The sequence below is a fragment of the Passer montanus genome, unplaced genomic scaffold (genome assembly GCF_014805655.1).
Source record: "Passer montanus isolate IOZ18808 unplaced genomic scaffold, ASM1480565v1 scaffold27, whole genome shotgun sequence".
Taxonomy (NCBI): domain Eukaryota; kingdom Metazoa; phylum Chordata; class Aves; order Passeriformes; family Passeridae; genus Passer; species Passer montanus.
Window position 1 is genome coordinate 8866565 of NW_024367372.1, and position 142167 is coordinate 9008731.

Consider the following 142167-nt stretch of genomic DNA (forward strand, 5'->3'; position numbering starts at 1 on the left):
TATTTGCTATAGAGCAATTAGCTATATATAGCTGATTTGATGCAATCAGCGTCACAGTAAAGAGCCTGGTTTCTTAAAAGTGATAAGACTCATTAGCTTGTTCATTGTTTGGTGGCTTAACTGCCTAAGAAAAAATGCACACAAAAAGATAAAGGACTTCCCTGGCATAGATGGTCAGTGCTGGGTTGTTGTTAACAAAACAAGAATGATGAATCTGGTCTCTGCAAGTTTCCAAGAACATCATAGGATTAGTGTGTATCCTGAATGATGTATGGTTCCTAAACAACTGTAACTCAGCACCTATATGATGTGTACAACACACAATAGTCAGTCTGTAGGCCCTTTTGTGTTGTTCCTCCATTTATGAAAGGCTAAAAAATTGAACCTTACCCTGTTGTTCAGACACCTATGTTCTGACCAACAGAACTCCCTGTTGTTCAAACAGCAGCTTGTTTCTATACCTTACATGTCGTGGTTGCCAGCTGCTGAGTGAAATAAAAGTTCTCTCTGTTCATTTCCACTGTTCCTTCCAACTCTGGATGGAGTTAGTGCTGTCATAAGACCAATCATTTTGTGCATAAGCAGTATTTTCATCCTGTCCAGTGAAACAGAAATGGGTGCTTTCTTGGAATCATAAATGCCTTCATTTTCTTGGTCACCCCATCACCATTAAGAGCAGCCTGGGCTTGGCTAATTATGGCATTGTCATTTACCCTCAAGTAATTAACAAATGTATTTAGAGTCTGGTGGTGGGGGGAGGAAGAACTACAGAAATTTTAACTGTTATTCTGAGGGAAGAGATCCTGAAGAACCATTTAATTTACATTTTTTAAATTATAGTGGTAATTGGTGCTTATCATTTGCGTAGAACTTGCACAAAGCACTTGTCAGAAGAGGTGTAAAATATCTGACCCAGTGAATTTGTAACCTAATTTTAGGCAGGTTCTCAAATGAACTAGAAAAACAAGAAGTGAAAGGAATGAAAACATAAAGCTCATTATAATAATACCGTATATTAAACAGGCTTTGTTTTAAGTAGACAGAAAGTGTAGGAATGTTCTGAGAAAATAGTGCAGTGTAGGACAAGGATGTTATGACATCCCACCTACATGCACATGGAAAAGAGTAGAAAGAAAGAAGTAGTTAGCAAACCACAGAGGAGAAGAAAGTGCACAGAAGTCAGGAGGTCATTGCAGCAATGTAAGAACTCACAGTTGTGTTGTCTTGGACTATCCTTCACTCACTGTCAAGCCTTAGTGAGGATGGAATTCTTACTGATGTTTGGCAGAGAAGGTGATAATCACAATAGTGGCCTGTAATATTCTTTATCAACAAGCATGTAGGAATGAATCACAGACACTTGCTCATCTGGATGTTGTTACTGCTTTCGAATGCTTAAGGATGCCATCTTGCAATATTGGTATCAGCAATTTCCCTTTCTATCTTCAGTGAAATCAGGCATGGTTCTTGTGCCATAAGTATTTAACATAATAGCTTAAAATAGTTGCTCCTTGGGCCTTGCATCTTCTACTGTATATCTCATCACTGTTTGGTTTTGACATCACTAATCACCAATACAAAAAAAAACCAAAACAAACCCCTGTGCCTACAAACTCTTATTTTATTAGAGGAAAGAAGAAAGGTGAATGTAGGCAGGTTGATGAGCAGCAGTGGCAGCAATGAGACTGCTGGCCAGTGTGAGTGGCACTGTTCTCACAGAGAGAACACCACAACATATGAGCAGCATGATCTCTCTTCTCCACCATGGAAGTGTCATAACAAAGGAAAATATAAGGAAGATTTTAAAAAGAGTAATTAAATAATAGAATTATTTAGGTTAAAAAAGATCATTAGGATCAGGTCCAACCACTAAACTAACATTGTCAAGTCTACGACTAAACCATGTCCCCAAGTGCCATATCCACGTCACTGAAATACCTCCAGGGATGGTGACTCATTCACTTTCCAGGGCAGCTTTTTCCAATGCTTGACAACTCTTCTAGTGAAGAATTTTTTCCACTATCTAATATAAACCTCCTCTGGTGCAGCTTGAGGCCAATTCCTTTTGGCCTATCATTATTTGGGAGAAGAAGACCACACCCACCTGGCTGCAGCCTCCTTTTAGGTGATTGTAGAGAGTCATAAAATCCTCTCTGAGCCTCCTTTTCCCCAGGATAAACATCCCCAGATCACTTAGCACTTGTAGGACTTGTGCTCCAGACCCTTCACCTGCTTCAGTGCCCTTCTCTGGAGTTACTCCACCATCTCAATTTCTCTCTAGTCATGAGGGGCCTGAAACTGAACACGGGATTTGATGTGTGGCCACACCAGTGCCAAGTATTTCTATCACTGCTCTTGGAATTGCTTAACAAAGGACCAAGTGTTTGTGACCTCAGATCTCAGTTTGGTGAGTAGCCCAAAACGAGTTGTTCAACTAGATTTAGTTACAGGATGCTGTCTTTGAGGAATGCATTGAAGAAAAAAACAAGGAGGTCAGAAAAGAAACAAATCAAGTCCCAGAAATCCAAAGAGAACAAAACTGTCTTTTCCCCTCAAGCCTTGAGATGCCCTGTCCCTTATATTTTGCTTAATTTGTAATTATTTAGGGCTAAGTTCCTGTAGCTATGCAGAACACATCACTCCTGCCCAAGCTTCCTGTTCATCACTAATGTCACTCTATCCAGCCTCTGAATATGATTTCCTTCCTTGGTTTCCTTTGTTGTGCTCTGCATTTCTTGCAGAAAAATTATTCAGCTGAATTCTTTAGACTTCATCCAAGTAATTGTGCCAGAGGTCTTTGAAAAGGTTAAAGATCATTAAAGCTATAACAGCACATTACTGTTCTTTGTCAGGAAGACATTTGATGCAGCCTATGTAAACATATGCTGAATTCCTCATATAATAAGGTCTTCCATAATTCAAGAGTTTTTTAACAACTGTATAACATCAACCTGAATGTATATCTTGTACATAGACTTCCTCCCTCCTTTCCCATAGATCAATGGTTATGATGTACCTCTTTGCTGCAGAAGAATTATTAGATATTCTGGTAACAACACCTTCATCTGCAAAGACAAGGAGAGAAGGCCCAGGTAGAAACTATAAAAGTTGTGTTCAAAGAGCTGCAGGATGGAGAGAAGGTGGAATGACACTGATGGAACAAGTTGGCTTAAGTGGGATGTTTTTATAATGGGAGTGGTCAAAGCAAGCTCAAGTGAGGGGATAATCCGAGGGAGAGTGAGAAGTTACACATGGTAAAAAGCAAGTGATGAGGAAGTATATGACGGAGATCAGGACAGACTGGGCTATAAAAGCAGATGAAGATTCGGGCACACAAGCAGAGGAAGCACTGCTTTCCAGGCTGTCCAGGTGTACATCGGTCTCCACCCGAATCCAACAGGTCTGGAGTTATCCCTGGAGTTGTCAGGGACAATCGAGCAGTCCTGTGTTCCCTTGTGTTAGGAGGCACATGGCATACTTCTGCTGTTACCATAAGGCCAACAGGCAAGTTAGGGGCATTTGCTACATCAGATGGTATCTTTGGCCTCGTGTTGTTTGTGCCTTACATTGCTTTAACTCCTTTGAAGTCAGCATTGGCACATATTTTAGCCATTTGTTTCTGTTGTGCGGCTTGACCTCTTTTCATGCTCTTTGGGCTGTGCCTTCCCCCATGACAAGGGTGTGGGCAGGCCTGTTAACTTGTGCCATAAACACATTCCTTCAGGGTGGTACTGAGGATGAAGCAAGAGGTTAATAGGAACTTCTTCAAATAGTTACAGAGTTTTGTATGGCGGGATGAACACTGTGCTCCTGTATCCTATCCTGCCGTACTGGCCCTGCATGCCTCACTTAAGTAAATCTCTATCCAGTCATTGATGTGGGTGTGTCTGTCACTCCGGCATTGGGAGGGAGTTAGGGCCAAGCCTTATATGCAGGGATTGTCTAACTGTAGACCTTGAACTGGCTCTGTGCTCGTTGCTTTATGTCCTTGTATTGACACAGAGCATGATTGTAGCTTTGTTGAGGTCATGGAAGGTGTTGTTCTCTTTGCCTTCCATACTACGGATCTCTGTGTAGTTCAAGGTGGTTATTTTGGACTGCATTATCGCATCATGATGTTTCCTGAATAGCCAGATATTTGTTTGCTTTTCAAGCCACAAAATTCCAACACAAAATGAGAGTGTTCTTGGAGCAGAACAAACTAATCTGCATGGAAAAAAATTCAAGTTAACAAGTGAAGGTAGTGATGTAGTTAGTCAGCCAGTTTAAGACTGTGTGGGCTGGAAGATTCAGCCATTCAAATAAGTACTCTTTTAGTTTTCTGCTAATCCCTCTCTCCTCCCTTTTACTTTTTTTTTTCCCTGACTTCCTCCTCCTGTGAGCTACTAATCGGTGTAATACCCTACAGGGTATGTCTTTGATCTGAGATATACATCTTAAGTAAGAAGAGTAGCTAAAATATGGTAACACATCACTCCAAAACCATTTGGAGTACTTTCTTTCTGGGATTCTACTCTATTTTCTACCTAAAAATATCCTTTAAAATTTGATTCTTGCAACACTTACTGAGATGAGGTAATTTCTGTTAAAAAGGTAAAAGCTGTTTAAGGAATCATACTCCCAAAAGGCTGGCCACTGGTTTTGGTCTTTAAAGGTGATCTGTTTTTATAGCTAAATATCAACTAAATATAATTTGAGCTGTGTGTGTCAAAAAAACATGGCTGTGGGTAAGTGCAACTGCAAAGTGAGTTAATCCACAGATGTATGAACATTTATGCTGATAAACATACTAATTTTGTGCATGACAATATTAATTTGGTAATCTTTCACTTACAAATACAACTGTGTTTCAAAAACACAGCCATGAGGTTTAGTACAAAAATATAACCCCTCAAATTCCAAGCAGATAAAAAGTACTCTCTCATTTATATGTACTGACTCATTTATATGATAAATATATGTATACATGATAAGAAAAATAAAATATTGTTTGTCTAGTTAACAGAGTTCCAATATCATAAACTTGGTTTACTACAGAGAGTAGTGCTTGGTCATTCAGAGTATAATTTTGTGTGATTTTGAGGGAGGGAGCATCATTGGCCACATATATATGAGTTCTCTTTCATGCTAGGGACTTCTGAGTCCACAACTGTTTCAAAATCTAATGTTTACTTTTCAAAATCAGAATGTGGAAGACTGGTTTCCAATTTCACAAGATGGAAAAGAATATATTGTTATAAGTTAGTTATAAGTAGCTGTCTGCCTGGAGCTAAATATTCTCTTATGGCTTCTAACTTTTCACTTTTTAGCAAGTGAAGTGCCTTGCACTTTCTATAAACATTTCATTTTGTCATTCATCAGGTACAGTTTCCTTGTTTTCTTTGAAGAGTGAAAGAACATCCATCTCCAGGCAACCCAAAGGATACCTTCATGGACAAATTGCCATGAAGCAAGTGAGGGTGTGGATTTACAGCGTGTTACCTGCTCCACCCAAGAGCTTCTCTTTATGGTATATGTGAGGTCTTTGCTTCCCATCCGCTGAGGTGCAAACTGCATTATCCTCACTGGGGCTGGGATGACATGGGCATCCAAGAGAAGTTGCTGCTGTGTACTGTAATTTCACAATCTGTGTTATCTCTTAGCAACTTGTTTGTGTGGTACACACTTGCCACAGCAAAAGGTTGCACACAAAGAACAAGGGAGCTTAGAAGGATATTACTTGCAACCCAGCACTCAGTATCGCCTTAGTAAGAGGCAAAGCATGCTTGCATTTGCGTGTAGTGTAGCATATTTGTTATTGTGAAACTCCCTTGTGGGGTGAAATGTCCAAGAGGAGAATTTTAGGAAGATATTTTAGCCAAATAATATTTTATATTGACTTTTAACCAAAATGCATTTCTACAAGGATTAAAGACATTGATTAAAGTTATTGCAAAGAAGACAAGGAATGTATTTAATATTATACTTAATGAATTAATGAGGGATTTGAAGAAACTTGTGCATCTTAAACTGAGGTTTCTATCTTGATGTTTCTATCTTCTTCAAAGTTCTTAAGTACATTTTAAGAAAGCAAATAACAGTACTATGAACAGTTTTAAATTATTTTGTATAGACAGAAATTTGTATGATATGGCTAACATATTTAACTTAATCTTCAAAAGACACTTGTTTTCTCCATTTCTCCCTTCTTTTATCTGATTTTTCTGTTATTCACTTTAACTTTTGTCACTCAGCTTTTCATTGGTTTCACTTTGTTTCTCCTTTACATATGTTTACAACACTTTCCTAATACTGTTTTGTTTGTCAAAGAGGACAGCAGAAATTACATAATATAATAAAAGAAATCAAATCAAATCTATACCTATAGTAGCTGGTGCTGAAATATTTGTAACTATGGCTCAATTATTAAACCCTATGATCAGTGGGTATCTAATTACATAACGGTATTTGTAACTCCAGATTTCCTTTCTTTTTTTTTGTCCTTTACTTCTGAAAAATAAAAAGAAAAATCTCAAGATATATTTATATTTGTGAATCTGTTTTTTTAAAAGCATTGGAACCACAGCTTTCAGAGAATATGGTTTGAAAATGTTTATGCATATAGAAATAACTGTCCTTTGCTTCTAATGGGCTCAAATTGGTTACAAGCCTGCATATATGCTGATGAAAACTTAAATTTCTTTTTATACTAAATACCTTTGAAAATCTGTCATTTATAACTTCATTCACATTTGAAAATGGGACATAGGCTCTGAAATTGTTATTACATTCTTGCAGGATCAAAACATTTATCATCAACATTTATCACATTGAGCCAAACTGCAGAGATTGCTGACAGTGGTTGCTCTATCTGGAGAATGTGTACTTTGGCAAGCCCAGGTTTTCTTTTAGAAAAGTTCAATGATTGGAAGAATATTTCTAGAAGGGTATTTTTAGAGGAAGTATGAAAGGAATCCATTTAAGCTTCCAAACCTATTGGATTAAAACTGGCAGAGGACAAGAACAAAATGTGTCTTTTAGTATTTGGAGTTATTTAGTAATATATATTAATCATGACATGATGTGAAGAATAGCACTGCCATACCTTTTTATATGTAATATGCAGCCCATTTTCTCAAGGAGCCCTTAAAAACTGCTCCAGTAATCTGGGAGCTGATCTCACCACAAAAACAGGAGCTGCTGTCTGATTTTTTCCTGTGTTGAAGTGTTTGCACTGGAGTATGAGAACCACTTCATTGCACTCTGCCATGGACTCTGTTGATATTTGCATGAGTGACCATTGTTACCCTGCAATGAATGAAGGGTAACCTGCACCAAAATGAAAGGAGATTTAGTGCATTTTTACTGCTGGACTTGAGCACCTATACAGGAGCTTAGCAGAGAGTGTCAGGTGCCTAGAAACTTCCTGCCTTGCTTATCTTGCAGTAACCTGTTCTAATTTCCATATGCTCAGGAAACTATTGCAATGGGCAAAACTGTAAGTAAAGCTTGTGTTACATGATGGAAATTCCCAGAGATTTCAACTTGATTCTCCTGAAAATCCTCGAAAGGCTGTAACAATTGGTGTTTTCACTGCTGACTTCAACGTGAGTTTGATTTTGCCTTTCAGCAGCAAAAATGGGATGATGCAGCCTTGCAGGTTTTCAGACTGTGAACAGCTGAGGCAAATTGTAAAATCTCAACATCATTTTGGCATCCCACAAGCCACTTGTCATCCTGCAGTTTGCCCTGCAGACAGCTGGGCAGCCAGGAGGAGTGCAGGACCTCAGCAGGACCCAGTCCAGACCCTCCTGAAATCAGGCACAAGGGAGGACACTTATTCTCATTAGGTTGCTTGGATGAGAAGTTCTCCAGGAAGCAGCAGCCATCACTGGATGAGTCCAAAAATGCAATTTTTAAAATTTATGTTCCTGTTCTGCAGTTGCCAAAGCTCCTCCTGCTTTAGTAGTTGTTGAAGTGTCTCTTCACTTAACAGCTCTTGAGCAAGTGTTGCATTTTTCCTTTCCTTTCCTTTCAATGGGCCACAGCCCATTATTAAGCAACTTTTAAAATACATAGATACATAGATCTATAATATATACATTCTTCAGTGACTGGTTTATACACTGATTGAAGGGGAAGAAGGGGCACATGTCTGTGGGAGGTTTCGGTCTTATTATAACATGAGGAAAACAAATTTACTGGATTTTCTTGTTGTTTTCTTTCTCTAGAAGTTATGTCTCTCTGTTTCTGATACTTCAGAATTTTTCCAAGCCATTCACCTTTCTGGCATTCCCACATGTTCTCCTGTGCTCAGGAGCACACTTGGCACACAGGGGAGGTGACAGAGGAAGGTGCCCAGCAAGAAGAGATGGTGCCTAAGATCTGAAATACTGTTTGTTGAGCAGTGGAAATGTCCAGAGTAAGGATACTGAATCCTCCTCCCAGCAGTGCAGTGGGAAGCATGGCAGCTGTGCTGTGCTGCTGATCATATCTCTTCCAAGAATCCCAAGTCACCCAGCTTTCCCATGCCCAGTGTCAATGCAGTTGTAATCTCTGTGCTTCCAAACAGGTTTAAAGGCATATTTAGCTTCTGAAGATTTTCATAGACTACCGTAAAAAAAAAAAAAAAAAAAAAAAAAAAAAAAAAAAAAGCATTTGTGAAATAATTGACCTGAATAATTTGTGACATACATCCATACATCATGTGGTGTGTTACATGGCAATTATTGTGAATGCAATTCCCTTTTTATTTAGTACCACAGTTATAACTCACATTACAACTCACATGTTTGGTGTTACACCTGACACTTTCTGTGTTCACCAAGTTAAATTATTATAAGTACAATTTTCATCACTAGACCTATTCTTCCCCCCTCAGATGTATTAGTCATGCTGCAAAACAGATCTAGTCAGCCAGAAAGAATTTATTAGCTACCTGACTAGCCAAGTGCAGTGCACCTCTGAGGTCCTTTGTCTTCAGGACATGTAGCTCCCTCTTCCAATATCATTACTATTTATTCCCATTGTTTATTTTCCTAGAGTTCATTTTCTTTGCTACTGTCCAAATTGCCTTACAGAAACCTTTTCAGACAGAGCAACAAATCCTATCCCTTTTTCTTTTTCTTTCAGAATTTGGAGATATGTTTTAAACCTCAGCATATCTGTCCTTGGATGATGATCTCCATGTACCACTGAACATGTGCTCATGATCATTAATTTCTTAGTGTGATTTTCATCATGATCAGGAAGAGAGGGATCCACTCAACATCCCAAATAAACAATTAAATGTCTTTATAAATGTGCAGAACTAATGTTTCCTTAGCTATGTCTTAAAGATATTAAAGGTATTCAGATTTGTTTTGTTTGTTTTCTGCTAAATTAAATATTTGCACCTGAAAAATCCCATTTTGCTCATTTGCTTGCTGATTGCTAAATGCAATGTTCAGATCAGAATTAAACTTTTCAGTCTGTCAGAGCTGATATAATGGAGTTCAATCTTCTGACTACAATGGCAAATAGTTTCAACAGCATAGCTGGAAACAGCGTAACTCCTCATGCAGGTGGGGTAATGGACCAGTAGCACAACCACGTGAGTAGCTGTAATATTTCACCCTAAGGCTATTTCACAGGAGTGAAAATAATACTTTGGGGAAAAAACCCACATTATTTTTTTCAACCAATTTGAATAAATCTTCAACTGTGACTTTCCAAAAGGGAAGAAGCTGCTTCTTGTGAAGTAAAAAATGAGCCTTGCTAAGTGTGTTCTTTTAAATCCAAAGCATGTCCTATTGAGAGGTCAACTCTCAGATATAATCTGCATTCCATGGAGTGTTTTGCTCAAGGACACTTGCTCTAGTTTTTGCTCAGTTGTTTTATTTCCCTTTCCAACGAGTTCATTGCCCAGAGACTGGAGATCAAGGATATTACATATTTTTTACAGACCTTGCTTTCGGGAAGGAGTACACTTTTTCCCCCTCAATTAATTTATCCATACATGTAATTCACATATTTCATCCCTGCACATCAGTTTGTTGGATTTCACTTGTACAATTTCCACTCCCCGAAGTTTTTAGCTGTAATTTCAGAGTTTTAATCATCAAATGGGCCTATACACCAGGATCCAATTCACAAAGAGCAATGACCTTTCTGTTTTCTAATTATCATTAATTCGTCTCCTGCTGCAACATTGCCTAGTGCTTCTATGAAAAAATCCTTTGCATTAGCAGTCAGCAAGGACAAGGACCTTACTATACTAATACAACTGCTGTGGCTTGTAAATTCTTCCAAACTTATATAATCAATTACCTTTTTGCTTCTTTCTGCATTGCCTTGGGCTGGTTGTCACAGGAAGCATCATGAGCCAGATTTTCTTACTTCCCAGAGTATGTTTGCTCTGTGCAAAGCAGTTGTTTGCAGGGATTTCTAAGTGAGCAAGCAGCATGCTGTGCAGAGCTCAATTGTCACATTTGAGCAGTAGTGCAGCCACATCAGCACAATTAGCCTGAAGTCTGGAAGCCTGCACGTTTCACTGCCTCACTGCTCCGCTTTCAGTTCTGGAAAACTGCGGAGTGATCTGTTGTATAACATAGCAATCTTAAGGGTAAATTCCGCAGGTGGGAAAATTTACATTTCAGCCCTAATTTCTCTCAGCTGTTTTCTTAGTTTCCTTTTCCCTTTGATCCCACAGTAAAAAGTTTCCTTTTCATGTTTCAGTCCTACATGGAAAGCGCTATTTGCTTTGTGAGACACAGCTTTTAATTGCTCTCATCAGCTGGTAATCTCTGAGGTGTCACTGCAGGTCTAGTAGAAGTAGTTCCAGAAAGTATGATTAAGTATCTAGTCTGGATTAATTTCTGATGTTTCCCTCCTGCCTCTATGTCAAGTGCTAATGGATCAAATAACTTCAAGTACACTGCATGAGAAATAGGTCATAACTAAATTCCTACACCTGTTTCCAAAGTAATTAGAAATTGACACTCAGTGGTATTCAGATGACACTTAACCAAGCTCTTCAGAACTTGATCTTGTCCCTCACAAAAGAAAGGAGCTCTTATGATGACTGTCATCCTCTTCCTTGGTTTCTGCTGTTTGTGCTAACAGAATAATGCTGTAAAGAACATGTCTGCATGTTCTTCAAAAAACACCCATTGATGTTTCTTTGACATGAAATATCTTGAGATATATTGCTAGTATCTGGTGCCTGTGTAAACACTTTTTTTTTTCCAGGTGCATGTTTCTAATGTAATTGATGACTTTGGAATGGCCTCCAGTCTGATTATCTGTGCAGGACACAAGACTCTTTAGCTTTGTTTATTTTGAGAAAGCCATTCAGAAGGGAGGTCAAAGCTGGAGAGAGGAAGTAAGAAAAAGGACTCAAGATATTCTTGGTATGATAGTCTATGTATGGTTTATTAATTTAATATTGGGACTTTTCTCTTAGTTGTTAGCTCACTTTGAATATAGGGGATTTTTTTTCCTCCACATTTACTTAAAATGTCAAGAGGTGGTGATAAGGACTGATACTGGAAAGCCAACAGCCTTAGTGTCTGCTATCAAGGCATTATGGGACAACGATACTATTGAAACTAACAGGAAAAAACATGTACATTTTCTCAGCAGATGAAACCTTAAAAGCTGTAAAATTTCACCAAAGGCAAATCAAAGAGAATTTGCAAGATCAAGCCATTTAAATAGCAAAGGATATGACTTGTGGGTCAGTGTTTCACAGACCTCTTTGGAAGAGAGACATTTTGGAATTCTGGGGTTTTTTTGTTTGTGTTTTTTTGTTTGTTTGGGGTTTTTTGGTTTGGTTTGATTTTTTTTTTTGCAGCAGGACAGTCGCATTTAATTAAGGATTTGCTGAGGACAAAGGCAGCTAATTTCATGGGAGAAATAAATCCTGGGGTTTTGAAGAGAAGCAATAAGTAAACCAATACCAGTTCCTCAATGTATTGGTTCTTTAGTTTTCTTGAGGCAAACTGGAACCTACATCTTGTCCTGACCTTTTGCTCTTCCCTTTATGTAACACTGATTCTAGAGGAGATGCTGAAGCTGAGAGTAAAAGGTGTCAGTGGGTCTGAAGGGAACTTTGTAGTGAGTCTTTTAAGGAGGTACTAACTGGAGTGGGGTTGGTGCTTGGAGAACTTCTGGTAGTGGGTGGGGGATTTAAAAGGGCGTGAGAAGAGAGGACTGGAAAGATTCAATTTCAGGGGATGACTGTGTGTGAGGGAGTGTGAGATTTTCTCTCTTACTCAGTAGAAGAGGTATTATAGAGACAAGGCCTATTGTACCTAGAATTTCTTCCTTATTCTTCCTGCCTCCTTCTGTGTCATCTTTACTTCTGGCTAGGAAAGAAAGGACAGCCAAAAGAGGATAGAGGAGTCAGGGATTCCTGGGAGAATTGGCTGATGTAGTTGTCAAACCACTCTCCATGATATTAGAAAAGTCATGGCAGTCAGGTGAAGTCCCAGGTGACTGGAAAAACAGAAACATTGTACCCATCTTTTAAAAGGATAGAAAGGCAGACCCTGGGTACTACCCAGCAGTTAGCATCACCTCTGTGCCTGGGGAGGATCACAGAACAGACCCTCCTAGACACTCTGCTGAGGCACAGCAGGGACAGGGAGGTGATTTGGGACAGCCAGCAGAGCTTTACCAAGGGCAAGTCCTGCCTCATCAGCCTATGGCTCCACTCTATGATGGAGTGACTGCATCACTGGGTAAGGGAAGGGTCACAGATGTCATTTATCTGGACTTCTGTAGAGCCTTGACATGGTTCCCCACAACATCCTTCTCTCTAAATTGGAGAGGGAGGAATTTGATGAATGGGTTGTTAGATGGATAAGAAATTGGCTGGATGGTCTGATCTGGAAGGTTGTGGTCAATGGCTCAGAGTCCCAATGGACCTCAGTGACAAGTGGTGCCCCTCAGGTGCCCCTCAGGGGACCAGTGTTATTAAATATCTTCATTAATGACATGGATGGAGGGATCGAGGGCACCCTCAGCAAATTTGCAGGTGACACCAAGCAGAGTGGTGTGATTGACACATCTGAATGATGGGATGGCAATCCAGAGGGACCTGGACAAGCTCAAGCAGTGGGCCCATGGGAATCTCATGAGGTTTAACAAGACCAAGTGCAAGGGGCTACACCTGGTCAGGCAACCCCCAGTAGGAACACAGGGTGGGGGATGAACAGATCAGAGCAGCCCTGCTGAGAAGGACTTGGGGTGCTGGTGGATGAGAGGCTGGACATGATCCAGCCATGGGCACTCACAGCCCAGAGCCAAATGTGTCCTGGGCTGCATCCAGAGCAAAGGGCAGCACAGTGAGGGAAGGGATTCTGCTCTTCAATTCTGCCCTCATGAGATCCCACCTGCAGTGCTGCATCCAGCTCTGGGGTCCTCAGCAGAAGAAAGACATGAATCAGATGGAGCAAGTCCAGAGGAGGGGCACCATGATGAGGAAGAGGATGGAGGGATGGAGCTCCTCTCATAAGAGATTTTCTCACTCAGAGAGAATTGTGAGAATTCTTCTCACAGTTGCAGTTGTTCAACCTACAAAAGAGAAGGTTCTGGAGTGACCTAATTGCAGGCTTGCAGTACCTGAAGAGATCCTTTGGGAAACACAGAGAGGGATATTTTGCAAGAGTATGGAGTGACAGAACAAAGACGAATGGATTCAAACTAAGAGAGAGTAGGTTGAGATCAGATATTAGGAAGAAAAAATACTTTACTCTGAGGATGGTGAGGCACTGAAACCTGTTGCTCAGAGAAGTTGTGGATGCCCCATTACTGAAAGTATTTGAGGTCAGGTTGGATGGGGTCTGAACAATCTGGTGTAGTGAAAGGTGTCCCTGTCCATGGCAGGAGAGTTGGAGCTAGATGATCTTTGAGGTTTCTTCCAACCCAAACCATTTTATGACTCCATGATGCTATGATTCTATATTGTATGTCTCTGTTGAATCCTCGGCAGAAGAAATTAAGGAGAAGTTGGGTAGGATCCTTCCCTACGTCCTCTCCAAGGAAAGAAATTTGGGGAGCTGGGCAGGAGAGAGGACAGCTGCCATGCCACTTCTACTGTGTTCCTTAAATATAGTATTTTGTTTTCTGACAGATGACTGCTGGGTTTGCAAATAGTGACCAAATTCAAGAAAAGCTTGTAGTGGAGTTACAAGAGTGTTGCATGTATTTGCATACAGCCATGCACTTCCAGTAATAGGTAAGGTATCACTAAGCATATTCAGGAAATATTGAAGAGTAAAATGTGTTTATTTGTTTGTGTAGAGCACAGGTCCTTGAAGAGAGAGTGTAGGCAAAATGTTACTTTTATTCTGCTGCCTAAGGAGAAGGAAAAGTCTGGATTAAGGTGAGTATTGACCAGGATTCTGGAGACAATATATTCTCTCTTTCATTGAGGGATAAAAGAGAGGATTGAGAGATTGAGAAAGATCTTGGGGAAAAAAAATACTTTGAAGGAAGAGAACACTTCAGCCTTTGCAGGGTTGGGGGTAGTGTTTGTCAATTATTTGGATTTATGTTTCCCTATAATTTTTTTAGGGGAGCTTAAAATAAGAAAATTCGTTCTATTGAACTCAAACAGTGTGGGCCTGTGAGAATCTTGCCCAAACAAATGCTCTCAGGGAGAGGAATGCTTCAGATAGTTGTGGGAGCAGAAATTGTAGACATGCCAGCCAATTCCAAGCTATCCCAAACTTTGATAGTTTGGTGAACTCTTCAACCTGTTTGTTGTGTAGTGTATGTTGGAAATCCTAGGACTAAAAGAATTGTAAAAATTCCCATAACTAAATGGAGATACCTTGCAGTGCTTACTATCTCTGTAGGTCGACTCTAACAGTGCTCTACTTAATAAGCAATAGATTTTGAGAGGTTCCTCAAGACCTGAGCTGCTTATAGAAGATAATATTTACATTATTGTAAGGAAACAGATGCCCTAAATCAGACTGATCACACCTCGCAGTTTACAAAGGCTGCACACTCTTCCCCTTTTCAGGAGAAAGTATTACTAGGTTCAGAAAAGAGCAACTTAATACAAATCTGTTTTCTAGTCCGTGTTGCCTCCCTTTTTTAATTATGGTTATGAGGAAGTGCTTTAGTTTCAATGAGACAACAAATTAAGAAATTCCTCCATCTCTTTGAAGGTATATACACCCCTGGTATCTGTGGTTAAGCACAGGCTAAGGAGAGCCTCTGAGGCTTATGCAGTAGAACACCCTGCTCGTTCTATCAATGGTTACTATACATAGCAGAGAGAGAAAACTTGCATAAAAGAACCTCTTTCAACTTCTTTCCTTAAAGCACATGTATTTACACTAAATTTTGTAGCTGGGCCTTAACTACTTATGAACAGTTCAGTGCTAGCAGTGTAGGAGCTGTGGAACCTTTACAAAAGTCCCCAGTGTAAGTGAAGAAATTCCCTGTTCACTATCTGTGTAATATCTTCAAGATGCGCAACATCACTCTGAAATAATCCAACCTTCAAAACTCAGCAAAATGGCTAAACTATAATCAATATTCTGCTTATAATTATGATAAAAATACTTGGTTTTGGCTGTTGAAGATTTTTCATCAAATACAGATATTATGCAGCTGGGTCTAGACCTGTTACCCTTTCCTTTACCTTCTTTCCTGTCATGACTTGACACTGGAAACATATGAAAGAAAAATTTGGACTTTCTTTAATATTAATGTCATGAGATTCAAATTATTCATAGAAATTGGAACTGTATCAATTTTTTTCTGCTTTCTTTCCAATCATAGGGCAGCTTTCCCATGTTCAGCAGCAGGCTTTCTCCTGCAAGTGTCCTGAGGTGTGGCCTAGGTGTGTTCAAATCTGTCTTAGTCATTTGTCCGTCACCTTGTCATTAGCATGGCGTCTGTATTTAATTGGGCTTCCTTCCTTCATCAGAAATCAGTTTTTATATACCATGAAAACTGCAGCCCATTATTAAAAGCCAGCTCTAAGCAAGATTCTTGGCTCTTATTTATACAAGAAGCAGTGAAAATAGTATCTTAAATACTCCTTCAGGAGAGTGGTGTATGTGAAAAACACACTGTATGTGAGTCTGGTATCGTGCCTCAAAGCCACCTATTTGTCAAGTTTTACCTCATAAGCAACTTGGTTAAGGGGTTTTCTGCAATCTGTTGAGCCTCTTGATAGGTTGTAATCATCAACAACTTTCACTGGTTGTATCTTTTCCTCACAGAAAATATTGCTGAATTATTGTTGTCATTAGTATTTCGATAGTCCTTTACAAACAGCACTGAGATCAGCACTCTATTTGTGTGTAGTAAGGATTGGTTCCTCCCTGGAAATGGTTGCACTTTGGAGGGAAAATGAGAGAAAACATTACCCTAGTTTTAGAAAGTGAATTGCTGTGCATGAGGATCGGAGGATCCTGGCAGGCCAGGAGCCAGTAAATTCTCGCAGGAAATGCAGACAACACCAAGCTGAGTGGTGCAGTTGCCATGCCTGAAGGATGGAGGTCATCCAAAGGGAACAGGACAAGCTTGAGCAGTGGGCCCATGGGAATCTCATGAGGTTTAACAAGACCAAGTGCAAGGGGCTACACCTGGTCAGGCAACCCCCAGTAGGAACACAGGGTGGGGGATGAACAGATCAGAGCAGCTCTGCTGAGAAGGACTTGGGGTGTGGATGGATGAGAGGCTGGACATGATCCAGCCATGGGCACTCACAGCCCAGAGCCAAATGTGTCCTGGGCTGCATCCAGAGCAGTGTGGGCAGCAGGGTGAGGGAGGGGACTCTGCCCCTCTTCTCTGGTGAGATCCCATCTGGAGTGCTGCATCCAGCTCTGGGGCTCCCAACATTTCTTATGTTGATCTTGTCCAGAAGAGAAACTGTCCACAAAGATAATCAGAGGACTTGAACATCTCTCCTGCCAAGACAGGTTGAGCTGGGGTTCAGCCTGGAGAAGGCTCCATGGTGACCTTATTGTGGCCTTCTAATCTCTGAAAGGGTCCCACAGGAGAGCTGCAGAGGGGCTTTTTACAGAGACTTGTAGTGATAGGACAAGGCTTTAAACAGAAAAAACAGTAGATTTAGATTAGATATAAGCAAGAAATTTCACTGTGAGACTGGTCAGACATTGGAACAAGTTACCCACAAAAGCTGTGAGTGCTCCATCCCTGGAAGAGTTCAAGGTGAGGTTGGATGGGGCTTTGACCTGTCTGTGGCTTAGTGGAAGGTCAAAGCCCATGGCAGGGGGCTTGGAACTTGATGATCTTGGAGGTCCCTTCCAGCTCAAACCATTCCAGTATTCTATGAGTCTGTAATTCCATGTACTTGAGATGCATTAAGAAAAACATTGCCAGCAGGTCACCACAAGAAATCCTTTCTTTCTGCACATCTGGAGAGCTGCAAGCATTGCTGGGCTCCACAGTGCAAGGAGGACATGGACATACCAGAATGACTCCATTAAAGTGCCAGAATCACCACTGAAGAATCGCAGTATGAGGAGAGGCTATGAGGAGAGGCTAAAAGAGTAAAAGGTTAGTAACATTTAGCCCAGAGAAAAAAGACCTGTGTAGGTCTCAACAATGTATGATCACCCAATTTTTGATGAGACAAGTAAAGACAGAGATAGTGTCTGCTCAGTGGCATCTAATGACAAGAGGCAATGAGCACAAATTAAAATACAAGAAGTTCCGCTTAAATGTGGAGGAAACCTGTTAATCTGTTTTAGTGTCAGTGCTGTCAAAAACTGCAATAGAGAGATTGCCCAGAGAGCTTCTGCAGTCTCTATTGTTGAGGGAGTCAAAACCCAGCAGGACACCACCCTGAGCAACTCAGTGTACATGACCTTGGTTTGAGAAAGGGTCTGAACTGTGTGGTGCCCAGAGTTCCCTTCCATGATGCTTTGGTCATCCTGCACCCAGGAGTAAATCTGAGCACAGGATACCAGGCTGTCTGATCTGACCCAGCTGAACTTGGCACACGATCAGAGGGGATTGCTCCCCACATCCCAGATTATCAGATAGTAAGCTGATCTAAGGACTTGCTCTATTTAACACCCATGTTCCTTGGCTTCCACCCCCTGTCCCCAGGCCATACTTGTAACTGCAATCACCTGCATTCAATGGCATTCCAGCTGCATTCTTCTTCTCTGGGCACAGGGCCATACAAGTGACCCAGGAGTCAATATCACAGCTATTGCTGCCAGTGGATTCCCCGTCTGGGAGTGGATAGCCAGGTACACATCTGACAGCATTTGCTAGTATGGCACAACAGTGTTTCAAGCTCTGCACCTATTAGAATCATCACTGGCTTCACCTGGAGACAATCAACCCCAGCCATGGATATGCAGAGACAAAGCAAGGTAGATCACAACAATTCAGATTGTCCTGGTGCATCAAGCCTTGCCCTCCTGTCTTAGTGCCAGCAATACTATTGGAAATTCCAGAAATTATGCAAATGATGTTCAAAATATTTCTCTGTAGTTGCAGCTTCTGGTAACATGTTCATAAAATAGTAGATTCAGGCAACTGAGATGTGTATGAATGTTTGATATTAAGAAACAGTAGGCTCAGTTTGAGAAAAATGGTTTTAAATCTAACCAGAGTGATCAGATAGTCATGAATAATAAGAAGTCACGTGTGAAACATATTCAGTAAAGTGTCCAGTAAAACTAGTTTCGACATCATACTAATCTCTAAAATTATAATGTGTGAGTCACAGCCCTTAGATGATCTTAACCTTTACTAGAGGATACCCTGCTTTGTGTTCAGCAGCATAAACAACTGAGCAAGGACCCGTGCAGACCTGGTGAATACAACAGGACCCTTTTGAATGCACTGTAAGTAATTTTTTGGTTTTTTTTTTAATGTGGAAAATTGTCAAAAATTATATTCAGGACAAAAATTTTAAATATTCAACTGAGAAATTATTATGTTAATATTCAAGTTTTGGCTTAAAGCTTCTTAGATTGTTTAATTATGATTTTGGGATTTTTTTTTAATAGAAAAGATAAGTCCTCTGTGAGATTAGCACATTTGTATGGCATGACTCTCCTTAGGAAAACTGCATTTCTAAATGTTTTTAATTAAGTATATTGATGATAATAACAAATGTAGGGCATGAAATTAAATGGAAGTGGGGTCTTAAGGATTGCTCCATAAAGCATCTAGAGAGCATTAAAAAAAAAGAAACCGACTAAAAGAATTAGTGTAAAAATGATGGTGGGAGAAGTCACAAACAAATCAGAGCTTAAATTTAAATGTGTTCTAGATATGAAAGTGAACTGTCTGAAAGTGGTTTGTCATGGGGTTCAGGCCCTTCCTAGCAATATTAGTATTTCCATGACCATAATATTCAGAGTGTGAATTAAGGAGTATTTAGAGCACCTATTACTAAAGCCGAGATCAGTATTCTGAATTCACTGGGTTTTGGAGAAACAAAATGATGGAAAGTGGAGAACACAAATGTGGGAGCATGGTGGGAGCTGATAAGGATTCAAAGCTTTTACAAGGCAGAGGCTGTATTTCTCAGTGCAAGTCAAAAACCACAGATATTTTACCCCTAGAGAGAGCTGTGTTTTATAAAAGTTTTGGTAGGTCAAATGATCGCATACCACAGGAGGATATTTGGGATTTCCAGATACTCCACATCTTTACTTCTCCTTATTGACAGAAGTTATTGAACCAATTGTGATGCAGTAATAATTTCAAGACATGAAAGTATTGCCATAGATGTGGAATGAATGGTTTCCATGCTTCTCTGGAAAAGGCTTTCCTGTTCTATCTGTATTTTTTAAGTGTCTTTTCTCCTCCAGAATTCACTCACTCATCTTCATTTTCAACCACTGTAAGCTTCTCTGCCATATCACTCTTTTCTGTCTTTCTGATCATAAAGACAGCATTCCTCTACAGTTTCTCTACTTTTTACTTTTTTTTTTTAATTTTATTTTGTTTTTAGGCGATTTGATTCAGTCACTGGGCTGGGCACGCCTTTGCATGCAGCAGGCACACTTATTTCCTTTTGGTGCTCTATGTACATACTCATTTTCCCTGTCTTTATAAGCAGCCCTGTATTCTCAGGATTTTGATAACATCCTAATTGCTATTTCTTTCGTTATTTTTGTGGAAGTTGGTTTTTTTTTAGATGCCCTCAACTGTTCAAGCTTTATGAAATCACCATAAATGTTCATCACTTCCTCATTAACAAGTGCATTTGCATTCTCTTAGGTGCCTGCATATGGGTTTATATGCAGCCCATTCAAAGACGTATGTTTTAATTTTTACAAAAGAGGTATATTTTGCCTTTCTTCTGCTTTGATTTTTCATCAGTTAAATTTCCAAATTTAACTGATTAGCCTTGACTGTCTCCCTTGCTTTCTTCTCTGTAAACCTCTTCTTTTGACTCTTTTATCACGTAAAGCCACACTGAAAACAGAATATTGGGAAAAAAAACAGTTTAAAATGAATTATAGCTTAACTTTAATGAGGGCGTATTTGGAATTACCTCATCCTACTTTGACTTTAATTTTTATTATTTCATAACCTCTTCAGTAGGTTGAGCAATTTTCCAGAGTCTGCTTCCTTGAAATAGAAAGCTCATTTCCCCCAATTCAAACATCTCAGAGTCACTGGTGCTAAGATAACTCTGTATAGTGAAGGGATTGATGTATTGCTAAACACAAGATGAAAAGATTTGTAAGACACATGTAACTTTTCTTCTATTACAGAATCACAGAAATATGAAGATGTTGCTTTCCCTGTGTCTTTTACTTGTTGGAATCCTTTCCAACAGTTATTGCTATGAGCCTTATCAACAAGGGGTGAGAAACCAGAACCCAAGAGCTCAAGAAAACCAAAACATGCCATGGCACAGTGTAAGGAACAGTGTTTGTCGATTTGCATGTTGTTTCTACAAAGATATTTCTTCTCGTGAAAACAACGGAAATGTTTTCTTCTCTCCTTTGAGCATCTCTACCGCCTTTGCAATGCTGACTCTGGGTGCCAGATCAGACACCCTGACACAGATTCTTAGGGTCCTTTGCTTTAACCCTCGTCAGATTTCTGAAAATGACATACATGAAGGTTACCGTCAACTCATGCAAACGGTAAACAGAAGGAATGGGGGATTACAGTTGAATATGGGAAATGTTCTGTTTGTGCTTGACCGACTGAAGCCACAAGAAAAATTTTTAAGTAATCTCAGAAACTTCTATGAAGGAGAAGCTTATCCTATGAACTTCAAGAGGGCTGATCAAGCCCAGATAAAGATCAATGAATATGTAGCAAGAAGAACGAATGGAAAAATCAAGGACCTCGTAAATAACCTAGATCCACTTACTGAAATTCTCCTTATTAGCTATATCTATTTCAACGGTAAGATATACATATCATGTTCTTCTACTCCATAAATTATTTCCCCAGGTCAGTCTTGGACTTCATCATTTTTTGCAATATGGTTTTGCAGGTGGACTTGTATCTTGTTTCCCTTTTGGTCCTCACTTATATTTAATTAGAAAAAAGCTTTTGGAAATTATGTTCTACTTGACACTGATAACTCCTAGCAAAATGTATGGAAAATCTTCCCATATCTTTTAATATATAAACTTCTTTCCTTCAGAAAATTAAGTGAAATATATGCTGAGGAAGGCGTCTCTAGGCAGTAAAGCATCTAACCCCATACAGTCTAGTAGGATTCAAGCACTTTCTTAAACCTTTGGCTGAGATCCATTTCTGTGAATTTCAATCCAGCTGGTTTTTTTGTTCAGTAAGTTCAGAGCTAAATGCAAAGAATTCTATTAAAGGAAAACTTAACATCTTATCAGACAGAATATATTTAGACAACAGCTTTGGTGTTACTGTGTATGTTTAAGTATTGAAAACTAAACATGCTACAATAGCTTTAATTTCACACTTATGTTCTCCTTATTTTTTTACTAACCATGCCCTTGCCAATAGCATGTCTGTAGTCCTGGTGTGTCTAGAGGCATAGGTTTCAACCTTTTTTTTTTGATTTACAGATTCTAATATTTTCCAGTGGAGAGATGGACCCACCAGTATCAAATACAAGCCTATTGACAATAAGCTTGTTTTTCTTAATTAACTTGTGCAGTCTGCTTAGATACAGTCTTCAGATCTTCCCAGAGCTTTTCAGACTTCTGATGTAATGAGAAGAAGAGGATCAAGGCTGTAAGGCTCAATCAGTGGTCTAATAACAGATATTGCATCTTATTTCAAACTTTCTCTCTCTTACTGATTATATGCCGAAAGCAAAGTATTTGTAGTCAGAAAAATAGCATTCTGTAATTTATCTGATAAAAATATCATCAAGCTTTTTAATTGAAATAGAGATGACATATTAGATAAATTTTAAAAAAACAAACAAAACTATCCTTTTAGAACTGTTAATCTGGATGCTTGCACTTTCCAATATGAGGCTTCCCCTGAAAATAATTAAGAACTATATTTCTGTTTTGCTTTGCTTTCCATCTGCATCTCTGCTCCTTGTATTAATGTCTGAAGATTTGGCCACAACTAAATGGAGCTAATTGAAATACAGATGACTGATGTTTCTTAGTTCTCTTGAAAACCTACTTGCTTATCTCAAATAAGGTTTTCATTTAGACTTTTATTAAGCATCAGGTACATCTTTCAAAACAGGCAAAAAACTGTTGATTTTTCTTTTTCTGAAAGATGTTTGAAGAATGAGCAATGAATTTAGTAGCACAATGGAGACAAAAGCCCAAGAAGCCTTGTATTAAAGATGACTTTGTATTACAGTTAATTTTTTCATGTTCTAACAGTAAGGATTCTTGGGTTTTTTTAAAGAGATGTTCAGTTTACTATCCCAAAGATTTTCTAGCTCCTCTAAAGGTGGTGGAGTTTCAGTTTTAGCTCACTGATTTTAAAGCATATAGATAGCAAATGAATAGCATTAATCGCAATGATAAAATAACATTTTTTTAGTCTTGAGATCAAGAGTAGGTTAATTATCTAGAGCTGGGATTAATCTGGAGGGGATTTATAAACTTAACTTAGCCGTATAAATAGTCCATACTTTAAGTTGTTGGTCCTCTTTTTGTGCGTTACAAACTCCCTTGCACATTACTGGTGACAATTTTTTTTGTGGTGTAGCATAGTACAGAATTTCTTCTTCAAGGACAAAATTCTGGCAATATTTTCCTGACTCTGACCTACAAGACATGTTATTCCACCATATTAACACCAATCCCTTTTTATGCCTTAGTCAAGTTGGTAACAACAAAGTATACTTTGAATTTCGTTTTGCCACTTGAGCACCGTGAAGCACTTGAGGAAGGTGCCTAGAAGGTATCCCCCTAAGACAGATGTGAGAACAGGAAAAAGAGTGCCTTTGAAATAGGAGAAAAGTATTAGTGAGTATCATCTCTGTCTAATCTGTGTGTTAACTGATAGTCATGGCTTGGGACCTTAATGATCATCTAGTTCCAATCCCCCTGCAATAGGCAGGGACACCTTCCATTACACCAGAGTGCTCAAAGGACTATCCAGCCTGGCCTTGATCACTGCCAGGGATGGGGCATCTACAATTTCTCTATTCCAGCCTCACAATCCTCATAGTAAAGAAAACTTCCTTATATCTAATCTAAATTTAAATTTGCCCTCTTTCCATTAAGTCATTCTCCTATCACTATCAGCCTATATAAAAAGTCTTCCCCCCTCTATAGATACGTCCCCCCTTTAGGTACTGGAAGAGACTCTAAGGTTTCCCTGGATTCTTCTCTTCCCAGGCTGAACAACCCGAACTCTCTCAGCCTGTCTTCACAGGAGAGGTGCTCCAACCCTCTTGATCATTTTCATAGCCCTCATCTGGAGTAACTCCAACAGATCCACATCCTTCTTTTTTGGGAGACCCCAGAGCTGAATGCAGTACTCCAGGTGGGATCTTGCCAGACTGAAGCAGAAGTGGAGCTGGCCACACTTTTTTGATGCAGTTCAATATGTGTTTGGCTTTCTGGACTGCAAGCACACATTGCTGGGGCATGTTGAGATTCTCATCAACCTAAAGGACCAAGTCCTTCTCCTCAGGTCTGCTTTCAACTCAATCCATTATTTCCCAGCTTGTATTTATGTTTGGGATCGCCCCAATCCACATGCAGGACCTTGCACTTGGCAGTTTTGAATTTCATTATATTCTAATGGGGCCACCTCTCAAACCTGTCTCACTCTCCCTGTATGGCACCCTCTCTGTCTGGGTGGCATCCCTTCAGTCTGGAGTGCATCCTTTCCTTACAGCATGTCAACAGAGCAACACCATCTTGGTGTCACTGGCAAACTTGTGGAGGGTGCACTCAATACCACCATGCACTTTACCAGCAAAGATACTGAACAGCCCTGGTCCTAATACCAGCCTCTGAGGAGCACTGGTCATCCCTGATCTCTTGAACCACAAGCCATTGACTGCAAGCTTTCAAATGCAAACATCCAGACAATTCCCGACCCACTCAGTGGGCCACCTCTCACACTCATCTCTCCAGTTTAGAGTCAAGGGTATCATGCAGGACAGTATGGAATTCTTTGCAGAGCTCCCAGTAGATGACATCGGTTGATCTTCCTTTACCACAGTTTACCCTTAGTGAAGTCATCTTGTCTGTCACGAATCACTTCCTAATTTTCCACGTGTCTTAGCATAGTTTCCAGGAGGATCTGCTCCATATCTTGCCACTCCAATAGGTGAGAAAGACTGGTAGTTTCCTTGGTCTTCCTTTTCTTCATTTTTAAAAATGAGAGCTCTCATTTATCTTTTTCAGTCAGTGGAAATTCCACTGGACTGCTGTAACTTCTCAAATATGATGAATAGTGGTATTGCTGTTCTATCTATTTCCCTCATGATCTGCAGATCCCATGAACATGTTCATCTTCAGGTTCTTCACATGTTCTTGGACCTGATCTTCTTCTACAGTTGACTACTTTCATTCTTCCAGTCCCTGCACTTGCCAGTAAAGATTAAGGGGAAAAAACGCCATTGAGTACCTCAGCCTCTTCCATGTTCTGGGTAACCAGTTTCCCATTTCCTTCTGGAGGGAGTTCACATTTTCCCTAGTCTTCCTTTTATTATTGTCATACCTATAGAAGCTTTTCTTGTTGCCCTCAATGTCCCTTGCCAGATTTAATTCTATCACACTTTAACTTTCCTAATATATTCCTTGGAGGCTCAGAAAATATTTTGTATACCTCCCAGATTACTTCTCCTTGCTTCCACCTTCTGTAGGCTACCTGCTGTGTTGAGTTCACTAAAGAGCTCCTTGTTCATCCACACAGGCCTCCTGGCATTTTTACCTGACTTCTTTGTTAGGATGGATCACTCCTGTGCTTGATGGAGGTCATCCTTGAATATTAAGAGAATCATAGAACCATTAAGGTGGGAAAAGACCTCCAATATCTTTGAGTTCAGCCTTTAATTGAACACCACCATATTGAATAAACTGTTTGCACTAAGTGCCAAGTCCAGTCATTCCTTGAACATTTCCAGTGGTCATGAGTCTACCATATTCCTGAGCAGCTTTTTAAAATGTTTGACAATTCCTTCAGTGAAAAAATTCTTCCTGATGTCCAACCTGAATCTCTCCTGAAAGAACTTGAGGCCATTTCCTCTTGTCCTATAACTTGTTGCCTGGGAGAAGAGACTGACCATGACCTGGGTACAGCCTCCTTTCTGGCAGTTGTAGAGAGCAATGAGGTTCCCTCCCCACACACAGCTTCTTTTTCTCCAGCCTAAAACACCTCAGTTCCCTCAGGTGCTCCTCACATGACTGACTCTCTAGACTCTTCCCCAGCTCTGCTGCCCTCAATGCTCCAGCACTTCAATGTCTTTGTCATTATGAGGGTCCCAAAACTGGACCTTGAACAGAACTCAAGGTGTGGCCTCACCAGTGCTGAGTACAGGGGGCAATCCCTGCCCTGGTCCTGCTGGCCACACTATTGCTGACACAGGCCAGGATGGCATTGGCCTTCTTGGCCACCTGGGCACTGCTGGCTCGTGTTCAGCTGCTGTTAATCAGCACCTTTAGGTCCTTTTCCATTGTGCCACTTTCCAGCCACTCTGTCCCCAGCCTATAGAGCTGCATGAGATCATAGTGACAAACCAGCTTTCTTGGGGCTCTCTTACCCCATGGCTTTATCCCAAGCAGATCTCTGAAGAGACCAAAGTTTGCACTCTCAAACCCCAGAGTAGTGATCCTAACATCCTATGCAGTTTTCAAGCAAAATTCGTCTTGAAATCAGTTGGTTTTCCCTGAGCTGAGCGCCAGATAAATGTTGAGTTTTTCAGGACTGGTGCCATTCATGTTTTTGTGATTCATTCTGCTTTTTTTTTTCCTCAAGCATAATAATGTAAAAGTTCTGTTTGTTACATATCTGATGATAGAAGTCACTATTAATGAAGTATATAAAAGTATATGAAATGTATAAAAGTAGCAACTTTTTCCTGTTCACAGTGTTGCAGTTGTCAATCTATGCTTTCAGAGACCAAGACATGCACTGAAGTCTCATTTCACTTTTTCAAAAACTACCTAGTAGTGGAGGCTATGTCAGATGGTGGAAAGAGCAGATGATAATTATTTCATTTGTAACAAGCAGATGATAATTATTTCATTTGCCTAGTATACAGTGTTCGAATAGAAATCAGAAGTCAAAAGGGGTTGCATCTTGTTTCATGATTTTCTTGATGCCACTTATTTTAGTTAGTGTCACAGCTCTACTTTTGCCCACTGCATTTGATAAAATGTTAGTTTTGTTCTAGAAGGCAAAATTTAGTACAGAGCAACAAGATTTCTTAAAAATTAAATTAAAAACAACAACAAAAAACCTTTCCAAAACTCCACAATTACTTAAAAAAAATTTGCTCAGCCTCTGAAACATATGATGTGGATACCTGGAATTTGGCTTTGAAATTCCTCTCCATTGAGGATAAGAACTTTTCAGAGTTTCAATATGGGTGGTTTGTTTCACCATGACAAGGTGAGGAACCTTTGAAAATTTAATATGATGAAGATGACAGCGAAAAAGTTTTCTGCTGTTGCTGTTTTGTTTCCTAATTCAGCAGTCTGGTAAAATTAAGCTCCTTATGACTCTATACGTCACCAGATAATGTGAGGTATCAACACCTCTCTACAAGTAACCCAAATCCCTTAATTTCTCTGGAGAATTCATGCCTCGTGTCACCCTTAACAAGCCTATTTTGTTTTGGGAATAAGAAAATGAGAGAATCTTCTGAGATTAGATAAAGGCTGCAATATATGAGGACTTTACAGGCTCCTTAAAACTGTTATCATGGAAGAAAAGTGAAAATTAAACCTCTTGATAACTCATCTAAATGAAGGATTTTGCAGCCTGCTGTACGATCTGAGGGAGTGTTTTACATCACATTCTACCAACTGTGTGTTGCTATTGAATTATTCTGAGTATTTAATAAGAGCGAGTGATCATTGTAAATTGGTTTGTCTTTGAAGCTGATCCGTGCCAGTTTCTGTCATCTAAGAATGTGTCCTATGATAATATGTCCTGTGGTTTCATGTCCTCAAAAATATCCTGTAACTCTGTCTCTTATATTTCAAGCTGAATGGGAAAAACCTTTCGATCCAAAATACACTAAAATGAGCAAATTTTTCGTGGATGGGACCAAGGCTGTTGAAGTCCCAATGATGTTTGGAATGGGCCTGTTCAAGCATGGCTATGATGAGCAGCTGTCTTCCAATGTGGTGCAAATGGATTACAAAGGAGGTGCTTCAGCATTTTTTATTCTGCCTGATAGAGGAAGAATGAGGAAGCTGGAGAAAAGATTGTCTTGTGAACATTTGTCAAGGTGGACAACATTAGTCACAAAAAGGTAAAATTCTGCAGTTCTTGCTTGAGATGGTAGCCAAGGAAACAAATGTGCTGGGATATGACACAGAATCAGTATGCAATTTTTAGTTCTGCTTTAAGCAGCAGAAGAAATTTCCTGACCTAAGTTGGATCTGGCTGATTTAGTGTCCATGTGTTTTCACATTCTGTACTGCATGCACTGAAAAGCTTCACAGAGTAGGACTTTTGTTATTTCTGTATTTTGTTTCCCATCTTCAGCTCTTAATAGGCCCAAGTTTTTTTACTTAGAACCCTTCTCACTTTTTTGGGGGGAGGTTTTCTGCTTTCTATTTACAGGTAAACTCCTACCACTTCAGCATCTCTTCTTGTCTCTTTCTTAGTTTCTGCCTATTAAAATGAACAGCAATTGTACTGTTAATGTTGAAATAACAACTTCCATTCAGCAATTGTGAGGGCAAAGCTCAATATGTGAAAAAAACCAAGCCAAAACAAAATAAACAAATTTTTTTAAAAACCCACAAAAACAATGTAATTTTCTGTACACCTTTCCAGTTTTGAATCTTCTGGGAGTAGCTATGTGATTTGTGACTATAGCATGAAAAGATAGTGAATCAAGATACTTAAGCATAATTTTTGCCAAAGAAACAATTGTCTTTACAGTTATCAAGCCTCATTTGGGGCAGCAATCAGCACAGACTGAAATCAGGGAGAAGTAAGAGGTCAGCAAGCTGTTACCAATCTACCAGCATTCTTGTTTTTAGATACAGGCAGAGTTGGCATTAGGTGCTGTGCAATGCTGGAGGTATGGGCCTTTTCCTTTCCACCTGCCCACTGGATGACTTTCCCTTTGGCTAGTTTCATTAAGTGCTCCACATCTCCCTGACCTAAAGCCCTGGAGAGCTGTCCTGGTTTCTCACCAGAAAATAGTACCTAATGTCAGAGCTATCACTAACCTCTGTCTCATTATGCTGCTTCCAGCTGTAAATGTTGGGCTTAACCTTTGAAAAGTAATTGTTAGATACTTAGGGGAAAAACAAGGAAGAAATGAGTCAGAAACACAGAGCTTCAGTTAATTTATGGAAAGCAGCAATCTAGTAACTTAAAACTAAGTCAGACACTGGGCTTGACACAGAAAAAAATTATCTATTGGCTAACTATATTCTGTAAATTTGCTTTTGTCTTTTATTTTGCCATCTATCCTTCTATCACTACTTACTCTTGTCCTGCTTCTTCAGTGGATATAGTTCCATTTAATCTGTCCTGTTCTATGCTAAATAGACAAAGCCAGGATTTTTCTCCAAAAGTAACATTCAGTGAACTTGAACATGTTGGACTTTTGTGCTCAGCTTGCTCTGCATCCTCAGTTATGGCTCAGTTATGGCAGATTAAGGTGCTTCCAGCTGATTGCACAAGAGATCACTAACTTCAGAAAATTTACATCTCCTATGTAGACTAGAGGGAGGCTGCAGTCTATGAGTCTATATTGTTCTGAGATAACTGATCACATGTTTCACTGTATTCTTGCACTTCTTTTCTGGCAGGTCAGTAAATTTGTATCTTCCGAAATTCACGCTTTATGGGACATATAACCTAAAAGATATCTTATATAAAATGGGCATCATGGATCTATTCACTGATAAGGCTGACCTTTCTGGGATCACTGGGCAGCCCCAGCACAGAATTTCCCAGGTAAGTCATACTGCATGTTGTTTTATGGGCCCATGGTTGCTGATACTTGTATCACTTTCTGCACAACTATTCATGGTGCAAAACTCATATAAAAGGCTTTGCTTCACATGAAAAGGCAGCTGATTGCATACAGAGCATTTTATCCACATTAGTTGTACTGTAGGAGCAATTGGGTTGGAGCAAGTCACTAGTCTGTAATTTTTTAATCTAGAAGGCTATTTTGACCTGCATGGGCAACTTTATAAAACATACATGACCAAATCACTATCTATCCACACCTTGATATCCTCTTGTAGCATGCTGTTACAGCCACCACTGGCTGCTTCTGTTTGTGTCTGCCTTCTTTAGCCTGCTTGTGGGCAAGTGAGGAGCTGTAGGATGTATCACTGCTTGTATTTTATGGAGGTGAGGGAAGAGGAAAAACACTGCTTGCTTTTAAACTGTTTGGGGGAATGAATATGCAGTTATTACAAACATTTGGCTTCAAGCATATGAACAATGACTGCCAGGCTCAGGCAAAAGCTACAGACATATCATGCTTCAATAAACCTAGAGTTTAAGGCTGACAATCAGGGCAAACTTAATTGTCTAATGAAGAAAACAAATGCCCTCATGACCTCAAGTGGACATTAACAAATCAGGATCTGTCAGCATCTTGATTTTGCAATGTCAAACTGTTGTATTTCTGTGCTTTGACCCTCCATTTCTGGCCCTTCATCTTTGCTCCCATTTTTCCCAAAACATGAAGGAACTAAGTAAACATAATTTAAGATTCCTATTCATTGTGCTAATCTGCATGTTGTTTCTTTAACTATATGAACTTCTAATACACAGTTAAATATGATCTTACTCTCTTAACATTTGGTCTAGTTGTACAGATCTCCATTAGTAGATGCAAAGAAAAAAGACAAAGCAAATGTTTTCACTAGCAGGGACATGCCCCTCCAGTGGAGAGTAACATTTCCTCTCTGGGGCTAGAAAGGTGTGCTGCATGTAGCTTGCTGATTTCTCCCCAGCTGCCCCCCACCCTAACTTTGCTATCTTTAAGCAGTGGACTCACATCTGTCCATCTGATGTTTGTTTCTTACCAGTAACTACTTCAGACACGTTTATTCTTATTTAGGTGACTAGTTTTGTACCCCCTTGACGTGTGAAATATCTGTTTCTTCACAGGCCATTCATAAGGCTGTGGTAAAGGTGGATGAGACTGGCACCGAAGCAGCAGCTGCCACAGGCATGGAAATAGTGCCCATGTCCGTTCCAGCTACCGTTAAATTCGACAGGCCCTTCCTAATGGTCATAACTGTGGAGAACACCATACTCTTCATGGGAAAAATTGTGAACCCTCTGAAAAAAAATTAAGTTAATGTACAAGTTAGGTATGTGGTGATGACCACTCTTAGATCAAGTATTAGACCTGATGAGTATGGCATGGCTACAGAAGGCCTCTCCACCTCTTAATTGATGTTATTCACTGTTTTTTGTAGATGAGACTCTTCATCAATTTAAGTTATCATAGTTGCATGTTTGTTTGGGCCTTGCTTCTTTTTTTTTTTTTTTTTTTAAAGAAGGTTGCATTCATGCAGAACTGTCATTAGCTCTGGGACAAAAATAGGCCTGTGTGATACTGACAGCTTAGATACATCTTCTAGCAGGGAAGATGAGGAGCATGTGGGTGGAGAGGGTTGTGTACGTCTGCTTCTTCCCTCATGGCTGCCTTCTCATCTATTTTTTTATGTTGACTGACAAATAGGTACAAGTTATGTCACTTTACTATTTGTGTCAGCTTTCCTACCAACATGAATTTCATAGCTAGCATAAAACTTAACATGCATAATGCTTATTACCTTGCCTAGTACCATTGTTGTCCAGTGAGTCTATTACACCCTTGCCTGTCAGCTGTTGTTCCAGCTTGGCTGCTGCAAAGGGGTCTCAAAGAAGGGGTGTTTTTCCCCTGCAGATATATATATTGCCCTGCCTACTGTTTCTGTGTAATCTATAGTCCAGACTCATTCCAGGGCAAACTTTTGAGGTTCTAAGAATTTGATCTAAGAAAAAAAGAGATAGACCTGATCTCTGCACTTTGGCACCCTGGAGCCAACCATTGTGAATCAAACATACAGCTCAGAGCAGCCAGAAGACTACTTCTAGCTTATGCCTGCACCTAAAGTAGCTCCTAGAAGTCCCCAGGCAGCAGGAAGCACAAGCCGTGTCCCCCAGGTGCCAGTGTGTGTACCATTACTGTCTGTGCCTGGGAGATTACCCATGGTAGTAAGCACCATTCCAGTATTTTTTGTAGGATCAGGCACCCTACCTATAAGACCTATACCCCATCAGTGGTACTTGCCATGTCTCTTGATATAACCCCTTCTGTTCCCAGACTGTCTGGTAATACAACATTGGTACTCTTCTTCTCATCTGCTTCATGTTTAGTATAGCCACAATATTATAAAGAGCTGTTTTCACTATTAGGAGACACAATAACCAGTCACATTCATAATGAACATGCTTATTTTATTTCCCTCTTTTCTTTACTATCTATTTTTTTTCTTCTGGTTTTTACAACATCTATTATTATTTTATTTCTTTGCTCACATTCCTGGTATATGTCTGATCTCTGGTTGCAGGAGGGGTAAATTACTGACTAAAGTGGGTTAGTCTGTTAATAGGTATTAAGCACTTACACCAGTCTTTGCACAGCCTTGAAATATGCAGACAAATGTACTATGGGAGAACAAAAACAATTAATAAACATGACATTAAAAAGTTTCTAATTTTGCTATTTTCCTTTTATAATTCAGAGTTAAGAATTAAGTATGGTTCAAGCTGGTTTTTTTGATTAGTGTCAACAAATAATTATTAATTTACTGCTCATATACATTAGCTTGACACAGTAATGCCAGCTTCAGAAAGCCCTCTGCCTTTAGCCTGAGCAATAATGAGCAATAAATAGTAGGTTATCTCTGCTAGGCAAGGAACCTTTTGGGAAGGCTGGACATTCATTTCATGCAAAGATGTTTATCTCAAAACCTTTAGAATGTGAGCTGCTTCTACTCTATCGAGTGTGTAGCTTCTGAGTGTCTCTCATGACTCTTCTAAAAAGCTCTGTCGTGACTCCCTCTAATAGCTGTGTTATCAATCTTGGCACATTTTTGAGCTGATGTTCCTGTTATTCCATAAACAAAATACAGGCCATCTGTATCATACCTTTTTGTGTTTTAATAAATTAGGGCAAGGAAACAAAAAACTTGCTTAGAAGTTTTTTATAGAGGAACCCACTTCCAAATTAAAATCACAGTGAAGAAAAACTCATATCTATGGCATTCAAATAAGTCAATAAAAAAAAAATTAGTGTTTCCCAAACTGAAAATTAGATGTACTAAACTTGCCTAGGTCATATAGCAAACCTTGATGGGGTACTCTCTTTAGGTGCTTGCAGATATTTGTAATCTACATCAATCTAAAGGTACTGCAGGTTTTCCTAAATCACAGATAGTTTTCTGAAAAAAACAGATCTTGCACCTTGCATTCTTGTAAAAATGTACAGCAATGCATTTGGAAGTAAATCCCAGAAACCCTAACTTGAAAACAGAAAAAAAAAAAGTATATTCACACTGAAAACAAAACTAGAATTAAGAAGAAAAGATTCAGAAATTGAAGTCATTATCAGCTCGGGAAGGTCTCCTTGCCAAAAAGAACAATTCCAGAACATTAAAACTGTAATAAGAAAGGACAAGGAGAACTTTGAGGGAAATGCCAAAAAATAATTTATTCTTTTTAAAAGAGATAATTTCAAAGAGCCTGAGGCACCAGTAGATGTCCAAAGTGTAAAAGAAGTGTTCAAGGGTGAGCAGTGGCAAAACAGAAAAGCTCAATCCATTGCACATGGGCTTCCTATGCAGTGGCTGAGCTTAAACCACTATTCCAAGCTGAATTAACAATAGAATAGTATTCAGGGAGGAAAAAAAGTAGTCAAAAAGCAAGTAACAACAAATTACCCTGATTATTTAGTAGGCATGCAAGAGCTCTTAGCTGTCTCAAGAAGAAAAAGTTAAGCTTTCCACCTGATACAACAGTTAAACTATCTCTGTACCACACTAATAGGAAGTGACAAATGTGGTCATTTTTTCAAAAAGATGCAGGCAAGCATCTCGAGTGCAGACTAGTTAGATCAACTTCAGGTTTTTTGAAACTGAAGAATTTGAACTTCTAGGAGTAAGTATGACAAAACATTGAATAATAAACATGACTGTCATAGAAACATAGAATCTTCTAGGTTGGGAGATCAAGCCTTAAGATCAACTCTAGCCCTTAATCCAAAGAAGTCAAGTCCAACCCTGTCCACATCCACACATACCACCAGGGGTGGTGACTCAATCCCTTCCCTGGGTGGCCTGTTCCCATGCTTGACAACCCTTTCCATGAAGAATTATTTCCTAATATTCAATTTAACCACCCCCTACCCCACCCCCCAGCACAATTTGAGGCCATATTTCTTCTTCTATCACTTGTAAATTGGAATAAGAAACTGACCCCCACCAACTACACCTGCCTTTCTCCCTTTAGAGAGTTGTAGATAGTGACAAGATCCCCTTTCAGCCTTCTTCAGGCTAAAAAAGCTCAGCTCCCTGAGCCACTCTTCATATGACTGACTATCTGGACCCTTCTCCAGCTCTGTTGCCCTTCTCTGGACATGGTCCAGCCCCTCAATGTCTCTCTGTCATGAGGGCCCCAGAACACAACACAGGATTTGAGGTGAGGCCTCACCAGTGCTGAGCACAGAGGGGCAATCACTGCCCTAGTCCTGCTGGCCCTGGTATTGCTGACACAGGCCAGGATGGCACTGGCCTTCTTGGCCACCTGGGCACTGCTGGCTCATGTTCAGCTGCTGTCAGATGGCACTCCCAGGTCTTTTCCACCAGGCAGCTTTCCAGCCATTCTGCCCCTAGCCTGTAGTATTGCAGGTGGTTGTTTTGGCTGGATGCTTTGGGGGACACTATCAAAGGCTTTACTAAAGTCCAAGTACACAACATTCACAGCTTTTCCTCATTCACTCAGCTGGTCACCCTGTCAGAGAAAGAGGTCAGGTCAGCATGAGTAGCACCTGCCTTTCATAAACCTGTGCTGGCTGGGCCTGACCACCCAGTTGTCCTCTGCATGCTGTGTCATGGCACTCACAAGGATCTGCTCCATAACCTTCCCTGGAAGTGAGGTCAGGCTGAGTGTCCTGTAATGCCCCAGATCCTCCTTCTGGCCCTTCCTGTAGATGGACACCCATTTGCCAACCTCCATTTGTCTGGGACCTCCCTGGTGAGCCAGAACTGCTGATAAATGATTGAAAGTGGATTGGTGAGCTCTTCCACCAGTTCTCTCAGTACGCTTGTGTGTGTCTAAGTGGTGCAACAGGTTGCTGACCATTTTCCTTTGGTTTATGAGGTTTTCATTCTTCCCCCTGTGCCTGTGCCAGCTCAGGCAGCTGGGTACCCTCTGAACAATGGGTCTTATTATTAACAACTGAGGCAAAGAAGGCACTGAGAATCTCAATGTCTTCCTCATCCATTGTGACAATCTTCCTTCTTGCATCCAGTAAAGGATGGAGATTCTCTTTAGCTTCTTATTGCTAATGTTTTTGTAGAAACATTTTATTGTCTTTTACAGCAGTAGCCACAACCCTTTGCTAAAGAATTCTTTGAAGAGCTGATGTGTCCACATGTTGTAGTGGTTTTGTTGGTATATGTCACATACTTCTGAAAACTTATAAAATTCCTCAGGGCAGGACCTAAACCAATCACAAATTAGTAGGGAGGGAATATAAGCAGAGTGTTCAGGGCATTTTTATTTCCTCAATTAACAGCAAGACTTCTATCAGCTCAATGGTTCAGTAGGAAATTACTAAAAATCTAAGCCAAATTATATGACTCAGTACTTTAGAAGCATCCACTAAAAAACAAAAAAAAGAAACCAAAAAAAACCCCCAAACAAACAAAAAAAGTGTGGGTTTTTCTGAGAGTTTAAAAAGGTCTTTTTTTTACTTTGAATGGTTGAAGTAGGTCAATTTATGTTTGCCTTCATATATGCAGTTTTGTTCTTTTTGCAACCATTAATTATATTTCTTACAATCAAATTAATGCCTTGCTATTTTGCTATTTAGCAGTGAACCTTCAAAAAGATTCTAACCAGATCTCATATCTCTTCTTTAATATTTCTGGGGTTTGTTCTTTTATTTCTATATCAAATGTATTTAGATATTTTTTAAAATGGGAACATCTCATTAGTAATTGTTTTTCCCCATCAGATTCAAAGCAAACTTGAATAAAATTTATTTTTTAATGTGAATTAGCTCTCAGTATACCAGTTCTAAACTCTTTTTCCTCAACATCTATTTCCTTAGAGTATGTGATAAATCTGGTTTTAGTTCACAAAAAAAGGCAAATGAGAATAAAACTATGAGTGGCAAAATAATGACAACCTCATTCCTTAGGTCCTCTACAACTGATGCAGAGGATTTTCCATTCTGATTTCAAGAACTGAGTGCAAGATTGAAACTTTCCTGTAAACAATTATTTTCTTTCCAGTCAGAGTTTTCTGTCTTTAAATAATGTTCATATTCCCTTATTTTTATTATCTTCATATAAAATAAATTACCTTTCTCTCCCAAGAGAAATTTCAATACATTGAATTTTTCACAAATTGTGACAAAAAATGTAATCCTCAGCAAATTGTCTAAAATAGTTTTGAGTTTCTTTTCCATTTTATTATTAAGTAGTAGAAAAATCATTCACTTCATATTATCTTGTAAAACAAAAAATAGCATGGAACATTTTCATCATTTTTCTTTCAAAATGTTGACAAAGTCAAATATTCGTGTTAAGGTTTCTCTGACTGCTTTCTTACATGGAAACTCTTTCAGACAACTTTCAGTAAGTTTCTCTGAGAAAGGATTTTTGAGTGGAACATTAAGGGCTACAGGAAGAATCTGGATACTTGTGCAATCTAGGAAAGTTTGTCAGGTGTGGGGAAAATGTCGAGCATTTGTGAAGTAGGTTGTAAGTAATAGAAAACTGAAGTTATAGCTTTGGTATAACCCTACTACCATCAGATATAAGTGGGGGCCTCCAGCTCAAAGGATTTAGGGACTCCTTAGCTTTGGCTGGCCACTGAATGCTATAGAGCAGAAGTAAAAATAATTACTTTTACACTAAACTGTGAACAGAATTCTGTTTAGAACATGCTGGTAAAAAATATCTTCCTTTGTAGACAGTGAATCCTCTTGGACATAGTCTTGACTTCCAGGATTCTGTTTCTGGTGAAGAAACATTATTCACTGCACTTCAGAAATTACTTCAGGAAGGATCCCAATAGTTGAGAGATTTCCGGAGATCAGGGAAGACTAAGTGCCATTTCTGCTGTAATATTTGGGTGTTGGGTTTGGAGCTATAGTAATTAAGTGTGTGGAGGCGAATTAGAAAAACAAAGGTGTTTGTTAAGAGATTAATTCAATCATCATTAGTATGAGAGTCGGAGCATTCACAAAGGCCAAAGACCGGTTCAAACTGGTTTTCATAATCCCCACCCACCTAAGTTCTACCAAAGGCATTAATTTAAAAACATTGCATCATCAAGAAAAATAAAATACTCTCACTGGCTGATCAATGAACCTAAGAGCAGGACATCATCACCTAGAAGTTTTTGTGACCTGATTAACCTTTTTGCTCTCTACGGCTGAGCCCCATTATTGCTGACCCCAGCCCTAGAAGTGCCATAATGCTGTGCTGCTCTATCCAAAAAGACACCTGGGTAATCTGTGAAAATCAGTCTGGGCTCTCCCTCACATCCAGAGGTTAGTTTCAAGGAAGGGTCTTACTGTGACTCCTTTGGGAATGCCTTCCTCTATAATCTTCAACAGGCTCTATTTGCCATTGCTCTCCAAGAAAATGGAGGAAGCAGGGAGAGAGGAATGGTGTGCCAAGATGAGAGTGGTCTGCAAGTGTCTGTGTGGGGTGTGATGTGATGAAAGGCAGGAAAAGAATGTCAGAGGAGATATCAACATGTAGGAGTCAACACTAGACAGGGTATTGTCGAGTTTGGATTAGGGAAGGTTTGTCACAGTTCCAACAGTTTTGCTGTTAAAAGTAAGATTCGAGATGCTTGTGTAATAGTTGTTATATAGAAAAATGGCTTTGTTTAATTTGTCTGCATATTGATCTAGAGAAGATTTTTAAAAGCTGTGTGGTGTTTGTCTAAATGTTCTCCCAGCATGGTTAAAAGCAGTGGCCACAGCAAAATTTAATCTACTCTATATCCATTCAAAATAAAATAGAAACCTGCCTCCCCTCTGCATTTGTTCCCCGGTGTATTCCTGTGTTTGTACCCTCATTTTCAACAAAGCTGTTCTGACAAGGTGTAATAAAAAAGGTAAATTTACTCTGGCTTGCAAGACCACTTTCTGTGTCCTTTCTTTGAGCATTAGCCAAAATCCATATAGTGTGCTTGAACAGCTGAACTTCTGAGTCACAGAATAATGTCATTACTGTTTACTTCAATCCACTTTGACCAACTTTACTTGATCAGCGGTGTGATTAAAGGTAGACTTTTGATCCAGTATTACTCAGGAGAACAAAGGAGGTAAAGAAAGCAGTTCAGATGAGATGGTCCCAGATAGCAGGGTCAGTGGACCAAATGGGAAGGTGAAGAAGAACTTTTTAATGAAGGCTTTCAGAATAATGTTAGTTGCTTAAGTCTTGAATTACTCATTGGGATGGTTCTTGTTAAGTATATTTTCATGTTGTATAGACACACATTTATTAAAATTTTAAGTACTATATTGCTGTTGGAAACCCATAATTAATTGATTAATTCCTTTCTTTCTTTAACGCAAGAACATTATTAGGAAAGAAGGACAGACCAGTAGTTACAAAGCACTGGGCTGGGACTTGGGAGTTTCTGCTTCCCTTCCCAGCTCAGTCACAGGTTCACATCACAGAAACTTAGCTTCTTGGCTGCTTACAGCTACCCAGGAAGACTGACCATCCTTCCTCTCTTAGCTTACATGGTCAGAGCAGGAGTTAGGTGCCTTACCACAGGTAAATAATATGATTTTAAAAGCACAATACTGGATGGGCAATAGATGAAGAGGTTCAGGTGAAACAATCAGTGCTGGCAGGATGCTTGGGTCAAACTGAAAGGCCAAAAAAAAATTCAGTGAGCACAATGGTTTTATCCTTCTCTATTTTCCTGTATAAGATTCTTATGCTGTAGCTGCTTGGCAACAGATGTTTGCATTTTCTAGACATGAAAGAAAAATATCTGGTAAAAGGATTGGCTTGTGCTGTGTCATGTGGTGCATATAGGTGCACTACTTGCAATAATACAGCTTAATCACCCATTCCCATGCTGTAATGTACCTCATAACTAACACCCCTTGAATATAAGTGCTAAGCTTACCAGGAAAGAAGACACTTTCTGTAAAGTCCATAGGAATTTTCATTGAAGCTTGCAATTGAGGAAACTTTCAAGTTCCATTTTGAAACTGTATAAAGCTGCATCCTGCAGACCAGAGATTTTGAAATTGTGTATCACTGTTACCAAGGAAGGTGTCATAGAATAAAACTGATAAAAAATGATCTTGTCTTTATTAAACTCAATAAAGAATAAAGTAATGCTCAAGACCCTTGAAAGTAATTTTTTATTGTCACATCATCTAATCTCAGTGAGGAAGTTAGATGTGTCATTTTTATCCTAAAAATGAGAAAACTGAAGCCTATTAGTTTTGGTGATGTTCCCAAGGCCAAAACTGAGCTGCTCAACAGAGATAGCCATCTATCCTGAATTTTCAGTCCAGCGGTTCTCTCATCAGGTGGTCCATCCCTATCTGAAATCATTTCAGGATCCTGAACAGTACTTGGCCAATGAAAGACATTGTCGGAGATCTTTGTGGTCAATAAGATTATTTTGACATCTATTTTGGGGGTTAGAAAGAACACAAAACAGAATGTATACTGTTTTTTTACAATATCCCAGATGGAAATCACCCAGATATTAAAATCTTGGTAGCTCTTTCATTACTAATATCAGTGTTACAGTAATACTCATATCTGAAAATAAAATCCATGGTAAAGCTGTTACATGTAGAAAGAATGAAAAGTTAGTCTTCTTTTGAAAGATCCTAGGGCCTAAATAAAGGTTTCTAGTGTAAGAGCAATCTGCCCACTCTCCTGCCCCTTTTATAGGAGATTATGGTTCCCGTGTCATACCCACCAACCCGCACACACTAAAGCAGAATAGGGGATTCAGGTGTTCAGTTGTTAGTGGTGCACCGTACATGTAGCACACCTGTTACATTTAGTGTAGAATTTGCAACTGAAATTGGTTTTCCGACTGAAAAATTATGATGACTGTTCACTATTGGTCATTGCCATTGGTAATTTTTTTAAATTCTTGTCCCTTTTCTCCACTTAGTTCATATGAATGATGCTTAGTTCATATGAATGATGCTAATTCAATGATGTTAATTCAAATGAAAAAATTTCTGTTGGCAGAATTTACCCCTCCTTGTGCAAATTTTCTACACTATATATAGACTATATTTCATCCTAATTTCACAGTCCCTTTCTAAACTACTGAATTTTGTCTTTCTGACAGGACAGTAGAGGAGATTTTCCAAGAGGTATTGAAAGCATGGCATGACCACTATGAACAGATTGGTCCTTTATTATTCATTATATACCTCATCCAGAGTAGAAAAAACATAGTTTACCAGACATGCATAAATCTCCAATCTTAGCAATTTTCCTGCACTCTGAGTGCCTGATCCTTCCCAAAGACTATGACATAATTCAAGGCTATCAGCAAGGAAATGGAGGGAAGGCAGTGTCCAGTTCCTTCCTAATTCCATACTCCATTTCCTTCAAATTACTGCTTTGTCAATATGCTTGTGGTCTGTATTCTTTACACTAAAATATCTTTGCTTAAGTTACTACATAATAGATTTATAGGTATAATTTTTTTTTATATTTTAAGTAACTTGTGATTTGTGAGCCATAATCCCAGAAGAGTTTTATTGTTGCTAAATTGACACAAAAACTCTAATTTTCTTACCTATAGAAGCATAAAAAGAGCACTGGACAAGTTGAGTGGTTCTCTTGGGATTGAATATACCAGTTAATGGTTAATTAAGAGCTCTTTAAACTTGCTCTGGAACGTTCTACTCAAAACAAAACAGTCTGAAAGATGTTTCAAGGTATTAGCAAATGCATGAAATTAATATATGGCTCTATTTCTTCTAAAGACATCAAAATGTGAGCTGGTGGTGGTATAGAAACTGACCTACATGAACTATAGAGCAGTAACATGGACTCAGGCAATGTAGACTTTGTCGTGGTTTTAATTATCAGAAGGAATAAAACACATCTATTTTGTTATTTCCACGTTCTATACTTTTAATCCTATAAAAAATAAAAGGTAGAGCAAAAGATCTAGTTCATGAGATAAATTATCAGTATGAAGCTGATTAACATGGTTTCATGACTTAGAGTTGAAACTGTGGTTAGCAGGGAGGCGGGACTGTAATAGCTTGTGGCAGTGCGTGGTGCACCTGGCATGCGTGCGTCTGTCTGCTCATCCTTTTAGTTTCCATCTGCTGTAGCACCTTATTTCTGCTGCTATAATGAAATGGTAAGGAAATGCCTTGTTAAACTTTAGCTTAACATTATTAAAAACAAAACAGTAATTACAAGGCATGACAAATGAAAGAGAAAACAAGAGGCTTATAACCATTTTGTAACACAGTTCGTCCTTGACCACCATGACCTGTTATTCACTTGGGCTTTGATGAGTAAAATAATCTCTGTGTTTCTGATCTTTACAGCCAGAGTTAGAAGGAGCAAGTAAAAAGGGAAGGGGGGAGGGGGAGAGTGGAAGAAATATAGAGGAAAACAAAGAAGGGGAGTGTCCAGACAATGTTAATCTATGTTCTGTCTCCATGTTTATCTATGTTTGTAACAACAAAATTACACACGTGAGTAAACAAGTACAAAGAAAAGAGTCAGCACAAATGGGGAAATGTATTTTATGTCACCGCTCAATCATGGTCTTTATTGTTAACTGGAAAAATTCAGTCATCCTGATCCGTCAGCATTTCAGTCCTATTGGAAAAAGGTAATAGAAACAAACAGCACTTGTTTTCATTTGAACAATTTAAAAGTGTGTGAGAGGGCAAGGAGAATGAGAAGTGGGTGAGCATACGCAGTGCGCCAACATGTGGGAGTAAACAGCCTGCTTCTTGTATTCCCAACACTTGTACTCCTGCCCAAGACAGGAACAGAGATGCACACAGAACTGAGAAAGATGAAGAGACCACATCAGCCAGGGTGGGACATCTATCATGGAAACGTGTTTGTCACATACCCCCTCAGCGGTATTAAGCTACAGAGTGAGAAGGTACAGGCAATTACTTTATCATCCATATCCAGGCTGAGGATCATGCAGAAGATTTGTCTCTGGGTAGATTTTGGAAGAGCACCAACCTGATGTGATACGTGGCTGTCAGCTCCATGTGTACTTCATCACAACACAGAAGTTCTGACTTCTGGCACCGAGAGTTAGTCCCTGTTTCAAGTGATTCCAGGAACAACCTCCTGGTTTCCAGTAGGGTCCTAATCAAACATTTGCCCTTAAGCTCCTCCGCATGGTCAGAGGCAACAGAGGGGATGTCACAGCTGCTATGGAAATGGCTGAAGATTGTCATCTTCTTTGGCTGAATAACAGAGATGGTCCTTGTGAACCCTGTTTCATCAATATTTGCTTTGTTTCCTCCTTTATTTTGGTTGGCTCTAATTTTTATCGGGTCTGTGTAATGTTTAACATCTCTAATTAAGCAGAAGATGATGAAGCAGTATAAGTAGCAGCGTGGAAAACAGCATGGTCATCTGAATGCAACGGGGCTTCTGATTTTGTAAGTACTACTCACACACTTTTGTTTTTAGAGAGCTGAAGAGGATGCTTTCTGCAGTCAGTGGAATTTTAATATTAGGTTAATTTCATTTTTCTGTTTGTGATTTGGTTCTGTGTGGATGTTGCAATGAAATATTAACCAAGCAGATGGGCAAGGGATCAGTGGGACCTGCTCTTCTGGGGGAATTTGCTCAGACTGAAATCAAACTAAAAACCCCTTTGAAGTCATGGTGACTTATTAAGTACTCGTTAAAAGAGAATACTGATGTAATCACCTTTCAGGTTGGAAACAGCCTTCACAGTGACTCAAAATTAGTATAATCCCACTAGTGACTGAACAACCAGCCCAATTTAAAAACTCTTCTGGTGACTTAATTTATAAAGCAACAATTGAATTGCTAAGGCCAGGCTCTCTAATTAGGACTGGGGTGAGTGTAGGGGTAGGTGGAAGGCCACAATTTATATTTAATTGCCCCTTTTCCTCCCATAGGCAAACTAATATGTGGAAGAGAATTATTTACTGAATTTCTAATTCGCATAAAAAGTACTTGCAGATTTAACAAAGCCTTTAGAATTTCTTCAGCTTTGAAATGTTAACAAAAATATTGATGTCAGAAATTTTCTAATCTCAAAATATTGAAATTAACATGGTTTTCATCTCATAAATGAATAGCACGTGAGGAAAACTTGATGACAATATTCAGTGTTTTCCAGCTTTTGATAGAAGCACTTCATTTGGATTTCTGTAGAAAGTTATGATACCAGGAGAAGTTTTTTAACTGATCTGTTACAGCAGAAGTTAAACACATGCCTAATATAAGTTTGCTGCAGGAAAAAAAAAAAACACAAACCATACTCTCTGTGTCAGAAATTCTTTAAAATTTAGGCTAAGCTCTATTAAAAACATGTCTAATATAAGTTTGTTGCAGAAAAAAGAAACACAAACCATACTCTCTGTGTCAGAAATTCTTTAAAATTTAGGCTAAGCTCTGTACAGACATAGGAAGTAAAATTATTTTTTTCTTTCTCACTTAAGTGTCCAATATATCAAATAATTAGAGAAAAACAGACTATGACATGTTTAACATCAAATACTTTTGAAATACCTTTCATACTATATTATTTCTTCTTTTTTTCCACAATGCATACAGGTTTACTGGATTTTGCCTTTTTTTTTCACTATGAAAAAGGTAGAGTTATGATTAAAAGTTATCTGCAAATAGTTTTATAGTATTTCCATCTAGGGCCGTACTCCATCTTTTGTTTTAAGGAAATTCAAGTTTATTGTTACCATTTGTTACTGTGGGTCTCTGCAGTGGGCCCTGGCTGATCTCAGGCAGACTCACTACACCCAGATCCTAGCAAATATGAGAACACACAGCTACCTATATGTTTTCTGTGAAAAAAAAGAAAGACCATCAATACAAAAATAAAACAACTGCTTAATCACCAAGAATCCTTGAACTTGGGCTGCCATCAGAAACTCTAAATCGTTATATAGTAAATATAGTCATCTTTCACAGCTGGGAGTGAATGTAGGACCAAGAGAACTTTACCACAGACATGGGAAAATACATTCCTGAAAGAAAAGGATATAAATTGGCTGTATTGGCTGGAAACCAGAAGAGGACTCAAGACAGTAGAAAAGTTCTAGAAATGTTTTCACGCTGAATACATGAGGACAAAAAGCTTATTTTCATTGATAGCTTGTTACAATTCTGAGGAGGGTTTACATGAGATATCTCCCCAGCAGGGAACAGAATTCAGTACACCAGAGATTTGGTCCAGCTCGTGGAGAGCAGGTGGTTCATGTGAAGTATATCATGTCAGCTTTAGGAGAACAAGCATAATGACGAAACTTGTTATCTCCAAGGGAATTAATCTGTGTCCTTTGATGTCCAAATGGGATGAGTATTTCTCTCCCTCTTTGATCTAGGTCCTTCCCACATCCCATGCAGGTTAACCCATGGTGAGAGGCACACCACCATTTAAGAAATTACAAACACTCGCTGCAGCTCCCCCAAAAGGAGGATTCCTTCATTCCAAACATGCACCTCATTATGTGATGCAAACCTGCTGCTTGCCACATGTCATTGTGCCCACCTCTCTCTGTGCACTGCTGTCATGGCACAGGATGCTCCAGGCTTTTGCTTTGAAGTTCATGTAGCTGGCCTTCTTCCATCACTTATCAGTTTTGGCCAGTAACTAGTCATGTAAGTAAGTAACCATGAAGTAAACAGGAGTGTGAATTTAACAAGCACAGAATAGTCCATGACAGCTCTCTGTCCATGTGCTGCTGCCTGAGGAAAGTGAGGGAATTTACTCAGTCCCAGTGACTAGTGAGCTGCCTCACATTTCCTTACATATATCAAATTGCTTTTGGGCAGGTTCTGTGGAGTATTTTATGTCTCTGGAATCCACACCCTGTCTTACCTTACAATAACTTGTTTGTTTAGATGCACCCTACAGAAGACAGTGTTATGGGAAGATAATGTCATTGTTAAGAAAGATTATTATGGACCGCAGCTTGATGTTTTCATTGCCAATGGAAAAAAGTATTGTTCTTTCAGAGCAGTTACCATGGAGTATTATGACTTTCTTATCCCTGACATTTTAGTCTATAACTTATTAGAATTTGTTAAATAAATTTGACATAGTGCCCATGAGAACTTTAAGCTTGCTACGTACATAGATATTTACAGTTGAACTATGCAACATTTATGCTAACAAACTATTCATTATTTCTTACTACCAAGCACATCATTACCATCTGCTCATTTAATGACTGTTTATTTTGTGACAGAATAATTTGAAAAGAAGATGAAGTGTCTCCTGTGCCTGTGTTTACTCCTTGCTGTTCTTTGTGCTGTAACCCATTGCTGCCCTGAAGACATTTGCCATGAAGTCAACAATACCAATCTGCAGGATGGAAGAGAAAATTTATTAACATATAGCTGTGACAAGAAAGGCTCTAACTATGCAGATTTTGTATTTAGGTTTTACAAGCAGGCTTCATTAAAAGAAGCTGATAAAAACGTGTTCTTTTCTCCTGTGAGCATTTCAACTGCCTTTGCCATGCTGGCTGTTGGTGCTAAATCAACCACTCTGTCTCAGATTTTTGAAGGACTGGGCTTTGATGACCTAACTGAGACTCGCATAAATGATGTACATGAAAGTTTTCACAAAGTTTTGTCAGTACTGAACTGTGCTGATGTTAATATCACATTAAATATAGGGAATGCCCTTTTTACAGCTACTGGGTATGAACCACAGGAGTCATTTTCGCAAAATACTAAAAAATTTTATAATGCAGATTTTTTCTCCAGTGATTTTCATAAACCAGAAGAAGCTACAAGGCAAATCAATAAATATGTAGAGGAGAAAACCAAGGGGAAAATTCCTGAATTAGTTGATCATCTTGATCCAAGTACTGTACTGGTTCTTGTTAACTATATTTACTTTAAAGGTAAGATACTTAACATAATATTTCAATAGATAGTTTTGATACAAAATAAAAATTTTAGGGAACTTCTGATAATTTATTTATCAATGACAATTTAGAAAATAGCTAAACTGTGCAGGACCTTTCAAGTAAAGATTATATCTGGCCAAAAGTAGAGTATCTGATTGTTGAGAAATACTGATTTCTTGGTTTTGACTCAATTTGCTTGAAAGCTGTGACAGAAAAATTCTACCCTAGTGGATGCCTCATAGACAGGGCTCCACATAGTCTCACTGATTGAGGCCATAATGACTGAAGATGTGTCCAAGATCTCTATGCTGACTGTACACACCAGTCAGACTTGGTGAACTGACATCCTTGCACAGGGACCCCAGTTTTATGGTAGATCTACTACGTGCTCTGCATGAAAATCTGGGACATAGCATCTTGGGGGCCTGTGCTACTGGAGCCTTGCTCAAATGTTAGGACTTTTTAATTGCAGAATTCTATACCAGGCCGAGTGCAGTCAGCTTGCATAGGGTACAGCTAACAAAAAAGGTACAAGAAGGTCCTGGGATGAATGCTTAAGGGATTGCTTTTAATGGCATGAAAGGCATTAGGTAGGCTTACAGTCAAAGAAGGACTCTCAACTGGTCATCAGTCTCTGGTTGTTCTTCAGCAAGATATGACGTGTGCACACAAAATATGATGTGCTTACTGCACAGCTAGAATGTTTTATTGTGTGTTATGAAGGAGGTTGAAGTGGTTTAGTGAGCCTCTTCTCCCATCAATACACCTCCAGTGTCCTACATTAAAGCTGGTCTAATTTAGATAAGCCATTCTTCATGATCTTCACATTTGAGTGCAACAACATCTCTTTTTCCCCATTAGCTGCCTGGGAAAAGTCTTTTGATCCTTTGCATACATATGAGGATGATTTTTTTGTGAACCCAAATGCATCTGTTAGAGTCAACATGATGCAGCGTGATGGTATCTCAACCTTTTACTACGACCACGATCTCTCCTGTGTGGTGGTAGAACTGCCTTACCAGGGCACTGCACGAGCACTGCTTATTCTGCCTGATGATGGAAAGATGAAGCAAGTGGAAGATGCTCTTTCCAAGGAAACAGTTTGTAAATGGGATAGCAAACTTGTGACCAGGTAACTCTAAGTATATGGTTGAGCACACATCACTCATGTCAAGGGAAAATGCCAATTTCAGATCACTTCCTACTGGACATAATGTCCTGATTTCATAAAGGGAAGTTTTAAGCTATTCCCCAAATGAGTCAAAGCAGAGTACAATCACTAAGAAACTGCAGGCTCTGTGACCTGACAGATAGGGTCACAGCATTGTAACAGCTGCCTCAAAACTTGCTTGGCTACTTTTTGACTCCTTACCTCTTCTTTCATGGTGTTAACATAATTGATTTCCTTCACCATGCCTTAGATTTTATCCTCCTTTTCCCTTACTTTAGGCTTTCCACTGTCCATCAGACCACTGTCTGCATAGTCTCTAACCCTTTAGCCAAAAATACTCTACTAGCTGCTCATGTGGCACTGGCATGAAAGAGCGACAATGAACAAATTTGGTTATTTTCCCAAAATCAAATAGACAATGCAAATACTAGAAGATGGTGCATCTCTCAGGAAGCCAAAATTGCTCGAGGAATACAAAGACTACCATCAAACAAATTTGCAATCAAAAGAATGCTTTCAAGGGTTGCCGAGTTGCGTACACCCTGTTGGCTGTGAAGAGGCTGCAAGGGCTCACTGCTCTTTTGTTTTCTTTGATCAACAGGAGATTAAAACTGCAGTTACCAAAGTTTTCTATTAGTGGGTCTTACGATGTTAAAACCCTGTTTGAGCAAATGGGTATTACTGAAGTGTTCTCAGATAATGCTGATCTGTCTGGAATTAGTGGCAACCACAATCTCAAGGTTTCACAAGTAAGTAGTCAGAGCTGGTAATGGGATGGTAGTTGGTTGTTTTGATCAGTTGTGTTTGGGATTTTTAAAGACTTTACAATGATGTGTAGGGGCTAGCTCAGTAACTGCGCTTTTTTACAGAAAGAATCTGCCAGCTCATTTTTTTATTACATTAATGTTCTAATTAAAAAGCTGGATATTAAATACATAGAGGAATTGGACAATATTTTAAATAACTTATTTGCTCTGAAATATAATAGTTTAAATGAAGTTGTGTCATTTGTAAATTACAAATGAGGAGTTTATTATGATATTTGCCTTGATTAACACCTCAATTTTTAACATTCCCAAAGTTTTCAGGAAATCTCTAGTTTGCAATTGCAGAATTTGACCATGTCAGTTTGAGCTATGATTTAGTGCTAAAGATGCCAAACACTGCCCCATATTAGCATTTAAAAAACAGTTTTAACTAACCTTGAAATAAGAGAAATTGTTGCTAGTAGAAGTCCAAACCATCTAAGAAAATACACTAGCTTGTACATGGGGTATTTTTATCCCACTCTACTCAGCACTGCTGAGAATGCATTTCAGTGTGTCCACCCTAATTTTTGGCCCTCCTTGCTCAGTCCTGGCATATAAAATACTCCTCTTTCAAACTGTTGGGGATTTATAATACAATAAAATTTCATCTACTGGATTTATTACACCTTTCTTCTCCTAAATGTTCCATAAGAAGATAATTTATTTTACTCCTGCTTCCTGTCCCGTATATAAACCAGTGTTTTCTCCTATTCTGTGCAGGCAGTTCACAAGGCCTTGCTGGAAGTTGATGAGGCTGGAACTGAAGCTGCAGGAGCCACTGCCATAATCTTTACCAGACTTTCCTATACTCCTACCATCAAATTCAACAGGCCTTTCCTTATTTTGATCTCTGACAAACAAACTGGCACCACGCTTTTCATGGGGAAAATCGTTGATCCTACTAAGGAGTAATCGCTGGGTTATTCGGCACACTGATCTTGGCTACGGGTTATAATGGCTACAGTGTTTGCAGTTTTGGCTAGGTAGTGCTGCTAACTAGTCTCTGATTGAGGGATATTCAGAAGTAAATGAGAAATTTTCTTATCAAATTAATTTTAAAAAATTGTAAAAAATCACCATAAACTGACACTTTTAAAATATAACATTTTCCCCAGTTGAATAATTGTATTGGGTTTGCATGGCAAGGTTTTGGTAGTGGGGGCCTGTAGGGTGCCTATAGGGGTGGCTTCAATAAGAAACTGCCAGAAGCTTCCCTCATATCAGACAGTCAATGCCAGCCCGCTCCAAGATGGATCTGCTGCTGCTGAAGGCTGAGCCAGTCAGGAATGATAGTAACACCTCTGTGGTAACATATTTGAGAAGGGAATAAAGGTTATCCTCAATGAACCTGTTCTTTTTCACATGTTCCAGCTCTTTGCCTAGGACATCTTAAGAAATCATTGACAAAAAAGAAAGAGAATAATCCCTAAAACAATAGACTTATTCTGATGTAGTTCTTATTGCAAGTGCCTCTTTGCACTCCACAAGGCTGGCAAAAAACTTTAAGAGACAGTAACATTAGGCATAGCATAAACTGTTAAAGAATTGTCTGTGAAAAAACATCATTCATGAATAATAGATCAGCTGTGGATGATCAGTAAAATATATAATGTAATTTAAATATATCACTTAAGGAATTACTCCAGTCTCTTTTACCATTATATACATCTCTTAAAAACAACAAACATCTTTAGTCATTCTTACTAACATAGCAGATATCAGTAAAATATATCTTAAAGCTGTTAAATGAGTGCAGCTTTTCTCATATGGAAATTGCAATTCTTCATGATTGCAATTCTCTCTTTATGTGCCTAATTGAGTAAAATCTGTTTTCAAGAAATACCTAAACACTTTCTTGCTGTTGTGGGTCAGTAGATCACCCACTCTTATTGCAGTGGAGTACTGGGGCCAAACTCTGCAGAAAACCTTGAGGTGCCATTGCACAGCTGCTGCCTCAAGGTGAGGCTAATTTTGACAGCTTCTATCTCACTGCACTACTCTCATGCTTTGCATATTGATCCTGGATATATTTTTGCAAGTCGAGTCCCCATCCCTAGGAAGATGAGGCTTCTGAATGTACACTGCTCATTTCTACAGTGATCCTGGCAGTCTGGTTTGAGCACTGCAAAGGTAGTGCAAGCCCCAAATTAATGAGTTCCCCATCCCTGACATCCCTCTGGCCTTCTGACCTGTTCTCCCAAACTTGGCCCACCTTACACAGAGGTGTTTTACAGGGGGTCCGTTGGTGTTTGTAGGATTGGGTTGGTGCATGGGGAGCTGTGCTTCTGACTCAGGGGGACTTGGGGATTGCTGCCTTGTGTGAGTCCCCTTGCTCCAAGTGGCAAGAACTCAGTGGAAGCCCTGAGCTCTTGCTCCTCATGAGGCAGGATGACATCACCCAGGGGATGAGAGACACCACGCCTCTGTGCAAAGCAGTGGCTTTTACAGAGTTAAGATCAATGAGAACTTGCCATGGTGTGAGGCAGCCTGCTCTGCAGTGCCTACACAAACTCAACAGGAGCTGGCAGCAGCTCCCGTGAGATCCCATCCCGATAAATCTGTGCACCAGGACTGATTAGAAGGTAGGATGGTGAGATTTTTATCAGAGACACAAGATTTTTATCAGAGTGTGGTGGCAGAAAAACAGGTTGTTGGCTTGTTGCTAAAGGGAAAGAAGTTAGGAAAAATCCCATTGCTGCTAGGATAGAGCAAAAGCTTTGGGAAATCACACAGAGAGCAATGTCCTTCCCCATCTATCTCCCAGGCCTTTGGGTTTGAGATGGCACAACAACAGCTGCATTGGTAGTTTCCCTACTGGTCTGTGAAAAATGGCTGCTACTAGCAGAAGTATAAAATGGAATAGATACCTCTGAATTCTGATTTGGGAGTTACTTACCAAGCTGTGGGTCATCTCTACAGTTTTCCTCCAGATGAGCAACTTCATGCTCCAGACCAGCAGGTTGACCTGAATTGTGGAAGGGACCGGGGGTAGAAAGAGGGATCAGCCTAAATCCCTCTGGAAGAAGGGGATATGTAGGGGACGGGAAACTAAGACATCTTGTGCCAAACATACACCAAAAGCAGAAAAATGCCTACAGTTCACAGTATGAAGGTCTATAGAGCCTGGGCACTGAACATACCTCACCGATGTTATTCTCAGCACAGTTCTGATAATATTCTGTAGGAACTGGACAATTCTGGAAAGCTTGTGTAGGGAGATGGAGTATTTTTTCCTAATTCCAAGAAAATCCGTCTTGGTCTACTTTGCATCACTTGTCCTTGCAGCTTTCTTTTGTCTTAATATGTGATAGGGAACCCTCTTCATTATATTAGTGTTATTAAATGTAGACAAAAAAAGGAAGGATTCTGATAGACATAAATAACTAAAATTTTCATTTAGGAACTGTGTATTTAATCTGTGGTAAACACGTGTTTTATGGTGTCTCTCATTCATCTGGAGATGGTTTTTCTTCCTCTACAATTCCCACCCATGCATTCTCTCAGCTTATGGGGCAGCTGAATCCAAATTAAGCCCTGAAAGAAAGCTAGACATTCTTTATAAGCTAAAGGTTGTAACCTTTATAACCTAATCCACCTGACTTCCTGCAGTGGCAATCAGCAGAAGGGGATAATACAGCTTACAGTGAAGCATGTGAACACCTATCATAAACATCCAACATAAATGGCCTGCTGGGGGTCTGTGAGACATGATCTGACACACTTACAGGAAGTTAGGAGGAGAAGGACTTACCTAGAGAGAGTTTAGCTCAGCTGAGAACCCCTGTGAGGCAAGATAGACCCACAGGGCTGGGCCCCTGGAAGGCAGCCTAGCTGTGCCCCAGCAGAGCAGAGTGACAAACTTCTCCTGGCAGCCTGTGAGCCGTGCAGGAGACTCTGAGTTTGTTCTGTCTGACCTTGTTTATGGTCCAGTGGGACTCTGCTTGATGGCAGGATATCTTCTGTCAGAAACACTGTTTGCTTTGCCACATGGCAGAGTCCATGTAGGATGCTGTTACAAAACATGAAGCAGTGGAATTGCAGGGCCACTGCAGTGTGTGTTCCTTTCAGCAGTGAGGAGAGGTGCTGACAACGCCAAAAGGCACAGAGCACTTGGATGGTTACAGAAGCACCAGTTGCTCACATAAACTCTGCTGTTCAGATGCTACCAGTACTTTGGACTTTCTTGTTGCCAGCTATGCAATTTGAGTCTCAGCCCTGGTATCTGGAATGCCTTGAATGAGGACATCCACCCTCTCCCCACAGTCAAGTCATCTGCACAGCCTGTGATCACTGTTATTATTGCAAGGACATGAGAATTTGGACAGGTTGTAAGCCAACCCTATACTAAATGTTTCCATAGATTCAGTGCAACAAAAGCTGCAGGCATTTTCCTTGTACTCACACTAATTCCAAGCAGAGAATCACTAAGCTCTTAAAACCAGATTGTGATAGTTCCCAGGCAGGGTAGGTTTTGAACTGGGATTCTGAGAACCCAGCTACTCATCTTTGACATGAGTCTTGGTAGTTTGGAACGTAGGAAAAAAAGCCTCAAACAGAGTTAATCCCTAATCCAGCATTCAAATCATGTCTCTAAAGAACAGAGGCAATAGAATTTCCAGTCACGGAAAAAGTGCAAGAGAAACACAAACATTCTTAAATGTGTGTTTTGCTTGGAAACTGCAGTGGGAGTTAGAAAAGTGCAAATTATCAAGAGCAAAAAAGCATGAAAACTACAGCGGGCTATGTATCTCTGAGTCCAGTAACACACCCTTCAAATCTTACCCATCCATACTACAGTCCTGGTTGGGTACTGCACATTTGCCCTTACCCACATGGGACTGCTTTCATTAGAGGTAAACACAGCATATATATGATATCATTCATTCCCTTTAAACTGTTAGCCACCAAAGACCAATCTGGAAAGATCCTTCATTAAGTTCCCAGTCCCAGGTATAACAGTGAATCCATTTAAAATAATTTGGTAATTGTACTTTCCTCAAACTAAAAATTTTGAAGAAAACTATAATTCATCCATTTCATGTAAATGTCCTTGATATGACAACACTCTGGTCACACAAACTCTGCTGATGTTGCTGGAAATTACTTTGGTGGTTTGTTGCAAAAAAAGAATTTCAGTGATGAAAGTACAGTTCAGTTCTAGTGCTGGAGATGAATTTATTACAAGTGAATAAACCTTAATCATACTGTCTTTATTTCTCTAATTTTTTGTTGCATTGAGTTTCTTTTCCATAAGCCATCTGGAAAAAAGTTCTTATGATTTATTACTTTACAAACAAGAATATATTCTTCATCATTGGAAAACTGTTAATAGCAATGTGATTCTTATATGGAAGGTCTGAAGAAGACTGTGTGACTTGAGCAAATATCTTATTAAGGAAAAGTTACTACATTGTTTACTATGTTTCATGTAGGAAAAACAGACGACATGGAAGATGGTCTGATGAAGGAAGAGGTTTGAAATGAAAAATCAGTATAAAACAAGACCACAGAATCATTAAGGCTGGAAAAGACATCCAAGATTATCGAGTCCAACCTACATGTTGTAGTCATCATAAGATGGTTGCAGCCAGGAAAGAACCTCATAGCAGGAGAAAACATTTGTGCACAGAGATGAAGGATGCAATAGGTTCTAAAATGTGTATGAATGATGTTAGGTTTGCTGCTCTTGCAGATGCAGATTCTCCAGCCATCAAAAAACCCATACAATAACTTACACATTCAAGGGATGGTTACTAGAATTTATTTTCTGTTCCTCTATCTTTCAAATGAGAGCTGTGTCTCTTGGTTAATTTTATAGGTAAAATTTGAAGACATTTTGTGCCTCAGTGGCCCACCCAAAGATTACCACCTCATGCCTGTGATTGTGCTGTGTGCCACAGACCTGACATATTCATGGTGGTACCAAAGGTGACCAAGATGAGACATCTAACAGAAGCAGATCTGCTCCAGCACCCCTGTACACTCTTAGATTGGCAGGCTGGGAAAGATGGTGCAGCAGCCATGGCAGAAAGCCCCTGTAGGTACATCCTAGATCCCAAAGCGTCCTGTGGAGCCGTGATAATGTAAGTCATTGGTGGAAATGGAACTGTATTTATCGCTGGCAACCACATAGTCTCATATTTTGCCTCCATTGAAACTGGGAAGAGAGTTGCTGCACCATCTCTGATCTGTCAGAATCCTCAAAATCCTAAAATATTAGGGTGCCAAAGACTTGTTTAAGAAAAGGGAAATCAGTAATAGAATCATACATTAAACTCCATTTCACTGAATATATTTATTCAGCTAGTTGATCTTCCTTCTGTTTCGTCACTAAGGCAAACAATATTAATCTACTGTACAATAACAAATGGTAACACTTTGCAAAGATTAGCCCTAATACTTTCTATCTGCCTTTGGAAGCAATAAATTTTAAGGGTAATTCCAAAATATCTACATAAGGAATTTTCCTAGTGCTTTATTAAGACCAGGTTTGCACCACAAAAATATAGAACCTAAGACATCAATTTAAATTTAATTTAGCACCAAGAGGTTTCTCGGGGTAGACAATTTCATTTCAAAATAGGAACTTTTATATTCTGGTGAACTTGTCATTCTAAAAGTTGTTGACATAAAAAGGGCTCTTTTACACCAGGAGAAAAAGGTCCATAGGGCAAATTCCACTAGTAAAAAGTAATTATTTCAGTATACCAGCTATGAGTGAGATCCTTGCAAGATGCCAACCTTTCAGTGTGATTCTTTTACATTGTTATCTGCAAGTAGAACTGTTACACATGGAACCTCAAGTTCTGGGGATTATAGGAAAAGGAGCCCTGTGCCACCATCTCCTGGTAAAGTAAAGGAATGGACCTGACAAATACTGGCTCATTTTCAAACCAGAAACAATAGCATCTTTCTGGGTTGTTATTGTGTCAATAGGGACTTTAATTTTCTTGCTAAGTTTTAGCTGCAGGTTTGGCAAAATGGTGCACCTGACTGCTGTCACACAGGATTGATGGTTTGGTGTTCTGGTGGTAGTGCATACACAGATCAGCTCAGGAGTGGAAAAGAAGACAAATTAAATATTAGAACTTACTAGGAAAGAAAAAAAACAACAAATCACATAGCAAATTATCTAAATCTCTAGGCCATCCACACATGGTCCTATACTAACAGAGAACTATTAAATCTTCAGAAAAAAATGTAAGGCTAATCTAAGGTCTGGAGCAGCTCCTGTTAGAAGTGAAAGAGTTTCAGCCTTGAAAAGAGACAACTTAGCAGGCATAAAGAAGGAAAAACTTATTTGTAGCAGAGACTGGGCAAAGGGAGACTGTGTTCCATTATCAGATCTGATGCCAGAGCTACAGACCATCACAAGAAGCACGTTGGAGCAAGGTTCTATGCCAATAAAAAGAGATAGTTCTGCACACACAGGCAGTGCATGTGGAGTGGCACATTGCAGGGTGATGCTGCAATTCCAAAGGTGCACAAGCACACTACTTGCTCCTCATGTGTTCCTGACACAACTTCCCTATGATCAGCATGGCTTTTTTTTTTTTTTAACTCTACCTTTATCCACAATGCAGCCTACAAACTGTAAACTTCCTGGGTAGATATTGCATACACTGCTTTTCCATTTTATGTTGTGTCTGTTATATATTTCACAGGAGTAAATCCTGCTAAGCAACCTTTTTCAGGAAGCCCAGACTGCTGGTGGACCGAGGAAAAGCAGGACCAAGGTGCAAATGCAGGGCTCTTGGTTGGAGGCAGATGGGGAATGGGGAAGATTTGGGAATGGGAACTTACAGGAGAGAGTATGGGGGTTCCTCCACTATAAGTTCATCTTCCATTGTAAATGCTTTTTTTGACACAAGGAAAAAGGGATTAAGTTTTGCATTTAAAATGCTGTGAGGATGATAAAGGGTGAAGCAACTTGTCTTTGTTCTTCATGCATCTCCTCCTGGTGTTCCCCTGAATGACAAACCTGGGCTGAGAGCACTTTTTGTGGAGAATATTTAGGACCAAACCAAAGAGACAGATTAAAAAAAGCCCTTGACCTATCAACCATCTCTTGCACTGTGACCCTTAGGCTTTTCCTAGTGAAGGACAATTGAGCTAATATAATAGGAAAGGTTGGAAGGTACCTGTCTTTACCCAGGTTAGATGGACAGACTCCCTATTAAGGGCTCCAGAAAACAATGTGCTGTGTCCTTCTACTACATTAGCACTCTCCCCAGAAAGTGTTCTCCATGTGTGAGGGACAAGTGCAATTTGAATTTTTTCCCATTCTAATATTAAGTGATATAAAAATATTTTAAACCTGAGAATCACTTTCAGATGTAAATGAAATTATAAAATGAATAAAAGTAAGAAAATTTAATAAGTTGATTAGGCTGTAAACAATCAGGCTGAGAGATATTAACTCTCTCAGACAATCTGTTCATCAGAAAAGAAAATGCCCCTTTACCTTACTTCATAGCTTGATGGAAAAGAGCACCCTAATTTTTACCAGCTTTTAGAAAAAAAAGTTTAAAACAGTTGTGTATAAAATCTACCAAATGTTTAATTCTTCAAAGTTCTTAAAATTTTTTTGAGGTTGTTTTTTATATGTTATATTATTTATATATTATCATATATCAAATAATGTTATTTATATGTTATCAAAATATCACAAGCAATTTGAGATGGGGGTTTTTTTCAGTTCAAATCATAACATATTTATTATGCTACATATTATTAGCCACAGATTCTGTTCAGATTTAACAGAGGTAATGGTTCTCTTTAACAGAACTACTCACACACTCCAAGACTAGAATTAGAAACAATTCTACATCTTCATCAATCAGTTATCAACTTCAGAAACAATTCCTAGGGCCTTTGTTTTTTCTTCTATTTGAATTGTTCTCAGAGGGCAACCCAAGATTCCTGTCTGCCAGACCTGTGCATGTATTATTACATTAACACATCACACTTACTGGATTATCTTTTTCCACTCCTATGAATACTCAGAGTATTCGCGTACATGTCTTTCACAGACAGGTGAAAACACATACAGTTATTAATGCAAAATTATCTACACATATATCTACACATAAGTAGTTTTCTATTTTATTTGATCTTTAAGCAGAAGACCCTCAGAAGGAAAGCTGTGAATGGCCTTTCCCCTCCCTTCCTCATCAACCTCTTGCAGCCCACATATGACCCAAGTGGATGACGTGGGTCTGATGGTCTCAAGTAGAATGGTTTGAGGGTCTTGAAACCAGATCAAGTGGTCAGGTGTTCCAGCACCTAGGTTAGTATGCAGAAAGATTAACACTGCTGAATTCAAAAAGAAAAGGGTATGCCCTGTCCTGTTTGCTGCTTGACTCTGCAGCCATACAAAACAACCACAGGACAAGAGCCTTGATTTGAGATTAAGAAAATCCAGTTCCCTTTCCAGCATTGCCTCAGCTTCCCAAGCTCAGCTCCCCACCAGTGTGCTTTCATTCAGAGATGCTGAATACCTCACATGGGGCATTTCAATATCTGATATAGTCTGGAGCTCCCGCTCAGAAACCAAATGCTTGGGAACTTGCAGAGAGGGACATGTTGGCAACTAGGTCTGTTTAAAAAAGTTTATTTTCTGCCTTAGTTTCTCCTTCAGTGATTTGCTCATATATTATATTAAACCCTGAATATCATCCAGTGATGCCAGCATGTCTTCTTTAGCACTGGATGAAAGGTGAATTGGCAGCCTATTCTGTGTCCTCCTGGTGTCCATTTCAGCTGCATATGATCCAGAAGATTAACCCAAGGAAACAAGATATCTGTTTCTGACCACATGTTTCTTTTTGCAGTCAGTGCTGCTTCTCAGCAGAAGTGGTTTTGTTGTATATTTTCTACAAAGCCAGGTGAAAACTCTTCCCCAGTTCCCCAAATACACAGTCACAGGTGATGGCCAATAGCAGCAAGTAAACAACTTTATTGGTTGTAAATACCTGCTAGAGTGATAATGTCACATGTTATTCTCCTAAGAAACTTGGAGTCTGTTCACCAATCGCACAGAGTCTGCTCTGCATAAGAAAATCCCCAAAACCATCAAACATGGTGTTGAAGGTTGTGACTGAGGTATATAGTAAGGAAGAAGGACTTTCTAAATCCAACCCTGTTTTGAAATCCTGCCAGAGAGGCAGTGCCCCCAGGATGAATCCAAGAGGACGTTCTGGCAGGGACACTGTGATGCGTTGTGAGTGGTGCTGGCTCAGACCCAAGCAAGGGGTGGCCCTCACACCAAGGCACAGCTTTCAGCTCCAGCCATGAAAGGTATGGCTGAGGCTCTCTTGCCAAACACCCACAGCAGCAGGTCCCTCCTGTCAGTCTGCGAGCATGGAAGCAACAGAGACACAGTCTCTGCTCCAGTCCTTCTTGTCTACAGCCCCATAACCCATGCACTGTTAGCATTTGTCTGGGTTGGAAAAATTGTCCAAAATATCCAATGTCATTACTGCTTGTTGTGCATTCTCACTGGCAGCTTTTATTTGAACTAATTAATGATTAATGGAGTGCTCTGATTAACTCTGTTTAATGGTACTGAAGGTAAGAATGAGCAGACAAGACCAGACTGTAGCAATGTAAGTACCCTTTTAGTTTTTCTTTGCATCTCTTACATTTGATGTTGGGGGCAGTCATTGCCTGGGAGTGTGCTTTTGTACATGTAAATATGGAATATATATCTTATGAAAAAAATCAATAAATTTCAAAAGCCAGAAAGAACCAATGCAAAAGAAGATACTTCATATAATAAAGTAAAAATTTGGTTTGGAAACAATAGAAATGGCCATAGATTTTTATACCAGAAAGACCAGTCATCTAGCCTTTTACCTTTGAAGAAACTGTAAGAGTATTTTGTAATTTTGGTTCTGGATAGTATGAGCTATGCTTATATCACATTTTTGTTTAACACAGATTAAATTCTGTAATTATTTGATGAATTGAGGAAGGCTAACAGAGCTGCAGTACCCTTCGTGCAGTACAGCGTACAAAACCAACTCATGCCAATTACTGTTAGAAAAATGTCATAAGCTTCCAGTTATTTACAAATTTTAAAAGAATATGCTAATATTAAAGTTAATAAACTTTTAAAAGTTTTAAATTACCTCTTTTGAAAGATAACTAGACTATATTTATTAATAGCAGAGGTGTATTGAACACTGACACACATCAGAAATGTGAATTATAAGTGTGGGGGACTTTGGAGAAGAGGTCTATTCTGAGAGCATCATTTTACTTTACTGGAGCACACAGTATGAACAAATTTGTTTCCATGACATGTTTTGCATGTCTATTTCTTTTGCAGAAACAGCTGAAAGCAAAATGAAGACCACTTTCTCCTTGTGTCTATTGCTAGTTGGTTTGCATACTGTTGCCCTGCGTCATCAGCATCCTCGCTACCGTAATAAGCAGGATGATGTTAAAGGGACATATTATCCAGGACATGGTTCTCAGTGGGAAGAAGCTTCTCCACTTAAGAACAAAACCTTTGTCAAGCTAGTTTTCAGCAACGCTGACTTTGCATTTTCCTTTTATAAGCTGGTTGCATCTGAAGCAACAGACAAAAATATTTTCTTTTCACCCATAAGCATCTCTACTTCCTTTGCAATGCTGGCACTTGGTGCCAAGGCTGTGACACTGACACAGATTTTGGAAGGGCTTGCCTTTAACCTGAAAAAGACTCAGGAGCAGGAAATACATGAAGGTTTTTGCCAACTCCTCCACATGCTGAACCGTTCAGATAGTGAGTTCCAGCTGAGCCTGGGCAATGCCCTTTTCATAGAAGAGACACTAAAACCACTACAGAAGTTCTTGGATGATGTCAAAAGCTTTTACGAATCTGAAGTCTTTTCTACTGACTTTAACAACTCTGTTGGTGCTGAGAGTCAGATCAACAGTTATATTGAGGAAAAGACAAATGGGAAAATTGTTAAACTAGTGGAAAATCTTGATCCTCTGACTGCAATAGTTCTCATTAACTATGTCTTCTTTAAAGGTAAGATACATCAAAGGGTGCAAAGATAATGCTTATTACAGAGAATGAAAAGGAAAAAAAATTTAAATAGAGGAAATCATGTTCAATACCTGCAAGGTATCAGTATAAACTCATGCATATTTGTTGCAAGTAAAAATATGTCCTTGCCTGCTTTAATGAAATTTTACATCAATAACTTTATTGAATTTGGTTAATTTTGTCATGTGTTCATAGACTCATGCTGTAGTGAAAGATGGTGTTTTCAGTATCATCTGTCTGTGATTGTCTTTAAGCACCAAAAAATATATATATACAATGCTGTAACACCTGAGGATGCAGTAACATGGAAAGGATATTTACTCTAATGAAAGGAAGGCTGTGGAACTAGGTCCTCTTTTATTCACTGTCACCATTCCTCTTTGTACTCCACTGAATATATTTTCTTTTTTTCATAAGCCCATTGGGAGAAACCCTTCAGTACAGCACTGACAAAACAGGAGGACTTTTTTGTGGATCAGAATACATCTATAAAAGTTGACATGATGTATCGAAAGGGTTACTACAGAAATTACTTTGATGAAGAGCTGTCCTGTTGGCTGGTTCAAATACCTTACAATGGAGGTGCTGCAGCATTGTTTGTTTTGCCTGATGAAGGGAAGATGAAGCAGGTAGAAGATGCCCTCTTGAAAAGAACTGTAACTAAATGGGAAAAGTCCCTCCAAGACAGGTAAGATTTTTTGCTAAGAGGTGACCATGTTACAGATTAGTTGTGTTTGTCTCACTAAGACTAAACACTAAAGGACAGGTTATTTGCCTGAACTCTATGCACCTAATATATAGACTTACTTGACTCTATGATGTACTTCCCTTTTCTTAGCTGGAAAATGAAAATAGAAAAGAGCTATGGCTAGTGAACAAATAGGTCATTGAGCTTGGGATTCATCTTGGTTTAAATTCCTGATTCAACCAAAAATTACTTAGCACCATGATGAGGTCAACAGACCTTTGCTTCACACAAGCACTGGGAAACTACAATGGAGTAGCTGTTGGGTGTTATGCTGAGGGCATTCTGTGCAAAAGTGGATTAATTCACCATTACTGCAGCTATTTCTGTGATGGCCAATGCTGTGTTGTGTATTTGAACAGCCTTAGTTCAGCTGGCTAGAATCTTTTGAAAAAGCCCTCTTACCTGGCAGTAGTAGCTCTGTTTGCCACTGAGTTGGCATAGCTGTGTCTTCCACTCCACTCCCCGAACCCCACTGCAGAGGCAAGAGCTAGCACAGACTTACTCTGCTCCAACCCTCCCCATTAAATAGCTAACCTGATCAGAAGTGCTATCTGAACCCTGAAAGAATGTTGTAAATATTTAGAAAAAGTGAAGTGTCAATATAGTGAAGTCATTGAGGAGAGTTGCCTAGATGATGATTTGCCCCTATTTGTGTTGTTTGTTACAGAAAAATACACCTGCACATTCCAAAATTTTCTATTTCTGGTGATGATGATTTGCCCCATTTGTGTTTTTTTGTTACAGAAAAATACACCTGCACATTCCAAAATTTTCTATTTCTGGTACCTATGATGTGAAAAATATAGTCAAACAAAGGGGTATGGTCAATCTGTTTACTGAACAAGCTAATCTCTCAGGGATTACTGAGGAGCCTGGACTGAAGGTTTCAAAAGTAAGTCAGCATGTGAAAGCAACCACAGGATTTGCCTGTTCCCAGGAACCTGACAATAATATTCCATGAAAAGCTTATCCCAATCTCTCTGAAGCATCACTCATTCATCAACAGCTGCCAGACTGGAAGCAAAGAAAGCCCTGTCTTTCACAAATCTGAAGCCAAACACGCTTACAAGGGGTTAGAAAGGCATGGTTGGAGAATGAGGATGAAAACATACATATCATTAAATGTTCTTTTGGCTACTAAAGAAAATTATCCAAATTTAGAGCATTAGCTTTGGTAAAATTTCCTCTAATTCTTCCTACAGAGAGCAAAGGGCTGTTATTCTTGCCCTTCTAGTGTTCTCAAAAAGTTATTTTTTCAGCTAGATGACAGGGCAAATTCACAATAATACATGAAGCTGCCAAAGACAAAATTGAGTCTCGGCTAAATTACCAGGTTTCTTTGCTTCCAGAGTTTCTTGTCATCAGTCATCTCGAGTGCTCTTTGGCTGCCTGCAGTTTGAGGGTTACCCTCTGCACAAGCAGTGAGGGAGGATGGCTTGAGTGGTGTGATGGCTGTTGGTGCTGCGGTGGGAAGGGGAGCAACTGGTGATGACCTTCCCAGAAGCTGCTGCTGCTCAGTCTTGCTCCAGGCAGGGCTCCCTTTGGCTGGCCAAAGTGAAGAGGGTGGCAGGCTGCTCTCTTCTTGCTGGATTGTCATCTGGAGGCTGTTTGCTTTGTTCCTTGCAGGTGATCCACAGAGCCATGCTGAATGTTCATGAGAATGGCACTGAGGCGGCCGGAGCCACAGTGAAGGAGATTACCTGGAGATCTGGGGATTTTCCTCGCCCACCTCGAGTCAGATTCAACAGACCATTTCTCCTGCTGATTCTGGATAAGTTCACCCACACTGTCCTCTTCATTGGGAAAATTGTAAACCCTCAGAAAAATGACTGATTGACAAAACTTATGCACAACACTGGCTAAATTCCTGTGATCCAGTGAAACACTTATGTATGCATACCACCCTGTGCTAGTGCTCATCTTTCAACCATTATCCTTAGAAACCTTATTAATCCCTTACAACACAAAAACTGTTTTTCCTTGTCCAAAAGTCACTAGGATTTCCCACAGCCTACACCTGAATATAGCATGTAGTGTTAATGAAATACAAGTCACTTTTCACCAGTTTTGTAAGAAGCCCTTTCTGACATGCTCCTGTGGGCTATTCAGTTGGTCCAAGGTCTCCAATTGATGTAGGTACTACTGTACAGTCACAGGGTGTGCATGTGAAAGGAGAAACAGAAAAAATTAGGTAAAAATTTAGTCTGTTTAATCCACTAACCCTTGATGAATACTCTTAGATGCAGATTTCTTTAATACTGGAGTGAATTTTCATTAATTTCTTTAAGTTTTGTAACCAAGCGTGGCATGAAACTGCAGGAACAGTGACTGAAACATTGGAGGACACCACCAATGTAAAGGACTGATGAATGCAGCTGTTTTAGCTTGCCTTCCTCTGTCTCCTCCTCAGCAGAAGCCCTCAGCCTGGAGACAAGAAGGCTGCTTTGCTCTACAGATAATTTCAATTCTACTAAGGAAGGAATGCATAGCAGAAAATAGACTTTTGTTTTATCCTACTAATATAATGATTGTTGCTAATGCCTTGAGATAAAAGACTGATGGAGTAGTCCATGACATAGCACCAGTTTCCTTTTCACAGATTTGTTGTCACTGTCATTTCTTGTTTCTACTGATGCCGCCTTCGGTATTCACGTTCCAGCTAGACTTGACAGATTGTGGTAGAAAAAAAGGAGGAATGCAAATTATAACTCCAGAAAATTTGCATTTCCTCAGTAGGAACTGCAGAGCTTTTCTAGAGACTGTTAACTTTTAAGCTATCATAAGCACACATAAAAAATACAGAAAATATTTCAGAAGTCACTTTTCTAAATGTTAGCAGTGGAGTAAAAGCAGACTGGGAATTGACATTTGTACATTTTCTTACCTTAAGGTTCCTTGAATCCAGCTGCACTACATAATTGCATGGTTATGAAAGAAACATAACTTCACTTACAAAGCAGTAAATATTTAAATTATTTTATTATCTTTTGCTTTAGTTTTTAAATTAACACGTTTAGCACATCTTATTAAAATATAGAAAGCCAAAGAAAGCATGTAAATTATAGATTGATTAAATCTTTTGTTACAGAATATCTCAAAGTAGTAGAAAAAAATATAAATTACAACCTTTTGGATCTTAGTTTCTTAAGATGTCTGTGAAAAATATAACATAAAAACTGTGGTGAATATTTCTAAAACACAATTCTTTTTTTGGTTTGGAGATCTTTATTTTCTTTTACATTAAATCAGTGTCATCAATATGAGTAAATTGTAGCCATAATTGTAGTAAATATGTACACCAATAAGGAATAGAAAAAACATTCCATGTCTATCTGCAGACAGGTAACACTTGATATTTACTTTTAAAGCCCTCCTCAAAATCACATAAATTAATGACAAAAGTTTCTTACTCATAACTTATTTAGTATGTTCCATATTTAGTAACAAGAAGTTGGCTTCATTCCTCTAAACATATAATGACTTGGTCTAGGTGAAATAGAGGAAAATTTATTCTACAGAAGATCATTTAAAACTTCTTGCCAAATCTCAGGGCTAACTCAGGATGAATTGTCAAAGTCCAGCTTTGCAATGACAAATAACTCTGTAGGCAAATATCAAGACTATGTTTGTTGTTCATCATGGACCTCAGATCAATAGTCTCTGTTTGTTAGTAGGAAAAGATATCTGAGTGCTATTTTGCCAACCACATCTCACTTTGAGAAGCAACCTTGCCTCTTAACTCATTTGAAAGTGGACAGACAAAAATGAAGCTGATTTAAGAACTGAATGAGCAGAAAGCATCTTGGTGAGGAACCATCTTCAGACAGGTGTAGGAACCATACATGTCTTGCCTTGGTTTTCTTTCCATTTTGGCAAAAAATAGGGCATGCCTCTCACTGCAAATGTGCAGCAAATTTGTGTAGCGCCCAGAAGGATTGCACAGCCTCCCACAAAAATGTCCCCATTAAGATTGTCACAAACCCACTGGAGTCATGGTTTGCTCAGGACAATCTTCTTTCAGTCTGCTTCTTTTTTGCTTCTTCCTCCATGGGTTTCTTGGTTGGCTCTCTGGCTGTGAGTATTGTGACCAAGAAACCTCAGAGTAACCAGGGAAGGACTTCCATCCCAGCTGGTCAAGAGTGGCTGCTGCTGTTGCACACAAGTACTGTGATGGGCCACTTTGCTGCAGGGGCATTGCTGGAGGCTGGAGCTGGTGTGATGAGCCACATGAGGGACAAAGTTCAAAGGACATCTTCTAACACAGCCTGCACTGCTGTCTACAAACAGCTGTGATGTGGGAGTGCATGCAACCGTGCCACGCACAGGCTGCAGCCTCAGCACTGCAGGTGCTGAGGGAAATCAGGGATGGGATGGATCAAAGCAGTCTCTGTAAAGGCTGAAAGCAGTCTTCCTTGTAGGTTAACAGCCACAGAAAAAGAATTGCCAACACAGCAGAAACTTTGGAACAGCACACACTGAAATAAGGAGAAAAGGAAAACAAGCAACATGGAAAGAGCAGAAAACTGTATTTGTTATCATTTTTAGGAATCAGAAGTGAAACAAAGGTTAAAAATGTAAATGAGGAACTCAGAAATCCAGGATAACCCATAGTGGAGATAGATTTAACTGTTATCTAGAAATTATGTGAAGTTTAACAGACACTGGAAGAAAACCAGAGGCAATTTTGAATAGTGTTAAAGATCATAAAAGAAGGAACAAGCAAAAGCTGTATATTGTTGTGGGGTCAGAGAGAGAAATAGTATGCTTGATGTATAAAAGAAAATTACATTATTCCAACAGCCAGTGGTTAGTGCCAGTGCACAGGTCTGTAATTGTTCCCAGTGTTGTACAGTACCCACTAGGGAGAATATAAAAGCACATAACAGAAGCAACAGCCTTAAATGTCATGGGCTGAAAACAAATTACATATTCTGCTGGAAAGACCAACTAATACACTGCTAAATGCACAAAGTAAGGATGGAACACCTCTCCTATGAAGAAACACTGAGAGAATTGGAATTGTTCAGCCTGGAGAAAAGAAGGCTTTGGGGTTACCTGATTGCAGCCTTGCAGTACCTGAAGAGACCCTACAGGAAAGATGGAGAGAGACTTTTTACAACAAGGGGGAATGACTTCAAACGGAAAGAGAGTAGGTTAGATTAGATATTAAGATGGAATTTTTTACTGTGAGGGTGGTAAGGCACTGAATTGGTTTGCCCAGAGAAGTTGTGGATGCCCCATCCCTGGCAGTGTCAATGGCCTGGCTGGATAGACCCTGAGAAAACCTGGTGTAGTGGAAAGTGTCCTTGCCTGTGGCGTGGTTGGGAACTAGATGATCTTCAAGGTCCCTTCTAACCCAAACACAAATGATTCTGCAGAGCACTGCAGCAGTTTCTTTCCTGAGAGGTTTACATCTGTTCTAACTGCCAGCAATTTCCACACCACTATCTGCTCAAAGACCACTCCCTGCCAGGCTTAGTGAGGTGATGGCTCCCTTTCTCTTTTTTATTTTGTACATCTGATACAGTAAGGTTAAACCCAGTCTTAGGGACTTTGTACAAGGGCCTGGAGTGGCACAACAAGGGGGAATGACTTCAAGTGGAAAGAGAGTAGGTTAGATTAGATATTAAGATGGAATTTTTTACTGTGAGGGTGGTAAGGCACTGAATTGGTTTGCCTAGAGAAGCTGTGAATGCCCCATCCCTGGCAGTGTCAATGGCCTGGCTGGATAGACCCTGAGAAAACCTGGTGTAGTGGAAAGTGTCCTTGCCTGTGGCGTGGTTGGGAACTAGATGATCTTCAAGGTCCCTTCTAACCCAAACACAAATGATTCTGCAGAGCACTGCAGCAGTTTCTTTCCTGAGAGGTTTACATCTGTTCTAACTGCCAGCAATTTCCACACCACTATCTGCTCAAAGACCACTCCCTGCCAGGCTTAGTGAGGTGATGGCTCCCTTTCTCTTTTTTATTTTGTACATCTGATACAGTAAGGTTAAACCCAGTCTTTAGTTCAGGCTCCAACTCATTCGGTACACTGCTATGAATCATAAGTGAAACTCAGACCTATTCCCACCTGAAATTACTCACTTTTTGGCCAGTTTTTGGACAGTATAACATGGGGGTTCCTTAAAGAAATGCTTCAGTCTCTTTACTAGAAAGAAATTAAGAATTTTCATTATGCTTTCTCACTCAGATGTTAATTCCCTTCCTCATTATCTTGTGAATGACATCCAGCAAATAAAACGTCCACTGTGTGATTGGGTTTCAATATCATAAATTAGCCAATTGCTTCACTGAATATTACCTCTCATAGAGCTGTAAATTACCTAAGTCCCTGGAAAGTAACAGCGTAGTCAAAACCTGACTCTACTGAAGGTAAGCACCAGCAATTTTGGCTTTACAAGCAGATCTAGCAATAGCAGGTGACAAGAACATTTACTTTTCTCCTTTGCGTCTTTTCGTGACTCAAAAAAAAGTCAGCTGGTGGGGGAGGGGGCTGGACAAAGCATCCACGTGGATTATGCTTCACAAAGACCCCCCTGAGATAAACGGAAGGGCAGAAGATCCATGGAAGCTCTCCCTCAATTAATGCTAAGCAAGGTTCAGCTCAGAAAATGCAATGGTTTCTCTGTAAATGACAGATCAGAAGTCCCTGGATCATGACAAAGATGTATGATGCTGGAGCTGGAAGACACTGAAGATCAAAGAACAGAGCTGTTTGAATGTAAAAAATTCTAATTAGGAACACATTTTTACCATGCAGTGGTTCAGTCTGGAAGACGTGGTCCAGAGAGGATGCAAAATACACGTGCTTGGAGACATGTACCTGAGAAACCTGATGTTTTGTGCAAAGGGCTGGACTAGACGGCCTTTGGAGGTCTCTCCATCCTAGATTTTGATTCTAAGATTCTGCTGCACAGGCACAAAACCTATGGGGAAAACACACTGGGACACTTGTTGATGATGTTTTCCCAAAAAGGAAAATACTTTATATAGACAGTTTTAGAAATATGTTTAATGTCCGATTATAATCACTGAGTTTTAATGTTTCTCTGCTATATTGATTATATATCTGCTGCAAGAAACCATTGGACAACATAGCTGGACAAAAGTTGAACAAGATTTTATTACTAAGTGCATACGTGTGTTATGTTAGAGAAGCACAGAACATCTCCCTTACTTTTTCACTTCAACCTCTTTCTGGCATTTCCAGTTCCCTCCTGTCCACAAGATAGGTCTGTCTCGAGTCCCTGGGCTGGGATTCCTCAGATGAAATCATTCCAGGAAGCCACTGCATCAGCAACCTCCCTTTACACTTTTGCTGTCCACCTCTGTTCCTATGAAATTTGCCCACTTTCTTTGCAGGATGTTCACAAAGACCTCCTGAATTTTGCTGGGAAGCACACTGAGGCTGCACTAGCCAGGGCTGCTGAATCTTGTCTTCTCACTACTCAGCAGTTATCACTGATTACAGCTGTAGGTTAAACTGTCTGTAGCAAAAACCACTGACGAAACCTTGGCTTGGAGTTTTGTAAATCCATATAAGGCATGATGGTCATCAACATCATTGGAAAAAAGAAAGTGTAAGGGAAGATGTTGTAAACTATAATCCATTATCTTCTCTGTGCAGACTTGATGCTGCCTTAAGCAGCCTGTGTGCAGTACTCACAGCTTTTGCACTCTGAAACAATTTTATGTGTTGGAGATATTAAGGATTAGGGGCTTGACTGCACAGATTTTGGGTTCTTGTGTGATCCAAACTTTTGCTGTGATTAAACAACAAGAATATGAAATTTGTAGCTTGAAAATAGCCTCTATCAAATACAAACTGAGGAAAATGTCAATTTGCTTAACTGAGACCTGTTTTTATATTGTACAGAGGGAAGCAGAGAATGTAGGCAAAGACAACTTGAAATTTGATTACATAATACAAAAAGCAAATAATTTCAAGGAGTGATCTTTATTTCATATGCATGCATGCATGCATCACTAAGCAGCTGTAGAAACTGATAGTGTGCCAGGAGCACACTGTCAGATTAAGTTGGGCTAATTAAACCTCATTACTTTGTTAGGCACAGCTCAGTGAACAGCCACTGTGTAGCTGCTTACAGAAATTCAGCAGTGCCAACAGTCCAAGCCAAGTGAAAACATGAGGGGAGAGTTTTCTTTAGTATCAATGACAAAAATCAACATTTCATCTCTTGAAAGGATAAACACAATACATCAGATCAGAATGACTTTGCACATGACCTGTGTTTGTATTAGAACTAAGAGCAGAATTATGTTTCTTTCACAAGTGGGCTAACAAGAAAAATGAAGCAGATGACTGAGAGGCATTTCAGTGCATCCAGAGCCTGTATTTGCATGTCTTAAAGTTTCTTGTAAGCCAATCATTACTACTACTAAATAAAACAATAATACATAACTACTTAGGATTAGTAACACTTTCATGGACAAACTTCCCACTAGCACAACTAACGTTTTCAAAGTCAGAGTTTTAAAATTAAACTCTTTTAGTAACAACAGGGCTCTTGGATAAAAACATGACTTGGCCAGGAAATATCAAACACGTTAACATTTATTCCAAACATCTGCCAAATGTCTCCATGAAGTACAGACTGACTATTAGGACATTTTTTGTTTGGTCCATAAACATGGATTTAAGAAATCTGTTTCCATATTTAAGAAGTTCACTTTCCACACAACACAGACAAGTGTGTATTTGACACATGAATTCCGGTTCTTCTCAAGTTCAATAAATGCAATACATAGAAGGGAAGCTTTTGAGAGTTTAATGAATGAAACAAAATGGGATCATCTCCTTTCTTTCCTGAGACTTTAATTCTGAAATATTATTTTCAAGGCTTTGAAATATGAAAATGGCAACACAACAATTTTGCACATCTTTTTATAACCAATTTGTACTTTTTACGGTGCTTCTCTATTTGAGATAGCTTTTTACATAGATAACTATTAAAAGAAAACTAGAGAAAATCTTGAATACCCCTCAGAATGACACCTCAGAGTCATAGAGGAATCCAGAATTAGCCCCAATGCTTGCAATACAATTTTTTACAGTACTGTCTCTCTCCTGCTACCTTCTGCTTCAGCTGGCCCTACAGCTGCTCAGGAGAATCCATGGCCCAGGTTTCCTTTTCTGTTGTGACCAAACCAAGGCTCAAGAAAAGCTTCTGAATGTAGGGCATTCTGAACTTTTTCTGAAGTTTCTGAACTGCTGCCAAGCTCATTTGTGGGGAAAAAACCCCAAGTTATGTGTCCATGGCCCAGGTTTCCTCTTCTGTTGTGACAAAACCAAGGCTCAAAGAAAGCTTCTGAATGTAGGACAGTTTCTGAACTGCTGCCAAGCTCATTTGTGGGGAAAAAACCCCAAGTTATGTGTTAATTGCCTCTTCTGATCTGCTTTTCTTAGTGCCATGCTGAAGGAGGTGCCCAAGATGTATGATCAAAAATCTAAAGCCCCAGTGCAGGCTCTAACACACTTCAGGAGATGCCTTAGCAGTTGTGCCACTAGTTGGCAATAAGCTAGAGAGGTGTATCTGGTAGTACAGCTGCTCATGGCCATGGACCTTTCCTCTTCAGAGATGGCAGATGGCTGCAATGCATGTTTGGGGACAACAAACATCAAAGCCAGCTAGCCCAGCAAGCCCTGACTTCTACCTTCTCTGCATGGCTACATCAGCATTTATCTGTGTCCTCAGACAGCTGGAGTTTTTTTAATCCATGTAATGTTTAACAGAAGTGTAAATATTTAACAATGTTCACCTCTATGATTAAAAAAGTGCCCAGAACCACCAACAGCCTGTCTTGGAGCACCACGAGCACCTCTCTCGTTTTCCCTGAAACACTGCACTTGTGGCATAAGGCATTGTGGCTTATACATTCATTCAATTTAAATGCAGAGTGTTTGTGACTGACAAAAAAAGAAAACAGGCTATTTTATCTAGCCTCACCTGACCTTCACAAGTGCTCCAAGAGACAGCAGCAATTGGTACTCTAATAAGAAAAAATTCAAATTCAAAAATCAAAATACTTAACAGCAAACATTGATTCTATCTAAGGCAAACTGCAGAGCTAAGCTATATCCTGAAATTTAAAAAAAAAAAAAAAAAAAAAAAAAAAAAAATACTTAACAGCAAACTTTGGTTCTATCTAAGGCAAACATGCAGAGCTAAGCTATATTCTGAAATTTAAAAAAAAAAAAAGGAAATTAAAAAAAAGGGTTGAGTCTGTAAATACCATGCAGGGAACCCATCTGCATGACCAAGGCCATGATCCCAGCAGGTAAAGAACAATCTCTGAAAGCAGCATAGCTGGGAGCTGCTGTGCTTACACAGTTTTACATACACAGCTCCTTGGTTCTACAGCATCAAGGGGATTGTGCTGTCTCTTACTGAACAAATCCTGCGAAGTGTAGCAGAGGCATAGAGAGACTAAACAGGCATTGTCCTGGCTGGCTGATCAAACTATGCTCATCCATTGGTGAATGGGGGTAAACCTGCTTCACAGCACTTATCTTCATCTTCTTTGGAAGATTCCTGGGAAATACATCTTTAGAAGAAGGTCGAGACTCACAGTTTGACACTGCCTTATTACTGGTTAATATTTCTGGGTTACTCTCTTCCATCATTTGTTGTTGTTTGATGTATTTGAGACTAGGCTGCTGCTCGTATACATTACAGCAGTTGCATTTGTTCAGTATTGTCTTTGGGCATTTGCAGTGATGGTACATATTTTATACAGCTTTTTCAAGAGCTGCAATCTAAATTAAGTACTTTCCAGATCTTGATAGGCTAGGTGGTCCTTAACAGAGATACAGAAAGAATAATTTGATTGTGAGGAGATCATTACAAGACCGAACAAGGTACCCTCTTTATTTATGAGGCCAAGAGGACTCATTGGTCCCTGAGTAGCGACCAGTGGGGTTTCTAATGTGTAGAAATAAAAGATGAGACATTGACACATAAATGGAGCTCAGTAAGCTGAGTAGCATGACTGAAGAACAAGTGGTGCTCCTTGTGACTGCCTCACCCTGGCCTTCAGAGCTTAGTACTGGGCAAAATTGTGTCTCCAGATGAGCAGTTATATTCATCTCAGGTAGCACACAGGCCAGAGTGCTGTGCTCTTGACACCAAAATATCATTTCCAATAAATATTTGCTTAACAGTTGCATACCCTTTGGAATGCAACACTGTACTCTACTGAGCAGCCTGGGCCTGGTGGTCTTTGCTCTGTTTGGAGTGAAGAGATGTGGACACATGCATACAAGGTCCAAGAACACTGGCTTCACCAGCATTCAGCTTTGTGTTTCCAGGTAATATGTATCTGAAGCCATGTAATGTTTAACAGAGGAAAACAGCAGTACGAGTAAAGCAGCAAGAAACAGCACAGCCCATTGAGAGCACGAGCCCTCTGAATGTAAAGTAAGTACCCAGTTATCTTTATCTTAATGACTTTGACCCAGCTGTATGGTATTTAGCTAAGTGAGTCATAAAGTACATCTGCTTTCAAGAGTGAAATCTAGTTTCTAAGTACTCAAGACAGCTGAACTTAATTTCAAGAAATACTGAATAGTAAATTCTGGGGATTCATTATAGCAGTTCCACAGAGTATAATTCTGCTATGAATATTTATCCCAAATAGCTCAAAAAATCTAGAAAAAATATGCTTCAATGACAGAAGTATTCCGACTTCTCAACTGTCAATTTTATTTATCATTACTAATTTTCCCTAAAGCTGACAATCAGATAACCAAAACTGAAGGGAATGAGTAAGTAACTTGCTTAGACTAAGATAACCCAGACAGAATTCACAACCTGATCTTTCTATGCCAATGTCCTCTGCAAATTCCAATTTACTCAGATCACACAGAGCAAAGCTGCAAAAAGACAAGCTGGCTCCTTTTCACCCAAACCTTGGTGGTCAGAGTGCTGTCCCAGGGTGGAGAGAATCCCAGTAAACATCTCATCTGCTCTGCTGAACCCGTGTCTTTTACCATTGACTGGTAAGCAGGTAGCTTATGATCTTCTGCCTGAAGCTGATCTGTTTCAAGCAGGACATTAGGTGAAGGCTATTTGGAGCTTTTCTAGTCACTGGTACCATATTGTTAATGGGAATAGCTCTTACTTGTTTTCTGACATGTTAAGCATCTTAGACACCACAAACCAACCCAGCATGTTCTTGGTTTAACTGGTAAACGAGAAAGCAGTAAGCAAACAAAGACAAAAAGTGATCACACTTTTTGTGTGATCACTTTTTGGACACACAGGGCACCTTAGACATTTGTAGTGAAACTACAAATGTCCAAGGTGCCCTGATCCAGTCTTGCTGCTGAGCACTACTCTGGCCTTAGGCATATTTACCTTATGAAAGGATACTTTCCTGCTGATATGAAGCTTGCAAAGACAGGAGAGGCCAAGCCCACACTAATGGTCTCACCTTCCCATAACAAGATGTGGGATACACACAAGAAGGAACCCATCTGGAAGACAGGTGACACATGAGTGGTCATTTAAAACAGACAAACATACTCTAATTTAATCAGGTATTGAAGCAGAAAAATTTTACCAGCTCTTATGATTAGTCACTTTGTATGGTAAAATGAGTCAGGAATGAGAGAAAATAGCACTTTTGAATTCTGCAATCTCATATTGTTTTCCTTTGATATAGCAGTGTAGTACTATTTTTTAGCATAAACCTCATTCAAACCCTAATAGCATAATAATCCTGGAGGTCTGAAGAGATAAGCACAAAAGAATTAATCAGAAGGCTTCTAATGTGTTGCTTTGCCAGTTCAAAAACAAAGCACCTTTTCACTTCTTCTCTCCCTTGGACTCTTATTTTTCTTTAATACTCACATGTTTCTTTCCCCATTAACAAGGAAGTAGCTAGAGTAAAGTAGAACTGAAGCAGGCAGCAATGCATAGGAATTACAGATAAACTCAGAAGCACAAGGATTTAAAAGCAAAGGAGGAGGTCAGGACATAACAGTGATTTCCACTTGAAGGCAGTAGCAGACAGAAATAAAAGATGAGGTGTTGATACAGCCAACCTCCAGCATCCAAGACCTTTTGTTCTTTGTCCACGCAGTATCTGTGAAGAATGATGAAGGCCATGCTCCCACTGTGCTTGCTGGTGGCCATGCTTCACCTCAGTGTCCACAGTCTGACCCAGACTGATCACCACACTGACCAGCCTGAGGCAACCGACACCCAGGAGCAGCATTCTCTCGAGGTAGATCCTCTTGAGTCCTGCCAAAGGATAATCCCGAGCAATACAGACTTTGCCTTTCATTTTTACAGGCAAGCAACCACTCAAGAACCTGACAAGAACGTTTTCTTTTCCCCAGTCAGCATCTCTGCTGCCCTTGCCCTTCTGGCCCTGGGCTCCCGAGGCAGCAGCCAGGCTCAGCTGCTGGAAGGACTGGCCTTTAACCTCAGCAGCATCCAGAAGGAGGAGATACACCACGGCTTTCGTCAGCTCCTCCGCTTGCTGAACCGCCCTGGCAGCCAGGTGCAGCTGAGCATGGGCAGCACCCTGTTCATGGACAAACACCTGAAGCCAATGAAAACCTTTCTGAAGGACATCAAAAAACTCTACAGAGGAAAAGTTGTCTCTAGTAGCTTCCAGAATTCCACTGAAGCTAAAAGAGACATCAATGATTATGTAAAGAATAAAACCCATGGGAATATAAACCAAGTACTTGAGGACCTTGATCCAAACACTCTGATGGTAATTGTTAACTACATTTATTTCAAAGGTAAGTTACATAGATTCTATTTACTGCATCTGTTTTGTGCTGTTTCACCTGAAGTAAAACAAGGACACCAAGTTATTTCTGAATAATTTTTAAATGAACATGTTACGTGAGCCTATTATGGAAAAATACTCTGAAACCTCCACCACTCTGAAACCTCTTCCACATCTAAATTTTTCTAGCATATATTTAGACTTCTAAACATAAAAGTTCATTTACTTGTAATATTCATGTTCAGGGAATTGCCAGGGAACAACAGATTTATTAATTGTTAAATTATCCTGTCAGACTTCATCTACTTATTATTTTAAAAATCAAAATGTTTTCACATTTTATGTGTGAAGTAGAAGACTAAAATCTGAAGGTGATGCTTAACAAAAAATGCCAAAAACTTTAATTTACTTACAGTCCATGACTATTACATGGGTAGGTACCTCTGGAGTTGGAGTCCAGATGTTCTACACCTTGTCATCATATTACACACATCCCAAGAGGTATTTGAATGTATTGCTTTGGAAATTATTAACTTCTTCTTGGGTGTTCATTTGTAGCAGCATGCAGGACATAAATGGAATTTCCCACCCAGAAAGGAATATTTGGAAATTATGGACTTTTAGCAAAATAAAAAAATATTTTATTTCAAATACTTTATAAATTTTCGTGACCTAATTTCAGGTTTCCTAGTCTGAGCACCATATCAGAGCAAATTTCTTTGATGGAGGGCAAGGGAGAAGGCTTAAACTTATAAAGTGGCTGGAATATTATGGAGTTTATATTCCTTTATTTATTTTTTAAATTACACTATTTCTATTCAACATTTTAAAAAAAAAGGCCAAAAAACATACTTACAGAATGGCAAGCTGTAATCCCAGTCTATTTGTTTAGTGAATGAACTTTTTTTAATTACAAAATAAAATATCATAGAAAATTCAGTTGAATAAACATATAGAGCAAAGCATGTTGAAGGCTAAAGACCTTGAGGCTTTATTCCATAATGCAGTCATGTTCAGGTCCAAAAGTTTGTGTTTCTCTAGCATGTAAGCTTTTCCTTAGTATTACAAGATGAAAAGCATACAAGAAACCATGTGAAGAGCATAACATGCTACCTTTTAAAAGTTAAACATCTGCTGTGAAACTTGCTTTACAAACAATATTCTGAAAACAGCAAATCCCTGGATTCTGGTCAGTTTTCATTTTCTTCAAATAAAACATAAGGTAATACAATGAAGTTACTTCTTTTAATTTATCTGACATAGAAAGATTGTCCACACAAAATTTAACCTGTGGTATTTAGTTGTTACAGAGAATAAGATATTTAATAAACTTTGAACACCTTTTATCTCCAAGTGTAAATACTCAGATATGATTTTATTTACTGTAAATTAGTCTGGACAAATTAACATATCCTCACTGAAATAAGTATTCAATTCCATTCTTTCTCTTTTGGTTTTAAGCTTACTGGGAAAATCCTTTCAATATTAAGGGGACTCACAAGGACTTTTTCCATGTGAATGCAAAGACCTCAGTTGAAGTGGAGATGATGACTCGAGATGGATTTTATAAAGCATACTCTGACAGGAAGCTGTCTTGCAAGGTGGTGCAGATTCCTTACAAGGGAGATGTTACAGCATTGTTTATCCTGCCCAAGAAAGGAAAAATGAAACAGTTGGAAAGTGCCCTGACAAAAAACACCATTTCTAAATGGGAAAGATCTCTTCAAAGATGGTAAATATAGAATTTTGATTTGATGATTCAAAGTAGTCAGAACCTGAAGTCTGAATGCTATGGTCAGGTTTTAGAGTTACTACCTTGCATTTTTGATGGGAGGTTTAAACAACAGAAGAAGTATAAAGGATCAGACCAAATGATTTGATACTTTCAGCAAAAATTAGAATCATCATTGTTTTGTGATGGGAGAAGAGGTCTCTGAGGTGGGAAATTTAATTCTTTTTTCCCCATACATTTTTCAGTTGATGCTAAGTATCACCATTTCCCTCATCTCAGGCAAAATATTTTGAGTGGTAATACTGTGACATAGCAATCAGTCCCTTAGAGGGAATGGGGTAGGAATTCCAAAAGCAGAAACTTCAAGGTTAGAATAAGAAATCAAACTTTGTCCCAAAAATGCTGGCAGCACTACTGTTTACTCTCCCATAAAGTGACTCTGTTGCAGGATCATAAAAGAAATATGAACTGATGTCTTTCTCCTTCCATATTTTTCTATCCTCCTCAGATCAGCATCTTCCTATCTTCTTTTTCTTGCCATGTTTCTCAGATGAAAAGATTAGCATTCTAGCACAGAAGAACCACCATCAAGCTAGGAATCTTCAGTCCAAGGCATGTTCTGATTGCAATAACTACCATAATTTACTTTTGTATTGACAGGAGGATGGAATTGCATATTCCAAAATTATCAATTTCAGGCACCTATGACTTAAAGAGGATCTTAATGAATCTGGGCGTAACCGATGTGTTTTCTAACCGGGCTGATCTGTCTGGAATCACAGGAAACCGAAATGTGAAGGTTTCAAAAGTAAGTTTATCAGCAGAAACAACCATCTATGGATTCCTTAACAACCAATTGCCTTACCCTAAGTTCACCTGTGAAATTTGACTTATTGCTAGGGCTGGCTGATACTCTGAAATAGAACATTTAGCTGATAAAGTCCCTTTAAATTCCCTCAGACTTCTCCAAGATCTGGAGATAAGTATATTTTCTTTTATCTGACAAGCAAAGATGGAGGATAGATGTAGAGGCGGATTTTAGCATTTAACCAGGAAACTAAACACAGCATATTTTGTACATGTAAAAGAAGTACCTATGGATGACCGTGTTGTGCATGTCTTGCATCAGAAAAAGTGGCCTTTTTCTAACATGCATTCTGTAATTTTAAAGGATTTAGAAACTGCTGTTGCTATTAAGACTCTGTTGAGTGCTAAAAACATAAAATGGACCAGACTTGAGGAAAACAACCAATTTACTTAAAATAATGTGTAGATAAAAATTAGCATTTTTACAACCATTCTGAAAACATCTCTTAAAATTTTCTAGCATTTTGGGGCTAGTAAAAGAAAAATATTAAAAATGCCCAACAATAATTTAACAAAAAATTTGGTAGCAAGGTTGAATTCCTGGCTAAACTGTGTGCATGTGCTGTTAGGAATACCTACAGAGTAGTTCTGGAACCCTATTCCCTTTCCCTGTGAAACTGACATTCCCTGTCAGTTTGCTTGGTTATTTTACTTTCAATTACTTCCACAAGGTGTGCAGTTGCTAAGGTCTGCATTGATGCACCTGTGGTGAGGAACACTGAATGTGTAAATATTTGCTTATTGAGACAACATTGCTAAGAATCACACAATGGTCTGTAGTGCCCTTCTTCCTGGTTCCTGGCTTACCAGCAATTTTTGTGAAAGACAGTAGTTGAATTAACTTTGTGTTAATTTGAATAATTTCACACCACATCTTCCTCATACATTAATTCTTGCTGTATTTTATTGTAGGCTACTCACAAGGCCCTGCTGAAGATCCATGAGAATGGCACAGAGGCTGCAGCAGCCAGCAGCATAGATTTTCTTCCTCATTCTGCCCCTCCCATTGTTAAATTCAATCATCCATTCTTGCTGCTGATTGTTGATCAGTATACTCAGAGCATCCTCTTCATGGGAAAAATTGTAAACCCAACTGAAAAATGACTGGTCAGTGGCTGGTCTTATTGGTTTGAATTGCATTTTATGGAATTGTTGTCCATTGAGATTAAAATTATATCCCAACAGTTATTAACAATTTTCTTTTTCCAAAGAATCAGGAAAGAGTGCAGTCATTCTTAGAAACATTCATTTTGCTTCGTCCTTCCACAGAAAATAACGATTGAGATATACCTATTAGTAAATAGTGAAGAATTTGATACATCAGCCTTTTAGTGATCAGTGCCATCTTTGAAAATCGAGGTAATGTCCAGCTGAGAGACTCAGTTGAAAGTTTTATTTACTGTAAATAAATAAAATTTGACTGGATAAATCCAAATGAATTCTCTGCAAACTACAGGTTAGCTTCTGATATTGGGAGAGTTTCCAGTAGAAGGGAGGCACATCTACAAATTACACACTGGGAGAGTCAGTCACTTTAGACCAGGCCTAGACACTTCCTCTGAAGGTCAAGTCTTATTCCATGGCCATTAATGTAACAAACTCTACACAAACATCCTATGTGGAAGCACTGCTGGGAAATGTTTTAGTTGGCTAGACATCCAAAAGTTTCTACTGGCATTGCATTATAGATTTAATCTTGTATTTCTTGTAAATAGAAGTCCCTTGTGGATGTTCAAAAGGGACAGGATATGAATACCTGGAAGGGGGAAGAACAAACAGTGAGATTAATCCTATCTCGAGAGTGTACATCTATGCTGGTAAATAAAGAGCTCTAAGATCTGTTCTCTAACCATGAGGTCAGCTGGCTTATCACGGTACATTGCTTAATTCTGAAATTCTGACCCTGCAAGGCATCCCATCTACTTATTGGAAATGGGCCTTGGCCTGTGCTAACTCCAAACACATGCTTAGCACGTGTTTGGAAGAATCCTATGGTGGCATGTGTCTGAAACTGTTCTAAAGGTATAAGAATGTGTCTGCAGACTGATGGCCAGGTCTGTTCCCCAGAACTGCTCTGTGTACTGCAACAAATGGAGCCAGAGTGAACAACAGAGGAGAGGGAAAGTGTCCCTTCACCACTCAGCCCTACAAGCTCCTCTCTGCTGGCAATTTGCATATTTTTGAATAACACTAAGTCCCAGGTGATGCTGATAGGCCTTCACAACTGCTTCTCAGAAATGAGGGAACTGGAGACCCTGATGTGAAGTGAGATTTGGCAGTTCAATAAAAGCCCTTCAAAACTATGTCAAGTCAGACTGCGAGGCTCCCATGTAGTTAGCACAAATGTGTTTTGGTGCTCTCTCCTGATTTGTCCTGTGCATTTGCTGTAATTGTGTATGCTTATTTTCACAGTAAATATGAGTGCTTATTTTCAAAAGGCTGTTCCTCATTAATGATTTGTGGTGTTCCTCAGCTGATACCACAATGCTTTGATGATGCAGTTACCAGAAACACTTCAAACCTGAGCACAGAGAAATGACCATGAAGCATAAAATATGAAAGTTTAATTCTATCATGTTGTAACATAAATGACCCAAATGCAATTTAAAATGTTATACAACCTACTGTGGAAGCATAGGCATTGTCCATCATCTATATCCCCTTTCCTCCTTAAAAATATTGAAACCAAGATTTTTGTTATGATCCAGAAAGTCTGTCACTAGTTCAAGGATGCAGTTTCCTGGTAAGTGTGGCCTGATGCTGCAAACTGGAACGAGCTGGCAGAAAAAGGCCATTGGAGAGTCTCCCTTGGCAGGTGGACCCCTTGTTGAGAAAGGCTCAGCACCCAAGGCCAACATCATGCAGATATCCTTCCAACAACTGTGCAGGGGCAGGCAGAGAGAGCAGGCAGAGGTGGAGGTGGAAAAGAGCATAGCTCCCCACTCCTCGGACCTGACAGTGATGTCAAAGCAGAGCACGGCTGCAGCAATACTACTGCCAAATTAGTGCTGAGCTAGAGAGTTATAATCAAATTCTAGGTGATCAATTCATTCTCAAAGACAGTGAGAGACCAAAGGGAAACTCATTTTTTGACTGCTAAAAATGTTTAGAAGTTATTTTACTGACAAATCAGAATGACAAATGTGGCTATAACCTGATAAAGTAATAACTACTGAAGTTCTCAAAGAGCCAGATGGATGAATTTAGGAGTTGTTTTGGCATGTATCCAGATATGAAATCTATTTACAATTTTACTTTTTCTTTATCCGTGACTGCATGAAATGCTCCTTTGCTGCATGTGAGCTTGTTGTCCTCAACTGTCAACAGCTCAGTGGCCAGAAGCAGAGTACGAAAACTGAGCTCCACAGGAACAGCAGGCCCACAATGGAGATTCTTTGGGGTGCTGCCAATGAGCATCCCTCAGAAACACACACTCTTCCTTACAGTTTTACAGGCAACTGACTGCCCAAGGACCTGGCAAGAGTATTTTCTTCTCCCTGGTCAGCTTCTCTACTGTTTTTGCTCTGCTCTTCCTGTCTCTGGAGCCACCAGTCAGGCTCAGGGGCTGGAAGAGATGGCCTTCGACTTCACTGGCACTCAGGAGGGCACCACAATTTTAATTTTCTGCCATTTATTTTAATTCTGGAAGTTATACATGCCATCTCTAAGCTCTTGTACCATTGCCATTAATTCAGAATTTTGGTCTGTAGTCCTAATTACGTGAGTTTGATGTATCTTTTGAAAAGAGAAATTCATAGATGAGATACATTTTCAGAGCAAAATTTTGGTCTTGAATTCTACTTACTATTACTCATTTTAATCCCTGTTTTATTTGAGGGTTTTTTATAAAACTTCTAACAACTAGTTTTGAAAAGCTTTGGTAGTGTCAGGTATGTCTACAACTCTGCTATCTGGCAACTTAATGGAAAATACATCAGGAAAATCTGAGATGAGCAGTCAGTGACAGATCACCCATACTGAGCATTACAGTGCTGGCTGATTGACTTCAATGGAATTCACATCAGGCCCTAAATGCTTGTATGCTCTTGGAAACATTTTTCATTCAATGCTAGGAGATTAAGTACAAAAAAGTAGTAAATATAAAATATTATTTTCTGAACACTGATGAAATAATGATCTGCGGTAAAATGTCGGTTATGAGAAAAGAAATCACACCTGATAAAAAAAGGACTTTATTTTCTTCTGGGATATAACACAGAAGGAAAAAAATAGAGTATTTGGCTCTGCTCATACGGCTTTCTTCTAGCAGACTATGAGTTTATATGAAAATTCAGTTCAAAGATTCCTACTACATTAGTGAAAGAAGCTGAAATCCAAGTAGGAAAGGTCTAGTTTCTATTCCCAGTTTTGTCACAGAATTTTGCTTAGCCTTCTGCTTTTTTTTTCTTTCTGTTAGTCATGCTGGTTTTTGAAAAGGGAGCCTAAAGCAGTTGCATTATTTGAGGAGAAAAGGATCAAACATTTCTAAGACATGGAGAGTTTATTTGGGATGCCCTCTACAGGAAAAGATAAAATTACTGAAAGGAGTTGATTTTTATTCTACTTATACCAGTTTTGCAATGATACCAATCTCCCAATTTTAATGGAGTTACATATGTCAAGAAGTCAGTTTAGATGAACTTTTAGATGAACTTTTTAGATTAACATACCTTGAATGATACGTCTTTATAGGGAAACAAGAAATGGCTGCTTGAGGATTTATCATGCAATGTACACATTTATCTTGCTTATCTTTTGTTTTTACAGTCAGAAATCCTTTGCCCTGGAAAGCCCTCAAATATAACATGAAAAGCCAGCATATAATAATAAGATGACCAAGCAGAAACTGAAATATGATAATCTGATGACCAAACAGCAACAGAAATAAGTTAATGATATGGGATGAAACTGCTCCTATAAGGAGGAACCAAGACACATTGCATAACTGACCAGAGTCAGAGAGAGTAGAGGGAGAGATAATGAAATTATTCCTTCATTCCTTCCATATAGATCATTATCAGGCCAATGGGAAAAGCATGTTTGTCAGTCTTTTATATGAGTCCCCTGGTTCCTGGAGCAAGAGTCCCCCTGTCCCAGCCGCCACTTATCTCAAAGCATCCAAGAATTCCACACTCTCTTCTGTGCAATTCCCCTGGATGGCTCACATTTTGCAGAGCTACACAAAATTTCTAGTTTGGCCTTACATTTGCCCATGTTCTGGGGACACAGCCATTTTCAAAAACAGGAATGTGCAGTGAAGTAAGAAGCTGCTTTCCTCTACCTGTGTTTTTCCTGGCTGACATGCAGGTGATACCCATGTGTGGTAATTCACCCTCATTTTCCATTGCCTTCAACAGCAGCAACATATATTATCCAAGAGTCTATTTCTGGCACCTACAACCTAAGGCAGATTTTAAAAAGACTGGGCGTGACTGATGGATTCTTTAACCATGCTGATCTGGAATTGCTGGGAAGCTGATTCTTTGAAAATGTCATTTGTGGGTCTGCTGTAACTGCTGGTCTTAACCTTGTCCAGGAAGACTTTTGGGCCAGGGTCAGAGGATCTGGTTCCTGGGAGGTGTGAGCAGGGACAGAAGCAACTTTCCACTCTCGCCCTGACATGCTGAGTGCTGCTGCATCTCCTGGAGAAAGGAGAGGAATCACTGCAGCAGCTTTGCTGCTCCCAGAAATTCTTCTCAAGAAACAGTGGCATCCTTCAGATGGTTAGCCAAGCATTAGGACTGGGCTGAAAGATTAATGCTATCTATGTAGGCAGGCCTAGGCTTGAGAGAAATATCTTGTCTTTGCTAGAGTTAAGCAACAGCATACTTGCTACTCCTGAGACTTGGTCATTTTGCATAATACTGCAATAAACTTTCTGGGTACTTGCACATATCATGAAAAAAAACCCCTCTCTGTAGGAATATATTCTGACCAACCCTGCCTCTGACTTGTAAGAGAGTAGTTACATAGCAATAAAAATGATGGTTGATTCCTATGTGGAGATAAATTGTAAGTTTACCTGGGGCGAAATCATGTACATTCAATGGAAATAATTAGTCATTGCTAATTAGGATAAGTGCCATGCACCTCATCCTTAAATAACCTTCTAAATAGCTAAATTGTGCCTGTTTCAGCTTCCTCTGTGAGGGATCCCAGTGTAAGATATGTATGTAATGCATGGTTAGCCTATGCATATGGGGTTAAGATCTTCTCTCTTCTCCCCAGTTAACATTTTGCTGTGGAAAAGTTTGCTTATTTCATTCTTTCATTTGTTTTCTTATTTCAGTTATTTTTCAAGCTATGCTAAGCTTTGCTTTTCACTTTAGTAGTTTCTGAAATACTCATCAATGGTCCCTCAAAAAGCTAACCTGTGTTCTGAGCCCATCAAAGGATGCCATTTCGGGCAGGGTGGAGCTGTACCTGAGCAAACTTGCTGCTGCCTTGGGTACTCAATTACATGGCATTGTTGCATCAGGGTATCCTGTGCAGAAAGTTCAGTGGGACAGGGCATCCATGTTCTTGGCATTTTCTTAGCTTTCCAGTTGTTCTCATGTTCTGTTTCCAGGAACTGATTTACCATGGTTACTGGTAAAGCTTTTGTAATTACAGTTTAGATTGAGCCAACAGTAGCAAAGTCTCTGATCTTTTTCTCCCTTTAGAGCCCTGGGTGCTGGCATCATTCTGGCTGTGTGATGGGAAAAAGACTTTAAATATTTGATATCCAGAAAAAAGTCGTTTACTTAATCTTTGCTTTGCAAATAACTCTTATTTGCCCTGTTTAATCTTTACCAGTGGACATTTACTTAATACTAGAAAGTGAATGAATGAGGGAAGAAGCACTGTGAAAGGAAAGTCCAGCACAGTAAGTACCACACTATACTTTCTTAGAAGTCTTTGAATATATGCTGTGTGTGATCCCTGCTATTTACTGCTAAGATTAATTTGTTTTGTACAGTAATTGGAAATTATTTTAGCTTCTGAAAGCGTTTTCTGAATGTTTGAAACAAAATTCATTCATTGATCCGGCTCCTAGCTATAGTGACAGGATGACAGGGATTTGAAGTCCAAAATGAATATCCAACAATCAGTACCAAGATGAAGAACAAAACCTTGTCTCTGCTCCCAGAGGAATAAATTTAGTCAAAATTTCAATGTCCCAACTATTCCAGGCTGATGCAGGGCTAATGAGAGTAGCTTCATTTCTGTCTAGTGTGCTCAAAGACCAGGCTACTTGCAGTCAAGTGGCCTGCAAGAGAAATAAGTCTCTCTCAAAGGCAGATTTGGGGAATTACAAAATTAATTGTTACCAGAACAAAATTAATTATCAAGAGCTAGAATGTCTTTTTTTTCCCGAGTCAGTGTTTATACCTACCATTTTAGACATATCTCCCATACTCAGCACTTCAACAGCTTATATCTCCACGTTTTCATAATGGGCATCCAGAAAAGGGATAATAAAATAAAAACTCCCCATAATGAGTCTGGTGCAAGACCTGAACCTGGCATTAGACACACAGCCTGAGGCAGATTTGGAGCAGAATCTCATTCTCCAGGATAAGTATACAGCTGCTATGAACAGTATTTAGACCATCTCTATTTCCCTGAGGGCTGCTGTTTGCTTCATGGGTTTGAGTTTCTGTCATTTGAGATAATTTAGATGAGGCACTATATGGAGAGCATTCTTCTCCAATATGTCACAGGATTCTTCCCCCAAAAAGACAGAAGAGAGACTGTGGGGTTATGTAGAATTTGCTTATGCCAATTGACGGAAAAGGAAAAGTTGTCATATTACATATACACAGCAAGGCAGATTCCACTGAAGCTTTTCCTAAGCTCTTGAGTCTTGAGCTTTGCAACTTTATGGATAGCTGATGTGCAATATAGAGTGTCAAAAAACTTTCTCGATTTAGCCTCAATTTGCTGAAACACTTATGGTAAAATCTGGAAATAATATAGGTCTTGAGTCAGAGTTGTTATGTAAGAGGCAGAAATATATAAACAGTTTAAGGGCTGAGAATTTAGGTGGATTTTATACACTGCCTTAACTATCTGCAATGCTTGAAAACCAAAGTCATAACAAGATCATGGGTACCACAAAAACTTATTAGCAAAAGTTGGTCCCCCGCCAAAGTACTCACCAGATAGATGCATGCAAATACATTAAGTCAGCCATGTACCCCAAGGCACTTAGGAATGCACTGAGGCCATGCTAGTCAGAAGCAAGAACTATTTCACACATAATACCTCTGGAAAGCTGATTCTTCCCTGGTAATACCTCGTTATTGTCTTATTTCCTTTGCTCCTTGGTCACAAACTAAGAGAACTGACTAGAAATAAACTGTAGGCCAGAGGCTGAGTAGAAGAGTATTTCCAAAAAGAATAGTAATTCTAATGACTGACATCTGAAAATCAGTGTCTAGAATACAAAATCTTTTTATCCACTAAAGAAAAATTTCTCTAGATCTAAAAGCTGCCCTGTTCTTTCTTAACAGAACTGTTCAGGACAATGAAGACTGCATTGTATTTGTGTTTGCTGCTTCTTGGACTTCAAGTCCAGGGTGAAGAGCAGGAAAAACAAATACACCATTCCCCAGAAGACCAGTCCCAGGCTGATTATGAAAACTTGCCTCATGTCAAGCTGGCTCCCAGCAATGCTGACTTTGCATTTAAGCTTTACAAGCAGATCAGTGATGAGGTGGGCAACGGGAACATTTTCTTCTCTCCTTTGAGTATCTCCACTGCCTTTGCAATACTCACCCTGGGGGCCAGATCAAACACGCTCAGAGAGCTGCAGAAAGGCCTTGCCTTCAACCTGACACGGATGGAGGAGCAGGAGATCCATGAGGGATTTCAGCGCATCCTCCAGCTGCTGAACGACCCTCACAGAGAAGACCAACTGAACATGGGCAATGCCCTCTTCATAGATAACAAAGTGGAATTGCTTCAAAACTTTTTGGATCGTGTCACAAATTTTTATTATGCTGAACCTGTTTCTAGTAACTTCCAGAATCTTCCACAGGCTATAAAGGAAATCAATATGTATGTGGAAACAAAAACACATGGCAAAATTGTTGATTTACTCAAAGATCTTGATTCAGAAACCATGATGGTTCTCATTAACTACGTTTTCTTTAGAGGTGAGTGACAGACATGGGTAGCAGCTATACAAATAAGCTCTGGAAGTTCTAAGAAACAAAACTTTTTCACATTGTGAGCACATAATCTAATTTAAAACACATCTTCATGTTCTTAAATTACACAGGAAAATATCTGAAAGACAGGTGTGAAGAATCATTTTCTATATGAGAAATTTTTAAAAAATGAAAAATTAACAGAACCAGCAGAAGTACTGTCCAATGCCATATAAATTTTAAACCAGGTTCAGAGCTGAAGATACTCAGAACTTATTTGTTGAAAGGCACAGGTATTTGGCTGTGCAGGACATGGTCAAACACAGATGACACTTGCATGAAAGGCTTATTAGCTTGAAGCTTGTATAATTGGAGTCTGTGAAAGGTTTATCATTATCTGAACAGGCAAAGATTCATCTCTTTTCCACTGCAAGCTTCAACTTGTGGGATTTTTATTAAAACCATTGAAAACAGGTTAAGCTTCTTTCCATGACCAGGCAACAAGGATCCTTAAATTGAGATAGGCTTGTTGCTGTCTCTACAGTTCAAGTATATTATTTTAAGCATCAGTTAATGTGACATGCCTTTATTAGTCCCTTTTTTATTCAATTCTATACTCATTCTTTTTTTTCAAAGGTGCCTGGGAAAGACCTTTCAACAGTTTAAACACTAGAGATGATGACTTCTTTTTGGATGCCAAGAATTCTGTTAAGGTCAAAATGATGCATCAAAACAAGGTCTTTAATGTCCACAGGGATGAGAAATTGTCTTGCTGGGTAGTAGAAATTCCATACAAAGGAAATGTTACTTCATTGTTTGTTCTGCCTGATAAAGAGACAATGAAACAGGTGGAAGATGCTCTGCTAAAAGAAACGGTGTCTAACTGGTTGAGAGGACTTAAAAAAAGGTAATATTGTAATTGTGGCTTTGTTTAAATACTGAATGGGCTAAAACTACTCATCCAGGAAAGGTAAAGCTGAGGATACCATAATGAGTTGCTAAGTACAGTTCAGAAGCACTACCCAGCTTTTTTAACTCAGACAAGCTATCAAATTATTTCATATCAAAAAGGAACCCTCTCAGCTCCCCCAGCCACAGCTCCCAGTTGGAGGATCCTGCACATGGGTGGATTGCCCTCAGGAACCTGCCTTCAGTAGGAGGAATCCAGTTAAAAAGAAAATACTACTCCTTTTTCTCCAGTCTGGATGATACATTCCAGTCAGTCACTTTCATAAACCATCACTCTACCCCTGCACCACGGATCAGCCTGTGGCTGGTGGGACAGGTACCTCAGTTTCTGCTTCTCTAACATGAGATTTATCACTGCCTTAGAAAGCCAAGCCTTAGCTTCATGGGTATTTGTGATGGATATATATCTGCAACAGATACAGCTTCAAGGGATCTTGCAATAACAAACTCACATTTTTATTTATTTTTCAAAAAGAAAAATCTACTTGGATCTTCCAAAATTCTCTATCTCCGGTTACTATAATGTTAAGAGCCTGTTTGAGAAAATGGGAGTGACTGAGGTGTTCAGTGATCAGGCTGATCTCTCTGGAGTGGCAAAAAATCTTCGTCTGAAGGTTTCCAAAGTAAGTATGCAAGCAGGGATGGCCATCAAGAGATTTTTCTGCCTTGTTTGTATGCAGGTTTAATCCTACAAATAGGCTGATCCAACCCCTGGATGTAGTCATTGTTTAATAGTGGTAATAAAGGAAAGAAAAGGTTAGGCATCAAATGGCTGTTGTTCCTACAGTTTAATATTAAATTGTTTACTGCACAGTGATCCTACAAACTTAGCTGAAAGTCTCTGAAGAAGAAAACAACTAGAAAGCATAGCAGGAATAATTTCACAAAAAGCTGGTGTTAAAGCAGTAATGCATGACAAGAATCATAGTTACTACATAAGTCTGGGAATAGTTATTCTTATACCATGTATAAACCTTTCATTATTACATTGTCTGAGCACTTCAGAATGTATATGGACAACAGACTTGTGGGACAGGGATAGCCCCATTTCACAAGCAAGAAATAAGGAAACAGACAAACAAAATGATTTCTCTAGAGTCCCAAGGAGTATATGCCTTGTGTCATGAGGGAGATGAGCCTTCCCTCTGTCTCTCACTTGTGAGACTGCCTCTGGAGTTCAACACATCCAGTCTGGGGCTCCCAAGGGACATGTGGACAACCTGGAGCAGAGTGAGTCCAGAGGAGGGTGAGCAGCATGGCTGTGTGGCTGGAGCACTGGATATATGAGGAGAGGCTGGGAGAGCTGGAGCTGCCAGTCAGGAGAAGGGAGGGTGAACAGGGGGTTCTTAGCATTGGCTACAGATATTTATAGAAAGGTAGACACAAGATGGACACAGACTCTTCTTGCAGGTGAACTGTGATACATCAAGGGACTACAGACAAAAGATAGAAAATGGGATATTCGGATTGGGTTTTATGTTAAAAAATTCACCATGAGCATCATCAAAAACTAGTATGGGTTCTCTCCTTTGAAATATTCAAATCCTGACTGGATTAAATCCTGAGTAACCTCATCTGGCGTCAGATGTCATCAAAAACTAGTATGGGTTACTTATGAAATTTCTGTCCTTTGAAATATTCAAATCCTGACTGGATTAAATCCTGAGTAACCTCATCTGGCGTCAGAGGTGACACAGTGCAGGAGGGTTGGTGGCATTCAATGGCCTCTAGAGGTCCTTCCATCATACGTTATTTGTGACTTCTCACATTCCTCCCTATGTCATGTGGAAACAACTGGATTGTAGATATGGGATTCATGCTTGGAAAGCCAAGTAAATTGGTGAAGGGTAAGCAGAGACTCATGAGAGGAAATTTTAGATGTGCTGCAGACAATGAAGGAAGCAAACAGAGGGCTGTCCAAAACCAATGAAATAGCTCATGTGAATTCCTAAACATGAATTTCCTACACCTACCACAGAAAGTCCTGAAAAATCTTATCCGTGGGCTGTGTTAGATAAAGACACTCTATAAAGCTTGTCACTATTGTTTTTGCAGAGAGAACTATTTTGCTAACACAGAAATTGATGCAAAATGAAAAATTTCTTCTTTTGTTTTCAGTATTAGGGACAAAATTTACCCTGAGAAACAACAGGATAATAAATATCCTCTATTTTGCTCAGTGTCTGCAAGCAGGCATGTTTGACTCTTGACTGTTGAAGAAAACTTTTCCTGAACTCAGAGCAAACTTTGCTTGTCTTGGAAAGGCTGGACACTAGTATTTTTTTCACACAAGTTCTACATTCATTCTATGTTTTCCTTTAAGAATTACCTTCCCCCCGTGTTAAAGCAAGCAAATTTTCCCCCAGCTGTTTCTCTCTCTTCTGCACCTAGATTATAATCTCTGTTTCGTTGCAGGCAATTCACAAGGCCACGGTGGATGTCAGAGAGAATGGCACAGAGGCTGCTGCAGTGACTGCATTAGAAATTGTTCCACTGAGTCTACCATTTCCTCCTCCTCCTCACATCACCTACAACAGGCCCTTCTTGATGATGATTATTGACAAAACCACTGATGGCCTGCTCTTCCTGGGGAAAATTTTCAACCCAACTGCTCAGGAAAACTAGGCCAGAGCACTTAAACTCTCCAGTGCAGAGAGGAGAGCTTGTGCACATCCCAGGAATTTCTTTGCAAAGTAGAACTAGAACTGATCCGATGCATAATTAACAAATAAATAAATAAATCTTCTGTCAAGTTCTTGTTTACTTTAAAGCAGACATTTGAGTGCAAACATTATAGGCCATTTTTACAAAATTACTCAGCCCAAGTAGGCAGCCATGAGATCTTAAACAGATACACATTTTCTGTGTAGTTATCATGGTGTCAGGGGTTTTTGTATGCAGATACAATTTCCTGCTGTTGGTTGAGAAACTTCTTGTATCTCCCATTTCCTGTCCTCGCCTCACAAACCTCAAGTCTATCCCTTTCAGCCAGGGAACCCTTCTCTCCCTCCCTCTTGTTCCACCATGAATCCCAGGAGAAGTCTCCCTCCTCTTTGAAGTCCTTCTGTGGGAATGGAAACAGAGACACAGAGTTGTTATACCTTTCCTCTCCCAGATGGTGGATACTCCTTGGTACAGAATAATCCTTTTCCTTCTAGCTTGACAGCTGCCTTCTACCAGCTTTAAAACTTGCTCCCTTCTGTGCTTCTCATTATTTGCCCCAGAATAAGGGGCCCAACACTTCTGGCAAGGCAAGAATTTAGCTTTTGTGTCTGTGAAAGCTGCACATCATTGCACAAACTATCATCTTTAATAGTCTTGTGCATGCACAGTAAAGCACGGGATCCCTAGGAGAACCAGATGTGGCAAAACCCATCCTCTGGTTCCAGAAACTGGTGACTGCATCTGAAGGTCATGTCTCTGTTGTCCACATGCCAGCTGATCATATTGATCTCTATGTGCTCCAGCAAGCTCAGGCTGCTGAGTGCCTCCAAGAGGATTCTCTCCATGAAGCTGATGTTCAGAATGCAGAAAGGTGACTTGGGCACCTTCCTGAGTACTGTGTAGGCAGAAGCCAACATTACCAACAGCACCATGTGAAAGTCATGCTGCAGCAGGTTAATTTCATTAACTGGCAATTAAAAATAGAGTAGGATAGTAGTAAAGGCATAGCTGAAAACACCTTCCCCCCAACCCCTTCCTTCTGCCAGGCTCAATTTCACTCCTAACTCCTCAACTCCTCTCTCTGAGTGGTGCAGGAAAGCAGACACAGGGCCAGAGGAGTCAAGGTCAGTTTTTAATGCTTCATCTCTGCCACTCCTTCCTATTCCTGCTCTTCTGCTCCAGCATGACATTGCTTCAGGAACTGCTCTGCCATGGGTCTTTCTGGCAGGATCCAATCCACCCGGAACAGACTGTTCCAGTGTGGTCTTTTCTCCATGGGGTTGCATGTCCTGCCAGGACTCTGCTCCAGGGCAAGCTGCCCACAAGCTGCAGCTTCCTTCTCAGCCGTATCCACTTGCTCTGGCATGGAGTCCTCAGGCAGCGTGGGCCTCTGCTCCACCCCAGTGCTCCACGGGCTGCCCCTAGGGACACAGCTGCCTCACCAGGGGCTTCTCCAGAGCCTGCAGGGAATCTCTGCTCCAGAGGCTGGAGCACCTCCTGCCTCTTCTCCTGCATTGATCTGAATGTCTGTGGGGCTGCTTCTCGCATTTGTTATTTTAGTCCTCCCTCTCACCCCTGCTACACAATGTGTTTTCCTTTTTCTCAAATGCATTCCCCAGAGATGCCACCATCTTGGCTGAAGGGCTCAGATGGTGTGGTAGATCTGCTGGAACCCTCTGGAATGGGCTGGAACTGGTCATGTCCAGCACAGGACAGCCCTGACTTCTCCTCACAGAGGCTGCCCTGCAGCCCCCTCTGCCAGCACCTCTGCACAACCACCAGATACACAGAACCCAGTCCTCAGCTGGGGTTCACAAGGGTAATGCCATTTAATGGATGGGTAGAACACTTTGATGGTGCTAATGAACTGCCAGCAGCTCCTTCAGAGTGTCCTCTCAGCTCGAACAGCTGGAGGGCACTTCTCCAGCACAGCCTGAGCTGAGCCTCAGGACAGCTCAGGACACTGCTTCCTGCCTGGGTATCCCACCTCAGCTCTGCCCTTCTCCTCAGGAGGAGCTGGAATCAAAGAGTCCACTGAAGGGGCCTGGGGCTCCCTGACACTGCTGGAGGGCTTTAGCCTCTGGCTAGGCTGGGTCAGAGCTGCTGAATGCTTCTGCAATGAGGTTTGGTTTGGGAGAGCCCTGGCAGGTCATGTGGTGGAGAGAAAACCACACCAGAGTGTGCAATTTTGCAGTGAGAGATAATAAAGCCTTTCATGTGAGCAAGCACAGACCTTTCCACAGTCGTATGGGGAAAAAAACCACCCAACCTCTAGCCAACCTATTCACACAGACCTAGACTTGCTTAATGCAAAATATTTTCTCTATAATCATCCCCTTATATCCCCCATCTCCAGAGTTTAAAGACAGAAAACTAGCAATGCTCCATGGAAAATCTGAGTCAGCCATACCTGTCTAACACATTTTCTCTCTCGGGAAAATAAAATCATTTCAGCATTGCTTGAAGGGGCAAACATCTGCTGTTGGAGACAAGCCAAGGATTTTAGCTTTGCACAGGGCTGCCAAGCTACAAGTCTCTTCATCCACAGCTACTAATACAACTTGCTCAGTCATTGCTCCCCTGCTTTGGGAGTGGTGAGGTTTAGGAGAGCAGTTAACTGTGCACTACTTAAGACATTAAAGGCAAGGCAAGAAAAAAAGTAAACAGGAAACTGTTCATATTGCCTCATTTCTTCCCTTCCCCTCTGCCCAATTCTGCAAAATGAAACCCAGAAGCAATGCCAGTTTTATTGTTTACTAGTAAATACTAGATAAAAGAAATAAAAATATTTGTAAAAATTCTTAATTATCCTCTTAGATAATTAAGAGGGGAAGAGCAGCCCAGAGGAGATAATTAAGAACTGTGAGATTTTCTTATGGAAAATAGTGCAAGTTCACTTGGTGTCTAACGGGTTAAATTCATTTTTTTGAGGGTGGAAAAATTATTTCAGCTGAGAGGATACTTCCCAGCTATGCTTTTGTAACTTCCCTGCAATTGCAAATAAGAACAATTTAAAAAAAAAGTTTTAAAACGCAGACCAGTGATTTCTCAAATCAGCAGTTAAGTTCAAAGACTTTGTTGGAAACTTAGATGGGTTTTGGAAAGGAGCTTAAAGAGTTGGAAGAGAACAGGAGTGTTGAGCTGATTTGTTCAGTTATTTTAACTCCATGGTGGAGCTAGGGGGAATGTAGCAAGAACACCATGATTTATCAGAAAAAGTGAAAGCTTTACAGATGTTCAGAAAATCTGCCTTGAAACCAAAGGCAACACATTGGCCCAGCTGTAGATTTCCTGAATCAGCTCTGGCTGAAACTGAAATGCTACTGAGAGGAAAACACATCACCCTGAGCCTAGGTAACTCCAGCAGACTGAGAAACTTCACGTTTTCAGGAGCAACATGGAAAGAAGTGGGAGTGTAAAATCTCTCTAGAGTATAAGGAACCCTTGGCCACACTTCAATGTACCAACACTTCAGACACACTGACCCAAGGGACAGAAAATGTGGTGCCAGCACATGGAGTGGGCTGCCCATGTGTCGTGGCCTGGTGTTAACAGGGATAACTACCCTCACCTCAACCTCCACCAGCACAGCACCTACAGGTCACTAGCTAAACTCTCAAGGCTCTGCATTTTGATCCTTGATGACTTCCCTTGTTAACTAAAAAAGTAGCATCTACCCCTACCATACTGGAATATTGGGCATACAGGATGCATAATAAGGGGTAAAACTAGACTGCATTTACTTTGCAATATTTGACCTCCATTTTGCACAGACAGGTCTCTCTGTGCCTTCATTAGTCATCTGTCTCTGATGTTTTTTGGTGTCAAGGCCCGACTTGAGAAAAAATGCATTTCTGAAGCATTTGAGACAGCAGTACTGTAGCTGAAGTCACAGGAGTCCTGACCTAAAACTCCCCACAGACATCCCTAAGTGGAGATGGAGATTATCTGAGCAGTGTTTTTGTTTTGTATTTCCAAGCAGTCTGACCTGACATTCAGCAAAATTGAGGCTTTTGAGAAGCATTAGGGAATGTTGTAGGCAGCAAGCTGTCATATTTGAAAAGTAACATATTGCACTTCAAAGTTATCGTGAACTGTCTTCATTTGTCTGAAATGCACGTATTGATGTAAGAACCATAAATATTCACCGAATCAGAAAAAGTCTGAAGCAAAACCACCACAATTTGCCCTTGGCTAACATAAAATAATATATTAAAAATGTACTATAACAGCTTGTTATGTTGAATTATTTTTCTGCTCTAGGTCTATTCAAGCCCCTCTTTTTCTTTTTTTTTTTTTTTAGGGTTAATGTGCCTTCCAGTTTAGTGAAGTATCACTTTTGCAACTACCTTGAAAGGAAGGAAATGCATCTGGGAGTCTCAGTCCTATGCATTAAAGGAATTCCACAAGACTGTGGAGAAGGACAATGCCCTTCAGACTTCTCTTGGTCAGAACCAGGTACTGCTACCCCACTTGGCATGCATTCTTTTAGTAAATCTGGAGCTCCTTGATGACTGAAAATTCAAGCAAAGAATTTCTCATGAGCCTTTGAGCGAACTGCTAGCTTAACCAATATCTATTACATGCACAATCATGTGGATATTCTTGCCAGCTATATTTCTTTGAAGATGTGCCAGTACAGACAGTATTAAAGGGGCACATCAGGTTTTAGTCTTTTAAGACTGTTAACTCCTGCTAGCTCTGTTAATGTTTTCCATGGAAATTGTTAGTCCACATTTCTAAATCTGTGAGTCGTTAGGAAAGTACATCACATTTACAGCAAAATTTTGCATGCCCACATGCTGTGTGGATGTCAATGGGAGCTGTAGCCAGCTGTATTGATTGTGTGTACTGCAGGTAGGATTGACTTTAACATTTAAATATGGCCCTGAAACAGAAACAGAAAACCACAGCTTCTGTCTAATTTAGAAATACAGCCGCTCCTTCCAAATCTGTGCAGGGTCCGTGGCACTCATTCATGTACAGTGCATTTACACTTTGTTCAACTCTTATTCAAGAATGAAGTGCCCAAAACTGAGCACTGTCTATTCTGTTCTGTGAGGGACTCTCGGCCATCCTGAACATTCACCTTCAGACCTGGAAAATCAATACCTGAAGTGCTGTGGAAGTGTTGTGGAAGTCCAGAAAGTGGTCAAGCTGACCCTAATAGAGCAGTTGATATGGAAGAACAAGCCCCCAAAAAAGCAGATGGCTTTAGCTCAAGACCGAGATGCAGATTTCATTGCTGAGGCCCACATGTGCATATGGATGTGAAAGTGAGAAAGCAGTATCAGGACTCCTTCTCCCTCAGTGCATCAATTTTGAGCAATTTAATTTCCCAACTTGCAGGCTGTTAGGTGTGAGAATTTTTGGTAGCCTGTAAGGGTTGTAGGTGGGGAGTAGGTTGTGTAAATGTCCTCTCATAACTTTTAAATTAGTTGGATGATATCAACAATTCCAAACTAAAAAAAAACCCAACCACTTATTTTAAATAAAATTCTGAGTGCTGTCACTTTCCCATCTACGTTCCTATCTCTTGCACTCCCTGTGGTATTACAGAAGAAAAGTAAATTAGATAAAAGCTAAACATGAGCCAACTCTCTGACTCAGCCACTGAACCACATGTTGTAAGGATTCAGGGGAAGAATTCTCTGTTGTACCAAGAAAAGAGAGAGTTTATTAGTTTCTACAGGTTTCCAAAAATGAGACAGCTTGATCTGGAACTGATCTGAAACTCATACAAGGGCCTCATCAAAATTACAGAACAACTAGAAAAATAATTTAGAAAACTTGCTTTCCTAAAACTGCAGACTTAAAGAAAATAATTTTCCATGTCTTTCACCAGAAATATTATTAGCTAGTAAAACTTTCAGAGCACCAGTAATTATGAGTACTGCTTGGTGAATCCAACAATCTGGTCACAGGATAAATATTCCATTGCAGAAATAAGATTTCTGTGGTCAAGAAACCCTGAAACAAACCTGGATAAACAGAGGTTCGTTGAATATTTCCTAATGATTCCTTTTTTTCTTTGTTTAGCTTCATTTTCCACTGTTTCTCAAAGGTCTCATGAACAAAGAATTTCATTATAAAATTACCCAGGATCATGGCAAAATATCAGTTAAAGCTCAAATGAAGACCAAACTAAGTAAATATTATAGTTAGCCTCATGAGCACTGAGTGGCTGCCTGCCTGGGTGGTGAAATCCCATAGACATAGTAAATCTCTTGTTTATCTTACAGAAATGAAAATGTAAGAGGAATAGAAGGCCCTTTGGAATTACATGCTATAAAAACTCAGAAAAAATTCATTGGAATACAAATTTTTATTGGTTGCTATGTTTACATACACTGGAGGCCAGAAGAGGACAAATGCCTTAACAATACAAGTGTAGTCTGGTCTCTTGTTTTTCACACAATACTACAAGGACAACACATCACTCACTCTTCTTGAAAAAAGCCCTTTTGCCTCTAAAGGTCTACTCTGAAAGGAAGAAGTTCTTCTTCCCTAGTTTTACTTCAAGTAAATGGCATATAATTTCTGAATTGCCTATACAGAATGGAAGCTTTTTCTTCTGGAGTATTTCTCCCCTTGTGCTGTGACATCAAGGTTTACAATTCCCTCAAATGTGGTACTTCAGCATGTTGCAGAATTGGTGGGAAGGGGCAGGGTGAATCATCCTTTCAGCATTTTCCCCAGAGTGGTCATGTTCAAGGAGCCATTATACCCCAACTGAAATAAGACAATTTCCCTCTCTTCTTACCAGAACAGAGCCTGATAATTCCTACTCCACTATGGAAAAATATTAATCCCCCTACTTAACTCCTTCAACACTCTAAGGAGTCGTTTAATTGTGAAATAGTAGTGTGTGGGGGGAGTTGTGTTCAAGAGAGATTTTGAAAGAATAATAGAGAGATTATCTTAAAATAAGTTTGTGAATCAATGAATAAGGGGTGAAAAATAAAGTAATTGTCTGGCAGTACAAACTGAAATTATCATAATAGGTGAATAAAAAGTGTGAGTTGATCTCTTCATATGAAGTAGGAGACAATAGAAAAGTCAGAGTTTGGAAACAAAAATAAGCAATCACCAGTGCAGTAATCACAAAGAAAAGCCAGTGAAATCTTCAAAGGGTGAAAAAACCCTTGGGTCTGAAGGGGTAAAAATGTATTTTTGACGCCCAGGCAACGTGCCCCTCACATTCTGTTGACTTACTCATTTTCTCAACAGCCTGGCTGCTCCTCCCAGAGGCAGTGCTGGTCTGGGCCCCAGAGGGGCTGACACAGGCACAGAGGTCACCAGAGCAGCGAGCATCTACCGTGGTGGTCAGGGCTGGAAACACACGGCTCTGTGTGCTAGATCACACTGTTCAGACAGCTGAACTCACAATTCCTCCTGCACGTGGACACCCAGGTTTCCCAGTCACATACTGGATCACTCTAAATAACCACTCTGTGCTCTCCTAACACAGTGTCTGATTTAAAGCTCTTTGCATTGCACTTTGTTCTTAACCAGTAAGTACCATCCTGGCTAGCACTTACTGTGCCTGCTCCTCTGGGCTGCTCTTCCCCAGCTGGTCTCCAAGAGTTTTTACCAGACCATGCACATAGTTTTGCTCTCTGGGAGCTCTGGGCTGTTTCCTTGTAGTCTTCATCATGCTAAGCCCTACAGGATATAGGAAGCAAAATTCTTCGGGATGCTTTTGAGTGGGCATAGTCAGATTAAGTAACTCTAGCAATATTCAGGGTACAAACATCTCCATCAATATATCACTTAGAGGCTTCCTATTTAGCCTTAACTGCAGAGCATCTCATCATGACACCTTTGGCCTAAAGGCTTAATTAGTCTTAAAACCACAAACTAGGAAGTTGTTCAACACTCAGATAGAAAATAAAATAGGCGTGATTTGTTATTTATGATCAACTTAGTGTCTGTCATTATGTTAATTCAAAGTACCACATAAATGATGGCTTCAACTTTGTCATTATTATTTTAATTAATCCTAATATTTCTCTATATTTGGAAATGTAACTGACTGATATTATCTTTATAGTACTCAGACATGGGCAAGAGAATAAAAGTGACACAGCTTCAAAGGAGAGGTTGATTTTTCAAGCTGAAATGCAATTTAGAAAAGATGTCTCAAGAAGAAATGTTGCATTTGTAACATGCAACTTGCACTATAGCTTGTCAGGATTTATGAAGAAAACAACTTTATTTGATATGTCTGAACTTGGAGCCATGCTGCTGTTGGCTTTCCTCTGAAGGCTTTGAATCAGAAAAGCAGGGGAAGGAAAGAATTTGCTATATGCTATCAGCCTTTTTCTGGAGAAGCTCTGTGAAAATCCCTTCACCCTTCATTTCTGGCATGAACCTTAGGAGACAGCAAGAAACAGCAGAGCCATTGGGACCCAGGAGCACTCAGTGTTATTTTTGCTCTCTTGTGCTGGCATGCAGCTGTGCCCAGAAGAGCAATGCCACTGCTTGCTCTACAGCTACTGTATAAACTTTATTTGCTGTTTAATGTATAACAGTGTGTTCACTGTGTAAGCCTGTTCAAACAATATAAAGACAGCACAAAAAGCAATAAAGGTCAGATGAATGTGATGGAGTCCTTCTGAAAGTGCCATGGATAGCATTAGGTTTTAGTAGCTAAGGACATTAAACTCACGTTAGCGATCTGTGTCACAGATTAATTCACTCAATTAATTAATTCATGCCCAGCTGAAGTTCATTAGGGCAATGACAGTCTACTCTGTACAAAGAAGCTCTTCTTTATCCAGCTAACAAGGCAGATTACTTTTCACTACCATAAAGATGATTTTTAAATTAAACTTTTAAAGCAATAAGGCAAATATGGATCACTGAACACAAATTATAGAAAGATATAGTATTTTTGGGATGGTCTAATTCCCATCATTAGTAGATAACTAGGGTATCTAATTCTTTGGTACCCAGATGGCTTCCACAGACTTCAGCTGGTCAGAACAGAGGCATTCATGCAGCATGAAAAAGATCCAGGAAATCTCATATCAGAAATCCTGAATGGAGAATCAGAAAACTCAAAAGCAAATCTGCAGCTTCCAATGAATGGACATCCTACCTCTTGCTGATTTGGGGTCAGAGAGCAGGGGTCTGAGGGGCATGAAAGTGTTTGTGCCAATGTGGAAAATTATCATCAGGGCCTTTTCTGTGAAGGTGGGGAGGAAAAGGAGGGGTGGAGGGAAGATGGAAATGTTTAAGGGATAAAGATGCTTTGCCACCTCTGAGCCCATTTAACCCTTCCCAGGAAGATCATCTAACCTTCAGGGACAGCTCAGGTAAGGGAGGAGAGAGTTTCTTCCCCTGGGACACCTTCCTAAGGTTTCTGCTGCAGCTAAAGACTCCTGCCACAGTGCAACTTTCACCTGCTGTCTATCTGTCCAAAGTCACACACACAGATGCTCACACTGCTCTTCTTAAAACTTCCTTGTTGGGTTCAGACCCACCAGCTAAATCAATCTTCCTTCTGATCACATCTCCTAGCTCCCTTCTTATGCCCAGCTCAGAAGTGTCCATCCTAAGACTCATCCTCTTCAGGATGAAAAAGAAAAAGTTGCTTAGCAATAACTGCATTTTTCTGGAAGAATGATGTATATAAATATCCACTTTCCACTCTTTTTTTTTCATCATGTATCATCTGAATTTCGGATCACAAGCTGAGATGGGATTCCTGACTGTATATAAACTCATGATACATAGAGGGCACTGCCAAGACAAAGGTCTTGACAGATTCTATGATTGTTGCACTACTGGTAGCTGCTTCCTTTGCTGTTTCTTTCTGGTCACCTGTAGGTAACTTCCCATTTTGTGCAACTCCACATAACCCTTCTACTGCAGGAATTATTATCTACATTTGGACCCAGAGTCCTTCACAATCACCTTTGCCTAAAGAAGCTCCTATCCCCAACACCTGTGCAGTAGTGTGCTGACTGGTCAAAACATGGAATATCTAGATAGCTGATCTGCAAATATTAAAGAATAGAGAGAAAATAGAAAAGAACAGAGGGAGCCCTCACTGGCGTCACAACATGCCAGAACAAACACATGGAGTTCAAGGTGAAAAGTTTGACTTAGTGGTATCCTCAATACTTGTAAACAATACTAGAATGTTGCACTTTGCAATTAATCCTTACATCCTAATCTTGTGATTCTGGTGGGGAATAGAGTCCAGGTGAGCAAACACCACCTGCAGAAGAAAGAGGGGTTTGTAGCTGACCGGTCTGAAAGTTGCCAGGTAAGAAGGCTCAAGAGGTCCAACATGCTTCTACTACAAGGGCAAGGCAGCACTGCATGAATTACAGTTCCACTGGTCCTTCCCTTTCTCTTTGCTCACAACCAACTGCAGGAGCACTACCAGCTGGTTATCGCCAGGGATAAGATGGGAACTGTAAAAAAAGTGTCATGTTTCACATCTAAGGACAAAAAAGGATATAAATTACATGCTTTAGACACCTACAGGTTCCACACTGCAGTCCATCATCTTACAGGCTATCCCTGGTTTCTTGTTGGTTTTCTTCCATTTCAGTTTTACTGCAAATTTCCCTTCTTGATCCTAACCAGAAACACAGCATTCTTCCTGCACTGTTTTTTTCCAAATGTGAATTTAATTTATTGAGCAAACAACTGCACATTTCACATTACTAGATCACCTGCCTCTGCTTATATTGCCTGAATCCAAAAGACATGGGGCCTCCTCTGACTGAGGTGATTTATTTCCATCTTGTAGCTGGGACCAGCTTCTCTCTCACACCCATCAATATTGTTCTCCTTAAACACACCTGAAGATAATAGAAAAAATATCCCAAAATGCAAATGGGTTTCATAAGAACACTATTAAAAATATTTCATAGCAATTGATTACTGCAATATTACATGCATCAATTGTGTCAACTATTCCTTGTACTTCCATGGCATTCAGGAGTTTCAGTCACCAGAAGCAGGACTCAGCTCAGCTGAAGTGAGTGTGCGTGGGATGGGAGCCTTTCCCTTGGAGGCAGGCTGGTGCCTGTACATAGTCCTCCACACCCTTCCTTAATTCCCACTGGTCTCATCCCCAGATCTGCTTCCGAGAGAATGAAACACCACACCAGAGCAGTTCTAACAACTAGTTTCAGATTTGCCCTTTGGATGAAAAACATTGTCAGAAAACCACTTTTCATTTTCTGAGTAAATGAGCTGAAAGATTCTCCAAGAGATCAGCAGGTTTTGTCTGATCCCAGCTGAAAAGCAGCAAATTACTGAGCTGAGGTATTGTAAAAGTCAGACAACATTTTAAAGAAGTTTCTAAAATACTGTTCCAGTTCAGAAACTATCAAAATTAAATGCTGTATTTTTTCACCTAAAAAGTATTTGGGAAGAAACTATTCAGCAGATTCAGCAAAAGCTTCAGAAGTTGCTCTGGGCAACCTGACATGTCTGGATGAAGATGAGTTTTGACATGAGTATTTCACCATGTTAGAGGCTCTTCCCTCTTCACCATGCACCTGACCTTCCCCTAACTAGAAATTCTCTTTTGTAAAAAAAGAAAGGCAGGCAATATCTACATTATTTGCTATTCTTCAGGAATGATTATTTGTCCCTGATCTGGTTAACGTTTATCATAGAGTCTGGGTTTATAACACTGTTCAACAGCTGAAATAATATGAACAGGATAGACTCTGTGCTTTGGAGAAAATTGACTAGAGCAGGAATAAATGTCTCCAAAATACAGCAATATTTAGAAACAGCTACTGAGCATCAGATCTTTCACAAACTGAAACCTTCAAAGCCCCAAAACCCTGGCTTTTCCTTTGAGCTTGACATCTCCAGTCACCTCCATGGCCACCATCTCCCAAAAGCCAAGTGAGCTTCTGAGGAGTGATACAGAAGGTAGAAGTAAAAATAAAACCATACAAGTCTTCTCATTACAAGCAAAACAAGACTAGCAATGAAACTCGTCATGAAAATGCATTTTTACTGTGTAAGAGATGTTTCAAGTAATTTTTCTCCACCAAAAGTCATAGGGTAACTCCTGTCTGCTACTATCAGTGAACTATTTGGCCAGATTGTGTCGGATGTATCTGTACATGCCCAGGTTACTTGTGATGGTCAAGACTCACTGGATGTGTTTGCTACATGTCCATGATCACCATCATGTAAATAGTTACAAAGTATACTCAATGTCAGCTAAAAACTGAGCTAAATCAGTGCTGAATTTGCACAGCTGTCTGTTTAAGTATTAGGAAATACAGAAATTCATATGGTACTGAAAAATACATCTCAAGTCCCTCTGTGCAGATATCTTTATATTTTCCTTCAGGAAAAGCACCTTGTTGAAGAAAATGCTGGACATTGCTTCTTTCAAGTAAATGAATATCTGTGATTGGAAGTAACACTGAGGCCTCAGAGTTTTACCTCTGGAGAAATGTCATGTCAAATCACTGTCAGTGGAGCAGGACTCCACCAATCCCATCCCTCACCACACACAGCACAGCACAGCCACCTGCATCCTGGCATTTCCTAATTGCAGGAGTTTGCAGTTAATGTGTGCTCCTGAGGGCCCTGCCATGTGACAGCCCTTCCAAGAGTTCCAGGTTTTATCACCCACAGTGTCCCATTTCTGAGGTGTCTAAGTGCCTAATAATCACTACATATGGAAGATGAGACCAAAAAATTATATTCTGGGGGTAAGAGAAGACAGTGCAAATGCTGGATCAATCAGCCGAACACACAAGAGATGGTAGACTTATGGGGTTCAAAATCAATGTTTTCCATCTGCTGGGTATTTGTGTGTCCCCAATTTCTGTAAATCTCCAATTTCCATAAATCTCCAATTTCCTAGCCATTTCAGAGAAATCTAAAGGTATCTGAGCAGAGTGATGTGCTTTTTAAGGAGGATTTGAAAGCAGAAAGCATTTCCACATGACATGTACAGATGTTGATAACCCCTGAGCAGCTTCCAGAGTCTAAGTCTCTTATGGATCACATCTCACAGCTCAGGGCAAGAGGTCTGCAGACATTTTAAACCTGCAGAAACCTAGGACCTTCCTTCAGTGAAAGAAGGAACCATTACTAAATTAAAGATCTAACACTGGGTATGTTCAGACCACATATTTTAGAGCACAGAAGCAACAGGTTCACTGAATCTTCCTCTTTCCTATGATTCTCCATAGGGATCCAATTGCAAAGAGACACAGAGAGGAAGGAGATTTGTCCACGTGAAAGGTAAAGAACTGTCACCATTTGTTCTCAGACCCACTCACATATATTTTGTATTCATGGCTCAAGAAAGAAGAACATAAATCTACTCAATAATAAATGTATGTGTTCAAGACAAATGAGTGTGTACTTGAACATTTTCCAAACTGTGTTTCCCTGTGCTGAAGGATTTTATCAGAGATAGCTCTCCCCACTGCAATCACACAACTTCATCTTGGGAGATGCTTTAGCTTGTCCTAAGAGAAGACAGCAACCAATCAGATTTGTTGAGACACTTGCAGTTAAGCTTTTTGCACACTTAGAAAGTAAATGGAATTAAATCCCAACTTCTTGAGCCCCCCACTAAGGACACATCCAAAAACTTACCATCGTAACAGACATATGTGAAAGAAAATGGCCATATCAAATACTTCTTTCATAACAACTTTTTAAAGTAGCCCATTCAAGCTCACCTGTTCCAAGGTTCACCAGTTTCCACCTCTCCACCACGTAGGCTACAGAAAGTGTATCATTAGCAGACCTGAATTACAGGCAGGTCTAGAGAAATCAAGGCAGTTACATGGATTCCTACTGGGATTCACTCAGTACTGGGAACTGTCAAAGTCTCTGAGGAGGAGAGCCCAGTCCTGTGCAGTGCTGCAAGTCTGAGCCCAGGCAGCACCATGGAGGGGTGTGTGCCATGGCTGGGGCGTGCTGGGAGCACGGCGGATGGCCCACCAGATTTGTTTGTTCTCAGTGTGCATTTTGTGTGCTGTGCTCTGGCAGAGCCTGTGTCTGGGCAGCCAGGAGGGAGCCCTCCTGCTTCCCTGGTGCTGGCTGTGCTGGGGCATGCCTGAGGACCAGGGACAGGACACCTTCCCAGGAGATGAGTGTTTCAGGGAAAAGCCTCTGGACTCATGTGGTGAGAAGCAGAGGGGAGTTTCCCTGCAGGATGAAATGCAAACCTGCAGTGCAACTGGAGACAGGGACTCCTGAGAATATGGTTTCACAGTGATTTCTTGCTAAAAAAGTTGAATAATTTATGTTGGAAGGCACCTCCAATGTTGGAAGGTCATCCAATCCCACCACCTGCTCACAGCAGCACCAGCTTGGAATCTAGCTCAGGTTGCTCCGGGCCATGTCCAGCAGGTTTTGGATGTCTTCAAGGACAGCAGTTTCACGGCCTCACACAGAGATGTGCCCTTGTATTTCACCTCCCTGTGAACACTCCTTTCCATAGACCTCATTGGTGTTTCCCTTGCTACAGCTTGCATCCCACACCCTGCTCCCTAGCACTGAGCACCTCTGGCTCCATCTGCTCTCTAGCACAGCCTCTAGTGCAGTCTCTCCCTTGGCCTTCTCTTCTGTTATGTGGGAGAGAACAGAAAGTGCAGTCTCTCCCTTGGCCTTCTCTTCTCCAGGCTGGAAAACATCTGTTCCTCCAGCCTCTCCCCACTTGTCCTGAGCTCCAGCCCCCAGAGACCATCAGCCATCCTGGAGAGATGGCACGGATGCAGGGAGATGTCTCATCTCTGAGACATCTCTGGCAGCAGCATCCTGTACTTTGGTCAGGTTAAAGCAACTGTGCAGCCCCAGCCTAGGAGAAGGAAGCAGACTCCAAGCCAGATTTTGGAAGTGATAGAAGATAACTCTGGAAACACAGAGCTCCACAAATTAAATACAGCCTGGCAGGGGAGGGTGGGATGCATCTTTCACCAGCTCCACGTTGACATTTACTCAGCAGTCTCATAGGAAGGACTCTGTGCTCTCTGTACTCCAGAGGGCATCAGCAGAACAGCAACAACACATTGTGTTTTAAAATGGCTGTTAGGGAAATTAGTCAAATATTTAAAAATATGAAAGTGTTTCTCTACTACAGAAGCAAGCATACAGTTCTTCTAATTTAAATAATTAATTCTTTTTGACTACAGCCAGCCTGATTTCAAGGGAATTCATGCTGGATGATTTTTGTTAATGTTGTCAATTCACTAAAAAAATGAAACAGTATTATTAAGATATTTCAATAATAATAATAATAATAATAATAATAATTTTAAAATTTTAGAGGAACTTGGTGTTCTAAGTAATAAGACACCTAATATTGCAGACCAAGAGGATCAAATGGAAGGATTGCTGTCTTTCAGAATACCAGAGCAGTGCCTATATGACCTTACTGCCTGCATATAAAGAGAGCTACAGGTTCCTATGCAACATATTCTGACATCAAATATTGAAACAGAGTCCCAGCAAATTTCAGGATGGCTTACATAATTGGATGAAACTGCTATATAGATGAGAAAAAAGAAAATATGTATCACATTGGATATAATATTGGAGACTGATATAGATTACTTCATTTTCCCTCTTGCACTCCCATATGAATTTCAGCAGTTGAATGGCCTTCTGGTTGTAAGAATAAATTGCTCTTAAATAAAGTCATATTAAGTTGATTGGGTTTTCCTTCACTTTATTTTTTTTTTTTTTGGTAACTTTATTCATAGCTGAACTTTTGTGCTCTCATTTTTCTCTCAGTATGTTACTCATCTTCAGTCTGAATATGTTTAAGGTAGCTTCTGTAAGCTGAGAGGCTATTGTTCATTTGTTTGCAGAAAAACAGGCTTCATGTGCCCAGCTGCTTTTTTCAGTCACATTTGCTAGCAGTCTGGATCAAAACTTCTAATGAACTATTGTGCTTACCTTTGCACAGGTAAGAGGTAGAAGCCAGGAAGGAAAGGATTGGCAGAAGATCCAGCAGCTCTAAAAGCATAGAACCTTCCATGCTGTACCTACTGTAAGTTCACATGTGCAGGCATGCAGGCTGGAGAAGAGAGGGGAAGAAATGCTTCCAGCCACTGCTAACCCCCGAGGAATGGCCCAGAGAAAAATCCTTGCAAAACTTTTATCCTGTTATATGTAAAGCTTTTCTTTTTGAAATAAAACTTTAACACTTTCTTAAGTGCACCACAATAAAAGGCATTCTTTTACAAGAAGTACTATTGTAAAGCTTTTCTTTTTGAAAGATTCCTTCTTTAACACTTCCTTAAGTGCACCACAATAAAAGGCATTCTTTTACAAGAAGGACATTGAGGTGGTTCAGCATGTCCAGAGAAAATCTGTTGATTTCTGGAGCTGGTGAAGGGTCTGGAGCACAAGTTTTATGAGGACCAGCTGGAGGAGCTAGGGTACTTCATGTTGGGGAAAAGGAGGCTCAGGGAAGATCTAATCACTCTCCAGAACTACCTGAAAGGAAGTTGCATCATGCTGGTCTTTTCTCTCAAGTAACAAGTGACAGACAAACAGGCAATGGCCTCAAGTTGTTCCAGGACACGTTCAGATTGGATATTGGGAAAAATTTCTTCACCAAAAGGATTATGAGCACTGGAACAGGCTGCCCAGGGAAGTGGTGGCATTACCATCCTTGGAGGTATTTAACAACTGTGTCGATCTGGTCCTTAACCTCAAGGTTTAGTATGGAGTTCTCAGTGCTGGGTTAATGGTTGGAATTTATAGTCTTGGATTTATTTACCAACCTAAATGATTCTATGAGGTACAGCACCTTTCCTCCTTGAATCCCCTACCTCCCAAGGGTGTGATCCTCCTGGATGGAAGGTGTTCACTGACCTGTGAGTTTTCCAAACCTTCAGTCATACCCACATCAGCACAGTCCCTGTGGCTGCCCCTCCCTGGGTGCTGCAGGAGCACACCCTCACAGGGGTCATGTAAAACACAGGTAGCCTGACCACATAAACCCAGCTCTGTGTGGAAGCAATCTCTGGTGTCCTCGCCTGCCCTTCCCTGTCTGCCTTTGGCAGTGCTTGCACTTTGTGCCAGCCCACACTGTGAGTACAAGGCAGCAGTTTGTCCTTCAATCCATTGCTGGACAAGGCATCAGATGACACCACTCTGCCTGAGGTGTGCTGAGTGCCACAGGGTCCTGGATGCACATCCCTGCCATCATCCTGCCATCCCTACAGCAGCCCCCAGCCACTACAAATGTCAGTACTGCAGCCTTAACTTTAAAAGGGATGTCCCCAGAAACTGGTCCTTATTAATGGCAATGTGGGTAATTAAGAAATAGTGTATCATTTAAAACAAATATGCAAAAAAAAATAAATTTAAAAGTCTGGTATAGAGGAAGCAAAATACCTCATTGAAAAATATTGAATTGAGTTCTGGCTGCAGCATGCATCCACAGCTGTCTTTTCCTTTGACTCATGTCTACTATTATGTATATGTTTAATTTCACTCACTTCAGTTACTTCTACTGTATGAACTCATGCAGTTTACAGAAGTTAATGATGCATGTGAAGCATTTCCCAGAGTGAGTAGCTATTAGTGAGATTCCCATTAGGAGGATGTGTAGAAATGTGGGTGACTCTTACGAGTGTTCTAAGAAAAGGTCAGGTCTGGCCATGCATATACAGCAAAAATCAGGTGCCTGCCCAGAAAAATTGTCTTCACTGTTTACTCTTCACCATTCCTAAAGTAATAACGCTTGTCTGTCCTGGTTAATGTTTTCTAGAGGACGTTTTGCTTTCATAATGTTATTCAACTGTATAAATAAGAGAGGGAGCTGCAGAGTAGTCCTGGTGAAGACAGCAGGATCCTAGGGAGCTGCTGTAAGTAGTGACTTTTTTGCTTCCTAAAGAGACTTTAAAAGTGTCTCCTCTTGTTGAAGGCAATCAATTTTAAATCTTTTCTAGGGTTGTATCTTATACTGAAATTTGTCCTATATAATGAGGTTTTTATTGTGTCACCAGGATATAAAGGACATAGGCATCACAATTGAGGGAATGAGTTGCCTACACATTGTCAGGTTATTGGAGGAAGGATCGAGAATCTAAAAGCAGAGCAGAGTGTCTTGCCAAAAAGCAAGGTGGTCTCTGGAGCCAAGAAATCCTAAAAGAAGGACTTTCCCTCATGTACCTCCTGATTCATTAAGAGTCTGAGGATGGGTGCTTAGAACTCTTTTTTTAATGTATTGGTGCTTCTTTTTAAGTAATTCTGGTTATTTTTATACTGAAGTTCTACAAAAAATACCATTGCTTAGGGAATGGTGTATCTAAATTCTGCTTCTGTTTTAGACGAGACATTATTGAGGTAATCATCAGGCCCATTGAGAAGGAAGTGGAGAAATTGGTGATTTTCGCATGTTCAGATCACAGTGAGGTCGAGGTTTTTAATGAGCCAGAAACCAGCCTGTGATCAGACGTACAGTGGAATGTAGAAACTGAGAACCTGGTTTGGTCTGTTCTTGCAGAGAGAAGAAAATCTCCTCTATCCTAACCACTGCACTCATTCTTTTTTGTCTACTTTTTATTCTTTTGGCATCAGTTATGCTTCATCCCTGGGTGTGTGCAGTAACTCTGGTTCAACAGCAAATACTCATGGTTGGCCTGGTAGAAGAGTGAGAGCTCATGTTCACCTGTTTCCAGGTAAAAGGAGCCTTAGAGGTGGGTGATGCCACTTTTTGGGTGAGTTCTCCAATGCTAAGCTGGCTCAGAGAAGATAGAAAAAACACAAATCAGCCCTGTGAATGAACAGTCACATTTCTAAAGGATAATGTAAACTAGGCTTCCACATTTCTGCTGCAAAAGGAATTACTTTTAATGAAATATTCACAGTGGATGGATTCTCTGAACAGTCCAATTGCCTTGGCTTGTGTTTGCAATCTCCTCAGGGGCTCAGGCATAGAGGTATTGAAACTCTGAATGACAAGAGAAGAGAATGTCTAGATGATCACCTGGAACAGGCCTTGAACCTGTTCAGGTGCGTATGATTAAATAAGTACAGCTTTCTGGCCAGGCAGGAAAGCACAGGTGAGTTTGTGGCGCTCCTTTGAGTAGGTGGTCCTGGACCTATGAAGCTTCATGACCTCAGAGGCCTGACCTGGCTTCTGAGGTCATGTTCTCACACACAGATATGGCTAGTCAAGTCTTTCTTTTGTGATTTTTTTTTTGTGTGCTTGGGTGATTCTTTTTACAAGTTTCTAAATAGCTGATATTTAGTTCAGCATACACCACTGGTGGTTGTGGTGCTGTGACTTGACGTGCCTAGTGCCCCTACAGTGTTGCTTTCAGGAAACAAATTTCTCAGATTTCATTCTTCAGAAACAATCAGGAGGGAAGTAGCACCATCTGGTGAGCAAACAGCTTTTCTATTTATGCCTTCATATGTTTTTGAGTAGTAGAAATTTTCATGTTGCCTGAAATGAGATTATCAGTGAGGACCCCTTATGGGAGTAGTATGGGATGAATATTCATCTCCTGGAATATTGCATGGGACTCTAAAGGCAGAAAGTTATCTCCAGAATCTTTTCAAATCATAGAGACAGAAATCAGCCCTAAAATGGACAAAATACCTATACCCATAAAGAAGCAAGTTCTGTCAGACAGAAAACTCAGTCCAGCCCATTCCCTGGTTTTCTGGTGGAATTATTCTAAGGTAACTTCAGCTAATCCCAGTCTTCTCCATTTTCTTTCTGAATTACATGGTAGGGAATATTGTGTGCTAGGGAAGAGGTAATATATTGAGCAAATGTTATCACCAAATCTATTACAGATAAATTGCTGCAAACACTGTCTTCCAAGTGCTGGCATGCTCTTGTATCATTGTCTGACTTGACTGAGAGCCCTTCTTTAAAGACACCTATTCTTGAACACCACAAATAAACTGTCACTGTGTAACACACATAAAGAAAAGAGGCAGAGGTTAACATGTTTCCTGCCAGGCTATTCAACAAGCCAGACTAGATTTGGAACTAGAATTGAAGTGCTTTCCATTCCAACTGCCATGTTGATGGATAAACTGTTTTTTTTCTGGAAATTATAAAGGTCTTAAAGAGCTTTCTGCAAACTTAACTCCTCCAGTCTGGGAATTTCCTAAAGGTTTTACAGTACAGGTTCTCAGCCCTTTGCTTTTTAATAAATCATTAGCAACTATGCTCCATAGGAAAATCCACCAGTCTTTAGGACCATATGAGAATCTGCATCTTCTATTTCCTGCTGAAATGGTGTCGGTTGTTAATTTGTCAGTAGTTGATCACTTGCTAACCCAGAAGCCACAATAACGTGAAATGAAATAGTAAGTATCAAATATGAAATAAAAATGCATAATCATATTCTGAAGGTTGAGAAGGTGCAAATTTTATTATGAAAGTACCTTTAGGTTTCAAAACAGGGACTAATGAAGAGGACCACTTCTATCTTGAAAGCTTAAACAACAAAAAAAGACCTCTACAAATCACAGCTGCTAAGTCTTTTATAATCTTATGCCTTTAAAACTAACCATTATCAAGATTTTTGTGAGGTCTGACTCATGAGTCTTGACTGTTTGTCATTGGCCAGTACTGAGTAACAGATGGATGATTCAGATTGTATTTAATTATCTGTGAATTCAGAGCTGTAATAAAATGAAATTAATTCCATGAAAGTACATAAATTAACCACAAAATGTGAACATGTTGTAACTACATAGAGAAAAAAATATCAGGATAGGGAAAATTACCTTCAAAAAACTGTAATTAATATTTTACAGAATCCTTACAGCAAAACTATTCTATATCCTTTTTACCATAATTTTGAGATCAAGCCAGTTAAAATCTCTCTCTGCTTTGCATTCCAAATAAATATAATTGGCAGTTTGAGGCGTACATAGAAAAGCCAATCTATCACATGTCATATTTTGTAATAAATATTAAATGTGATGAGATAGAGAACAGGTGGTAACTTATGTTTAAAATGAAATGTTTCTCTTTTTTGGTATTCATGTTATTCCTAATAAATTATGACTGCAGCTGAGTAAATAGTTCATAGTAAATAATTTATCCACAGGCAACTTCTGAATCAGCCTGCTGGATATGTGGAAAAAGATTAGACTTAGCTCTGATGCTTTTGTTTGGGAGTTGATGTCTCTTCAAAGTCTGACTAATACACTGGCTCACTGATAGCAGTTCTAAAAACTCAGAACAGGAGCTCTTGTGTTGAGTTAAAAGTATCTAGATACATCAAGAATTATTTCAATGTCAAAATCAGAAGAGACCAAACTATAATTTAAAACTACTGTGTACAGTAATTGAAAATGTAACTGCCAAGAACCCAACCCTTATAGTTCTTACACTTGTCAGTAATGCTGTTATTGCAAATAGGCCTGCTTTTTAAAATTACTTATAACAAACATATAAATGTTGGAATATTTGATTATAGCTTGAAAATGTTTTGTTGTTCTCATGAGTCTATCTGTAAGTGATATTGAACTACTAATACAAATTGCTCCCTCTGATGATACAGAGAAAGCAGGACCATAAGCACAGCACTTGCTGATGAGTCTCTCAAGTTGAGTCATGCCAGAGATAAAGGTGCAATTGGTGTAACATGTCTCTCTGCACAATTTTAGCAAATCTGGCTCATTATCTCCTCAAACCCTGTGCAACTCTTGCACCATTTCTTTGCCCTAGATTCCTCCTCAGAAATGAGGCCTATTGGGACATTCATATCCCCATTTCCAAGGTCTCTTTTCAAGAGCTTATCCAGTGCAGAGTGTCAGCCCTGCAATGAAACGTGGCTACCACAGCCAAGTGTAACACATTGATAAACACTTTGCCCTTTGACCAGTGGAGCAGCTGATAAAAATAAGGCCTTGTTCTTTGTTAATGGCATTGACTGCTTCTGCTGTGCCGAAAATGAACCCACTCCAACAGTTTTGTGTAAGAGACAGCACATTGTTTCAGGTTCTTATTTTAAATATTACATTATTTCTATTTAGAAAAAAACCCATCTATTCCTTAGAGAGGCAGGTGTTTCTATCTGGTTTGCTATTGAAGAACAGCCCCCATTATTTGCCCTTTCTTTAAACCGGACACCTTATCAACCTGATCAAAAATTTACTTAAAGACCTCCTGCCTGCCTGTTTGCTCAGAGTCTGTTTCCATGTATCTACTGATTGCTGCTCACTTGCACAAATGTCCTCTTTCTCCCCTAAACAAGACACCAGACTTCTTCTATGATGAAATTTTAAGGAATTATTCAGACCATTAGTGTCAAAAGCAGAGTTGCACAACAGCCCTTCAGCTATTAGCTAAGAGGTGTTTTGTGATGGGATATGCTCCATTCTCCAGCCTGCTGAGGGTGCTGTGTATTCAAATAATCCATGCTGAATTTTGTCTTTGCAGGTATTTAGGGTGGGGGTGGCAGAAAGAGTTGGCGGAGACTTGCCAGGAGGCCTGGGAAAATTAAAAAAAAAATTCTGGCAAGAATTGGAGAACATGGAAACTGAGGACAAAAGAAAGAGATAAGACTTTTCAATTCAGTGGTAATGACAGAATAACTCTTTCTACTCAATTAATTTACTTATCTCAGTAACATCATCTCCTATTTTTTTTTTCTTTAGGATTTTAATACAAGAACATGAAGACCACATTCTACCTAAGTTTGCTACTGGCTGGGTTTCACACTGTTGCCCACAGCCAGCTCCCACCCAGTGACCACAATGGACACGACCCAAATGACCCTAAACACCACATACATCACGGAGGTGAAGCGATGGCTTGCCTCAAACTTGTGCCAAACAATGCTGACTTTGCATTCCAGTTTTTTAGGGAGGTTACCCAGGAGGCACCGAATAAGAACATTTTCTTCTCCCCTGTGAGCATCTCCACTGCCTTTGCAATGCTGGCCCTTGGGGCTAGATCAGCCACACAGGCTCAGATCCTGGAAGGACTCGCCTTCAACACTACAGAGATTCAGGAGAAAGAGATACATGAAGGCTTCCACAACCTAATCCACATGCTGAACCATCCTGAGGGTGGAGTCCAGCTCAACATGGGCAATGCCATCTTTGTAACAGAGAAGCTGAAACTCCTAAAAGAGTTTTTAGATGATGCCAAAGCTCTGTACCAGCTGGAGGCTTTTGCAACTGACTTTAACAAACCCACAGAAGCTGAACAGCAGATCAATGATTATATAGAGAAGAAAACACATGGGAAAATTACTAATTTGGTCAAGGACATGGACCCACAAACTGTAATGCTTCTGGCTAGCTTTGTTTTCTTTAAAGGTAAGTCTCTCCTCTAGGGTTCACATTCTCACTATTCATGCTTATCAACAAATCTAATGTCACCTACCTCAACTAAAATCTGGTCTGGGGGAAGTTTCCAATGCTCCTTGCTGGGCCAGAAGATCCCCTAAAGGCGTAGGGGAGGTGGTGGAGAGGTAACAGGAGGCAGGTAACGGGGAGGCAGCTGGAGGCCACACAGTCTTGTTTCTCTTTGTGACAGCTCTAGCAGCTCTGTTCAAAGCCACAGCCTTCCATGCAGCCTGAGCTGGTGTTCCTGGGTTTGACCATAACTCCAATTGTCCCATATTCTTCTAATTTTCAGTGAAGACACTGAGACTTACATATGATCTAATGCCTCTTTTTAAATTATGCATAATTCAATAGCCTAAATTACTACATACTCCTTTTTTTTCCCCTGTCAGAGTCCTTTATACATGCACACTAACATTTATATATGGGAGAAGCTAGTGATGAATAGGGGAGAAAATTTTAAGGAACAAAGCAGAAACAATGGACATTTCTGAAGTGGGTTAGATGTGCCCTTAAGCCTGACATAACACCACTCAGGTATGAGATCCTACATTATTTCATCTACAAATTGAGGCTTATGATTAAAGTCAATAGAACTTAATTGTATGAAGTATGTGAGTACACAGATGATGTTTACATAAGGCCACTTAGATCTCCTAAACAGAAAAGCAGTGATAGGTACCAAAAAAACCCACCTAATTATTTAATTACTGGCATCTGAAACATAAATTGAAAGTGGAATACAATGCACTCTTTTGAACAGGTAAAAGGTCCTTGTATTACTGTGATATACATTCTAAACTGAATTTGAAAATTCAGTATTTAACACATGGAGAAACAGGTGAATATTACTACTAGCTATAAAAAGTTTAGTCTATGATGAGATAGAAGATTGGGTGTTCAGTTATATTCTCCTTCTCTCTATCAGGCAGCTGGGAAAAGCCTTTTAAAGCAGAGCATACTGAAGAAAGGGAGTTCTTTGTGGATGCTGAAACGACTGTGAAAGTCCCTATGATGTACCAGATGGGCACATTTGACTTCTACTTTGATGAGGAGCTGTCATGCACAGTGGTACGGCTGCACTATAATGGCAGTGCTACTGCATTTCTGGTTCTGCCAGCAAAAGGGAAAATGAAGCGGTTAGAGCAAACTCTGGACAAGGAAACCATCCAGAAATGGTCAGACCATCTCTTCCAGAGGTAATCTTCTGGCAGTCAGCTGTAGTGGCACCTAATTTATAGTATTTTTTCTTTTTGGGGAATGCAAACACTGTGAGTGTGGTGATTCTGGGAACTGAGTGGGTTATTTTTGGCTCATGTGCCCTAGTTGTAAAAATCTTGCAGCTGGTTGGTATTTAACTATTCTTTTGTTGGTGGCTGAGTGACTTGCTGCTCTCCTAACCAGAGCAGAGACCATCCTATTCCTCTCTAAGGAACAGCAAGCCTAGATTGGTGTTTCTAAAATACTCCATGAACTGAGAGGAATGGTTGCAATTTTAAGCCAAATCTTCTATACCGAGATTTTAGTAGTGTGTTTTTCCTCTCTTATGTCACTGATACACTGTGACTCAGGCATAAGTCTGAACCTTAAATAAAGCATAACTTACACAGTTTGTAGTAGTGTTTACAGGCATGATATGTCCTACACAATTATCCTGCAGCATTCAGTTGTTAGAACAGGCAACTGATTAACTATGGATGTCCTGATTTTCTGGCATTTTGTTTTGAAACTATAAATATCTAATGAGTTTCTGTTAGCTTCAACCATTGACACCAACATCAGCTAATGCATTTTACAACCTTGTTTGTCTGGGAGAGATTTCAGCAACAGTAGATGAGTAATATCAAGTTCATACATGCCTAATTTACCAAGCACTACACTGCCCTAATTCACAACTAATAAGGCTGTGCAGTTCACACCCATATATCTCAGTGCATCATCACAGAAATACCAACACAGTTAGTAAAAACATAATGGGTAGCAAACTGAATATGAGCTAATAATGTGATACCTCAGATATCAAAATTAAAATGTATCATTCTCAGCTGCAATATCAGGAAAACCCTTATCTAAATGAATTTGTGGTGCAAGGTCATTTAGGATCAATATAGGAATAAGCTCTTCATGACAGAAACTGTGAGAACCAAATGGCAATTTTTGTTCTACTGTTTTGTTGCAAGACAGCAAAAAACTTAAGCTACCTAAAGGGTAATTGCTGCTGTGGGTGACTGAGGACCCCTGCACACAGTGTGAAAAGAAACCCAACAGAAATCACACTTAGCAGGGGCTGCCTACAGACAGCTCACAGTCAAAGGCAAACTTGATCATGGCCAGCCCAGAGGAGGAAGACAATTAGAGGATATGGAATCCAAATGTGCAGGCAGCAGGAAGCAGACCTTTCCTGGGGCCATGCCAAATGACCCAGTTATGCCAAAAATACTTATTTGATTCAAAACGCTGGGATTTGCCACACTTCTCCCCAGGCAGACTTTGTCAGGACTTCTCTTCAGCTCTTCACCTTCCTGAGCAACATATCCTTTGTCTCTGCCTGTAAAGAGGGGCTCTTGCTACTGTCAAGTGCTCTCAGATTTCCTGGAACAAAACACCAGATAAATACTACTATGATTGCTATTTTTATTACTAAGTATTTTAGTGTTTGTATCACCATGAAAAGCACCAGCAATTGAATTGGTGCTCACTGTACATTCAGGGTCCAAACCCCTGGAATTTGATGCTCATGGGAATTAAACAGATTTCTCACCATTGTTTATATTGCTGAAAAATCCTTCTCACCACCTTCCATGTTTCTCTTCCACCTAACAGCTTTATGAACCTCTACTTCCCCAAATTTTCTATTTCTGGGAGCTATGAAATAAGTAACACCCTAAGGAAGATGGGAATTGTGGATGTGTTCACCAACCAGGCAGATCTCTCTGGCATCACTGGCACCCCAGATCTGAAGGTTTCCAAAGTAAGTATTTTCCTTCTTTCACAAACATGCAGGAAAATCCGTCAGTGGTAGCATCCAGAAACACCAGGTATATACAGCTCCCAGCTTCCCAACATGCCTGCAGCTGGGTCACCAGCTTACAAAAGGAGATTGGCTCTTGGTGGCACTGGAGATCAGATTAGATTTCTGCATGTCTGTTTTTTACCAAGAATGGTATTGGCCAAGATTTTTTGGGGCAGTACCTGAAACATGAGAGGAGCATCAACCCCCGATTCCTCAAGGAAAACCACTAATGCTCCCAGGCACAGCACAACCTGAACTTCTCACCCTGGAGGCTCAGTTTTGGAGGCACAGATACACAATTACAGGCGGAGCCTCTATTCTTCATCCAGTATTTTGGACTTTTTTTAGGAGATTTCCTTAGCTCCACCCTAACCCTCATTTAAGCAGCCATGACTACAACAATAGAGCTCTTCTGCCTCTACTCACTTTTCAGTGGATCCCCCAAAGCAGGGCTGCTTTAAAACTACTCTGATTAATTTCTCAAGAGGCTGTTGACTGCCCAGAGTGACTCTATTTTCTTTTTTCCTAGGTTGTCCACAAGGCTTCTCTGGATGTTGATGAGAAAGGTACTGAGGCAGCAGCAGCAACTGCTGTTGAAATAATGCCAGTGGCTTTTCCTCCAACCATTGAATTCAGCCATCCCTTCCTCATGCTGATTTTTGACAGAGATACAAACAGTACACTCTTCATAGGAAAAATAGTTAACCCAACTATCACTAGCTGAAGTGACATGAATTTTGTTTACTACTACTAATTAAAGATGTGAAAATGCATGACATGATTTATTTCCATTTGTACCAGCTCATATATGGTTCTTTGTTGGTAACAGTTTTTATTTTATGTCATCATCAAAAACTATTGGTATTGACCATGACATTTGTTGAAGAGGAGGGAAGAAATTCTTTTAAGTTAAGTTCAGCTAGAAAATAATCCCTTTTTTACCTGGCTGAAAGACAAGGAAAGACCTAATCTTTGCCAGCATTTGGAAAGAAATGTTTATATTACCATGGAAGACCCCTCCTTAATACGAGGTAGTCAGCAGGTAAAATTATGAACATTATTGCAAACAAAGCAGAAGTGGTTGCAATTTACCAGAAGTAAATCTGAGATGAGAACAGTGGGATCCACATTGCAGGATCACAGAAACCTGAAGCTTCTAATGGAGACAGCACTGGGAATGTGAAAAGCTGTCTTCAACAGCCTTCTGGACCAGAAACCTTTTATCATTCTTAGTATCAATCTAGAAGCAAATCTTCCTCACTATCTGGCAGCTTAAAAGGGAGCAGGAGGATCAAATTTGCCTTGAATCTGATGTTCTCCACGTGTTACCAATTTCACAGATTTAGATGGAGTTACTGACTCCTCACATATGTATCCATAAGTGGTGAGAAGGAGGATGTAGCTGAATGGGAAGGTGAAGTATTTGGATCTCAATTACTCAAGCATACTGTCAGCCCAGATTTGTGAAAAACAGAAAAGGAGACTCTGGAAAATCAGACATCTTTCAAATGCTTTTGTCCTTTTACAGCCAAAAATGTAAGCAAGGAGCATGCAATAAGCAAATCATCTGACCCAGGTGGGGATGACAAGCACATAGGTAGAACATAGGGCAGCCTGAAGAGTGGCTGGGAACCACCTTCAATGTACTTGCCTTGGCAACTGGTATCAGAATGAGTACAATTGGGTCTGTTTTCCCTAAAGCTGTGGGGTTTGGGAAGAGATGAAATGGTGTCATGTCATTGCCAATGATGCTGGGAGCAGTCAAAGGCTTGGGAAGCAAACACAACCTCAGCAAGTTCTTGTGCACTCTGCGAAATTAAGAGAAAGCGTGATTTTATTAATGTGGTGCAAAGCTTGACTCCCCTATTGCAGTCTAAAGAAAAGCCCCCTTTCTGCTCTGTGTTCCTAGTAAATACCCTCTGTTAACAGGATGCTTGAAGGTGTTTTTTGACTAAATAGTCTCAGTATAGAAGAATATATCAACAATCCATAGCATTGAAGGCAGAACTCACTTCAACAAAGATGCATGTACTTTTCTGGCACATTCCTCCATATTCCTCTATCTGTTTGGGTGCCTTTGTAGCCCAATGCCCACACAGCAGTAATTAATGAGGCCCCCCACCTGACTGCAGGCTTTTCATCTCCCTCAAATACAGTTGGAGGGCCCAGCCTCTGTGGGGTCAGTTTGAGTTGTTATCACTCCTACAACAGGCATCCAGTAAAACAACAGTAAAACCTTTAAGGGGTAGAGAGCTCAAAGAGGCGAGATCCTTAGTTATGAACTGAATTGCCTAGAGTTGCAGTTAAAAATGGAAATAATTGATTTTAGTAGGGCGATCCTCAGTTTACATCAAGAAGGGTGGAAAAAACAGAGGCCACAGATGAATTAAGTATTCCTTGCTCCCTTGTAAAGCACTTTGAAGTGGATGGAGACATAAACATAGAAATACAGCATAGTAGGAGGAAAGTTGTCCCCATGTGGTTCTGGGAGAGAATTGAAGAGAATTTCCCACCTATGCTCAATCAGCTTTTGCAGGCAGAGATTCCTTCCTTTCCTACCATCAGTGCCTTGGTGCCCTCACAGACGCCCCCTTCACAGGCAGGATGCTGGAATTGTGTTTCCTCACCTATTCCAGGGAGAAGAGCCCAGGGGGCAGTAGGAGGGACGCTTCTCAGTTTGTGCTTCTCCTCTCACTGCATCTCTTACCCGATCTCTCCGTGCCTGTGAAATGTTTCGGGGAGGTTTCGGGGCACAGAGCGGTGCCAGCCGCGGGAGGGGCGCTGGGGAGGGGCTCCCACGCAGGATTTCCTGCCCACCCGTCGGTGCCCACGAGCCGTTTGCGAGACTCGCTTCATCAGGCAGTAGCTCCTGCTGCACTGGCAGCATGCTGTGATTTTCCACTGCAGGATTTGCCAGAGACAGTGCTAAGAAGAGGCAGGCACCACATGGAGCACAAAAGAGCAGCAGACAGCTTGCTCCCTGCCCACACCCGCGCTGCGCTGGAGGTGATGCGGCCCCTTCTCATCTCTCCCCCATCCACCAAGCCCTGCTCTCTTAATCCTGCTCTCGTCTGCAAGCAACAAAACAGGTTTTCCTCATTACACTCGCTCTTCTCATTTCCCCTCTGGACCAGCTCTTTTTCGCAGCCTCCCACTCTCCCTCCTGCAGGCCAGCATTGCTCTCTCCCACTCGCCACGCCGTTTGTTCACGCAGGACAGGAATGCTGCCGGCCCGGCCGCGGCCTGCTCCGCCAGCAGGTCCTCCTCTCTTTCCCAAAAAATGGAGGGAAGGAAGAAGCAGGGTTCCCTGCCTTCCACAAAACATCTCCAGGGCACTTTCAGCACAGTGAGGAAGGCTGGGCAGAAAGGCAAGGCTTCAGGTCACTAGGCTATTGGCATTTGCTGTGATGGGCAATGCAGGAACATAAATTAGCCAGAGACATCTCAGGGACAATTAATGACCAGGTTTGTTAGCCATTGAAACAGCTGATACAGTTGTAGAGTGTGAGAATGGAAGTGACAGCTGTGCTTGTGGTCATCCCAGGTTTGGGTGACCTGCCTGTCTCTTGGCCAGGTGTCAGTCCTGTTTCAGTGACTGCACCCCTCGGCAGCAGCCTCCAGGTGCTCCGGATAGCCCATCCCGAAACTGCATCAGCCTCTTGGGCTCTCACACTGTTTGTTGAAGCAGACATTCAGGGTTCTGCTCTTCTCTCACCATCACTGAGGCTGTACCTGGAGGAAGGTAACAAAATGTGCCCTCACTTCCCACCCCACAGCCTTCAGCCTCCCTCTGAAGTGGAGCCAAGGGAAAGATGCCCTATTTATGGATCAGGCAGGTGCGATGTGAGAGCTCTTGCTCAGCAGGAGGAAAGACACGGGTCAGTAAAACCTCTGACTTTGCAAATACAGCATTGTTGCTTCTTGTAACACAGTGGCCTGCTTTTTGTTAAACTAACAGCACAAGCCTTGATTCTTTGCACTTGCCAGGCTTTACTTGGACCTGCCCAGGCCTGCCTGGGGTTTTGTTTTAGCTACTTTTTCTGTAACAGTAACTATCCAGCAATTAGGCACTATTACCCACTTTGTTCAAATTTTTCTTTAGCTTTGGATGATTGTATACAGATATTTATGTTACCAGGAGATATTAAGAACAAGGAGTTCTGCACAGAATGAAGTGTCTGTGGCCCTAGAATGAAAAATGAAGGCACACAGACATGGTGGGATGATAGCAGGGGACTGGAGAGTACAAGCAGAGGATGATGCTGGACACCACAGAGCTGAAATCATCTCGCCAGTGCTCAGTCACTGATCATCAAACCTTTACAGACCTGGGAGCTGGGTGAAAACAGTGTGGGGCATAACTAGTAACTACAAGAACAGAGATTGAGTACACAATGTATGTGAAACACAGCACAGGTACAGTGTCCAAGTGTACTGTGGACCTGTGAAACACTGAAGAAAATCAAGGGGAAGAACAGGTAAGAAAATGTGCAACAGTGATCCCAAGCAGAGCACAGAGGTTACATCTGCTCCTTGTACTCCTCCTGGCAAGGATGTGGCCATCCCTTTCCTTAGGTTGGTGGTAGATAAAAAACTGATGTTTTGGAAAGAAAACACCCCCCCAAAACACTCTTTTGTAGTCAGTCGGTGAGCCCTGCCAAGTGCTTCAAACCTTGTGGATCAATGTCGGACAAAAAGCAAAAGTTGGTGCAAGAGGAATCAGAGCCAGCCCTGGGTGGCAGCCCTGTTGTCCCCCAAAGACCCTGCCCTGGCCTGCCCTCCCACCAAGCCTGCGGCTGCCTGTTGGGCCAAAGGACACTGGGCAGCAAGGCCATGAGCAGGGCTGGCAGAGGCCACATCACAGAGGGACAAGGGGACACCCCCAGGCAGGAGGCTGTGCCCAAGGACCTTCTGGGTGACCACTCTGTGGCCAACAGGCACAGAGCTCTGTCCAGGAGATCTGTCGACAGAATTTCACACTGCTGTCTTTCTTAGTCCAGAAACCGATGAGAGCAATACAACAGGCATCAGTAGGACTCCTTTTTCTGTGCCTCCTTATCTTATCTATTATGCTGATACTCTGTTATTCAGTCACTAGATGTTTAGCAACTTGACCAAAAGCACCTTTTTTTTTTTTTTTTTTTCCCCCTGGATAGCTACAAGAAATAAGATGTCATCATCATTTATTCTGTTTTATCTTCAAGAGCTGAGCCAGTCAGCTACAGATTACTGGAAGGCATGAGCATGACTCTGCCCATTGACAAAAGAAAGGAGCTGACTGAGAAGAGGTGAAATCACAGCTTAAAACTCTAGTAGGTTGCTTTCTTCATGGTTACACAGAAAAACTATTTTAAAACAATTCTTCAAGCTGTAAATGACTGGCAGTCCTGTGACAGCAACACAAAGCTGCTGTGGCAAAACCCCTGTGTGCCCATTCACGTGTCAAGAGTTGCCAGCCTCTGACCAGAACTGATGCTGAGACATCCAGTGTTGTTGGTGCTGGGGCACTGAAAACAGCCAGCATTTCTAAGGACACATGGGAATGTGGTTGTGCATTTACTGGTTGTGGGAGACAAGCATGAGAATCTGGTTTTGTTTGTCATTGCTCCCTAGGCTATTTGGGTAACTTTACAGCTTGATCTAGTTCTAGCCATTATTTTATGTCCCTGGGTTGGCTATTTAATTTACACAGAGAAACTATTTGCCTGGTAAATGGTACAGCTGAGAGATTATCAGACTACCTACTGTGTTGAAATAGCTGGCTTCAAAGCAGGGGAAATAACTGTTTAATCAATTTCACATGTTTGGCCACAGGTAAAAGTCTAGCATGACTTAATAATTGTATAACATTTAAAACTTTAACAAAAGCTTGGGGGATTTATTTTGTTTTATTTTATTTAATTTCTTTTTATTTTGTGGTGGATTTAATTTTCAATATTCTCAAAATATATCCTCAATCCCTTATACAGTCATGGGGAAAAGACACATGACTGGGGTGGCTCTGCAGTGGAAATGAGCTCAGCCTGTCATGCTGGGCAGTGAGGGTGATGCCATCCCATGGAGCTCAGCAGCATCAGCCAAGAAAACCTGTATGAATCAGCAGTCTTCCCAAACAGGCAGATTTTGTGTGCATGTTTCTTTGTGAAACTTGCATCCTTTGAAGAAAACAGAAGAAAACTTCCTAATGATTCCAGACTTTAGTAAAATATAAATGCAAAGTTCAAGGATGTGTTTAAGCTGGTGGCTTCAGAAAAGCTCAGGCTCTTTGGATAGCACAGGAGGTCATCTCACTCTGCTTCTGCCCATGGCCACCAGAATTGGCAGTGCTGGGGCTCAGCCTGGCCATGTGTGAGGACACTTGGGCAGAAAAAATGGGCATATCCCTACAGGGGGGCTGATGATAAGCAGGAGTTGAGGTGAAAGGAGCCTTGGGGATGTAGCTCTCAGCCTCACTGCCAGGCAGAGAGCCACTGACCATGATACAGAATGCCAGTGTCATCCATGGGGTGTCCATGAGTGTGCTGTCCTTCCTTGGGTAAGACAAGGGCATGAGGGGAAAGGAAAGATTTCCATGAAGCTGGAAGTTTGAAGTCAGGAATGTGTTTTTGCTGTCATAACTGTAGGGATGAACTTCCCTGCAGAAAAAACACCAATTTCCAAAGGTGCCCTTTAACATGACACAAGGAAACCCCACAATTTTTAGGATATGACAGCTGAGATCACCTTATCACTGCAGGATCAAGAATAGACACTTGAAGACAGCCAGTGCATTTTGTTTCAGCTCAGCTCTGCCTACCATGTATATCATGTTGTAACCCATGCAGGCCACATTTACCAACACAGGGCATATCTCCACAGCTCCCAAAGTGCATCAAGAAGAGATGAGCCTCAGACCTCATGCAGCTGGGGAAGTGAACAAAACCACACATCAAGATGGCACAAAATCTGGACATTTTTGAAATTACTAGGAGACTGTGATGACAGCACTTTATAATACAGATTTATCCCCAGCGCAAATGCATCACTGTTGAGATGACAAAAGCACACCACTGAGCAGTGCTGGGGCTGCTTGACATGCCAGCAGGGCTCCTGATGTGGGCTGTGCTCCAGCAAGGCATGCTGTCTTCTCAGATTCCTTCCCAAATCTGCTCTCAGGGTGACTGCCATTTGCCATTACTCCTAAGCAAACCCTGGCTAATGGACAGAGAGACACAGCCCAGGTCCTCCCAGCTCTGCATCTGTTTGCTTCAGTTCTGGAACTCTGGCTCAGGGTCCTATTTCTGTCCTGCAGATGTACCCACACACAGACACACTTGCACACACTGATCTTTACTGTATGGTTTGGGGACATCAAAGTGTTAACCACTGTTAGTACAATTAAACCACATTACTCTAAAGGAGATGGTGGCTAAGGCACTCAGAGCACAGAGTAGGTTCCATGAGAAAATGCTTTGCTAGCTTACACCTCTGTTCTCTGCTCTCTCAGGGCAAATTTAAGATAACGCTCATGTTTGCTTTGCAGTGAGCATGCTGACATTGCATTGTTCTTCCACCCCGACTCCCTGTTGCTTGATTTTAAACTAGGAGATAAAACTCTGGGCAAAGACTCCATTGCACAGCTCATTTTTCTTTTCAGCAGAGCTGAAAAGAGATGAGGCATTTGCATTTCATATGTGCTTAGGACAAAATTTCTAGCCTGGCTTCAACTCTTGCTTTTGCAACCTCATCTGTCAGAGCTTGTTTGCTTGCAGGCTCTCAGTGTCATGCTGTGGACTGGCCTCATCAGCTGAATCTATCACAACTTCTTGAACTAGACACGCTGTTACCAACATAAACTGCAGCATGTGCATAATTAATTACTGAAATGGTCCTTGCCTGAGCAAGGGCAGTTAAACCCAGAGCCTGCTCAGTGGAGTAATGGAGTTATGTCATGATAGCACTGTCTCATGGGGAGACTGTTTATGTCACCCCCCAGAGTGCATGAGCTGTACTGCTACAGGCACAGCTGTATTGGTGTGATTGCTCCTACAGGGAGCCTCCCACTGGCTCAGCTCTCAGTGAGAACTCAAAACACCACGGCAGGTCTGGACATGCCAAGAGTAAGAGCTGCTGGGCAAGTCAGCTGAGTATGGGAGTCACAGAGGGACAACAGCTAATCCTCTGATGCTAGGTAGCAGTGGAAGAGTGAGTTTTACAAGGCTTCACATGTTGAATTTTGGTCAAAAAGGCAGAAAGAGTTAAATCAGTTTCCCAAAATTATATTCAGTGATGTGCTGAATCATTCCATCTTCCATTACACTAGATGCACACAAAACCAAGGTTCTGCTATCATCTAAAGGATTGGTTTAAAATAATATGGTTTTAGATTGAAAATTTTCTGTACAGAAACTTTTGTTCTGACATAAGAAATCTTTATTTGTCATCTGCTGAAGAGTTTGAGAGTTTAAGCTCACCCAAGAAGTCACTCAAGCTAGAACAGAAGTTCACACAAGGCTTTAGTAACACTTTCTCATCACAGTTCCACTGCATTATTTCCTCAGGTAAACAGCTCAATAATGTCAGTTAAAATTTACTGATGCAACAATAAAACATCCACACAAAAAGCACTGGTATTTTTTCTCCCCTTACTATTGGAACTTATATGTTCCTTTTGTATCTTATATGTTCCATATGTATCTCATATATTTCTTTTTCATATGAAGAATATCAGTTCTCTGGTTTTGATCCTCTGCTTCGTGCTCCTGATCTGCTGCAGCCCATGGTGTTACACTTACCTGGGAGGAGCAATTTGATCTGGTACACAGCAGCAGGAGGCTGAGCATCTGAGCACATTGTCACACTCGATCCATGTTGCTCATACACAAGTCTAAGAAGAAGTTGAGACAGGATGTCTGCAGCAGGTAAAAGCAAAGATGTTTGCCAGATCAACCTATATGGAGTGCAGGCAGGGTGGGTTATCATTGGGTCTGACCTCCCACAAGCATCACAGTAAAATGCAATGACTATATTCTGCATTTAGAATGGAGCATCTTTGTTTCCAAGCTTAGATCTTCCAACACCTACCATGGCTACCTTGTGCCTAAGCTGTAAAATAACTACAGTTAAGTGAAAGATACAGGTTTGGGTGGCAAGTGTATGAACCATGATTTTAAAAAGTCTGTTATCTTTCAGTCTCTTGTTAGAGTCCTCAATTCTTTGCTATTACTGCACTGTGTGTTCACAAGAGCACTTGTTTGCTTTTTGGTCAGAGAGAGCAAAGTCTTGTTAAATATAGCCACTTGCTCAATAATATGTAGCTGAAATATCATATTCACCCCACGCTTATCTTCTACTGAACAGAAATGTTGGCTGACAAGAAGTCTGACCACAGGACTGGCTGTCCTTTGGAAGGACAGTGACTGGAACTTGAAGACACCACTGCTCACTGAAGAAGAATGGGTGGTGGCTTGTAATTTAAGCCTCCTGTCAATGCAAATGCTTCCCTGCTCATTACAATGCCAAAAAGAAAAATGAATACCTCCATCAAAAGCAAATTATATGATGCAAAAATCTTGCATTCATTCTATAATCACATGCTGACCAAGGTTACTATCATTTACTATAGAGTGACTTCAGTGGGATCCAAAAATTGTTTCATTATATAGGGAGCAAAATAGGTGCTTTCAATCAAAAATGCCTAAGAAGGAACAAGTAAAGATGCTAGATGAGGCCTTCTGGGAGGTAAGAATGATGTCTTGGATGTGTTCAGTCACTTATTCTGATCTGGCCACAGCCCCAGGAAGTGTCTGAAGTAAAACTGCTCCCACACTAGAGATACCACTCTCTTTAAAGGAATATATAATACAGTGTATTATAGGCTTTTAAATGCTTCAGTTTGGCACAAAATCCTGACTGTAGGAGGCTAGGAATCTTTCCAAAAAAAGGCATAAAGAACAGTGCTGATACTGTAGTTGTGCCTGTAGCACAGAAAAGCAAGACTGACCCACAGCTGAATTGCCACCGGGGTCCTGACAGTGAAGTGCTTTGAGCTGACCCATGATTCACATCCTATGGGATCACAACTTTCTACTCCAAGTGACCCAGAGAGGTCCCTGAGAGACTGCATTGTCCATGCCAACCTCCTGGGAACACACTGGTACTAGCCAAGGAACAGACCTCGAACAGCCAGTTGTGTTTCATGGATTGGTGGAATCTTGGGGCAGGTTTTGAGTGCCTATAAGGTTACTTTTTCTGAGCTCTCTTTGATAAAGTCTCAGCTTTCTGCAGCCTTGATTGTCATCCTTTTTTTCTCCTCCTTCCAGCTGTCCTATCACCCTATAGGAATGGATACTTATACAACAACTGTTAATTGTGATCATATCTCACTACTCTTTTTTAATCCCGGAAGTGAATATTAAGATTTTATCTACCTCTGACACATTGATGGCATTGATTTACCAGCATAAAAATAAGTACCTGAAAGCAAATGTATTTTCACTTTTTTGGTACATACAAAGAGTTATCTGGCCTGCAGATTCAGTGAAACCTGGAAGTTATCCCGTAACTTCTCTGTGTGGATTATCTGATGTCTGGCAAAGATGAGCTCACCACTTCCTCCCACAGTACAGTCTGTAAAAATGTCTACCCTGGATCAGGTCATTCAACTTCATGAATTTGGTATGTTTCAGACCTTTATAATTTTGTCATGGTGGATGCAAAAAAGAATATTTTCAAAATACCTAAAATGCAATTGAGAGAAAGCAAGAGAGAGAGAGAGAGAATGAGATAAAGAAAATATAACCTAAATCTCAAAAAACCCAAGCAGAAAATTTATTGACTCAAAGTTCAGAATTGGATGGCATTTTAACCAGAAAATATCAGGAACTGGGAAGAGCAGTTCTGGGAAGAATAGTGGACTAAAAGAAGCCTCTCAAAAGAGCTTTAAACTTAGCACCCGATTTCCATCAGGACTGTAAGCAGTTAATACATTTGCTCCATTTGCCAATTTTTTTTTTCCAATACAAATGATCTTCTACTAGCAATGTATGTGCATCCTTAAGAAGTTCCATTTCAAAGACGAGTAAGGTTGCTAAGAGACATTAGCGCCTAAATCAAGGAAGTGAAAAATTAACACCTCACATCTGGCACTGCCCACATATTAAATGCAACATTCTTATGAAACATAAAGGCATATTTGAGTACTTTTACAGCTCATAGACAGAGGATGTTGTCCACTTAATTATTTATCTGTCTAAATAATTTTCCTTTTGAGAAAGAAAATGGAAATGTAGATACTGTTCATACTGTCTTCAAAATAGGTCATAGATCTATTACATAGATCACATAGATACTGTCTTTGAAAACATCAGGAAGGGCCTGGTCACAGACCAGCAAGTAGAAATGAGTAGAACCAGAGAGGCATGGACATGTCTTATTGAAGAACAGGTGGTGTAAAGTGCTGGAGCAGCTTAAATAAAGTGACCAAGTCCTGTATGAAAACTAATTCCTGCTGAAATACTCCATGAGAAGCACAGCCAGGTAGATATAAACTTTCTTGAGGAAGTAGTGTTGCTTTTTAATCCATGCATCCTCCAACAGGAAGAGCACACTCAGTGCCAGGCCTGCACTGGTTACTGCATTGATATTTCTGGTCAAATGGAAAAACCCCTGAGAAGCACAAGTACCCAAGCCCACAATGCAGAGCTCTTTGCCATCACTGGAAAATGCAGGTAGCACTAACTTGCACTCACTTGGTACTTAGTAATCCTCAGCACATTTCACAGGTGCCAGAGGGCACCTTTTGCATGTCTGCTACAGAGGCCACAATGCAGAGATTTCTTCATTACATCAGGTAATTGCTTCAGGCCAGACAGTCAAACACTGCAAGTCCCAGGGACTTAGATTGATTAACACAGCAGTAAGGAGATGCATGTGCAGTGCATGTAAATATAGAATGTGGATAAGAAATAGTGGACAAATATAAAATTTTTCAAGTTCAGGTCATCAGAGGTTATTGATTGTAAAATTTTCTGCCATTCTGAAGGTGCAAGAAAAGGTTTTTTCCCCTTAGACATGCCAATCTCTTACACACTTTGTAATTCCTGCCTTTCGAGTTGAATTTTTTCCAGGAATTTAAAATATATATGCACTTGCATTTCACATCTACTGGAGAAACTTTGAAATGCCCTCACTGGAGAACAGAAATATCTACCAGTGCCATTTTCTTAAGTTTGTGTCTCCTGCCTGCTCAAGTCCTGTCTCAATGACAAAAACTTAGTAAGGCACAGGGAAGGGCAGCTGTCCAAACACACAGAATTATCCTTCTTCCCATCTGAGAACTAAAGGTTGTGATGACACCTGCTGGCTCCATGGGGACTCAGCAAACACCAGCCAGCCCCTTCTAGAGCTCTTCAATACTTGCAGGTAAAAATGGAGGATAAATAAATAATTGTGAATTAATACTTTTCATTGCTTCAAGTCAGAAAATTACAGGAAACAAGGCTAGGCTAACTTTAAAAGGTCATTTACTCCATTTCCTGGAAAAAAACAGGGTTTGTGCTACTTCCATCACACATCATAGATGATTGTTTTACTCTTTACTGAAAATTGATAGTACTTCTCTGGACACAGTGTTACAGTGTTTCATCATTTTTGCATTTCCTATAAAAGATTCCACAGTAAGATGTGCTATTAACAGACAATTATACTTTCATTTGTGTGTTCAAAGACAGTTAGACAGCACTTGACTGTGAGGTTTAAAGCATAATGGAGATACTTCTGCCCTATTTATGAGCTACTACAGCTTTACTGCTCTGTCCACCTTGTACAGTAGTACACGCATCCCACCCAGGGTGACATGCAGGAATAGGTGCCCTCCAAAGAGGCTTTCACTACAGGAATCCTGTCACATGAACAGTGGCATAATTGTACAGAAGAGGTCAAGCTTATGAACAGCCTGTGGGCCTGGAGCCACAGCTGCATCCTGATGACTTCAATTATTATTGTGTTTCTTGGAGTGGGAGAAGCAGCAGCCACCTTGATGAATCAGCTCGTTAACAAACTATGTTCAGAAGACTGTATAAGGAGCTGTTTTATAGCTATTGGAGCATGTTAGTTTATGTGTTATGAGTAATTTCACAGTGAGACTTCAGAAGAACAGATCCCTGCAAATCATCCATTCCCTGCACTATTCCTGGGATTTTGTTTAGTCTAAGAAATGTGGAAGAGGTTAGGTCACATTCAGCCTACATATTTTCCTGAACTGACACTTTTTACTTTCTCATCAGTCTCTAGAATGGTTAGTATTTCTGACTGATTTCACCTAGATCCCTCAAGACATTGCAAATACCCTGTGTCTGCCCTTGAGAACCACATGGGTAGCCACTAGCTGGGACAGAAATTTGCAGGGCCTGGAGTGATATGTAGCTGTTTAGTTACTACCTTGTTTGAGCAAGGCAAGAAATTCAGTTCCAAAAAGTCTCTCACTGGGAAGCTGGTACAGATACAAGTAATTAAACCACCTGTCTCCTTCCTGGAACCTGCTCTCAGTAGTGCAATCATGCCCACCATATCTCATAGCCCACTTTGAATCTCAGCTGTGGTCGAGTTACAAGCTGCTAAAATGGGTCATGGAATGTGGAACAGAGGCATTACACAGTCAAGAACTATTGCTGCTCCAAGGAGATCATAACTGGGAGGAATCACACTCAGCACAGGGAATCTAAGCCCCCAGACCCCCAATATTAGGATGACTGGTTTCTTCATGGTCACAGAAGGTTTCCTAAAACTGACTGAGGAAATTAAGTAAGAGGAAGAGCAGCCACTGAAATAGCAGTGTTGCCAGCCCCACAAGAACTGCAAAAGGAAGAATTCTGTCTTATAACACAAACTCTCTGACTATTTGGAACAAGCAGCTGAATCTGCCTCTGCAATATCTACCCCCAGGTACTCAGGAGTCACAGGGCTTTGTCAAACAGATTGGTGAGAACCTGGACTACATCATCACTGCCAAGTTTTTCAGAGCTGAAAATGCATCCAAAAACAGTTGTCTATTAGAGAACAGTCTTTAACTCAGCTGCTGCCCAGCCTCAGCACTGGCACAAGCTCCCAGCAGAGACACGACTGGGCAGCAGTGCACTTGTATTGGCCTTGCTTGTTCTGGTTTCAGAGGTGTTTCTGTCCTGAACTGTGGAAAAGTGCAATTCTGCCAGACTCACACACTGGCAATCCTCTCCCAGTAAATCACTCTGAGCATGTATAGTTTAGCAGAGTGTTGCCCATATGTTGTGTGGAGTTTAACTGCTCAGAAAGCTCTGTTGAATCCAAAGGGCAACTGACAATATAAATAGGAGTTGGTGGGAGGAATACGTTACTCCTGATAGTGCATGGTGGATACACTCAGCAAGGTGTTACCTGGCATAAAAACCTAGCTAGGGCTTTGTGAGTAACTAGAGAGGAAGACAATTTTCTCAGATCTCTGTACACAGCCAATACATCTCATAACAGCCTGCTTTTTCCTCTGGGTAAAACAGGATTGATACGGGCTTTGTGGTCCAGCAAAGATTTAGCCTAGAGATTCAAAGACTTTAAGATTTCTTCAAACTCTCTTTTCAGTACCATCTATAAACTATCTTAACCTTTTGAATATTTAACATCAATATTGAGTCTCTTAGCCTCCAGCAGTGACCAGCATGTGTCAGCATCCTGGTGTGAGGAGGAAGAGGCTTGTTTGCTACTCTCATTGCAAATAACTGCTGATTTTGCTGAGCACAAAAGCTGGGATCTGCGTCCATCAGGTTTTCCTTGTGTTTTCTTTTGGGCCACAACCACAGCATCACGGCCTCCAGTAGACACAGAGATTCAGAGGCACACCACATTAATGCAGCTTTCTTCAACCATGTCAGATGCAAATGTCCTCCATGTGATAAGAAGACATTTGAATTTGAAATCCAACTGAATTAACCACAAATACATAAAGAATAGGAAATAGAGAAAAAAAAGTCAAATCACATAGACAGAGAACAGAAGTTCTGAAGTCACTGGGGCATCCACAGTAGAGTTTTTTCATGTTTAGGGACTAGAGTGCCTGACATTACAGGGCCTTCAGTTCATAACCCCATCTTATTTTCCCATGTTCTGTAATACACTGCCTCCACTGGGGGCTTATTATGACTGGCATTACTTCTAAAAGGAAGAATATTTAAAACTAATTTAAACAAACTAGATTTTAAGAAGCTAGAGCCTGTGACCCCTCTGTTGAACTCCTTAAGAGCATAAACTCCACAACTGCCCTCCAGTATGGTATGCTTGCAACAAGGATACAGATCTGGTTAGACAACAGAGGGGCTACGTTCAGTTCTTAAGCCCTTCCTAATGAAATCTTGCAACTTGTAAGCAAACACACTTATAGAAGCAATACGCATCAGCAACAAACAAAAGCCTTGTTTAAATTGAGTCCTGGATGCCCTAATTCTTTATGGGATTTCTAAAATATCTAATACATCCACTTAGACTGCATATAGCATTTATTTTTTTCATTTCAGTGGAAAATTAGAGACTAGCACCCTTATCTCACAATTGAAAGCCAAACTATTTTTCTTTTAGAATCCAAATCAAAATTAAGTGTTCTATTTCATTTGGGAGTATTTTTGAAAACAGTTTAGGAGCATGAGGGGAAGATAGGGAATTCCAAGTGTATGTTTTATCTGGAATTAGGCCAACAATCAAAACAGTGAAGAGTTTAGACCATCCCACACTAGAGGAATTGTTGAATGAACTATCTGTCTTAAAGAATGTGTCTTGCCCAACTAATAAGGCTCAAGACCCAAATCAGTTGAAGCAAGACCAAATAAAAATTCAAAAAATTTATTAATGCCTCCCATAGCTCTGTATAACTTTTGCAGGGGTATCAGCTTGGCCCACTTTGTATTTTATGGGAGAACATCTCTCTGTGGTTATCAGGCAGCTGATGTCAGCAGACTGATATGTCACTGAATACCTGGCATGCTCTTCAAAGAGGGAGTGGAGCCCTGGCCTCTCCTCTCAAAGCGTGGCCAAATTGCAGGGCAAGGGAGCTGGTAACACCCCTACTAATGTTCTGTACCTTCTCCCTCTCTCCCTGCCTCGTGCTCCCCCTGCCTTGGTGAATATTGACATTTTCTTTTATGTAAGGGGGTAATTTAAGCAGGATTCAATACTCTATTGAGTAGCTCAGAGCCTGCCCGAAAAATAATTCTCATGAGCTATTGGATGTGGGGGCCATATCCTGATAGGGTGCTGAGGGGCTAAATGCAAAGAATTTACTGTTCTCTTGTTTCTCATGAAAGACAGGACATATTTACTGGAATATAACCCTCCCTTATTATGCCATTTATAGGAAACACGTATTCAGTGTTTATAAAGCAGTTAATTTATAACAGACAAAACCACATTATCTGTCATTGGAAGAGCAAATATTTGTTCAAAAACTTCTAAATGGGACAGACATCTTCATCTCATTTTTAAACATAACTGACTGAGAAACGTAACAGAAGAGCTACCTAATAGGTAAGATAAGATTTATATAAAGAATTTAGATTGTAAAGGAAAGATTATTACATCTTTTATTTATATATATATATATAATGCAATTTTACATATTTATCAGTGATTCTCTTGATGTGATGTTTTAAATGGTTGTAGACCTTAATCAGCTTCTAATGGATTTTTGTGTTGCTATAAAGCTTTCAGAAAAAAAAAGGCATTTGCACAAGCAGCTTTTTTCTTTGCTATTGATATTACTAGAAATAAATATTTCTTAAAATGAAAATAATTTTCACTTTGCTCTAACACGCATTTATTAATGAACTGTCTGCTCTACAAATAAAGTGAGTTGTCTAAAATTAACAATAAGCTTCACTCAGGTCTAAAAATACAAGTCTATAATGTACATAAATTCTACTTTATTGTTCCCAGAACTGCTTTTCCTATAGTTCTAGAGGACATGCTCTATTTCTAACTAGTAAAGGTGAATGATACAGCTGCTTTAATGTTAACTTTAAATGTTTACAATCTCAGATTTGCAGTGATTACTTAGTGCAACTGCAAGGTTTTTATTCCCACATTCTTTGCACCCATATCAGTAGCAGATGTGTATGTGTTTGCCTGAGGATTCAGGAATCTTTTCTTGAGTGTTGAATAGTTTGGGATAAACCTGTAAAGAAGAGCTCCTGCGTTTGTCCTGCCCTTTCTGTCCAAAACCCTCTGTGCTGGGAAGGCAGGGCCCTCTGGAAGGCAGCAGAGTCTTTGCCCAGTCTGTCCCTTCCCATCTCCTGGGGGAAGCTGGTGGCCACTGGAGCCAAGTCTGTCCCCAGCCCCCTGAGAGAGACGCAGCAGTGACGTCTGCCAAACGCAGCGCTGTGTGCAGGAATTGCACCCTGCCCAGAAAAGATGAGGAAGGGCTTGTGCTCTGCAATACCTGGTGAGCAGTTAGGCCTGATGCTGCATTTAGAGGAGGAACTGCTGCTGCAGAAAATCCTTTCCCTGTGATTGAATATGATCAAAAGCAAAATTTTCCAATCCCTGCCTCTTTGCTAGAGCTGACACTGCAGTGTCCAAGGATGCTTCTTCAAAGTAGGGATGACTCCCAGAGGAAAGAATCTCCTTCTTTGCTGCCAGGGCAGGTGCAGCACTGCGGCAGGAACAGGATCTCTGTGCCTGTGCTTCCTCCACAGAAGTGGGTCGCTACATAAGCAGAAGGAATGCTCAGCAGTTCCTGCACTAGCTCTGAACTGCACTGCTTCAGCCTGCCAGGGGACAGTGAGTATCCCAGCACTCCAGGTGTCACAGGCACTGCCTGACCAGCAAGGCAGGAGCTGAAGTCAAGTCATCCCCTTCCCTACTCCAATCCTGAAAATCCAGACACTGGGAATCTCATTTAAAAAAATCAAGGGTTAATGGGAAAGAAAAATAAATTTAAAAATATTCACAACATGTTTGCTGCATATTTTGCTCTGTTCTCTGTCTGCCATGCACTCGAGAGCAGGCATAACATTCATCGAATTCACTGCCTCCCCATTAAGTCATGACAGCCCATCTGTGTTGCAGCAAGTACAGAACGTGACCTATTATCTCAAAAGAAAATAGCACACCACCTGACTGCCAAAAGCACCTCGTGACTTGGCACCCAAATGCCTCAGTACTCACATCAACATACCTTTTCAGGACTAACTCCCACAGCCTGAATCAGCCAACTGTGAAATTCAGCTGAACTCTGAATAAACCGGATAAAACCAGCTTTTCCATATGCCAAATCACAAATTATACAATGACCGTAATTTGCTGTTACAGATCCTTAGCTTAAAAGGAGTAGTTAACAATTGCCACGTGATTCTAGACTTTTGAATCCCTTACTACTTTACTGAGGGACCATATAATCCAGTTTTTAATCTCATTTATCCCTTTGCCCACTACTATACAAAGGGAATCTGTGCAGGTTTGGTGGTCTTGAACATTCCATTTAATTTATAATGGGAAAATGCATGTCCAAAGATAGTAGCCATTACAAATTTTTTCATAAGGTGCAATTCAATACTGCTGTATGGGAGAAAATTCATATATTGATTTATGGAAAGATGGATGATAATAATATTTGCACTTTATGCTTGCAAAGGGTATTTCATTTGCAAATTTACACAATGTCTGATGCTAAGTTTTGCCTAAGGTGTCCTGTAAGATCTGCCTGGTCTTCTCTGAATATTTTGGAGCATATACCCTGAAGATGCAGAAAGACCACTTCATTACATCTATGACCTTCTGCATTGTAAATGGAAGAATAAACTAAAAAGCCATTTTGTTGTCTTTCTTTTTTGCTAGGAAAAAAAACATCTCTAAAGAGCTCATTATTGGATGCCAATATGAAAACAGGAATCTACATACTTCTCTTAAGTGGAATATGTTTTGAATTCATTCAGGCTGGTATCAAACCTAAATTTCCAAAGGAGGAAAAAGACAGTAATTTCTTGGAAAGATATAACATCAGTATTTCCAAAGAGTGGTATCATCACAAAAATATCTCTAAGCCTTTTGAACACCAAGGTTTTGAAGACCAAGGTCTTGAAGAATTCACTCTTCACAACTTCACTGAAAAGACTGCAAATTTCGGATTTAACCTCTACAGAAAAATTGCAATGACACATGATAACAATGTAATCATCTCTCCATTTTCTGTGTCAGCTCTCATGAGTGTCTATATGATGGCAGCCAAAGGAGAAACACACAGACAAATTGTAAAAGGTCTAAACCTCCATGCTGTGAAGGACAGAGTGGATCACCAACGTTTACCAGCTCTGTTTAAACAACTGATAGGTAACATCACAATGAATGAAGAATTTCTCCTCATGCAAGGTGTTCTTTCTTTTATTCAAAAGGACTTCAGACTCAAAGAGTCCTTCCTGAATTTATCTAAGCAGTACTTTGATATGGAATTCCTGAAAGTGGACTTTGAAAACTTAACACAGGCAAAACTTTTCATCAATCAAAACATTAACAAAATGACCAAAGGAAAAATCCCAGGGCTTTTTGAAGAGCTGGACCGCCATAATAAACTGGTGCTTGTGGACTACATTTTCTTTAAAGGTAATTGCTGGTTTTATTTTGCAGAATAATTATTTATTAGGAGAATCAAGACTCTAACTTAAGCTACATTAGGGGGAGTTTCAGTGAATTTAGATGTCCTGTTTTCTCTATATCTTTGTCTAAGATGACTTTTTTCTATTAAGCTCATTTATTAGGAAATTATTTTTCATTATAGGAAACCACAATTCTTCTATGCTTTTTCCACACGATGAGTCTCAAAGAGAACCAAAAGCCCTGTATCAAACTATCTCAGTCCATCTCCAAATTATCCCTCTTTATGACATGAAACAATGTTTTATTTTCATTCACCCATTAAAATGAAAAGGTCTTAATCACAATAGTCTTAAATGCTGAATACTGGGCATAAAATCATGGACTGATTTAACATAGTAAACAAAATCATTGAAACAAAAATAATTTCTCTATTTCCATCAAGAATCATCTGCCCCAGAGGAACCCAAGTGCCCTATTATTTTACCTTACAGAGGGAGGGAAAAAAAAACTAGTGATGGGCAGAAACCATTCCATGGAGAAGTCAGGGAATCCCCATTTGAAATATTGGATAATTAAATTAAATACAGGATACTGAACAGCTGGTAGAGAATTTCAGAGAAGATTACATGTTAGGAAAGGTCAGATGCTCACCAGGCACTGATAAAACAAAGATAACATAAATTCTGAACTTGAGTGGCAACTAACCAGGCTTAGAAAAATATTTCCCTTCTTTCTGTGCAAATGAAGTAGTTTATTTTGTGGATTACTTTGGGTTTTTTTCTGTAAAAAAATTTATATACAATAAACATAAAATATAATGAAATTGTCATCCACTTATCCCAAACACAACTGACAGCCACTTCGACTAGATTCAGATATTATCCTATAGCTTTTTTAACTTTTTAGATCACTTTCTGAACAAATCTAAACATATATAATTATTTAATTTTTTTCTTTCCTTAGGCAAGTGGGTCTATCCATTTAATTCCAAATTCACGGAAATTGAGACTTTCCACATAAACAAATACAGAAGCGTACAGGTACCCATGATGTTCAAGTCAGACAAAATTAATTCCACTTTTGATGAGAACTTAAGATGCACTGTGATAAAGATACCTTACAAAGGGAATGCCCACATGCTGATTGTTATCCCAGAAAAAGAGGGAGACTACATTTCAATTGAAGACCATTTGACTACAGAGCTTGTGGAATCCTGGCTTGGAAACATGAAAACCAGGTATTTCTTTGACACCCATGGGGCCCTAATATTTTTGATGTCTACTGCAGCAGAGCAACAAAACCCAGCAAAGTTCAGCTGGTCTTCCTAAGCCTTTTCCCATGGTAGCATCTCTGTGGCAAGAGGTATCTACAGAGTAGAGGTCCTTTAATGGCCTATGCACAGCCCAAGTGGCATGTGAAAGTTTTGACTCAAGAGGCAACAAAACTTTGGCTTATCTCAGTTAAAAATGTCTCTCTGTGAGAGAAGGCATGAGTTTTTCCATATTCTTCCTTAGGTCTTCTATCTCCTTAAATTTAGTACTGCCAAGCAAAAACCACTATAAATCTAGACATTTATTAAACATTTCTTACCAGGGGAAACCCAGAGGAAATTTATAAATTTGAATATAAACATGTAAACCCCGATGCTTCCTGTGAAATGTAGTTCCTGAAGTGAAAATTCTTTTCACCAGTCAATAAATGAGTGTGTCATCCTGGTATCAGGACACTGTAACTGCTGGTGGAAGTATTCATCTAGAGAAGGAAATTATTTCTAGCATCACTGGCAGCCAAGAGGTTAGAAATTATTTTCTGCCAAACCAAATGCCAGGAGAGACTCTCCAGTTTTTGGCCCTTCTTTTTCTGTGTAAAGCTTAATTCCTGAGTAGTGTGCATTTCAGCAGTCAAGTGACTGTTTGCATTGATTTTTTTTTTTTTAACAGAAAAGTGGATATTTCATTTCCAAAGTTTAAACTAGAACAAAAATACAAAATGAAGAAACTGCTTCAAGGTCTTGGAATTAAAAAGCTCTTTACACGTTCAGCAGATCTTACTCATCTGACAGATGATGAGTATGTAGCAGTTTCACAGGTAAGCACTAAAATTATTTGCTGTTTGGATTATGATAGTATATAAGCAGCCCAGCCAAGATGGTCATATAAATGTATAGGGACATTAATAACAAAGCACCTCATCTGCCAGGTATGTGCAATCTACACATCTTAATCAGGATGGATCCCACTTCAAGTATGAGGTGTGTAGGGGAAAGGGGTAGTGACATCTCATAGGCACTCAACACCTCCCAAAGCTAACCCATTACAAGAGAAAAGCTCTGCCTCCAGAGGAATATGGTTGGCAGGGAATGAGCACAATTTCACAAAAACTGTGAACAAGAAAGACAATGTAAATGACAGTGAAATGGCAAAAGCCAGGGCAAGGAAGGACATTCAAGGAAAGAACTCCTCATACACAGTCCAGAGACTTCTCAAAAAATAAAGAACCAAAAAGGTAACAGTGAGGAAGAGAAGTCAAAGCTCTCCTGTTTTTCCCTCTATACACTATTGAAGAGAAAAAACAGAATCTCACAGGAAAGGACTGGCACAATATAGTTGCACTCCAACCCATACAGATGTTCCACTTTGTATGCTGAAACTTTCAAAGAACCTTTAAGCAGGTAAAGGCAAGGGCAGTGAATGGCCAAGAAGACAGGAACACAGCCCCACATAAAAAGAGGAGCAGGAAGAGAGACTTTGCACCACTGTTTAAGGGAGGGCACAGATGAAATTCAGAAGACTGATGGAAAACAGAGGAAGAATGAGAAGCAGAAGAGTATGGAAGACAAGGGATTTGTCAATCACATCAATATCATGAGGTCTATGTGACCAGGGATGTCTTATGAAAAAGAAAGGTAGTCTACAAGAAGAAAAATTTGCTGAAAATAGAAAATTAAAATGCATGGTCAAAGAAAGGAGATGAAAAGACAAAACACACAGAGATACTTGTGCCCACAAGACTGGAGTGTGTGGAACAAGATGAAAAGCAATGAATTCTAAATACAAATTCATACATTATAACAAAAGTTAAAAAAAATCTGAAACAAGATTAATTTATAAACAAGATCTAAATAAAATTACTCTGGCACAGGATTTAAAAATGTAGCTTTATAAACTTATGTAAGGAAGTTGCAGCATGCAACTGCTCGTGGTTGTGGAGGGTTGTATGGCACACACAATCCAGGACCACAACTCCAGGAGAGGCTTCCCAGGATCACAGAATGGTTAAGGTTGGAAGGGACCTCTGGAGGTCACCTGGTCCAACTCCTCTGCTCAAGCAAGGTCACCTTGAGCAAGTTTCTGAGGTCCATGTCCAGACAGCTCTTATATTTTTTTTAATATCTCCAAAGAGGAAGAATCCACAGTGTGCCAGTGCTCAGTCAGCCTCACATGAAAAAGCATTTCCCAGTGTTCAGAGGGAACCTCCTCTGTTGAAACCTCCTGTGTTTCAGTTGGTGCCCACTGCCTCTGGTGCTGTCACTGGGCACCACTGACGAGCCTGGCTCACCTTCTTTGCAGGATCCCTTTGGGTACTTGTACCCTACGAGAAAGAATCCTTCTGGTGCTGCTCTCACAAGTCTCCCTACACCAAATCCTTATGGAAGCCTTTGTGATTAGCCAATTAACAGGGGGGGATAATAAACACTTTTCTACAAGTTTCAAAAACTCTCATGCTTGAGCTACAGGTTTTCAAAATTGCAGTGGCTTAACAAAACAACCTTTCTGGGAAGATGTAACATCCCAAGAATAAATATTTAATGGATAAAATTGCAGTGATTTTTGGTTTGGTATGAACTATTTCACTGTTGGGAAATGGCAATCTGCAGCACTTTTCTCCCTTCCTCTTGATCACGTAACTTTCATGCTGATTCTCAGCAGTTAACTCTATTGTGTTATGAAAAAAATCACACTTTAACAGGAACTGCTAACTGATATTAGAAGCAATATGTGCATCAGCTACAAAATGCCAGAGGAGCATTCTGTCGCTGGGAATTGTGAAAGACAAAAATATTATTTAATAATATGTAGCAGAAACCTCAACACTGGTGAAGTCCTTCAACTGTTTTCACATAAGCAATTCCTAGAATTAGGAGTTCAGAAGCTGTAAATCCACTAGATGACCAGGTAGTTCACCAGTACAGACACTAACACAGCAGAAGCACTCATAGGTATAAGCAGGCAGAAAGAACAAAATGGAAAAAGATGAAAAAATGAAAAATATTCTGCCAGGCTGCAATTTCATTAGGAGTGGAAAATATTCAAACCAATCCAGGACTGTACCTCATTGCTCTACATATTTAGTCTGTGCTACCAAAAGTACAAAGAAGAAATATACAGGGGAAAAAACAATGATTGGTGCATTTCCCTAAGCTCTCACAACATCAGCTGCCAATGACATATGCGGGCAGTCGGTGTTTGTGACTGGTGAAAACACATTTCCTACAACTGAGAAACGCCTTTGCACAGTTAGGTGTCAAAGAGGGGCACTCTACACAAATGCAATTGCTGTTTCATGCAAAAACCCCAATCTCCAAGTGAGATCTATGCTCAGAAATGTGGAAAAGTGCAATGGCCCCTGTACTGGCATCCACACTGTGAGCCTTGTGGGCATAGTGGTTGTGCTGTCTCCTCTACCAGTCTGACAGAGGTAACTGCACTGAGCTGTTCATTTTAATCCTTAACAGAAGCCTACTTCAACTAAATGCCTCCAGCTGGAAAAATACTCTTCACGTTAGTATTTACTTCTGTCACATACTTATTTCTGCCTTGCATTTCAGGTTGTCCAAAATGCAGTTATTGAAGTGGATGAAGAAGGAACTGAGGCTGCAGCAGCAAGTGGCTCAGAAATAACTGCATTCACAATGCCTCCTGTCATCAAAGTGGACCGGCCATTCCTCTTCATGATTTTTGAAGAAACTTTTAAAACATTACTGTTCATTGGCAGGGTGGTTGATCCAACAGAAATGTGAATAAAGGTAACAGTTTCTATTCTTTGGTATGTAAGAAGCTTTATTTTTAATAATTTATTTTATAATAAAAAGACACTGAAATATGAAATGTGAAAACATGTTCTGTCTCTCCTAGCTAGCACTAGGTCACATCCTAGCAATATTTTATTAATGCCACACAACAAGCTAACTTCATTAAGACTCAAAACAACAAAACTGTGACTTGTAAAATCTACCTCTGGTAAAAGAAAACCTAACAACAACAGAAGTAAAATTACAAAAATCAGTATTTTAGTGATAAACCTGAAAACCCCAGACATTCAAATGCCAAAATATTCAGGAAGCTCACTGCCAAACACTGCATATACCTCAATGCTATCTTCTGTTACAAAGAGACTGAAGAGCCCAGTTGACCTCAACGTTAGCAGAATTTTGCCAGTTATAAGAACAGAAGCAGTATCAAGGCCTAAAAGAGAATTTATAAGCTTTGTGTAGAGATCTTTATTTTATTACTGTAGAAAATAAGTCTGTCATGAAGTCTACCTTGTGAGTGTGACCTCTTTCAAAGCATTTATGCAGACTGTCAAATCACCTTATTTTCTCAGAGTACATGCTGTGCCTTAAAATTTAATTTTTTGAATTAAAAACAAAATAGTTCTGAAAAACAGGTATTCTGATTTTGGAAAATCCTGCCTGTACTATTTCATAGTACAAAGCTAGCCCTCTCCTAACCCCAGAATTTCTACCTGTAGTATCACCTAGACACCAGGGTGAACTATGTAACAGGACTCTATAACTGAAATAAAGCAGACTTGGGTAGGAAAAAACATACCTGCATTAAAGTGGAATAAATCTTTTCACAGAGTTGATCCTAAAATCCAAAAGGTGTTGCAAAGATGTTTCAGAAAAATATTTCAGAAATATTTTCAGGAAACTATTTCCATGATCTAACCACAATTTCCTTTATTCAAGTAGAGCAGAATGCATCCAACAGAATGACAGGATCTTAAGATTTAATAGATTTTAATTAGCAGAGTCCTATGTATAAAGTACAAAACAATGCAAAAAGCTACTTTTTGGTTTATGTAACTAACAGATGTCAGCATTATTCTGCTTGCTCATACAACCTTCACAAAATAATTGCTCAAAAAGGAGCAGAAGACTTTTCAAAATCATTTGGCAAGGAACTTCACAGGTGTCTATCAGTACACATTCACAGATACCTCTGCTAAAGGAGATACAGAAGATACATTATGGGATAAAGCTGGTAAATCTCAAAAAATCCCCTCAGTTACCCTTTGGTGTCTGCCCACAGCAGCCCAGACATTGATGTACCCCACTCACACAAGGACTTAAGAGGCAGGCTCTGCTATCTGACTAGACTATGAAGGTGCATCTAAGCTAACTCCAGACTGCACTACAAATGTACCCAGAAAGAGAA

General features: G+C 40.1%; 7 protein-coding genes and 1 long non-coding RNA gene across 15 annotated transcripts; 7 read left to right on the top strand and 1 right to left on the bottom strand.

Moving 5' to 3' along the window:
- The first annotated feature begins 18683 nt into the window (after positions 1-18683).
- LOC120503827 (alpha-1-antiproteinase-like) lies at positions 18684-30864 on the top strand. Its single transcript, XM_039712834.1, has 6 exons — positions 18684-18812; positions 20700-21345; positions 27565-27835; positions 29049-29056; positions 29360-29502; positions 30676-30864. Exons 2-6 carry the CDS (start codon positions 20712-20714, stop codon positions 30862-30864), a joined length of 1245 nt encoding a protein of 414 aa, XP_039568768.1. The 5' UTR covers positions 18684-18812; positions 20700-20711.
- Positions 30865-42301: 11437 nt separating this feature from the next.
- On the top strand, positions 42302-49698 carry LOC120503853 (serine protease inhibitor 2.1-like). Of its 2 annotated transcripts, none has more exons than XM_039712877.1 (5): positions 42302-42454; positions 45257-45919; positions 46787-47057; positions 47698-47845; positions 48626-49698. In XM_039712877.1, exons 2-5 carry the CDS (start codon positions 45274-45276, stop codon positions 48815-48817), a joined length of 1257 nt encoding a protein of 418 aa, XP_039568811.1. In that variant the 5' UTR covers positions 42302-42454; positions 45257-45273; the 3' UTR covers positions 48818-49698. The 2 variants fall into 2 exon arrangements, with proteins under 2 accessions (XP_039568811.1, XP_039568812.1); XM_039712878.1 differs by lacking the exon at positions 42302-42454 and adding an exon at positions 43625-43643.
- An 8560-nt stretch (positions 49699-58258) lies between these two features.
- LOC120503774 (alpha-1-antitrypsin-like) lies at positions 58259-64445 on the top strand. 3 transcript variants are annotated; one of them, XM_039712684.1, is made up of 5 exons: positions 58259-58512; positions 59238-59927; positions 60363-60633; positions 61438-61585; positions 62320-64445. In XM_039712684.1, exons 2-5 carry the CDS (start codon positions 59255-59257, stop codon positions 62524-62526), a joined length of 1299 nt encoding a protein of 432 aa, XP_039568618.1. In that variant the 5' UTR covers positions 58259-58512; positions 59238-59254; the 3' UTR covers positions 62527-64445. The 3 variants fall into 3 exon arrangements, with proteins under 3 accessions (XP_039568618.1, XP_039568619.1, XP_039568617.1); XM_039712685.1 differs by having other exon boundaries at positions 58259-58477; XM_039712683.1 differs by lacking the exon at positions 58259-58512 and having other exon boundaries at positions 59210-59927.
- Positions 64446-70855: 6410 nt separating this feature from the next.
- On the top strand, positions 70856-78247 carry LOC120503776 (alpha-1-antitrypsin-like). 2 transcript variants are annotated; one of them, XM_039712687.1, is made up of 5 exons: positions 70856-72134; positions 73801-74470; positions 75922-76192; positions 76853-77000; positions 77972-78247. In XM_039712687.1, the coding sequence occupies exons 2-5, from the start codon at positions 73813-73815 to the stop codon at positions 78161-78163; spliced, it is 1269 nt and encodes a 422-aa protein (XP_039568621.1). In that variant the 5' UTR covers positions 70856-72134; positions 73801-73812; the 3' UTR covers positions 78164-78247. The 2 variants fall into 2 exon arrangements, with proteins under 2 accessions (XP_039568621.1, XP_039568620.1); XM_039712686.1 differs by lacking the exon at positions 70856-72134 and adding an exon at positions 72578-72715.
- LOC120503777 lies at positions 72400-75881 on the bottom strand. Of its 2 annotated transcripts, XR_005627837.1 has the most exons (4): positions 74874-75881; positions 73763-73961; positions 73089-73192; positions 72400-72803 (listed from the first exon to the last, which is right to left on the bottom strand). It is a non-coding gene; the product is annotated as an uncharacterized LOC120503777 (long non-coding RNA). The 2 variants fall into 2 exon arrangements; XR_005627836.1 differs by having other exon boundaries at positions 72400-73192; positions 74874-75876.
- A 5524-nt stretch (positions 78248-83771) lies between the features above and the next one.
- LOC120503885 (alpha-1-antitrypsin-like) lies at positions 83772-89914 on the top strand. Its single transcript, XM_039712921.1, has 5 exons — positions 83772-83924; positions 85555-86199; positions 86830-87100; positions 87638-87785; positions 89578-89914. The coding sequence occupies exons 2-5, from the start codon at positions 85569-85571 to the stop codon at positions 89785-89787; spliced, it is 1260 nt and encodes a 419-aa protein (XP_039568855.1). The 5' UTR covers positions 83772-83924; positions 85555-85568; the 3' UTR covers positions 89788-89914.
- A 17702-nt stretch (positions 89915-107616) lies between these two features.
- LOC120503866 (alpha-1-antiproteinase 2-like) lies at positions 107617-116918 on the top strand. 2 transcript variants are annotated; one of them, XM_039712902.1, is made up of 6 exons: positions 107617-107663; positions 108379-108479; positions 112432-113097; positions 114056-114326; positions 115951-116098; positions 116670-116918. In XM_039712902.1, exons 3-6 carry the CDS (start codon positions 112449-112451, stop codon positions 116862-116864), a joined length of 1263 nt encoding a protein of 420 aa, XP_039568836.1. In that variant the 5' UTR covers positions 107617-107663; positions 108379-108479; positions 112432-112448; the 3' UTR covers positions 116865-116918. The 2 variants fall into 2 exon arrangements, with proteins under 2 accessions (XP_039568836.1, XP_039568835.1); XM_039712901.1 differs by having other exon boundaries at positions 107632-107663; positions 108379-108497.
- A 15621-nt stretch (positions 116919-132539) lies between these two features.
- On the top strand, positions 132540-140843 carry SERPINA10 (serpin family A member 10). 2 transcript variants are annotated; one of them, XM_039712796.1, is made up of 5 exons: positions 132540-132664; positions 134972-135733; positions 136691-136964; positions 137668-137815; positions 140556-140843. In XM_039712796.1, the coding sequence occupies exons 2-5, from the start codon at positions 135013-135015 to the stop codon at positions 140745-140747; spliced, it is 1335 nt and encodes a 444-aa protein (XP_039568730.1). In that variant the 5' UTR covers positions 132540-132664; positions 134972-135012; the 3' UTR covers positions 140748-140843. The 2 variants fall into 2 exon arrangements, with proteins under 2 accessions (XP_039568730.1, XP_039568729.1); XM_039712795.1 differs by lacking the exon at positions 132540-132664 and adding an exon at positions 133712-133915.
- Positions 140844-142167: the final 1324 nt, after the last annotated feature.

Excerpts from the sequence above, each read along its gene's own strand:
- LOC120503774 (XM_039712683.1), top strand. The coding sequence starts at position 59,210 with ATGTTTTGCATGTCTATTTCTTTTGCAGAAACAGCTGAAAGCAAAATG. Across the intron at positions 59,928-60,362 it reads TAACTATGTCTTCTTTAAAG|CCCATTGGGAGAAACCCTTC; the intron begins GTAAGATACATC and ends TTTTTTCATAAG. Across the intron at positions 61,586-62,319 it reads CTGGACTGAAGGTTTCAAAA|GTGATCCACAGAGCCATGCT; the intron begins GTAAGTCAGCAT and ends TGTTCCTTGCAG.
- LOC120503885 (XM_039712921.1), top strand. The coding sequence starts at position 85,569 with ATGAAGACTGCATTGTATTTGTGTTTGCTGCTTCTTGGACTTCAAGTC. Across the intron at positions 86,200-86,829 it reads TAACTACGTTTTCTTTAGAG|GTGCCTGGGAAAGACCTTTC; the intron begins GTGAGTGACAGA and ends TTTTTTTCAAAG. Across the intron at positions 87,101-87,637 it reads TTGAGAGGACTTAAAAAAAG|AAAAATCTACTTGGATCTTC; the intron begins GTAATATTGTAA and ends TTTTTCAAAAAG.
- LOC120503776 (XM_039712687.1), top strand. The coding sequence starts at position 73,813 with ATGATGAAGGCCATGCTCCCACTGTGCTTGCTGGTGGCCATGCTTCAC. Across the intron at positions 74,471-75,921 it reads TAACTACATTTATTTCAAAG|CTTACTGGGAAAATCCTTTC; the intron begins GTAAGTTACATA and ends TTTGGTTTTAAG. Across the intron at positions 77,001-77,971 it reads GAAATGTGAAGGTTTCAAAA|GCTACTCACAAGGCCCTGCT; the intron begins GTAAGTTTATCA and ends ATTTTATTGTAG.
- LOC120503827 (XM_039712834.1), top strand. The coding sequence starts at position 20,712 with ATGAAGATGTTGCTTTCCCTGTGTCTTTTACTTGTTGGAATCCTTTCC. Across the intron at positions 21,346-27,564 it reads TAGCTATATCTATTTCAACG|CTGAATGGGAAAAACCTTTC; the intron begins GTAAGATATACA and ends TTATATTTCAAG. Across the intron at positions 29,503-30,675 it reads CCCAGCACAGAATTTCCCAG|GCCATTCATAAGGCTGTGGT; the intron begins GTAAGTCATACT and ends GTTTCTTCACAG.
- LOC120503853 (XM_039712877.1), top strand. The coding sequence starts at position 45,274 with ATGAAGTGTCTCCTGTGCCTGTGTTTACTCCTTGCTGTTCTTTGTGCT. Across the intron at positions 47,058-47,697 it reads GATAGCAAACTTGTGACCAG|GAGATTAAAACTGCAGTTAC; the intron begins GTAACTCTAAGT and ends TTTGATCAACAG. Across the intron at positions 47,846-48,625 it reads ACAATCTCAAGGTTTCACAA|GCAGTTCACAAGGCCTTGCT; the intron begins GTAAGTAGTCAG and ends TATTCTGTGCAG.
- SERPINA10 (XM_039712795.1), top strand. The coding sequence starts at position 133,858 with ATGCTCAGCAGTTCCTGCACTAGCTCTGAACTGCACTGCTTCAGCCTG. Across the intron at positions 133,916-134,971 it reads CTTCAGCCTGCCAGGGGACA|GAAAAAAAACATCTCTAAAG; the intron begins GTGAGTATCCCA and ends CTTTTTTGCTAG. Across the intron at positions 137,816-140,555 it reads AGTATGTAGCAGTTTCACAG|GTTGTCCAAAATGCAGTTAT; the intron begins GTAAGCACTAAA and ends CTTGCATTTCAG.
- LOC120503866 (XM_039712902.1), top strand. The coding sequence starts at position 112,449 with ATGAAGACCACATTCTACCTAAGTTTGCTACTGGCTGGGTTTCACACT. Across the intron at positions 113,098-114,055 it reads TAGCTTTGTTTTCTTTAAAG|GCAGCTGGGAAAAGCCTTTT; the intron begins GTAAGTCTCTCC and ends TCTCTCTATCAG. Across the intron at positions 116,099-116,669 it reads CAGATCTGAAGGTTTCCAAA|GTTGTCCACAAGGCTTCTCT; the intron begins GTAAGTATTTTC and ends CTTTTTTCCTAG.